Below are 144,179 nucleotides of genomic sequence, written 5' to 3'. Positions count from 1 at the left end.
GCTTGAAATTTATGCTCACGTCCACCTCTGTCAACACCAGCTGTTTCTCATTTTGAAGGTCTGATTCAACACAATGTACATATTTCAACAATGCTGAATGTAATGGTCTTATATAATCGTATCTGAGTCCCTGAAGCCATATTCAAGACTTTTTTTACACTGTGTAGAGTGGTTTCATTCATTTTAATGGATTATGTTTAAATATAAGTGTAATTTAATAAATAAGAGCGTGTGTGTTCTACGCTCACGGTTGAAATGTTTAGAACTGAGCCACGGAGTTCTTGCCCAGAAATCCTGCTGGGTTTGGCCCGTCCCTTCAAATTAGAGACTGAATTCTGCTTGGGACACAAAGACAGGCATTCCTTAGCCAAGATCTGACATATATAGGTTGGTAAAACAAAAAACCTGCACATTTGGAAGGTTTAACACACAGCACAGCACATTTTGGAGTGTTTAATAGACATCATCACAGAAAAAAAATGTGGTCTCTAAAACTAGAGAGCATGCTCTTTTTGCAACAATACTGCGACCATTTCAAGAGATTCAAATGGCGCCAATTAGTGGGTTTCACACTTTTTTCGACAGAATGAAAATACGAGATTAGATGTTGTTGTATTTTAAAGACATTTTAAGGCAAAGTGGCGTTTCTGACAATCTTTCCTCTGTAGGTGTCCATGGTGTTGTCGGCATTGCAGGCGGGGAATAAGGGCACGCAGGCCTGCATCACGGCCGCTAGCTCCGTCTCCGGCATCATCGCTGATCTGGACACCACCATCATGTTTGCCTCAGCAGGCACGCTCAATGCCGAAAACGACGAATCGTTCGCCGACCACAGGTAACCTCGTCAACTCACCTCAGAGCTGCTGCTATTCTATAATTAAAAATGCTAAAAACTGAGCTACAGTTGTTTTAATCTAATAACGATCATTTGTATGAACAAAGTAGGAGTGACGGTTGGTGTTCCTGTGATGGAACTACTGGTGCCAGAAGAGGTAGTTTGAGTCTGTATATCTGCCTTAGCAACAATTTCAGTTCAGTTCACTTTTTTTTTTTATATCTCTCCATCAGGGACTCAGAGCATTACAAAGAACCTGATTTGACTTTGATCTGATACACATACTGTATAAAGATGCTCTGTGTGTGTGTGTGTGTGTGTGTGTGTGTGTGTGTGTGTGTGTGTGTGTGTGTGTATGTGTGTGTGTGTGTGTAGTGCCTAAGTTTCATTGAATTTTATCCTGAATCCCTTTTGTATGTCTGAAAGCAAGCCCAAGTGTTCTGAGAGAGCACAGAAAATTCTCCCTCGTGCTGTCTGACTTTGTCTCCCTGTCTGTCTCTCTTTCTTTGTCTCTCTCACTTTCTCTCTCTCTCTCTCTCTGTACTGCTGGTTAAAGTGTGAGTGTACAGTGCATGTTAACAGATGTGATGTGATGTTGTTTGTATGTCTCTCATGTTCCTCAGAGAAAACATTCTGAAAACGGCTAAGGCTCTTGTGGAGGACACTAAAATGCTGGTTTCTGGGGCTGCCTCCAGCCAGGACAGACTAGCCCAGGCCGCACAGTCCTCAGCCAAGACCATCACCCAGCTCACCGACGTGGTCAAACTGGGAGCAGCCAGCATGGGTTCAGACGACCCAGAAACACAGGTAAGGAGAGACCACCCCACCCTCTAACGATACACTGAACACCTCAAGGGGCTTTGGTCTTTTTGAGCTTAGCCTGATATTAACACGGCCCAGAAACTTTTAGAATAGAAACTTTCTTAGCTCTGAGCTCTCTTATAGAACTGAGGTCTACATTTCAAAGGTAACAGATTTCTTTATGTTGGGTCAGTCTTAAAAGGTTAGCTAAGGTAACATAATATTCATGTTGGGTTGGTATTAAAATTCGAGCCTGGGTCTTACGGAGAGCTCTTGACTCCTGATAGCATGGTCTTAAATGTGTGTGTCTGCAGTCTCGCCGTGTGTCCTCAGCTCTCTCCTTCTTTGTTGAGTTGTTCTGTCGCGCATGTGTCTGATAAAGCAGAGCTTTGATAGAACTGTAGCTCTCCTGAATGGACGATGGACTCATGCGCTCCCTATTAAATGAAAGGAAAAGAAAAGAAAAAGAAACTCGTCTCCAGCCTGGATCATATCTTCAGGTGTTCTTGATAAATGTACTCTACGCTACCTGTGGTACTGATTTTATCTCTCTCTCTCTCTCTCTCTCTCTCTCATTCCTTTTCTCCCTTTCACCCTCCTCCTCTCTTTCCTTCCCCCTCCCCCCTCTTTTCTCTCGTGTCAGGTGGTTCTCATTAATGCAGTTAGGGATGTTGCCAAGGCTCTGGCTGAGCTGATAGGTGCGACCAAGTGTGCAGCGGGAAAAGCGGCCGATGACCCGTCTATGTACCAGCTGAAGAGTGCTGCCAAGGTACAAGCTCTGTGGGAGACAGCCTGTATGGACTCTCTCACAGTCCTGTGCGTGTGTAGCACCGCCACTTGTGAACAGCGTGCGTGTGTGTGTGTGTGTGTGTGTGTGTGTGTGTGTGTGTGAAAGGTACTGCCATCTTCACCCAGCATGTTGGTGAGCCCTGTTTGGCAGTTGCATCTGACAGTGTCAGGCCCTCTTGCCCATGTGTTGCTCGCGCTCTCTCTCTCTCTCTCTCTCTCTCTCTCTCTCTCTCTCTCATTCCGTCTCTGTCTCTCTCAGCTCAGTTTTGGAGGTTGTACTGTTTGTGACAGTATACACAGTGGGGGACAGAGCCAAGCTGTGTATGATCACAGCACTGGAACTGTATACCCATCCTCACCTCTGTCTCTCTCTCACACACACACACAATCACTCGCCTCTCTCTCTCTCTTGCTCTCTCTCTCTCTCTCTGTCTCTCTATTTCTGTCTGATAGGAAATTAAAAACAGGAGTTCTTACTGGACATTTCCTCTCAAATATCCTCTTTCAACTAGTTTTCTCTGGTCAGTTGTTGGACAGTCTCTTTAAATATGACTCCATGTATTCTGTTATGACCATCAAACAAAAATATGAACTGGCACTGAGTTAAACACACACTCACACACACTGATTTTCACTCATCTTAGGTGTACACACAAGCTGTGCTCACCTTAATCATATTAAGCTTTAAACATTGGTCCTCTTAGATTAGCTTTGTTTTCATACCTGTTTCCAAGCCTCTATACATTACAGCAGTTTAGTTCTGAAGCCATAAAAAATCAATCTGTACGTGCATGTAACTGGAGCTGTTTTGCTTAATGTTTTTTTTTCTTATTTCTAAGGCTTTTAACCTAATCAGGACTTGTTTTGTAATCTGACCACAGACTGTTTGCATTCCAAGAGCATATGGTGACCTCCAAATGGGGGCTTCTTCTTAACCCCCTTGGCACCTCCGTTTCTCAGAAGCACTGGGTCCTATCTCAGAGCGGCACATCAAAATGACCGTGTGTCGGCTTCGCAAAGAGAATGCCTGAATGTCTCTTTTTTTTTCTTTTTGCTTTGAGGGTTCCCCTGTAAGCACCCACCCACCCAGGCCAGGACAAAACCCGATCTTGATAACAGCACCATCTGCTGGCTGTGATTGATCAGTACAGAGTGAATTTCACGGACTGTCTCTTGGTCACTTATCCACTTGTCCAGTTCTCTTAGCTTTAGCCCGAAACTTTTAGTATAAAATTTGAAAACTGGTACAAGCTGGATAACCAACTGAAAACACTCAGGCCTTATCTCAGTCAAGCCTGCTGTATGATGACAGTAGCGTTCAGCACTTTGCTGTCTCACAGAAAAGTGACATCAGCCATTTCCTATCTCAGAATCGTATCTGATGAACGAAGAAAGCAGTTTTGATATCTGAATATTAACAGTTGCCCATTGCTTGGACAGTACCAGTCACAGCTCAAGTGCAAGTCTTTTTTTTTTCTTTTTTTGTTGAATGAATGAATGAATACCTGACATTGAGACGGTTTCTGCTGCCTGAGATGCCCATAAGAGTATAGCGTGTCTAGGGATCGTCTCATTGGCTCTCCTGCGCTGTGTTCAGGTGATGGTGACAAACGTCACGTCTCTGCTGAAGACTGTCAAGGCCGTGGAAGACGAGGCTACTCGCGGGACGAGAGCTCTGGAGGCCGCCATCGAGTGCATCAAACAGGAGTTAACGGTATGTGTGCCACATGCTACTTACACGCCGCTCAACATGACAGAGTAATTTAAGGACGTCAAAAATGAAGTTAAGCCATATATATTTTCTATGAAATTTTTCAGTAACTATAAATTTACCTAACAGCTGCATAAAGACTATTTTGAGAAATTTCTATATGTGTAGATTTTAGAATTTTATGAAGTGTAGTATTTTTTTGATAATTATTATAACACTGCTAATGCAGACATTACATTTAGTTAAAGATATGCACTTTCCATATAGCTGTGAGTCCAGTAACATGTATTTTGATGTTCAGATGAGTCAGGGACCTGTAATTCTGCTCGTGTGAAGGTCACACAGAGTGGCTTAGTCATGTCAGCCCTCTAAATACCCACTTCTCTCTTTGGCCTGGAAAAATGTGAGGCACCCTTTTGAGAATGGATGTGTCAGTTATGTATGTTTCTTCTGATGATAATTAAATTATGCTAATAGAATTACAAAATGTGCATGAATTAGTATCAATTATTTCTAACCTAATTACCCACAGCTGATGCTTACACATAGTATTGTCCATCGAGCTGAACCAGTGGTATGTGGCAGCAGGTTGAGAAGCTGTGTGTGTGTGTGTGTGTGTGTGTTGTACACCTGCTGTTGACCACATGGTTCTGAGCTCCTGGGGTGAGCCATCACTTTTATCAAAGTTTTGTGGCAGACGGAGGGAAAGGGGGAAGGGAGGGGTGTGTTTTCTGCTGTTTGTTGTTTTTTTGGGTTTTTTTTTTTCCTTTGCTGTGATTTAGTGCTAATGCTTATCAGTGTTTTATCAGTGTTCCCTAAAGAGACAGTCTGACTTCAGCTCTATTAGCCGCAGAGCCCAGTTAGACTGCCGCACCACTGCAGACAGAGCCAAGCCAAACATCTCCATTTAGCATGCTATTAAAGAACCATTAATAATACACACACACACACACACACACACACTCATGCTGTGTTTCTGATACACACACACACACACTCACTCATGCACACACACAGAGACTTGCACAACCTCCATCATTCACATACATAAACAATAAACACACACAAACATGCTCACACACACACACACACACACACACACACACACATTGTACACACAGGAGAGAGACACATTCAGTTACACATGTTTACGCTCAGACTCTCTCATATAAATGCAAAGTGCCCCAGCCTCCCCCCGCCCCCCCCCCCTGCCCCCCCCCCCTCCAACTGCACTCAGAAGAGGCAATCAGGAGTCTCGGGGCCTTTTATGAATTTTTATTGATGCCTCACTCTGTGTTGCATCACATGTAGCAGTGCTTTTATGAAATTCACTTTGTTGTAGACAAAGCATCAGTATGTTTTCACTACAGCAATTTGGTAATGTCTTATAACACAGGTTTTCCAGTCCAAGGACGTTCCAGAAAAATCCACCACTCCCGAGGAGTTCATCCGCATAATCAAGGGCATCACCACAGCCACGGCCAAAGCTGTCGCCGCGGGCAACTCCACCCAGCAGGAAGATGTGATCGCTACTGCCAACCTGAGTCGCAAAGCCATCTCTGACATGCTGATGGCCTGCAAGGTGCCAATCCACAAAGCTCTGCCAAAGCCTACACAAACACACACACAAAGACACACACACAGAAACATGCACACACCACTGTTAATTTTGTCGACGAAAACTGTGACGAAAAATGTTCATCAACGAACTTTTTTCCACGACGAAAATGAGACGATAACTAAATAAACATGCACCTTTGAAAATAAAAACTGAGACGAAATATATTACCGTTTTCATTTACGAATTCTAAACAATAATGTCAGAGACAGACGAATGGACAATAAATTATAGCCTCCCTCCTCTGAAAATCGAACATTAAACATTTTAACTAACCTTAACCTGGCAACCAGCCAAAAGTCCCATAATGTACGATAATTGGATGATTTTGTGACACTTAGCATTAGTAGTTGTAATCAGGATAGGCTGTCTCATTTTAATCTTTTTTCTGACACGATTAGGATAGTCAAATATGGATCTTACGTCGGTGTTTACGCATCTCCTCTCACACTCCTTCCAGCCAATCATTCTTGTTATGATGAATAACTCACCGGCACGAATGTCGTTAACTTTTTTTTTGTCGTTAACCATTAATCAAATCTTTACAAGTCAGAAGTTTGGGGTATTTTATACTGACTGCAGTAAATTACAGGCCAGTACTATATTTACCCAGTGAAATGCAATTATCATTATAATATTGCAAGTTAAATGAGCTCGTCAAATAAGTGCCTGCTCATATAAAGAGAGTTTGCACTAGCCATAGCTTACTACTGCATCCACGTGAAAACAGCAAAAAAAAAGGATGCTGAACAGGAAGGTGAGGACAAGAGAGCGGCAAAGTTTGTCTTTAAACAATGGGGCTTGTCAGCGGTGTCAAAAAGTCATTCATCTCAGTGAATACGTGTTTTCTGAAATTACGTATTTACACTTATTTGTTCTCTTGGTTATGACTCGTGTACGATAATTTCCTTCAAAATACGTTAATCTGGCAACAGTGTTGGCAACTCATATCATGGCTACTCTCTGAAGAAGAGAAAGAACAGATTTGTGACTCATTTTAGCTATAATACAACTGAAAGTAAAACACAAACAATGTGGGTGCACAATCGATTGGAAAAATACCTCAAACCTCAAGAGGTATTTGAAGAGGCGCCGCCAAGAAATGATTAAAAAAAAGTTAAACTTCTATCAAAATCAACTTAAAGGCTTAACTTTGTTAGCTAGGAGCAGATGGCTATGTGTTCTTGTTCATTTGACTTGGTAACGTTAATTGTGCATACCTATAGCAAGCCTAAGAATATCTGTGTGCTTCATGAAATCACTGCTCTGATTTAATTTTAAAAAAATGCAAATTGACTAAAATGTGACTAAAACTTGTCTAGTTTTCATTTACTAAAACTAGACTAAAACTAATACTGATCAAATGACTAAAATATGACAAAAACAAATATGTATTTTAGTCAAAAGACTAAAACTAAGACTAAATCGAAATTACCTGCCAAAATTAACACTGGCGCACACACACGCGGGCACACACACACACTCGGTCACTCTCTTACCTTGTATCACTATGGCACACACTCAGTGGTTCACTGTGAGCACACTTGGTTTGCTCCATATCACAGTATCTCAGTGTCACTTTGAGTCACGGAGGATGGTAAATTCCCACACCAGACAGTCAGGGTTCTGTGTCATATGTATCTGAATATGACAGAATTTTGGCAAAGCAGAATGTCAAAGGTCCTCACAGGCATTGACAGAGCAGGTGTTTCACTATAACTAGTATCAGTAGAACAGGACTGATACTCTGTGTGTGGACAATGGGACTGTGTTGATATAACAGGACAGATTCCCTGTGTGTGGATAATAGGACTGTGTTGATCTAGCAGGACTGATACTCTGTGTGACACTTGGAAAAATGTAACTGGTCTGATACTCCGTATGTGTAGGTAATGGGATGGCATTGGTGTGGAGGTAATTTGAGTAGTATTGGTATATTACTGGTGTTAGGGGCATAGTGCTTGATATATCGCTGCATTTGATACGTAAGTGCTTGAGCAGTATTGATGTTGTATCTAAAGCTGTTTTTACATATGCACTATGGACTATGTCCGCAGAATCAGGTTCACATTCTGTCCAAAGTTGCCCTTTCACACATGTAGTGCACAATAGGAGACTGTGTCAGTGTCAGACACGTTCTCACCTACTCGAAATACTCCGTTTGGTTTAGACGAGGGGTGGCATCTGGGTAGAGCGTACAGGAGGCAGGACATGATGCAAAAAGTACTGTGCGAAAATCGCAGTGTTTTGTTTACAACGCATCGAAAAAGGCGGCCAAGGCGTCAGCCCTTACCGACAGAAGTTCCCAAATCTCATCCTCCCTCCAGTTAGACATTTTTGTTGGCGTCTTCGTATAAATGACCCTACTCCACCCTCGGATGTTTGTATTCTTCCGGTTTCGCACCAGTCGCATGTTAGAAACGGCATCAACACGCCCACTTGCTCGCTGTGCGTACTCCGGATTGTAATGCGCTCTATTCACACATGGACCAAAACGAAGAGAAAACGGAGTTTGTACTGTGGGGCTTGTAGAATAAACGCCGGTTAGAATCCCGATTATTTTAGGGTTGCAGTGCATGTGTGAAAGGGGTTTAAGTGAAGTTACTGGTGTTATTGCTGTGAGAGTGTTGTCAGTAATGGGTTTGTAATAAGTTAACTGATAGTGGTTGGAGAGTGCTGATACTTTGTGGTAGTAAAGTGTTGTACTGTGTTGGGTTTCCTCCTCAGCAAGCTGCATACCACCAGGAGGTTGGGGAGGATGTGAGGAACAGAGCTCTGCAGTACGGAGCAGAGTGCACCAGCGGATATGTCGACCTGCTGGAACATGTCCTACAGGTGGCCTCAGATTCATCCTGTCCTGTCTGTGTGTGTTCTCTCTCGCTTTCTCTCTGATCTGTGTGTGTGTGTTCTGACCCCTCTCTCTTTGTTGTGTGTCTGTATGTCTGTCTGTGTGTGTGTGTGTGTGTGTGTGTGTGTGTTCTGACCCGTCTCTCCGTGCTGTGTGTGTGTGTGTGTGTGTGTGTGTGTGTGTGTGTGTGTGTTCTGACCCGTCTCTCCGTGCTGTGTGTGTGTGTGTGTGTGTGTGTGTGTGTGTTCTGACCCGTCTCTCTGTGCTGTGTGTTCAGGTACTGCAGAGGCCCACAGCGGAGCAGAAGCAGCACCTGGTGGTCTTGTCTAAAAGAGTGGCTGCCTCTGTCTCTGAACTCATCCAGACAGCTGAGGCCATGAAAGGTGAAGCCACCAAACCCATACACACACACGCGCGCGCGTGCACACACACAGAACATTTATCTGACACACCACTAAAGCCAGTGTATTTGAGGGATGCATGTGGAGTGTATCCATTGTGGGAGACATGTCATGACAGTGTGTATGTCAGCCTTATTACAGTGGAATGAATGCTTAATGACAGACTGTATGTCAGTCTTATGACAGTGGAATGAATGCCTAATGACTGACTGTATGTCAGTCTTATGACAGTGGAATGAATGCCTAATGACTGACTGTATGTCAGTCTTATGACAGTGGAATGAATGCTTAATGACTGACTGTATGTCAGTCTTATGACAGTGGAATGAATGCTTAATGACTGACTGTATGTCAGTCTTATGACAGTGGAATGAATGCTTAATGACTGACTGTATGTCAGTCTTATGACAGTGGAATGAATGCTTAATGACTGACTGTATGTCAGTCTTATGACAGTGGAATGAATGCTTAATGACAGACTGTATGTCAGTCTTATGACAGTGGAATGAATGCCTAATGACTGACTGTATGTCAGTCTTATGACAGTGGAATGAATGCCTAATGACTGACTGTATGTCAGTCTTATGACAGTGGAATGAATGCTTAATGACTGACTGTATGTCAGTCTTATGACAGTGGAATGAATGCCTAATGACTGACTGTATGTCAGTCTTATGACAGTGGAATGAATGCTTGATGACAGACTGTATGTCAGTCTTATGACAGTGGAATGAATGCCTAATGACAGACTGTATGTCAGTCTTATGACAGTGGAATGAATGCCTAATGACTGACTGTATGTCAGTCTTATGACAGTGGAATGAATGCTTAATGACTGACTGTATTTCAGTCTTATGACAGTGGAATGAATGCCTAATGACTGACTGTATGTCAGTCTTATGACAGTGGAATGAATGCCTAATGACTGACTGTATGTCAGTCTTATGACAGTGGAATGAATGCTTAATGACAGATTTTGACAAGCATGTGTCATCTTGCTTCTATTAGTTATTATTTTAAGCACTGTACTGAAAATTGATATCTGTCCTATTCCGTGGGTAAAACTGAAGGTGCTCATAACATCATCCACCCTTGTCCCAGTTAAGCAGAAGTGGCTTTATGATCATACCTGATAAAAAAGAGTAATATCTTTTCATAAGAAAGATAATAACGTGAGTTACTGAATCTTAAAAGAAACACTGACTGTTTTACAAGAGAAGAAAACTCCACAAAACCTCTAAGCTAAACTCTCTGTCAGACATAGCAGCATAGATACAGGCCTTTGGTATGGGAAGTGTCTTCCCCGGGCTAGTCAGTAATGTCACCTGTGTGTGTGAGTGAGTGAGTGAGACTGTGTGGGCCTCTCAGTTTCACCTCTGTAATACTCTTGTTTCTTTTTCCCTTCTGCCCTCAGATGGTGGTAAGTATGACTTTGGGTGTGCTGATCTTCAGTATCACATTTCTTAGGCAAATAGCGGGAACAGAAGATCGAGGGGAGGGGGGGGGGGGAGAGATTGAGAATGGCTGAGTAGAATTCCCCATGGTTCAACATAATCCGCACAAACATCACTCCATCTGTTTTTGCAAGCTGTTCAAAAACAGCCTCATTTTTATCATGACTTTAAAAGCCTTAGAAAGAGAAGGGGCGATCCATCAAAAAGTGTGTCTCCAAAAACTCCATTTAAACTTTTAAGACACGAAATGAAACTGAGGATGTATCCATTTGTCAGCGAGAAGAAAACATTTTTCTTTCTTAAGTGCTACAGAGGGTTGTGTTTTATATGTTCATCATGGCGCGATGGGCTTTCTGTCAGACTTGCAGATTACTCTGTGTCTAGTGCTGTTTACTGTAATGAACAGTAATGTACACTGTGAGATAGAGTTCTTTAGAGAAATCCACTTCTGTCCTGTGCTTTTTGTTTTAGTTACTTGCATAATGTAGTGTTTTCCAATCTGTTCCTAGAGGCCTTTCCACTTCCCTCAGCAACTTTAGCTTAAACCACCACTGACACAGCTGATTCAGTTGAGCGAAGACTTGATGATCCGTGGATGAGTTGAATTATGTGTGTTAGCACTGGTTTTGAACACAGAGACAGAGAGAGAGAGGGAAACAGAGATAGAGAGAAAGAGGGAAATAGAGAGGGAGACATAGGGAAACAGAGAGAGAGAGAGAGGGAAACAAACAGTGAGACATAGGGAAACAGAGAGAGAGAGGGAAACAGACAGTGAGACATAGGGAAACAGAGAGAGAGACATAGGGAAACAGAGAGAGAGAGAGAGGGAAACAGACAGTGAGACATAGGGAAACAGAGAGAGAGAGAGGGAAACAGACAGTGAGACATAGGGAAACAGACAGTGAGACATAGGGAAACAGACAGTGAGACATGGGGAAACAGAGAGAGAGAGGGAAACAGACAGTGAGACATAGGAAAACAGAGAGAGAGAGAGGGAAACAGAGAGTGAGACACAGGGAAACAGAGAGCGAGACATAGGGAAACAGAGAGAGTACAGGGCTTCATGGAGATGAAGTGGGAAATGCTGGTGTTATGCATGATTGGGAGAGCAGTGTGTTGCGTGTCTGGTTTTCTCTCTGCCGTTGACTGAGTTTCTCGACTTCCACCCCCACTCCCACCCCTACCCCCGCAGGCTCAGAGTGGGTGGACCCCGAGGACCCCACCGTCATCGCCGAGACGGAGCTGCTGGGGGCTGCGGCGTCCATCGAAGCAGCCGCCAAGAAACTGGAACAGCTTAAACCCAGAGCCAAACCCAAGGTACAAAAGCCAGTTTAACAGCTTAAATACAAAGCCAAACCTAAGGTACACTAATCCACCTCTCGCCAAGAGTTCACAAACAAAAACACACTCTTAAGTATTTTTCAGCTCCTTACCACAAACGTTAGCAGTGGCTAGTTTATCAGGTACACCTGTCAAGTATCAGGTCAGAAGCCCATTTCCTCCAAAACTAGCCTGGCTTCTCTGAAGCATAGACTGTACAAGCTATCAAACTCATTCCTCAGAAACATTTCGTTTGTTCTCACACACAGAGACTTCACGCCGTCACTGCAGACTGGACGGCGGTGCTTTCATGTCGTGGGCAGCTTGTTTCCGTCTCCACTCTTCAGATGTTCTGTTGTGTTCAGCTCTGAAGACTGGAGGCTGCTTAAATAAAGTGAACTTTCTGTCATGGTCCTGAAGCTGTTTCGAGGCACTGGACGTTTTGTGACATGGTACATTCTCCTGCCGTTAGTGTCTTTGTGACGAAGGTTAGGCTGTAGCCATGAAGGGACACATCTCCAGATGTGCCTCGGTGTCAAGGGACCTAAGTATGCCAGGAGAAAATTTCCACAACAACACACCATTACACCACAGATGCTAACTGGTACCTTTGACACCAGGCAGGATGGGTCTGTGGACTCAAGCTGCTTATGCCAGATCCAGGAAAATAACAGGAACTAGGATTTGTCAAACCAGGCAATGTTTTTCTACTCCTGGTTTCTTCAGTGTCTTTGATAACATTGCCCCAAATGAGTTTCTTGTTGTTGTTTTTAGTTAGCATGTCTGGGAAACCTGTGTGGTCTCATTCTGCTATAATCCAATTATGACAAGCACAGACGAGCTGTGTGTTCCGATAAGCCATATTTCTTTGTTCGATTCTTGCAACGTTCCTTCAACGTATCTTGTCCGTTAGCCATTTTCGCTCATGGGGCTGCGAATACCTGGGTTTTTTGAATGTCACTCCATTCTCACTAAACCCTAGACAAGCTTTCATTTTTCCCCATTCTAACATCCTTTGGAACAGTAGCTATCTGCCTACTTTATATAGTACACTATGATCACATGACTCGCTCTCGACAGATGTAGTTCTCTTGAAGTGATGCGGTGGTGTACCTAATAACCTTGCCACTGAGTCTGTCTGAAAAGGTAACATGGGCTGAACAAACTGAGGAAGGGCTTTGGGGTAACAGCCTCCTCAGCTGTCATTGCTATGCTGCTTTGTAGCCACCAGTTTGGTTCTCCCAGCTATGGAAAAGGAAGCAGAGTATTCAGTTTGTATTGTTCAGAGGGACTGATATAAGCTTGCCAAGTTTGCCAAGAAGGTGAGCCTGACAAACATCAGGGGCCTCATGTACAAACGTTGCATATGCACAAAAAAGGTGTGTACGCCATCTTTCACGCTAACGGTCAGATGTATGAAGAGTGAAATGAATGTGAGAATGTACGTTCCTCCACGCCAACTTCATGTCTGGCGTACACACATTTCTAATGGTTTTTGTCCGTTGGCGCCTCTTAGAGGCTATGCAGTGAAAGCTTTCCAGCTTTGTGCGTACGCTGTGTTTTAGTATTCTACTCCAGGTTTTGTACATGAGGCCCCAGGAGATCAAGAACTGTCCTCCAGTGTGTGTGTGTGTGCGTGTGTGTCAGATCAAATCTACAAAGGCACAGGAAATCTCTACACCCTTGCTATTTGAAGAGCTTTAGAGATAACCGGTCTAGCAAAAAAAATGTGTGCATGGTCTCTTCTGTGTGTCCCAGACAGAAATGACATTATGAGCTAATGCTACCATCCTCAAATCTCCCACCTGTCTTCGTTTGTCAGGTGTGTCTGTCTGTCTGTCTGTCTGTCTGTGTGTTTACTGTGCTTGGGACTTTGTGCCATGGTATTTGAATCTTTTCATATCTTGGTGTGAGCTCAAAGTTAAGCTGATATGTCTGAAGCTCCTCTTGAGTGAGAAAATCAACACGTTCTACAGTGAGTTCTTTGGCTTTATTGTGCCATCCATCTGTTCTAAACACAGAGTGTCACAACACTTCTTCTTCTAAAATACCAACTATAAATCAGCTTCTCCTCCCACCTCTTGTCAACTCCTGTCAGTCAATACTGCTAGTGTAAAGTAGTCTAATGGAACCACTCTGTTTATCCTTAGCTGGATTATTTGATTATGTTAGCCAGATGCACCCTAGAATACTGGGGGGGAAAACAACCTTTTTTGATGATTCACTGTGAGTGTAGTACACTGTTTCAGATAGTTGTGCTGGGACAAGAATTAGCTTCTAGTATCTCTCTTTCTCTGTCTCTGTCTCTGTCTCTCTCTACATTTCAAACATTTCTAACTTTTCACAGTGTGTTGGTTTGAATTGTCTGACGAACTGTGGAATGTAACTGTGTGGAATACCCTTCTCTCACTGGAGCAGAACTAAGCAGAGATTCCCAGTCTTTTTAATTGGATATATTTCCAGTCCTCCCAGTAAACATAAATAAACTTCTCAGCTGATTTGATTAGTGAACAGTCTCCACACCAGGCATAGAGAAAGTGAGTGTATGTAATGTGTAATCAACAAGTTTAAGCCTTTATATGTTCACTTTCCAGTGTTTTATGGAGAAAAGTGTACCAGATACTGTTGTACAGGTGATAAACACTCCATTGATGGGAGTGGACATCACATGCAGAGGATCCCTTCCTTCTCTCCTTCTCTCTTCCCTCCATTTCTGTCTTTCTCCCCCTTTGTAGACCCTCCTTTCCTCCATCCATCAGTCGATGGGCCTCTCCTACCCCAGCATGGCTCAGTGTCTCTCCCTGTGGGCTGGTAGACTTGGAAGCCTTCTCTGCAGGCCTCTGTCTGATATGTTTGATATATTAGGTTGTTATTTCTGTCCAACTATATATCAAACATATTCCTACAGTGTCCCGCCCTGTCTCCAGACACACGTGTGTGTGTGTGTGTGTGTGTGTGTGTGTGTGTGTGTGTGTGGCTATGGGTGTATGTATGTTGTGCGTGAGTGTGTGTGTGAGTGTCCGAGTGTTGTGGCAGTTTCACAAAAAACCTTTTGCAAATGATTTTGTGCAAAGGTTGGGCTCTAACAAACTGCACACCTTGGGACCTGGAGAATCGTGGTGAAGGTTTCTCTCTTGAGCAGTGGCATGGGATGTGAAGTATGCAGTTGCTTCTCTGTGCCACAAGAGGGCACTGTCAAGGAGCCTCGGGTGAATTCATAGATTAATCTTTGCATGTCAGAAGATATACAGGATATACACGGCCCATTATGAATGTGTGCTTGTGTCAAACAAAAAAAACCAAAACAATACAAAAAAAAAATTATTTTCATAGGGGTTTGCTCAAAGAATATTCCATCAGGTTTGACTCATTTACTCCATCAACCTTCAACGACGGCTTTGACAAACTAAAAAATAAACATCACTTTTTGTCATTCACTGGGGGCATCATTCCATCTTCCCTAGGACAAAGCTCTTAATGGCAAATTGTTATGAAAGATAGATCATGATCATGATTTTTTGTTTTCAGCAAGCGGATGAATCTCTGGACTTTGAGGAGCAGATTTTAGAGGCAGCCAAATCCATCGCCGCGGCAACCAGCGCTCTGGTCAAATCTGCCTCAGCCGCTCAGAGGGAGCTAGTGACCCAAGGCAAGGTGAGCTTCCGAAAGAAACAGCACTGAAGATAAATTATGTCTTCAGAACAACTGTAAACAGCAACTGTCTTTGTACTTTTCCAAGTTCCACATCTTTTTATTTCAGCAAGCCAGGCGTGGGGTTCACACTGTAAATTGTACAGAAAGTGAATCACTTTCATATGTGACACGTGTGTGTGTCTGTGTGTGCTTGTGTTTCCTCAGGTGGGTTCTATCCCCGCCAACGCCGTGGATGACGGCCAGTGGTCTCAAGGATTAATATCAGCTGTGAGTTTCATTCTTCTCTAATCACAACTATCAGTAGCTACAAAATGAGAGGAATATTTACAGTCTGAATGGTACAAAATTTTGATGTTTTCAGAATGACATGATTTTAAAATTTATACCCCATATATAAATGTGTGTGTGTGTGTATATATATATACACACACACACACACACATATATATGTATACCATATATACTCACAGTGTTAATGTTTGTATGCAGAAATGACCTTGACGATTGTTTGCGTGTTTCTTTTTTTTTTTTAACCTCCAGGCTCGCATGGTGGCAGCTGCAACCAGTAACCTGTGTGAGGCTGCCAACGCCTCGGTACAGGGCCACGCCAGCGAGGAGAAGCTCATCTCTTCTGCCAAACAGGTGGCGGCATCCACGGCGCAGCTGCTGGTCGCCTGTAAGGTCAAAGCCGACCAGGACTCGGAGGCCATGAAGAGACTGCAGGTAACTCTTCCTCCCTCACTCACTCTCTTCCCTGGGAAAAGGTAAAAATATAAAATAACACACAGAGAGCAAAACGTTGTCCCTTTATATGCCGTTAAAAGTTTTACATCTGTATGAAGCAACAAGGGAAATTAACACTCCAAAAAAGGTAAGTAAGGTGCTCGTATAACATAAAGGAGCTACTTAATGAAAAAGATGTCACGTGCGTACTGATGCACTGCATAGCAATTGACATCTCATTTTATTTTGCATGTAAATGTTCACATTCATAACAGTTCTAATGCATTTTCTAATGAGTTGCAGAGTCCAATGCATTTATTAGTAACCTGTTATAGGGGGCTGTGGTTTAAACACATTATTAGTGTCATTGGTTACAGCTCTGTTGGTCAGTACTGAGGGTGTGTCAGTGAGTAAGTGTTTGATGTAATGGGGATTTTTTTTGGGGCGGGGGGGGTTTGTCAGGCGGCTGGAAACGCAGTGAAGAGGGCGTCAGACAACCTGGTGAAGGCAGCGCAGAAGGCCGCCTTTGACAAGGCAGACGACGACAGCGTGGTCGTGAAGACTAAATTTGTCGGAGGAATCGCACAGGTGAGTCTTCTCCATGACAGCTCGTCATAGAAACGCCAACTCTGCGTTTTGAAGACCCGCAGAACTGACCGGGTCCTGATGAAGCAGGCCATGCTTCGGCATTTAGTTTGGCCCCCGGCAGATAAAACTAGAAATCAGCTGTGTTTCCATACAGTGGTTTTCCAAGAATCTGCAGCTGCTTTCACAGGGAGTACCCTGAGATGTGCTTGCATTCTTTCATTTCACCAAAGGCCTGGTCCTTTTGCCTAATGTGTTTTATGTGGAGCCAGATGCAGAGTAATTGAAGAGGAGATGCTGGCCCAGTCAAAGCCTTGGGCTTTTTTACCCACCATTTTTTATGCTCATCTGGAGAGTCAACCTGAAACAGAATCCCCACTGAGAGGGTGATGTGTGTGCGCACATGTGTGTGTGTGAGTGTGTGCGTGTGTGTGCCTGTGTGAGTGTGTTTGTGTGCGTATGTGTGCGTGTGTGAGTGTGTGTGTGTGCGTGTCTGAGTGTGTGCGTGTGTCTGCATGTATGTATGCATGTGGGTGTGCGTGCCCTCATTTGTTTGTGTCTATGCCTGTTTTGTGTATTTTGTGTGTGTGTGTCTGTTGAGGTGTGTGTGTATGTCTGTAAGGGACTGTGCGTTTGTAAGAGAGGAGAGTAGAGCCAATTTCTCTTCACAGAGGAACATTTCTGACTGTGCTGTGTTCCCTGAAGTGGTCCGGTTCTGATCCACACTCGCTGTCACACAAATCCGCCACAGCTCCCCTCATAAGAAAATAACAAGATACGTTCTCTGGACTCACATTTCAGAAATTCCCTCCCATTTTTTTATGACTGCTCAGTTATGTTAATTATACGTTTCACATAAAAGGATTTAAATGTACTCCAGAGATTCACTCTAACACAAATCACTCTGGGGAGGAAAAAAGGTTTTGTCCTTCGGTTATAATATTTTTAAAACTATAAACTGCAGTGTCATCACTCTGCCCTTTCATAGAGGGGGATAGAAATTAACCCTTCAAATGCTGGTCTGTTGGTACAGCTTGCTTACAATGACTTTATTGATTTCAGTAAAGATTATTCTACTGCAGTATTATACACTATCATAGAACAACAGTACAGTGTATTGTTCAGCATGTTTTTTGTTGTTGTTGTTGTTGTCATTGTTGTTTTTTGACAGTGGTCATTTCATTTATGTTCATTTATGAATCATAAGTGTTGTTTGAGTATGGGCGTGACTGTGAAAGGCGTGGCTGACTGTTTTTTCCCATCTTTAGATCATCGCGGCTCAGGAGGAGATGCTGCGGAAAGAGAGAGAGCTGGAGGAGGCCCGCAAAAAACTGGCCCAGATCAGACAGCAGCAGTACAAGTTCCTACCCAGCGAACTACGTGAAGACCAGAGCTGAACACTGACACACACACATACACACACACAGTCATATGCATAAGAACTTAACTGGACGTGACAAAAGACAAGTGGGCGGTGTTCTTGTCTGTGACTGGCTGCTCCTCACAGGGGGGTGGGGCCTAGATCTGTGGTTTGACCTCTCCTCTCATAGACGGGTATGCCTGTGTGAGGGCGGTCCAGTTAGGCTGGACTTTATCTGAGTGGCTGTATCTGAGTTTCCATGTCAAAAAGAAGAAGCAAACGCCTGTGATTGGTTATATGAAGATGATTTGATTGGTTGTTCATTTCACAGAGAGTAGCAGGCCTGTGACTTGTTGCTTCTCTCTAACAGGGCTCTAACAGAGTCTGGGTGAGTTAGAGGCCCTGAGTGACATAGACATATCAGTGATCGTCTATGGTGTGTGTGTGTGTGTGTGTGTGTGTGATTTAACCTTACCTGAATGCAGACCATTATCTTGCAGCTGTATTCCAGGGCTGTGATAATTTATCATATGATCATTCTCGTCCTGGATCTATCGGTATGTCTGTATGACACATGTACTAAAAACATCCCTAAATCTGCAACCTACTCTACACACTCCACATACACACACCTGGATACTTTCTCTTTTTTAAGAAGTAAGTCACATACGGCCTAGTGACGACTGATACCTAACGCATAATCTGAGACAATTCATAAAGGAACATGTTTCTTTAATTCTGTAAAAAAAAAAAACACCCCTCCTTAATGTTCTTCAGTAAGGGTTTGTGTCAGCCAATAGCTGAGCTGCAATAACAGAACTATTCCGGTCAAAGTGGTTAAGAACACATGGAGATTCATGCCTAAATAACAGTATTTAGATTATAGTCAGAGTAAGCTGTGGATATGCTATGCTGTGCTATTGATTAGTCAGAAAAAAATGCCAAATGCTTTGTGTGAATAGCTGTTTGTGTTTTCAGTGTGACTGGGTGGCAGAAGAGTAGTTTAAACAAAGGCAGTTATCAGTTTGTTATATATGGTATTTCTCTTTCCCTGACTAACTTCATATCTAATGAAAGTATGCCTCATGATCCTTTTTTTTCCATCCGTCCTGTCTCTGCCAGCTGTCATACACACACAAACGTATATCTAAATATTTAAGTGCATTTTTACACTACTTGTATTTCACTTAAATAACACATTTTCTGATAACACCCCACCCCCGGTTACTGCCTATGGAGTTCTACATATTGTATTCCATACTATAGGGATGGGATTATACACACACACACACACGTATATATATATGTGTGTGTGTGTGTGTGTGTGTGTGTGTATATATATATATATAAAAAATTAAAGTCAGGGAGGTGTTGGAGTAAATACAATACAATATTTACAAGAAACTGAAATGCATAAGTATTAGAAAAAATGAAGTACTGTAAAAATGTTTTTAAGCACTTCAGTAAAAAGGATAATGCTGCTTTAATGCTTACCCTTTACTCCAGTGCTCACACACATACACACACACACACACACACACACACAGACTCGCTCACATTTATATATAATCCACAAACCTACATGTAGCCAACACTACCTTACCACAGCAGGCTGCATTTGCATATCCTCTAATGTTTTTTTCTCTTTGTCTCCAATTTATCTTGCATATCAACCTCAGTTTACATGACAATGTCCAGGCTCCTGTCAAGAACTCAGTCTGAGGAGAAAATCTTGTTCTACACACGTCTAAGCAACACTACACACATCTGAGATGACTGTCATTTTTCCCCTAAAGAGATTTCCTCCAATGAAGAAATTCTCCTTAGGTCACATGCCCTCAGGCCACTGTGGTGATTGGTGTCCACAGCTGACTTATCCATAATGTGCTGATGAAAGAGACTCATTTAACTCTAGCTTGTTTATCATCTAAACATTTGTTTCTCTCTGCTCTGTGAAGCATTTGTTAGTGAAGAGGATATCTGACAGCTGTCCATGCATGGCTTGCAGGAAATAAAATGAGACACTACACAGCACTTTGAGCTTTGAGTAGAATGCACTGACGTTCTTGGTATTTCAATGTATTCCTCTCTGCAAATACCACGAGTTAGGTATGAAACATAGAAAAAATATAGTTATTTCTTCTGTAAGGAAGTCCAGTAATCTTTGTAAGTGCATAAGAAGAACTCTACAGATGACTCTAAATGAATTATAAGAGGAAGAAGTGAGAAAAAGATTTATGAATTATGATTTTATGTGTGATCAAGAAGTCACCGGCTCTTTCATCAAACTGCATTGTGCCTTATAGTGTGTGGTACAAAAACAAAGGAAAAACAGTTTGTCTGGGCCTCACAAGTTCAACTGGATATTCTAAATCCTATATCCTGTATTTCTGTACTTGTCTTCTTGGGTCCAGACAACATAGTTTCTATTCTAGGCGTAACCTGAAAGCCATTGGCCGATTTTGGTCATATAACTGTCCCACGCTCTACCTAATGGGGCCTGATGCATTGCCTTGGCTGGCCCCTAAACTGCCTGCCTCAAAATTCAAGTGACAGAAGTCTGGCTGGTGTTATAAAACATTACCAAGTGCATATGTTGTATTAATAACTAGGACAAAAATAGGACTCTCTTCTGTACTCCATAATTAAGATGTCTCTAAACTCATGAAACTTAATGTGAGTAATATTCCCAGTAAGTCTCTCTCAAGCAAGAGTCCATGAATATATCTTTTTTTTTTCTCTCGGAACAACCACTACATATGATGTTTTTAAAGTAATAAGTGAAATGAAGATATTGAGCTGTGTGGTTTAAAAGTGTGGTCTCTTTTAACAGAGCTGAAAAAATGTACTAGCGCACTTGTTTTAATAGAGGTAGGGCTTTCTTTAACAGGCTTAAATAGTGACAATAATAATAATAATAATAATAATAATAATGATGATAATAAATATGAACATGAAAAATGATGCTGTATGTAAGATATTTATCTGGTCTCTAAAGTATTTTTTGTATTCCCTGAAAATAAAGAGTTTCAAATGAGTGATGAGAAGTCATTGTTTTGTCATTGTTAGCACCCGAAAACACAAAAACTTTCTGAGTCTGATGTGTCTGTGCTAGATCTCTCCCTCACATTCCTGCCTGGAACAGAACGATTTTGGCTTTCAGACTCACTGTTCCCACTAACATCATAGTAGGCAGAAAGTGGAATCTCTGAGCATTCACCAAGACAAGCTGGCAGTAGTTTACACTCTTTATTAACACTGAACAGAGCAAAGAACTGAGACAGGGACTCCATGAGGCTACGTTAAGTGCAATTTACAACAGAATGATATTTGTTGAAACCTTATTTATATCAATATTTTATAGACACACAGTTTTTTTCTGTTTTTTCACTAATGGTAATGACACATTCTCTCCTATAGATGCCGCTGTTACACCTTTCAGTGTGGTCCGGAGGTCAGAGTGTGCTCTCAGAGCTATGTAGCAGACTGCCAAATTACAGTCTGCATGACCAAATAAGGGCATGTGGCATTTCTCCCTCTGGTCTACAGTCTAGACCTTGAGGTATAAGAATGAAACCACGGTCGTAACAAGGGAAGTGGAGTAAAGAACTTGTATCCTAACTAAATATGTTGTTTTTAGAGATAAGATTGTTTTGAATTTCATATGAAAATCTCTGTGCTGTCAGAGAGCGCTTATCAGCTATTTTATGACGAGATGAGAAAATGTATGTTCAAAAGACGTCTGTCAAAATACCAGAGATTCAACAGCTGGCTAAATAAACAGGAAGTCAGAACCGCCCAATACAAATTCATCTTATCATTCCCCCTGATGGATAGTCTGTACTTTTGACAGCTTGTCTACTGAAATACTTGTCAAAATGATATATGTGAGATTACAGTGTGCGCCCCCCCCCCCCCCCCCCCCCCAGGTATTATAAAGAATTTATATTAGAGCAAATGTGGCCAGTGTTCTGAGTCAGACTGTCCAATATGCCATTTTATGCCATTTTTCTACAGCTGTGTTGTAGGCTCCTGTATGACAATTTGGCTGGATTGCACTGTAATAAAATGTGCAGTATAGTTTACTACTACACGGCAACATGCTGTAATATTACAGTGTTATACAGTTGCATTGTAGACCAAGGGCCAATATTACTTACAGCAATGTAACTGAGCTGAACTGTAAAGGTGTTGAAACATATTCTCCTGTACTTTATTAACTATGCCCGGCTCTGTACTATGTGTATTTACTCTTCACTGACAGCAAACTGTAGGGAGTGTGTGTTTGTGTGTCTGTGTGTGTGTACGTGTGTGTCTGTGTGTGCGTGTGTATTTGTGTGTGTATGTATGTGTGTGTGAGTGTATATTTGTGTGTGTGTGAGAGTGTATATATGCGTGTGTGTGTGTGTGTGTGTGTGTGTGTGTGTGTGTGTGCGTGCGTGCGTGTGTGTGTGTGCGTGCGTGCACAGTAAAGACAGCCGGGAGTGCCCAGTTCTGTGGAGTGATCCTGATTCCTAATGAGCTCCATATTAGGAGCTTTGAGTGTTTGAGGCTCATGCGATGCCTGGCCACACTCTGGAAAGCTGAAACTCAAGCCATGTGTTCAACAGGGAGTGCCATTCCACCATAACATGCAGCACTGTGAAAACCAAGCCGCTGGTTTCGGGCACTTTCAGCTTTATTGCTACATTCAATCAAAGCTGTCTATAAATGTGTAGCTTCTCCCGGGCTTGTCAGAAAATACAGTCTGGTGTCAGGTTATGGAAGTTTTAACCCCCTGATTAACAGACCAGTACACATGAAACTTTAGTTTCGTCTCAGGCTTTCGTTGTCCCAGTTTGGTGAGTCGTTGGTCCACACAGCTGAGACTGCTGCTGGAGAATACTCCAGTTCATTTAATATTTCATCTGTGGTGGCATGTCCCTGCGCTTTTCAACATCGGGCTACACCAAGGCACAGTGAGAAGCCAAATTCACATAGAGTCATTGCAGTAATAATAATAACAATGAATGTGGTTATTATGATGAAGATAAAGATGATGATGATGATGATTGTTATTATTATTCTCGTTGTTGTTTAATTTTTATTGCTAAGGAAATTGAAATAAATCATCTAACACTATTAACTAATCAAAGTTCCTTACAGTGAGTTATCTAAATCAGTCACATAGACTTCAAAATATTAAAAAAAAGTGCTACATGAAAAACAGAACAAAAGGCATTAAACAGAAAGGCAGTTTTTTTTGTGTAAAATGAAAAGTATGCTTGTCAGAGGACAGTAGTTGGCTGCGAGGTGTGTGTAGACAGCTGCCCAATCATGTATGGCAGACAGTGCACCTGGGCAACCAGGCCGTTTGAAGTCTCCTCTTACACATGATGGAATATGTCACTAATAACACAGGCCGTGTGCGGAGCATTGATGACGGGAGGCCCCCAGAGACATGCAGTAATCCCTAGGGGCACACGCTGGGGCCCCTGGCCACTCCCAAACTGTTACATTAACCGTTTGGAGTGGAGCTTTTTGCCCCTGTGCTGGCCCTGATCTCCCTGGCCTGCCTCTGATTTTGCCGTGGCTTTGTACCATGCTCAAGTTCACATGAAAGGGGTCGGTCGTGTACAGTCTTGGCTTAACCGCTTTTTTTTTTTGGTCCATTTTTAGACTCCACCCCTTTGTTTTTAATGTGTATGTCATGTCCTGTCACTGGAGGGAAAAAAAACTTTTATATCAGAGCTTCACATTAATTCCTTTTTTTGGTTCATCAGAAGAAACAAGTACAGCATTATTTACACTGTTCCATGTTTTTTTTGGTTCATCAGAAGAAACAAGTACAGCATTATTTACACTGTTCCATGTTTTTTTTGGTTCATCAGAAGAAACAAGTACAGCATTATTTACACTGTTCCATGTTTTTTTTGGTTCATCAGAAGAAACAAGTACAGCATTATTTACACTGTTCCATGTTTTTTTTGGTTCATCAGAAGAAACAAGTACAGCATTATTTACACTGTTCCATGTTTTTTTGGTTCATCAGAAGAAACAAGTACAGCATTATTTACACTGTTCCATGTTTTTTTTGGTTCATCAGAAGAAACAAGTACAGCATTATTTACACTGTTCCATGTTTTTTTTGGTTCATCAGAAGAAACAAGTACAGCATTATTTACACTGTTCCATGTTTTTTTGGTTCATCAGAAGAAACAAGTACAGCATTATTTACACTGTTCCATGTTTTTTTTGGTTCATCAGAAGAAACAAGTACAGCATTATTTACTACAGCGTTGTTCCATGTTGGGGTTTTTTTTGGTTCTGATTTATTGTTGTTGCTATGAGAGTGTTCTCTGAACTCCGCTCCTAAAACAGTCATTTTTGTCTATCCATGATGGCTCTGTCTGCAGCTACACTGAGATAGTATCCCTGGATCTCAGATGATGTGGCTTTTTCCTTTTAGGCATTTTTATTAGTGTTCAAGTGACTCTATGTAATACAGTTTCATTCCAGCTGACCCTTACACTAATCATATAGTAAGCAATTTATGCTGTTTAACAATCAGCATTATCAGCAATGTAATCTTGTGACCAGTGCATATGTGATTACTAGTCATATTACAGCTTGAATCCACTTCATTATTGACTGTTTTATGTATCATACTTGTAATTGAGTTTCTCTTGAGTTGTACAGAGTTACTAATCTCAAAGCTGGGGCAGCTTGGTCCTATGAGACAAACATTGTTTGGAACATTAGGGACTTTAACAGGAAAACCAAGAATTTTTCATATTTATACTCCTTATTAACTTAAAATCCTACTGGCTTTAAATACATTCTGCTATATTTTCTGTGGTCTTTCTCTCCCCTCTTGGAAGGATCTTTCTTTTCCTGACTTGGATGTAATGATCTTTAATTACAGGCTACTTTGGTGACTTTGTTTGAATTCCTGTTGTCTTCCACCACTGGAATGGAGTTGGTTCAGAGGTGGGACAGCACAGTCTAATACCACTGCATTTTTCTCTCTGACATCTTGGTAATTTACAGCCCCGCAAGCATGAAACTAACACTTATCCCAGCTCATTTTTACACATCTATTTCAACCAATCAAAACACGAGAACACACTATAATTCACTCTGCTGTGTTGCGAGAGGTAAGCATGAGAGTTTTGTTGGACTCATGTTTAAGTAAATAGAGTTTGTACAAATTTCCAATGATAGTGAGCCCTGTATAATATAGATGTGGTTGGACGCTGTGTTCTCCATGTGCGAGGAACAGCAGTGAATTAGCTGTGCCTCCCTCACTCTGAATATTTTTCTCAAGGAACCCTGTCCAAGATAAGTAAGGCTGGAACTGGAAGGAGTTCAGGTAGCATAGTGATTTGATTTTTTTTCTCTCCTTTAAAGCCATTCTAGGCTAGCCACCACAGCATAGAGCCAACTGGGTCTGCTTCTACTCCTCTAGCAGAAATCTGAGAGGGAGAAAGGAAGAGGAGGGAAAGAAAAAAAACTTTTGGAAAATATACTATATTTCTTTTTGCATGTGTCAGGAAGGAATCTTTTTTAGAGTAGATTCCGCTTTTTCAACACGTTAAATCTCCAAAGATATGACATGCTCTGTGGGCCAAACTCCTGACATGTATTAAGTGTAAATTTAAGCCATATTTAACTGTTAGCAGAACGTTCTTTGTGAGAATGAATGTATTCAGTGAAACAGATCAGAGTCTGAAATTGGAGACCTAAAACAGAAAAAAAAAGAGTAATTTCTTCATGAAGAGGTTTTCCACTACTATTAAGGTTTTCACTGTGTGTCTTGGACATTTCTACATCTGTGAAGCGCAAAATTGTGTTTAAATGACACTGCACAGGTTTATTTACTTTGAAATCCCTCATTCACGTCGGCGCTTGAAATTTTATGCCTCAAGAGTCTCTGTCACAGTGTCAGAATTGTTGTCACAGCTGCTCAGCCTTAGCTTGGCTCTGCTTTTACCCCCAAAACTGACAGAGGGGGTCTACATTTGTGTTTGCTTTCATGGTTTAGATGTGTTATCTTCCTTAATGAATTTTTTGTATCATTTATATTTACCCTACTGCTTTCTGCACTGGTTTGTTCATGTCCAAAGTCTCCTTTCTGGGCAGAGAGGAACATTACCTTAGCGAGAGGGGCTGTGGACGTCACTCTGCCGGGGAGGAGAGCCAGGGACGGGTGGCTTTTAAACACATTCTGTCATCTTGTGTAGACAAAATGGAATCTGCTTTGAGAGGAATTTGGCGTCTGTGTAGTCTCAATAATGGAAGGCCAGTGGAGGAGAGAAAGAGGCTCGTGAGGGAGTATGCATGACTATTTTAGGCTGGCTCAATGAGGGGTGGCCCAGAGCTCTGTGTTTAAACATCTTCTCTCACAACTATGACATTCTTCACTGTCAGGATGCTGGAAGTGGTTTCATAATATGGGTGGCTGTGTACAGTACTCCCTCATGGAACTACCATTTCCAAATACAGACTGCATTCTCTCTCTCCCTCTCTCTCTCTCTGTCACACACACACACACACATACACAAGCATTCTCTCTCACTCTCTCTCTCCTCTCTGTCACACAAACATGCATATTCTCTCTCTCTCTCTCTGTCACACACACATACACGTGCTTTCTTTCTCATTCTCTCTTTCTCACCCTCTCTCTACCTGTCACATACACACACACACACACACACACACACACACACACACACACACACACACACACACATATATATATATATATATATATATATATATATATATATTTATTTATGTATTAACCTGAGTCCACCATTCAGAGGGCTGGGGCAGAACCTCCCTTTGTTCTGGAAACCAAGAAGAAGACACTAATGTAATTGACAGAGGAAATCTTTCCCAGAGGGGAGGACATGGGTCTGGAAAAACAAATGATAGATATAATATGCTATTGTTTTAGGGGACAGCACAGAGCCAGTTTAGAGAAAGCAAACACTGCCATATGACCACAAGAGCATATGTCTTTCTACTTAAAAAAGATTTTGAAAAAAGATTGGTTTTCCCCTTGAATCATGTTACCATGCACTCTAAGATCCTACTTTTGGTGGTGAAAGACTGAAATCTGTAAGCTATATATGTAAAAAAAAATCACAAATAGACATCCAGTTATTTGGTCATTCTTACTGCATTCTTGCTCTCAAAACTACGCATTTTTTAAATGTCAAATCTGTGTCCACATTTGTCCATCTTGTGTTTAGATTGAAAATAATTGGCTTATTGTAACATTGTAGTTCATATTGTGTATCTGTGTATATCATGGTTAGTGCTAATGACAATTCTTTGTCATCTTTTAAAACACATAACATTTAAAACATGTAACCCATGACAGTTATGTTCCATTAAAAAACATGTAAAACAGTAATAATAATAATAATAATAATAATAATAATAATAATAATAATAATAATACTTGGCAGTCAGGGTCCTTTCTGTGTGGAGTTTTCATGTTCTCCCCGTGTTTGCATTGGTTTCTTCTGGGAGCTCCAGTTTCCTCCCACAGTCCAAAGACATGCAAGTTAGGCGAACTGGAGACACTAAATTTCCCCTTGATATGAATGTGTGTGTGAGTGTGTTTGTCTGTGTGTCTGCCCTGCGATGGACTGGTGACCTGTCCAGGGTGTTTCCCTGCCTTTCACCCAGTAAATGCTGGGATAGGCTCCAGCCAACGCCCCCCCCCCCCCCCCCCCCCCCCCCCCCCCGCGACCCTAATTAGGATAAGCGGCTTGGATAATGAGTGAGAGTAAGATAATAGCTGTGTCTCACTTAAGAAGTGTATACTGTTGCTTTCAGAAGGCGATTATATTCCTACAGTTCTGTTAATAGAGTCATAGTTATAATTTGTGGCCAAGCTTCTAATTGTTTTTTAAAAACTTCAGATCAGATTTATGGAGCAGATTTCATTTCTAGTCATTATAATTACAGTCCGATTTCTGCAATCGTCTCATTAGTATGGCCTTAGAATGGGTTTGTTTTAAACCGCAATGTTAATTTCATGTTTAAAAACTCATTTTCCAGCATAACTTATTTGCCTAGGGAGGGTATTCCAGTAGTGTTCTGCTCTGTTGGAACAGGCAATCTGTCCAAATGATGTGGTCCTAACAGCTGTAACCCACTCAGAACCCACAGCCGCCCCGGGTGCTTTGCTCCATCATTGTGTTTGCATTAGAAGCACAGGTAATTGTATTTTGAGCAGGGTCATGTTGACTTTTAAAAGCAAGGCAGTCGTCCTTAAATAATCCAAGGTTCTAAGAGTTTAGGAGGTTATATTTCTAAAGGGCAAAACAGTGACGTCTGATGGGATATGTCTGCAAGATCTTTAAAGAACAGGGATTGTTGGTCTCTGAGTTGTAAATTCACTTTGAGACTAGCTTGTGCAGCAGTAAGGCAGGTGCAAAAAAGTCACAACCTGCGTGTAAAACCGGCCTCTCTCTATTAATTGGTACAGTCTTATAAAACACATTTGTCAGATCAGACTTAACACCGCAAATGACTTTCTTTACGTGTTTGTTTGACGGCCTTCTCTGGTTTCTGTTTATTTGTTTGTTTGTTTGTTTTTAAGCGAGATAGGAGTCTTATAGATTTCCAGGATGTTCACAGTGCTCCACTGACTGACACGTTGCCTGTCTGTTGCATAAGCTCTTTAGGGTATAGTCCTTATGTCACTGACTGTGTCACCTCAGAGTCGGACCACCGGCCTCTCAGGGACAGTAAGACAGACTGCTCTACTGACAGACAGTGTTTTCAGTGGGGCTGCTTCACCAGCATGGTGTAACTGAGAGACAGCATTTCCGAGTCAGCAGAAAGAAGGTTATATCTGGCCGGAGCTGGAGGCTCCAAGCCCCAGGCTAATTTTAGGACCCTTATGAAAACTTGAGGAGATAACATTCACTAGCCCGTCACAGCTGACCCCAGCTTCAGTAACGGTATCTCTCACACCCTGTTTTCCACTTTCCCTTCTGCATGACTGACCTCTCTACTGTGTGTGTGTGAGGGCATGAGACCATTGAATGTGTGTCTTGAATGTGTGTCTGGATTGTCGACTTTTACCCTCAAATCCACAGGCCCTGGTGCTTTTTCCTTCTACCATGCACTGTTCTGTATATCACTAACTGACTGAAGAGTACACACAGCTATTTCCTAGGGTAGAGATCGGTTCCCAGGTTATGAGGTAGAGGAGGGGGGAACCCAGCAGGACTTTGAGGACCGGGGTTAGAGTTCTGGAGTGTCTGGAGCAGGCGAAGAAACGGTGGGCCGGTACAGAGGGCTGCTGCTTGGAACCGGTCCACCCGCTGAGCCCCACGGGACGGGATCTGTCTGGACTGAAACGTAACTCTTCTCCATCTCACTCTGTCCGCCTCAAAAAGGAAACTTTTCAATCCAAGAGGTTCTCAGCAAAGAAAAGAGCTCATATTTTTTCACACACGCAGACACACATACACACATACACACACACACACACACACACACACACACAAAAGTCCTGTGATACATATGGAAGCTCTTTTTTTTTCTTTTTTTTTTCTTTCTTTGTCCCTGGGCTGTGGTTTCTCCACCCAAACTGTAGAAAAGCTGAATAAACATCATAGAACAAGCTTTGGTGTGGGAATGTGTTGAGGAAATGAGTCTCTTTCATTTTGGCAAATGAGTCTCTTTTTAGAGGCCATTTGCCAAACCCGCTTTTTCGCCCTAACCCAATTTCAGATATGCTGCCCGACAGTGTCTGTGAGGCAGAAAAAAAAATATGGACCAACTTACCCTCCAGCTGGACTGTTCATTCTGGCCCAGGAATCCAGAAGCCCTGCTGGGCTTTGTGTCAACCAAGCACTGCATGTCCCTGATTGGCTGAACATCCCTGTTTCCCAGGTGGAAATGAGTTCACGCAGTGTTTCTGTGTGTGTCTGTGTGTGCTTGCGTGTGGTTGTGCAGATAGGTCTTATGTGTGTGCCTGATTGGATATTCAGTCACCAGGCATAACTTTGTACAGTTTTGTAGAATAGGTGTGAATGGGAACAATGCAATTTGAATTAGCCCTTTAATTTGACAGCTCCATGGATTTGAGGTTGTCTTATGTAACTGAGTCACTGAATAATTGTGTATTACTCAGAGCCCATCTGGACCAATCATGATAGGGTGTGTGCTGTGGTCAGAGTTGAGCTCTCTGGTCTATGGGAGCTTCACCTCTCAAGCTTTGCCTCCCAAGGCCTCAGTGATTAAGAGAAATGCATTCTGGGCCCGTACAGCCCTGAATTTCTCCAGACTGCCTCTGTCATCACCTCTGTAAATGAGTCATTCTGATCTTTCTCTTTCTCTCTGTCTCTCTCTCTCACTCACTGATGCAGTTTTAGCATTGGAAATTGGTCAGACCCTGTCATTACCAGGGTTAGTATATAACACATCTGTGTAATAAAAACTATCATTACTAGCAGTGAAGCCTGAGGATTCAGACACATATCATAGAAATGTGTCAGGGCATTCCTGTCTGAACACTGACTTTGTTTTCATGGTGTCATTCCAAGTTTTTTTTTTCTCCCTCGGCAGGCGGTTTGCTGAACGTGAGACTGACAGCAGCTCAGTCGCAGCATCTGAACAAACACAGGCGGAGTCAGAGGTTGGCTATGCCAAGAGAGGACAGATATTTGAGTACAGTACCGTGGGTCCTTTTGGCATTCCTCATGTATAGCAAATGACTGTTTTGAGTCCTACTCACTGTTAGCACATTTAAAGCTTTACAACTCACATTATCTGCTGAAAACCAGTCTGGAATGTACTGGGACCATGTATTTTCACACCAGTATCCAAACAGGCCCTCTCACTTAGTCAAGCTCATGGTTTGCTTTTCTTACAGAGTGTATTAAAATCGTCCATTAAAATATTACTTGGTTGATTATTTCATTTTTAATGTGTCTTTCTGTATATCTGTGTGTCTGTGTATCTGTGTGTCTGTCTGTCTGTTTGTCTTTTTGTTTGTGTGTTTTTTCACATTTTTACACATTACAATAAATGTTTTGGCAAAACAGGACAATTTATTTACAGCTTGCAAATGAGCCCCCAAGCACTCAGATTTAGACATAAGATTCTTTATGTGCTATGGATTTCCTTCAGCTGAGAGACCATTTGGTCTGTCATGACATTGTGTACAATGTTTGATACACTCTCCATGCCTCTGTTGGCTTAACTGTATCTTCATCCACTAAACATGTCACACATAGGGTCGTGTTGAAGAGCAGCATATGCCAAAGACTTTTCCAAAGGGGTGAAAAGTATTGAGTTCAGTATCGCCTCTAACAAATCTTGCCATTGACATGATGACGTAACCCTGTACCGTGTACATGAGACTCCATATATGGGGAGAATATGCTCCCTGTGAAAGCACAGGCCACTTCAACCGTATGTCATCCAGCCCTGACAGAATTAAATACTGATAGAGTCCATAAACCAGCCTAACGCAGTGTAAAACACATATGCTAACCTGTTATCACAGTAACAGATCAAAGTCAGATGAAGGTCGTAATTGATGTCCTGGCGATTAATCCTATAGAAACCTATAGTCTTGTTTGACCCACAGAAATACTTTATTCTCAGCTTAGCTTACTCTTGCAGTGTGACTAGGTATTAGGATTCAGGTTTATGTAGAGTTAATAAGTCCTTATGCATGCCTGTGAGGTGTATTAACTAATATTGATGTATTGTAGACCACAGGTTAAACTTAAACATGCTGCATTAGCCTAAATATTGAATAAAAAATAGCTTGGTTCTTATTTTTATTTTTCCTACCTAAATGACTGAAGAAAACCTATAGGTAAATCAACGGTACTTTCGAGACCTGGTGAGTGTTTGTGTTGTTGTTACTCTCCTGTGATTCTCCTCTTAAGGTGCTCTTCGTCAGTGAATTAGAGTGTACAACATACCTCACTCTTAACAGCTTAAATCCACTTAAGCGGTGCAATGACTTTTCAGTGGAACTGAACTGGTAAGCATGACTTCATATCAGTAGCTTTCAGCGAGTGAGAAGTGAGTTGGCCCGTGCGAGGATGGGGGCGTGAACGTTTGGGTCGGTGGGGGCGGGGGGGGGGGGGGGGGGTGCAGCTTGTCCAGGCTGGGAGGAGGCCCTCATGCCGGTAAGGAATCTCTTATCTGAATCGCTAAAAAAGAGGAAAAGCTGCCGGTAAGCAATCTTCCACTCTCCGCCCCTAAATGCCTCTCTTCTTGGTATGTGCAAACATGCACCGTTGATGTGATACTTCTCCGACTTGAAAAGAATGCTTTGTTGAGTTTGTTTTGATGGAAAATTCTCTGAATGACCCATTCCAATCATCCACCATTACTGGAATTTGCATGTTTTCAAAGTGCACGGAGTTAGAGATTAGGATATGAGATATGCCTGGTGCTAAAAATCATGATTTTCACTCAGGTTGAACATTTGGCCGACACCCTGAATGATAACTGGATGGATGCGTTTCCCTCTTCATTTGTCCACCTCCCTGCATCAGATCCCTCTGGCTGGTTCCCTCCATTTCTCTGTCAGTGAAGCACAAACGCCTTTGGGAGGAGTTCTCACAAGCCCACAAATATTCTACCATTATGGCCACCACCCTCAGAGAGCAGTCTTTTTTAGAGAAGAAAAAACAAACCCTTCACACAGCTCCCTCTCCTTGCGTGTTTACTTTGAAATATTCTGTGTTGAGATTGTTACTTAAAGTCTGACTTATAGCTGGATTATTTTTCCTCTCTGAATGAGAAAGACTTTGGTCGAGAGAGAGAGAGAGAGAGACAGTTTTTAGCTCACTTGTCCACATATGCTTGCTTGTTTAACTGTCTCTATTTATGAAAGCACTGTGAGTCTTTCATAAACAGGAAACGAACTGAACAATATCAGCTGAAAGATGACAAGCAAGTGTGCATGCACTTAAAAGATTAAAATGTGTCATGTAAAGTTTGAATGTTAACACGGAGTGCCTGTTGCCTTTGACTTTGAAACGAGTCCAGACAACGTCATGTATTTTATCCTTGCCACAATAATGCTTAAGTTTAGTGGGAAAAATTCAGACAAAGGCTGTGGTCAAAGAGACAGAGGAATGTCTGTGTCTAGACTTAAAACTTCTAGAGGGGAAGGCTGAAGATGTAAACTATCATTGGATAGTAGTTGACTGGATGTGGCTTGGGAAGGGAAAATACATATGGTATTCTTCTTTTGGTCATTTTATCTCTAGATTCTGGTTGGCTTCAGGACAGATATCACCACCAGTTGGCACCAGTGAATGCTGGAAAGTGTACACTTTTTGGGTGGAATCCCACTTACTTTAATGATAAAGCATTTTGACTACTATAATACACTGTCACTGTCAGTATTGGCATAACCTGTAAAACCTAAAGAGAAATACATGAAGTGCCACCTCTATCTTTTATAAAATCTACAATAAACCCCAACCCTGGACTGTGTATGAGACATAGTTGCAGAGATCTTACTTTAGAGACAAACTGCTTCTAGATCCCTCTGCATCAGCTTGCCAGGCATCCCCACTGGCTCTGTGCTGAGGGACTCTCTCCAACAGCGGTCATATCTCATTCCAAACAGTTCTCTGTGGTGGAATTCCACCCAGCACTTTAATGTGCCCCACTAGTCCAGCCATGTGACCCCTGTGTCCCAGGACTCTTACTGCACATACTCACGTCCATTAGGGAGCTTAATCAGCAATGCATGGATGGCATTCACAAACTGCCAGAGTGTCCCCAACTATGTAAACATTGCACTTCCCGCGTGTTCTGTTGGAGCATTTGGAAATTTAATGAGGAAACATGTGGCCAAAGATGAATCTCTATGCCAGAGAGATGAAATGGGTTAGAGTGAAAGCAATGTAAACTGCCAGTGCCCTAAAGTAAGGGAGGACTGCGTCATCCACACAGATAGTCTTCATAGATAGTCTTCTATCAGTAGCTGCTGTGTTTACGGTTTCACTGCAAGCCAAGGTTATGTTAGTCGTGTCAAAATGAGGTGTTCTGACTCCCAGTCTATTAATGAGTAAATGCCTCAGCGATTCTCAAATATTCCCAATGGAGAATCTTTTCCCCCTACAGTAATTCTGACTCCGGTGAGCAAGCGAGAAAGGATTTGGTGTTTAAGGGCCACTCGTGTTACAGGAGGTGTGAGTTGCAGTTCTCCCTCCCACCCCCTGATTCTGCCATTGCCCATTTGCTGCAGTAAGTGAATATGCTCCAGCTTGGCATTCGGAGATGTTCAGAGGGAGGCCACAAGATTCCTGCCTCTCTATATATATATTTATCCCCTTGCCACACATATCCTCAGATGGTAGTGGAGGACTCAGTTTCTCGCAGCAGCTCTCTTCAAAGGGCTGTGTAGACATTAAGCCCATTTCAGTGGAAGCTTGTTAGCCCGATCTCCTATGAAGATACAGTGTATTGTAGAAAGGCCAGGGCCCTGGAGTTGCGTTGAATGATCTAAGAGTCGTATTGTCAATGCTCTGGAAGTGTTGTTGTTTTGCCAATACAGAGACATAGCTACACATAGGTATACATAAAGTAAAAAAGAAAGAAAGAAAGAAAGAAAGAAAGAAAGAAAGAAAGAAAGAAAGAAAGAGAAGGAAAGGTCTGGGTAATTGACGGTGCTCCTGTGCTTGATGACTAGCTTTAATCCCTTTTCCTGTATTTTGTGTGATAAGAGTTGTCAGTTCCACCCTTGTTAGTAACAAGATGGAGAACCTTTAATTATCGACCAGTACTGCTAAGGAATGCAACCCTAAAAGATTTTAGGAAACTCTGATGTGTTGGCAGTCCAATCAGTCTTTAGATAAATTTAGACAACTCTGAAGAACAACACCAAGCATATCAATTTACTTTCAAATCATTATTTTTGTTTTTGTTTGGTGTTGTATCCACAACAGTTATGTTCAGTGATTGATTTGCTTTGTTGTTGAGAGTGCTGAGGGGATTTTGGCATGATAAAATGATGGTTATCATTCCTAATCAATTCATTCTCATTTAGCATTCAAAATCCTGTTCCCTTTTGTGCTGTTATGTGCTGATATCTGTATCTCCATTTGTTATTATGGTTTAGCTGCAAGTTTTGTGAACAGGACAGAAAAGAGACAGTCGATTAATAATTTTCTGTGTTGTGTGAGATCAGGAATTCACTTCTTGTGTAATGTACTTCTCACTGCTCGACAAGACTGACGTAGTTCCACTCTCAGCAAACATGAATTCTCAGAGCTCCACTCCCAGGGGCTCTTTGACTCAGATAAACATGCATTCAATTGTAGGACAACCCCCCCCCCCCCCCTCCTTCTGTGCAGCCATGCTGGGTCACCGGACATGCCTCAAATGTAGGGGGCCTGGAGGACTAGATCAGCCAGGCAGATACATACTCACTCAGCTATCACCTCTATTAAACTGCCACACAAAAGAAGAAGAAGGAGAGGAAGAAGAAGAAGAAGAAGAAGAAGAAGAAGAAGAAGAAGAAGAAGAAGAAAAGCAAAAAGAAGGAACGCGAAGAAGAAGCAAGTCTACAGATGAAACATTAATGCTGTGCAAATTATAATTGGACGTTTTAGTGGACTCTCACCATCACACCATCAATAGGATCTCGCTCTGTCAGGTTTCATTGTTTGTTGAATTGTCTCTACTTGAAACTGGAGGATCTCAGCCTCCTCCTCGGAGCTGTAATTTTCAGATGTTCTGTAAATCCATGTTTTATAAGGAAATGTCTCATGAGCCACCGTCTGATTTCTATTAGCTGTGGCCAGAGGCCGGGGAGGATTCGGCTGTCAAAAGCAGAATATTAAAGATGCAGGAGGAATACTCTCTTGCCTTGTTTCCAGAAAGCCCTGGTATTTCTAAGGATTCTGTACTAAGCCATTGTGACTTCCAGACATGAAACGTTGAGCTATGCTTAGACAAAGCTCAGTTTTACAGCCAAGTGACAGTTTTACCCCATAAAATAAGTCATTTTTATTTGGTGATGGACGCAGTGCCAGCGAATGCTGTGATCTTGGAGGGTTGTTGTATTTAACCCTGTTTTCTCTGAGATGTCTCTATGCATACAGCGTTCAAAGGACAGAAATAAGGCTCTGTACCAATTATTATGTGTGTGCATGAAACCAGTGTGATATAATGACTGTCTATTAAACTGGTGTCATACAGTGAATTAAAATGAATTAAAACTCTCAGAACAATTGCATTTATATTTATTCTCTGAGCAAATGCTCTCATCTGAAGCAGCTCACAACAAGTTCCCGCAGTTTGGCTGCCAATTTACAATAAGAGCAAACATAACAGTAGCAGAAGTGTATTGTTTTAAATATTATAAAAATAATGAAACTTATCATGACAATAAGAATATTATTTTCTTCCCAGTTACGTGATTGTATTCATCATCAGCATACATGCAAACCTATGAAAACCTGATTGCTCTACATGTTGAGGAATTTTCTCAAACTGCTTTCCAATGTCAGTGAGGTATCACTCCAGCACCAGCACAGTCCTCTCAATGTATCTTCCCAGAAACAATGTTACTGTCTAGACTCCTAATTTGTGTTCTTGACACCAAAGCCATGCTATTGAACCTTGAGCTATTTTTACCTTTTCAATATGTTAAAGTAAAACATGTACAGGCTCCTCCCATTGCACCTGGTGGTCGTTCTTAAAATGCCACCCTGAATCTAGCATACCCCCACAAACCTGATCAGTCTGGCAGAGAGTGAAAATAGAGACAATTAAGAATGCCAAAGGTCAACTCCAGTTCCAAGCACCAAGCTGTAAATGGGATAGGATCACTCATACACACACACACACACACAAATACATGTATGCATATGCACACATGTGCACACACAGATATACTCATAAACACAAGCACACACAAACACATATGCACCGACACACCCAAAGACACACACACACACACACACACAAGGGACACTTTCCCTTATTTTATCTTGTACACCAGTTGAGTAGACAACAGCATTAAGTTTCTTCATTGTCAAAACAGAATGTTTTGTTTTGTTCACATGGAATGAAAATAGGAACGCTGAGCACTGTTATCCATGCCAGTTGAGTGGATACTCATACAGCCAGGTCTACGCAGATGGAAGAAAAGAAAACTTATTGTGACACATTCACAGCATGATTAGAAAGATGAAACGGATGGAAGTTTTACTGACCCTTGACCCTCAAACCATATGTGTCTTTCAAGATCATTTTTCAAAGTCTTTGTAAAAGAAAAAAAATAGTATGAAGTTCTGTAGCTCTTCTTTTCACTGTCAAGTACTGTTATTGTGAGGACTCATGTACCAAAGCACAGAACCAGCTCGGTGGGATCAGCCACACATTTCATTATTACCTGTCTCACAATGTGTATGACACATTATTCTCTCACAGTCACACTCTAACCACTGTCTGGAGAGAGATCCAAGCCCTGCTTACTCATGATGTGAGTGCGGACACGCTTTATTTGACATGTGTGAGAAACTACAGACTACAGAATTCAAAACAAGTTATGCAATGGTAAGGATGAATAAAATGGGTGAAACAACACTGGAATTTCAGGGGAACAAAAGTAAAAGCAAATACACATGAAAATATAAAGTTATATCAAATATAAAGCTATATAACCAGTAAAAAATCATTTTTGGTTGAACATAAAAAACTTATTTCAAGTGGTAACATTTTTTACCTTCAAGTAAGTGTATGGATTAACATACTTACATATTATTTTCCATTACACAAGCACAGCTGTCACAGTATACAACCTCTAGACAAAAACACAAAAACACTCTAAAGGCCTTTATTTAGAGAATTTGTGTGTTGTTATTGCCAAAGTCTTTCTGTAGTTCGCTCTGTCAGTAAAACCTCAGTGGGCCTCAGACTATTCATCTTCTTCTCTACTTATTCATCTTCTCTGGTCTGTTTCCATATCAATATCCATGAGACAAACAATGGCCAAAGCAAATTACTCAGATAAAAACAATCACCAGGTAGAGCACTAGTAAGTATGCAGGTTTTATTTCTCACATGTTGAATTTACACCTTTTAATATCCTGTGGAGTGTGTGTGTTTGTGCTCACAAGTTACAGTGAAACAACATACCAGTACACCACAAACAACCCAGGACTTCAACAGCAATAATGTTACTGCTCTATGCTCTAAATGTAACTACACAGAACAACACCACTGACATTACTGCTTTATGCACTGAATTTAACTACAAAGAAAAACACCACTGACATTACTGCTCTATGCACTGAATTTAACTGCACAGAAAAACATCACTGACATTACTGCTCTATGCACTGAATTTAACTACAAAGAAAAACACCACTGACATTACTGCTCTATGCACTGAATTTAACTGCACAGAAAAACATCACTGACATTACTGCTCTATGCACTGAATTTAACTACGCAGAACAACACCACTGACATTACTGCTCCATGCTCTAAATTTAACTACACAGAACAACACCACTGACATTACTGCTCCATGCTCTAAATTTAACTACACTGCATATTCTATATTTTACTGCAGAGGACGCTAGCAGTACCAGCATCACCACTATCTATCTTAGAATTACCTACACAGCAAACCTACAGTAACAACACTACAGCTCCGTGCTCTAAACTTAACTATAGAATAGTCATGTGCCACCAGATAGATAGATAGATAGATAGATAGATAGATAGATAGATAGATAGATAGATAGATAGATAGATAGATAGATAGATAGATAGATTCCTTGAATATGTTGAGCCAGAAGGAGATAGTTCGCAGTGTTGACTCTTGCTCAATGGTCATACAGTATTCTTAACAAATTAATGCGCCAGCAGTTGAAAGCCAAGATTATTTTAGTGTGGTTAGCTCATTATATCTGACTGTGGTCTCTTGAATTTGTGTCTTAGGAAAACTTTATTGACTGGGCCAGGTGCTGGAAGGAGGCTGTCCCTAAAAATACCCAGGGAAGGATTTCTGAAGGAGAAGGGTAGGCTGAGAGAAGGAGGTCCTAGTGAATACCTCAAGTGTGAGAGCAGGAGCACATGGAAGATATTTCCTAAAACCTGAAGAAAGCAGAGGTGGGCATCTGTCTCAGTCAATGACTGAACCAATAAACCAGCTGAGATTGTAATATGGGATTCTCATATGTTTATGAGAACAGTGTACTTGTTGTGCTTTTATATGAATATGAATAAAGATAGGTATAATATATACCTCTGTCCATGAGCACCCAAGTGTGGCTGTTGCGTTGTTTTCATTTTTGTTGTTGTTGTTAGCTGTATTATGGTTGCTTTAAGAACCAGTTCACCTTTTACATCAGCATTACATTACATTTCAGCACAATATCTGATAATCAGCCACTTTTTTTTCTAAAAGCAGATTTACTTCGAGGTCCAGCTGGGTTAAAGAATTATTAATCAGTGTGTAACTTGTTTTGTGTGTCTGTTTTTAGTCGGGGTAATTTGATTTATTAGAAACTTTCTGTAGGATTTATGTAGGGATTTATGAATGTAACAGAATGTAACTGAAAGTAACTGTCTGTGCAATCAGAGTTTTTTTGTCCACGCACAAACAGTTCTGTGCTTGTGCTGAAATTGCTTCGCGTCGACTTCTCGTAAAGCCCAAATGTCAGATTTAAGAGTTATTGGAATATTGACACTTTGGTGACTAGTTAGAGACTGGTTACCAGAAGCTATTGATATCTTATCGCAGGAGAGCTATCATGTCTTTCACTCGCTGAAGACTGTTAACAATGCCTCTAGTGGCTAAATGATTCTTTCACCACTGGCCCCTCACCACTGATAGTGCAGTTGACCCGTCTTCATACGATGCCTCCCACGAGGTTAATACATTTAGTTTGTCAAGAACCGCTAATGTGCTCCATCCGGGAATGCGCAGGAGACAGATTGGTGGCTCATGTGGATTTTTTTTTTTTTTCAGTTTTTTAGTTCGGCACCTTGGATAGAGGAAAACATTACAGTTAAGTTACATTTCAGGGAAAGACGTGATTTTAAAACGCTCTGAGTGAAATCGTATGAGGTTCGAAGTAAGCTACAAAATACGAAGTGCAGTTACCAAATTGAAAGTAATTTGAAATTTCCAAGGGCGCAGCGATGAAACTTTAACAAATAAAAATAACAGGAGTAAACTTTGTATCCTTAACAAGAAATGCCCTGTGGGCTGTCCATGTGTGTTCTGCATACTTCCTGCAGTAAGAAAAACATTAAAGAAGAAAGATGCGTTAAACAGAAAGACATATCTCGCCGGTTCTCAGCCTCGTCCTCAGAGAAATGTCTTCCTTCGCTTTAACGTTTCCAGCGTTAGAAATAGGAACGGCCGCCTTGAGAGGTTTGCCTCCTTGCCCATCACACCCATATATAGTCATATAAACGGTCAAATGTCTTGCGACAGCGAATCGCCATTGAGATCCATAAAAAAGATAGGGTATGGCGAACGAACCGGGACAGGCCTTTTCCAAAAAAGTATTGAATGTCCAAAGGAATTCAGTCGCCCCCCCTTGTAAGTACATATTTGACAGGGCACACTCAGAGAGCGCTTGCACTCCAGCTTGGTGTTCGGTTCGGCTCAGACGCTCTAGCTTCGGACCAACCTTCTTTATTGTGGTTTCTCTCGGACTTTTTGGTGCAGCCAAACACAATAAACAGCCATGGATGCCATTAAGAAGAAGATGCAAATGCTTAAGCTCGACAAGGAGAATGCCTTGGACAGAGCTGAGCAGGCTGAGGCAGATAAGAAGGCAGCAGAGGACAGGAGCAAACAGGTCGGCATTTTATTTGGGGAATTAAAAGTTATCCGTAGGAATGGATGCTGGTTGCTTGGTTTGCCAGCTCTATACCTCCAGAATAAATGGATTACCTCACCTGTTTGGATTTATAGAATATACAGGAAATCGACTAAACTAAGGAGTAGGAATTGAGCATGAAACTAGCATTTACTGCTGTTTGCCTATTTGCCTATGTTTTAAAGTATATTCCATAACATTATAATAACTTATAAATTATAATTTCGCTCAAATCATATTGTGCGTAATCCGCGCAGTAATTCGTTGAGTTACATTGATAATAGTTATACTGATAGAGCTATATGAAATGTTGTGTGATCTGAAGTTGAAAGCAAAGCTTTTGTTACATTTTTCCCTTTTAATCTGTTTTGTAAAGTTTAACGCGTACTGGAAATTGTCACTTACATGCGTGTGTAGTTAGAGGACGAGATAAGAGAGGTGGAAAAGAATTTGCGTGTAACTGAGGACCACAGAGACAGAGTGCTTGACGAGTTCCAAAAGGCTGAGGATAAATTGATCGAGGCCGACAAAACCGCCACAAAGGTATTCTGAGTGCTGTTTCCTGAGCCCTCTATAATTCTTCTCCTCCTTTCTCCTGTCTGTGTGTTTCTGTCTATCTGCCTGCCTCTTCGCGCTCTCCGCGCGCACACGCACTCTGCTTCCCGCTGATCACCGCTTCTGAAAACTATGTAAAAACACACTCAGCTCGAGGACGACTTGGTAGCTCTGCAGAAGAAGCTGAAGGCAACTGAGGATGAGTTGGACAAGTATTCTGAGGCTCTTAAAGAAGCCCAGGAGAAACTGGAATTGGCTGAGAAGACAGCCACAGATGTGAGTATGATAGGGCCCTCACAGAACCTCATATTGTTGGCAGATCACTGCTTCCCCACATTTTCTCTGTGTCACTGGTCTTTCTGTGTGTGAAATGACAGAATGACGATTTTTTTTAAGTATAAGTGTTTTTTCGGGCAAGGGTTAACACCAGTCCTGGACTGAATAACACTTCGAATTGAGTTCTCCATTCTGAATACCATAGTCCGGAGTTGGTCTTAATCTTTGTCCAGAACACAGTTTTCTAAGTTGCAAATTAATTACTCCAAGTGTAATTATCCCCGTGATGGACCTCACGGTTCCCTTTGGACTGTCATTTCACCATTTTTGTGTGTATTTGCACTGGGTGTGTTTGATATCACGTATTCGCAACACCACACGAATATGACGTGGTGAATTTAATGGCATAATGAATTTGAATTGATAATGGGCTTCTTCTTGTCACCCATTTACATGTACTGATCAAAACGCAGCTAAAGTACAACAAATGGAAAAATCTTAAGTCACGCTCTAGAGAAGAATCTGGACTTGCTAAATCTGCAATCTTAGATTGGAGCGTATGCGGACCGTTAAATTTAGCTTAATGCTTTATATGGTAAAGGCAATGCGCCTCACTTGGCCGTTTACTCAACCAGCCCTGGACAGTTTTCATTGATTTAAGATCCTATAGGTAAACTACGCACATCACGTTATGACAGAAACATTTATACATGGATAAAACATTGCATTCACGACATACTCCCCTTCACCGAACAATTCAACCAGGTTAAAGTTTTTTTGGAAGGTTGCTTATTATGATTTAGGCTCTTTTTGTTCTGACATTAAATAGACTCTTTCCTACCCTTTGTATTTTCTTGAGAACAAAATCCATACGTATGAATTCTCTTGAAAGAGATCGATTACTTGAAACTAACTGTTACTCCATTAAAAAAAATTTATGTCAAATTTATGTACATCAATTTATATAATACTTAATACTGCAGTAAGTAAATAAATAGGAAAGGAGCGTCGGGACACTCCGCAATAACCATTTCCCTTGGAACGTGCGCTTAGGGCGCCACCCTCTGGATTTACATGGAAGCTACATTTTCGCTTATACATTGTATTTTTACATCAATTAAAATCTTACAGTTTTCATTTACGCTTATTAATTGTATCGGGCACCTAAAGTTTTAATCTTGGTTATCCAATACATATCAGGATTTTTAAAAATATTTGGATTTTTCGCAGAATTGAATCCGCATGTGAACGCGCCGATCTGCGATTAAATCATAATTTACCAGTAGAGGGCACTCTAAATTAACTCATGAGACCATAGGAATGTGCCATAGGAATGTTAATAGTAGGGCAAGCCCACATTATTAAGATAATTGGAATCTGAACAAAATGTCTAATATAATATTATCAACTAAGATAAGAACCACAATCAAAATAATTTACGATTCATTACGATATATGGTTAATTACTAGAATGCTACCTTTCACATGAAACATGGTTACTTCCGGTATTACATTTAGACGTTGCTGTGCGTCTTCTGGCGAGCAAACAAACAGGGCAGCTAATATTTTGCGTGCCGCTTTACAGGGCGTTTCTGCGCTCTGTAATATTTTCAAGGAAAGCGAATAGGCACAACGTTTTGCTAGTCGTACACCACAATGGCTGGATTAACATCGTTGGAAGCAGTAAAACGGAAAATAAAATCATTGCAAGAGCAGGCAGACAGTGCTGAAGAGAGAACAGAGAAACTGCAGAGGGAGTTGGCGCTGGAGAGAAAAGCAAGAGAAGCTGTAAGCACGTAAATGTTTCAAGATGTTAAATATTGAGTAATAACTCTCTGTACGTTTGTTTTACCTTTCTGTTACCTATATGTACGTCACGTGTGATGCTATTATGTATGTTTATTTTTTTGTAAAATTAGAACTGTAACTAGAGATGCCTCCATTGAAATATATGGTGATAACAAGTGATGTTAAATAACGGAGCGGAGCATTTTCTCGTGCACCCCGCGGTGTAGTTTGGCAGCTTGTTAACATGCTAAATATATCATGCTCGTTCCATGTTATTTGTCAGTACTGAATGATTCGGTCCAGGAAGGACAAATTGGATAACTCCATGGAGGTTGTACATTGACGGCAGAACGACCTCATACGTGTACATTTTGGCCGAGAGAAAGTTTCTGAGTGCAAGTAGTTATTCCTAGTAGGCCACAAGAACAATTTTAAAGCAGGATGGTATATATATATATATATATATATATATATATATATATATATATAAAAACTCGTTAAGTGTTCGACGTAAAACAGCAAAACATGTTTTTGTCAGTTTACATTTTTTTTTTCGCCCAAGGTTCCGTTGTATGTGTAAAACTGTGATGTGGATGAGCATTATTGTTTGGTTAAATTTAACAGGTTGATTATTCCTTAGTGATTTCGTCGACAAAGATATTTATTTGTATTACTTTTGTTTCATGGTAGTGTGACGTGAGACAGCATCTCAAGGTTGAGTGCAGTCCTTTTGTTGCCTGATGCTGTTGTAAAGCATCATAGTTTCGCTATACATGTATACCAAAGTCCTGAGACCTAGCTTGTTAACGTTTCAACGATAGATTGCCTTATAAGGAAAAGTTGCCTTGTCGCATATGTTGAAGGTAAAAAAAAAAAAAGCTAAGGGGACCCACCTCTCTTGGTCGCAGCACTAGTCATACACACACACACACACAGGAAACAAAGAAAACTCTTCAATGCTTTGTGTCTTGTTATCTCAAGGGACTACCCTAGGCACAGCTGGGGCCAAACATTATTAGTTTGGTTGTAGTTTATTTTAGGTAAGTTCATTGGTTTACGGGTGTGACTTTCAGAGACTTCAGAAACTAGATGTAGTGACAGACTGCTTTTATCTCACCGTGACTCTCCATATCTCCAATAACAACACGAGACGCACTTTAACCCTAAACACTGCTCCTTAAGCCAGCATGAGGCCTCCTTAAAGGCACAAGTTTTATAAAAGGGGGTTACAGGTTACACAAGTCAAATTATTCAGTTCATGCCTGTTAATCACATTTCAATTGCGTGCACAGTAGAAAGTGCATGCAGGTGTTTGCATATACAGTCACCCAAGTGCAACGAACTCAGATATTACTCCTGAACACTCTGATAAGTCCAGCAAACAAAAGAGAAAGAGAAATAGAAAGAGAAAGAGGAAGAGGAAGACAAGCTTGGAGCTCTGTTAAAAGTTACTGTATTAAAGAGGGGGGGTCAAAACTCAATCTAATCTCAGGCCAGCTTAGTGTTTGACCTTCGGCAGTGTGGCCTGTAGTGTGTGCAGCCTGTTTCTCTGTTAATGTTCTCCCAGTGGAGCAGTAATGAGGCAGGGATTCAGACTTGTCTTCCACATTAAGCCTGGATCCATTACACGCAGTATGAAGCATCAGGAGAAAGGCCAGCTCAGGGGAATGATTCAGTTTTCCCCGCGTAAGTCATTATGGAAGCAAGTGGGCAGATTCAGGCAGTTTTGTTTTTTTTTTTGTTTTTTGTTTTTGTTTTTTTTTATTGTCTCACATAACAGTGAGAGCAGCACAGAGATGGAAGCCTTTTCAAGTTCTTTATGTCGAGTGCTGTCCATTAGCCTTTGATTGTTTGAGCCACTGTGTTTGTGTATATGTTTGAGAGTGTTGTGCCTCTGACTCTTGACCACCACCATCCCCTCCCTGCCTCCCTCCATCCCTCCATAGGCTGAGGGTGAGGTCGCTTCCCTGAACAGACGTATCCAGCTGGTTGAGGAGGAGTTGGACCGTGCCCAGGAGCGTCTGGCCACTGCCCTTCAGAAGCTGGAGGAGGCTGAGAAGGCTGCTGATGAGAGTGAGAGGTGAGAGCTCTTTGTCTCTTTGCTTTCAGTGTGTCTTACAGGCGCCTCACTGCCGTATGTGCTGAAACTCCACTCCTCCCTTCCCTCCCTCTCTCTCTCTCTCTCTCTCTCTCTCTCTGTCTCTCTCTCTCTCTCGCTGTCACTGTGGTTACCATGTGCCGACTCTGCACTGTGGTGGTTTCATAGAAGTAAAGTAACAACATGATTCTGTTTCCTATCCAGTACTACAAATCTAGTGCTTTCTGGAATCAAGTGCTAGTTTGTGTGGTGAAGGAGGTCTGTTGTTAATTTATTTATTTTGTCTCATTTTCAGAGACCTCCCCGCCACACACGCACACTCTTTTCAAAAAACAAAATTTACTTGTTGGTGAAAATTGCATGCAACTTTCCACATGTTTCATCAGGAGCTGGAACCTGGCAGAATCATTTCTTTTTTATTCCTTTCAAATAATCATATTTCCAAGTTAAAATTTAATCACCCAAAATAAACACTCATTTGCCTGAAATGCACGGGCAGTGAGGAAGTCTAAAGTGTCGACGAAGGGGTGAAGTTATACTTTGGGTGATGCAGTTTGTTGTTATAAACTCATGAAGCTGTTGACACCAAGTCAGTGCAACCCTGAATAAACATCAGTTCACAGGGCACAAGGCCCTGTTTCCTCTTCATTGTTTTCAAACACACACACACACACACACACACACACAGCCTCTCTGTGCTCAGAGGCTCTGGACCTGAGCATAGAGCCGCTCTGTGTAGGACAGACCTGGCTTACAAGTGCTGACACATTGCTCAGCCCCCTCCCGGTCACCCAAGTCTGCTAACAGCTCTGGATTGTGAAATGGCGCAGAGGTGTGTCAAATATGGCTCTTAAAGTCTTTGAATATTTGGCCCTGTATCAATACAATTCCAAGACTCCTTTGCCCTCTTTGTTTCCTTAAGTGCTAGAGGAAGTTAATCAGTCAGAGGAATGTAATGAGTGAAACTTGAATACTATGTGTATTCTCCAAATTCAGGACCCTGCTCTAGGTGCAGGACCAGTGATTAAAATGCTTTAAATGTGTTTTTGACCTCAGACTGACGTAGTCATTGTTGTGATGAACCAAGCAAATGAGGAAGCAGGTGGATTAAGGCCCCAGTGAGAGTCATAGCAGAGTCCTGTCTGAAGGCATTGATTAAGGATTGAGGAGTCATACCATAACACACCTCTCTTCCTCTCTCCCTCCTTCCCTCTCTCCCTCCCCTCTTTCACCACACAGAGGCATGAAGGTCGTTGAGAGCAGGGCCATGAAGGATGAGGAGAAGATGGAGCTGCAGGAGATCCAGCTCAAAGAGGCCAAACACATTGCTGAGGAGGCTGACCGCAAATACGAGGAGGCGAGTGTTTCACTGGCCAGCTGTCTGCCGATCCCGAAACAGACCTGGCACACAACACAGAACCTCCTGCCCTGGCACACAACACAGAACCTCCTGCCCTGCCGCGCAACACAGAACCTCCTACCCTGCCATACAACACAGAACCTCCTGCCCAGCCACACAGCACAGAATCACCTGCCTGTCCATACAACACAGAACCTCCTGCATGTTCACACAACATAGAACCTTCTGCCCAGCCACACAACACAGAATCACCTGCCTGTCCATACAACACAGAACCTCCTGCACGTTCACACAACACAGAACCTCCTGCCCAGCCACACAACACAGAACCTCCTGCCCAGCCACACAACACAGAACCTCCTGCCCGGCCACCCAACACAGAACCTCCTGCACGGCCACACAGCGCATAACGAAACCAGCAGTTTGTTTACATACAACACACATTATTCTTCGCCTACGTACAGATCAACCTGTAGCATCTGACGCCTGCCCACTCAGACTTAAAACATAACACATAGCCAGCTTACACAGACATTCAGTATATTTCACTTGCATACATACCTCACTCCATGTTTGTGTGTGTGAGATATGTGCGCTCTGTGACTGATTAATGCAACATATGAACATTGTTAGATCTCACACTTTAGAAATTGGGTGAGTTTTTTTGTAATGCACATTTGTTATTTTATATCTTTAGAAACATATTTCCCAAAATTGTATTCCTTCATGTGTCCTCAGTGTTGTTTTTATTATTGGATGACATTGATAATGATCTAGGAGAATAAATGCTATAGAAGAGGATATTTAAAGTTTTTGGAGGAAATAGCCACTGCAGAGGAAGCTAAAGCTTTTATTGATCTTATTGAAGTAGAACATACCAGTGGCTCCAGTCTGGGGCTCCATTACTCGCTGTGTGGTATCACTGTTCTCTCCTTCAGTCTTTTTCACCCTAGATCGTGGAGAGTAACTCTTGACAGATCTGTACCTGCATCTACGTGTTCAGTTGTATGATGGCACTGAGGGTAACGTGTGTGTTTTGTGTGTATGTATGTGTGTGTGTGTGTGTGTGTGTGCACGTGCGCGTGTGTAGGTGGCCCGTAAACTGGTGATTGTTGAGGGTGAGCTGGAGCGTACAGAGGAGCGTGCTGAGCTGTCTGAGGGGTAAAATACACACACACACACACACACACACTTCAAATCGATTTTCTCTTTCACTTATCAGTTCTTCACGCTCTTAACACCATGAGCATGTTCATCTTTAACTTTCCTCAGGCTGTCTCTCCCACTCTCTCACCGACCGTTACTGAGAAAAAGTCAGAGTTTTTCTTTTCAACATCTGGTGCATGCCTAATGTCACAACTATTTATTTTGTTGTTATTGTTGTTGTTTGCATGTACTATTAACCTGCATGTCCCTCACGTTTGGAACGGCCTTTCCTTCCTCACCATCACTAACAGACGAGTGCGGAGATTAGAAGAAGAGCTAAGAGTGTTGGACCAAACGTTTAAAGCTTTAAAAGCCTCTGAGATGAAGGTATTTCACGCTAACACCTTTTTTTTCCTCAGGTCTGACGTACTCAGATTTAGATAGCCTTCTCACGCCAGTCATGTTCAGTGGCTTGGCAGAATGAATCTTTGCTTTCCTGCATGCTCCCCCCTTGCTCGATCTGCTTCATTCTTCTTTTTCATCTGCTTTTTATCTCTCTTTCTCTCTCTCTCTCTCCTTTTTTTAACTTTTTTTAGACTTTTCATCAAAGATATTTGCCCCTCTGACCAAACAGGGTTGCTGCATGACACATTAGTCGCACAGACGTACTGTACATATACACATACAGAGAATAGATTTTTTTTTTCCACCCCCACCCTCTCACACCCCCTCAGAGTGGGTGTGGCACATTCCTGCATTTGGGGGGGGGGACCTTGAGCTCCCCTATTCTATTGTCACCTGTGTCCTTATTCATTTTGGGGGTTTTTATTGTGTTTTTGTTTTTTTTCTCCCCAACTTTCTACTCCTTTCTTGCATTTCCCTTATATCCAACCTGCTGTGTTTTTTTTTTTTTCCTCTTCTCTTTTTCTCCTGTTCCTCCCTTCCACTCCCTCCCTCCTCTCTGCACTCCTCTAAAACCCCAGCAAATGCTCTGAGCTTGAGGAAGAGTTGAAAACTGTGACCAACAACCTGAAGTCACTGGAGGCCCAGGCAGAGAAGGTAGGTGTGCGGGCCTCCCTCCAGGAGGAGCCATCTGGGAGCCATCTTTGAAGCCCCAGAGTGATGAGATGCTTAATTCCAACAGGAGAAAGAAAATATGTTTGTGTTAAAATGATGTTGAAATGAGAAGATGTGGAGTTGAGTTTAATCCAAAGAGGTAGTGAATTATTTGAGGTGGTAAGATAACGATAGGAGGCTTTTTTATGTTGGTTATAAGGTCCACTGGAGTCATTGCTGACTGACTGTTGTTGTCTGCAGTTGTTTACTCATTTTTCTTGTTTCATGTCCACAGTACTCACAGAAAGAGGACAAGTATGAGGAGGAAATCAAAGTTCTCACTGACAAACTGAAGGAGGTGAGTTTTATTGCTTATTATGTATATATATGTATGTGTGTGCGTGTGTGTGTGTATGTGTGTGTGTGAGAGAGAGAGTGTATATGTATACGTGTGTGAACATGTGTGCGTGTGACGAGTCTAACGGCACATCCTCTCGCCCCAGGCTGAGACTCGTGCTGAGTTTGCTGAGAGATCTGTAGCCAAGCTTGAGAAGACCATTGATGACCTGGAAGGTATGACTCTCTCTGACTCTCTCCCTGTTCTGTTCAGACTCTCCAGGTCTGAGCTAAGCGTTCAGTACTGTTCAGTCAGCCTCATTCAGAGAAGCCACAAAGCCAAACTTCCAATGAGGTTTCACACCCCGCTGAGAGCGATGATGCTTTTGACCTTTCCTTTATGCACTGTCAAAACTCCTCTCCAACTGACCCTTTCACTTCCTCTACAAGTCTTTCTCAACAGTTTCTATGTGTGAATTTTGTTGGTTCATAGCGAAATGAGAGCTCATTAATAATATTTATGACTCTGTAAGTTAAACTAGAGCAGTTTTGGGAAGCTAGATTAAACATAGGCTTTAAGCATAATTAGGTTTTTATTGCTAAGCTCTTTAGTGGTATTTATCTGGTCTTGTCAGAGGCATCATTTTCATAATTGGGTTTCAATGAAGGAGAATTGCTGATGTGTAGCTGCTGATCAAAACTGCATCCAGTAGTGCACACACATACACACACACACACACACACACACACACACACAGAGGAATTTCTCATTTAGTTGCTATTGTGATTAAGGAGTTGGTTGGTTTGGCGTTAGCATTGTTGTTGAGCTGGAAGAGCCACAAATGTTGTCACCATCTGCTGTGTCCTGAAGCTTCTGAGGAATTTGACATATCTGTTCACATTTCTGTTTTCCTGAATTTCACATTTCTGTTTTTATTCCTCTATAACTTTTTGTCTCTTTTTTTTCTTTCTCCACTCTCATCCTCTGTCTGTCTGTCTGTCTGTCTGTCTCTCTCTCTCTCTCTCTCTCTCTGCCTCTTTCTCTTTCTCTCTGCCTCTTTCTCTTTCTCTCTTTCTTTTTTTCTGGGCTCGATGTCACCTTTCTCTCTTGGGGCCTGTCTCGCTGCTGGACTGGATGCACCAAACCCTCCCCCCTGAACCCTCCCTCCCTCCCATCCACCCCCTCCACCTTCACTTTCCCTCCATCCCTCCCATCACCTCCAAATAGATGAGTTGTACGCCCAGAAACTGAAGTACAAAGCCATCAGCGAGGAGCTGGATCATGCCCTCAACGATATGACTTCAATGTAACCACCTCTTCCTCCGCCTGCCTGTGTCTGCTGCTCCCCTCTCTCCCTCCCTGCATTACTGTGTTCTCCTCTCATCCCCCCCCCTCACCTCCCCACCACCTCTCTGTGTTCCCTTTCTACCCTACATCTGCTGTTTTTGTCACTCTACAAAATCTGTGGCTCCTCCCTCTATCCGGGGTTTTCCTGTCGCAAGTTTAGAGGCGTGGCCTCCTGCGGCGTCGAGTTTGTATCAGCAAAATGTGTGCCTTTATCTCGCGCGTTTCACATTGTGGTTTTCCTCCCCGACGTGTCATTTCGCTACAACAACTCTCCTGTCCTCAGAACAGTGAAGCCCTGTGCGTTTTCTTTTTTTCTTTAGAACGCTAAAGTGACGGAGCCATGGTTTTTTTGTAGAAGCAGGATACAGCAACAGTTTACATTTGTCCCAAATTTTTGTTTTTGTGATCCTTGTATTGATTTTTCTGTAAAAGTAATCAGTGAAAAAGCCTCAAAAGCTGTACCGGGTGACTTCCTGTACAACTAGACTGCATTTTCACTCTTGTGTTTGTTTACCCTGTCAACCTTAGGTGATTTAGTACTAACACGGTCTACTTCTGTCCAGAAGAGAGGCCTAAATGTGTTTTGAAGTTCATTTGTGCTCGGAAGTTGAGAATAGTTGAAGTTGAGTTCTGTTTGAACTGTGTGCTGATGGGTAAGTCAGCCATGTGATTTCTCTGGGTGTTTGCCTCAGTTTCATCCTAACAAAAGAACACATCCTGTGACGTGTTCTGATGTGTTTGATTTTTCTAGTATTACGGGTGACTTAGAGCACATAGGACGTCTAAGGTTTGACATCGCAGCGCGAGGTTTTGTTTGTGAACGTGGGTGCAGTAGAGATGTCCACTCCGGGCATTGTGAGATCCCTGTGTGCAGTGGTTCCCTCTCTCTCTCTCTCTCTCTCTCTCTCTCTCTCTCTCTCTCTCTCTCTCTCTCTCTCTCTCTCTGTTTCTGTCATTCACTCATTCAGGGCTTCTCCATCACTTTGTTTTTGCTTCTTTTCTTCCGTGCAGATAACTTGTTTGTCCCCTGCATCAAAAGACGCGTCCTGCCGGTTGAGTGGCATCATTCTGCTTTCTCCAGCCGTCTCTTCTTTTCTTTCTCCATCTGTCTATCCTCCCTGCTTCTATCTTTCCTACCCCTCTCTCTGTCAGGATTCATCCATTAGTATTGTTTCCCATCTCTTGTACAGAACCTTTCATCCTTTCTGTGTTGTGTAAAAATAAACATTTTCCTTCTACGTAAAACTATACCTCTCACTTTGCTTTGTCCTTCTCTTTATTTTTGTGGGTTTTTTCCATTTCTGTGAGCTTTTGTTTTGTTTTGTTTTTGTCTTAGTTTTGGGGGGGGGGGGTTTGAATGGCTCTAAATAAAATTGAAAAGCCCTGCTGTTCCTTTTTTCGGGGGTTATTTTTTTGTTGTCTCTCGGTTTCCATGTGTTAACATTGCAAGAGATCATAGATTTTAGCTATATAATGAGGAAGTTACTCGGTGCATTCCAAGAAGTACTTCTCTACAATGTAGTCAGTCTGTTTTACATATTGCGCAAGCACCTTTGGCTTCTCATTCAAATGCTCCTGGCTTCATGAATAAATGCTATCACAAAGGCAGTTTTTGTTGATAGACCTGTATCATGATTAGCTACCAAAGCCACAGAAGAACTGATACTAGCGTGCGTTGCTATGGTAACACTGTGCCTCTGTTTCCATATGCGAAGGCAGTGGTGAGGAAACTGAACAGCTCCTCTGTGTGGCCCCGCCCCCACCCTGTGCCAGTTACGGTTTTAATCAGAGACAGGCATTTCTTTATGTGCACTGAGAGGTCACAGGGCGTGGCACTGGAGCAACTCTAAACAAACTTTATTCCTATTGTAACTGGAACTGCCTTAAATCAGACATCAGACAACCTCACAGGATGGTAAAGCTTTTACATGTGATGAGCAGATCAAAAGTAGTAGAGAAAACATGGAAGAGATTTGTGTGTGCTCCGGTATTGACGTTACTAAGCGTTCAGAGTAGGAGGACTCACCTGAATGCTCTGCAGTAAGGCAATTGTAGTTTTGTGGTGTATGTATGTGTGTATATATATGCTGTTTTGTGAAGGCTCTGAAACACTACAGGTTTGAAGAACAAAAATGTAGCACATAGAGACTGACGTGGGCAGTTCATTTTGTAGTCCCGCTGGGACTCAGTGCAATTGTTTCCCAAAACAAATATTAAACCCTCTGATCCTTTGTTTACACATTTAAAGATATTTAAGGTAATCCCACGCAATTAAACGAATGCTCTCGATCCCACCCAGCCCGACAAATCTTATAATCTCTCTCTCTGAGACACACACACATACACAAACGCACAAACCTCTTTCTCTCTCATTCACTCTCACACTCACACCCACAAAAGCAGATTTATGCTTCAGTAAGATTATATGAGTATAATTCCAGGACTAATAATTTGTGAATTATGGAGGATTGAGAGTTTTTGCTTTTGAATTTAAGGAGTCCTAGTGTTAGATTGCAGAGGGGGGGGGGGGGAAAGACACATTTTCCCATGGCCAAGACCTTTTATCCTACAGATTTGTGGAGTATATGCATACATTGAGGGGTTTTATACTTTATATATGAGGTAAAGTATCAACAAATATGAACTAACATCTTTTTTCTGTCTATCACCTGCTCTGACAACTCTGTTCTTTCTCTTTCTCTCTGTCTCTTTCCTTAACCTGCTGCTTGGCTTCTCAGATCGTCTCTACCAGCAACTTGAGAAAAATCGTCTTCTCTCTAACGAACTTAGAGTGGCTCTGAATGAGGACTAAAAAAAAAAAGATACAAAAGGATTTTTTATTATTAACCACACACACATGTACAGTGTATACTACATGCATGCATTGTAATAATCTTCCAAGAAAACAGATGCATACTGCGTCTGTAACATGTGAAGGATGCACTGTGGAGTGATGTTAAACCAGGATTAGGCCTGCTGTCTCTCTCTCTCTCTCTCTCTGTGGGAGGCCGTCCCCTGCTCATAGTCTCATTAACCATCTGCAGTGCTGTCCACTCACACTGTAGTGTTACGCATGCTTTTTGATTGTATGGAAAACTCCACTGTAAGGCCTGTTCCCTGGTCTTGCACTGACGTAAGGCCTGAGCAGAAGACCCTGCCCAGCTTCACTGAGACGGAATGTCTCTCACTTTCGTTGTTTTATCATTCGTTAACGTTAGGATGGCCAGTAATGCTTGATAGAGTTGTAAGACATTGCCATCCTGCGTAGCCTTGGTTTTGGTGTGGTCATGTTTATGTCTGTTGCCAGCTTGAATTGAATGTGCCTGATTGTTCCTGCTGCATGCTGTCATCAGTGCTCTATTGTGAAATTAATCTCATTTTGTTTGTTTTTGTTTTCGGCTTGATGTTCTAACAGAGAAACTCTCACATGCTAAAGAGGAGAACCTCGATATGCACCAGATGTTGGACCAAACCCTAATGGAGTTAAATAACATGTGAAAAGCTGGTTCTCCCCACCTCTTCCCATTTGGTTTTTTTGTTGTTGTTGTTGTTGTTTTGGTTTTTTTGTTTTCGTTGTTTGCACCTCGCTTGCCATAAACCCTCCCCTGGCTCCACAGTGGAGATCCAGTATCCATCCAGTGTCGGCTTGTCATTGTACACCATCCCATCCACACCCTGTTTCAGTGAAACTCATCTTGGGAGAAAATCTTAGGAAGAGTAAAGCATTTCTTAAAATCAGCCCACAGTGAGAAACACTAGAATCAGTACCGGCTGGTTTATCACTGAAATGACATCTACATCTACATGGGGTCTTTTTTTTTTGACAAGTTATCAGATAAAATAATGTGACATTTATAACAAAGATTTCTTTTCAGCATGCTTTAGCCTGACAGTAATGTCATGATGTACTTCCATTTCAGTCTGGTTATACACATACTTTGTGGGGGGGGGGGGCTCCCATAAGAAAGACAAAGTGGACGAAAATTGCACTTAATCTTGAAATTATGCACATAATTGTCAACATAGTCTACTCAAGTCTTAAGCCAAGTTAAGTAAAGATCCTTAAAAAGAGTTTAGTCCTTTTTTTTTTTTTTTAAGACAAGCTTCCTTGGAAGTATAAGTTGTATTAGGTCCATAAGCATGGTGGTGCTACTGTGAAAACACAGGTCCAGCAGTTTGTAGTCTGTGTGGTGAATTAAAAAAAAATCCTACATTTCATTTGGATTCCTCTCCACTTATTGGTTTAGTGCCATTCTGTACCCTGATCAGAAAGGGATTTCTCTTTAGTACCAGTTTTATTAATTTATTTTTCTTTATGACTTAAACTCAATACAAAATGTACGGCAGCATTTTTTTGGCGACTATATTTTGGGTTTCTTTCTGTGCTTTTGTCAAAACCTGTGGTACTTCCATTATGTCTAGAAACATGGTCCATTCATATCTGGTAGTGCCTCTTTTATTTTACAGGCATTTTAAAAATGTACATGTTTTAAACGTGTCTCATATCTGAATTGTAAAAAGGTAATAAATATAAATAAAACCACCCAGTTTGAGATTTTCTAAAGACTGGAGCACATTTTGTTGTTGATTTATTTGTTTGTTTGTTTGTTTGCTTGTTTGTTTGTTTGTATCAGTGTCATGCATTCACTTTTACAAGCTCATCCTCTTTTACTCACTGTCTCATACACACAGCAGACAGACTTTATCTGCAGTCCTGTTATTTGCTCCAGAACACCAGCTCTCAGTGGCTGCGGAAGACAGAACGTTGCCTGACAACAAAAGGCAATCTGTCCATCTGCTTACTTTATTACATTTACTGTGGACTTGTGCTGGCTGCGGCCTTGTTTCCTCCGCCTGTATGTGTGTGTGTGTGTGTGAGAGTCACGAGTGTAGTTCTGGATTAGCACAGCTCGCAGAGCATGAGAGAGAAAAGCAGAGAAGTCTTGTTTAAGAATCTGGCCTCACACTTGAACAAGCTAATGCCATTTTTAGCTTTTTATTTCACCCACTAAATAGTTTTCTATGATTTCATTATGCAGAGTACCTCCACAACTAGCTAGCAGATGGAGTGAAAGTGAGTGAACAGATCAAACACTGGCCTGTTTGGTTTAAACAGGAATGTCAAAGGGTTTCTGTGAGCATTTAGAGATCATTATCAGTGACATGGGGGCCAGGTCACAGGATAGGTTTTGTAGCACAGCTTGTTCCTCCAGCCCTAATGCTAGCTGCTGCCGTGTGCCGCACTGAATATGCCCTTAACAAGGTCAAGTTTAATTTGGTTCTGGAGTAGAGAGTTTATCTTTGTTTTGACTTCTCCTTTGACGCCAGCGGGCTCTGAATGTAAACAGACCGGTGAAGCTCTCCACTCTCTCCGAGGTGCTGACAGGAATCGTGTGACCTCTCTGAGCTTTTAGAGCTTAGGCTGATAAAAGAGAAGAGGATGTTAAGAAGAGAGAAGTAGCACTTCAGTGGTGCCTATGTCTCTACTTCATACCCAGATTCAAACAGTCCAGTATTTCTGAGTCTCGTACTTAATCAAAACTACTCACTGAAATGCCCCCAGTCAATGACTGATGTTACATACATATATACAGACATGCATAAACAGATAAAGAAAGAAAACAGCTACACTGGTTGATGTTATGTTTGGGTCACAGTAACATACCTAATTTTGTAATTTGTAACATATATTTCAGTAAGGACTGCACACTCTCAAGGTCAGTATTGCCAAAAAAGGCCCAACACAGTGCAGTGGGGAGAGAAAACAACTTTTTCTCTGTCCTCCATGTCTGCTTGAATTTACATCATTCTGAAAGAAAAAAGTTAAGTCAGATGCATAAATCCTCTAATATTCCATTTGCCATATGGTTATGGCTGTAGGTGACCGTATGAAAGAGCTCGTTTACATGGTTCCCGCTTCAGGCCCATGGTTGCGACTGAGCCACTTCGACATCAAAGCCAGTGTGAAACCAGTATAAAAATACCGCGAAGCGAATTCAGATCCGTTATGTTTTGCTGCTTCTGCGAGTCATAAGCTGGGTCAGTAAATTTGTTCTGGTAAAACTGTAGCCTGTGCAAATGGTTGGGAGGAAATGCCTGCGATCTTGCTACGGGGCAAATGCGGTAAGTGCAACTCATTCATTAATGATGATTTACTCTTTGTCACTCTGTTTAACATGTGTGACCTACGAGCATGTTCAAGGCAGACTTTAAGTCTCTGGCTTAATGCGCTGTTTGTAACTCACTTAGACCCAACGCACACTAAACCCTTATACCCATGACAGTACCAGTAGAGAAAGAGTGACACCTTGAGGAATGAAAAATAACTAATATTAACCTACATAAGATGTGTCAGTTATTTTTCTAACTAATTGTTTTGTGACTATTTTCTGGTGTAAGCCAGAAGTTGAGCAGTCAAGTATGTCAAATGGCAAACTAATTAAAAACCCTATGGTGTCTAAACATGAGGTAACATTTAAAATCCACAAAACTTCGTGATTATTAACATTTCTTAATCTAAGAATGAATTTTCACAGTAAACGAATACTGATAAGAATAGTTAACTGTTTCAAGGATGAAAAATATTTTTGTCAGTTTATACCCACACCTTGAATAACCTGTAAATGGATTTTTAGGACGATCATATCGAGCCTCTGCTTGCCACGTCTGACTCATGTCGACGGTTGATTGCTTAAGTCTATAAGAGTTTGGCAAAGGGGATTTCTGCTTTAGGTCACCGAAACACAAGTCCCAACGATTAATCCACAAAGTATCTGCTTAGAAACCACAGAGTGTTCCTTACAAGTAGTATTGTCATGTCTCGGTTGTTGCATTTGTCTCTGAATCGCGTTTGCCGAAAGTGCAGTGAATGTCCACAGAAATATCGCTCTTACTCGTCTTTGTTTACCGCTCGAGTGAAGTACGGCAACGTCAATCATCAGCTGTCTTTACAAACATTTATACAGAGATCTTTTTCAGAATCCAAACGTTTAGGCGATTTCCAGTTCCCAGGCGGGCGGTCGAAATTTTGGGTTTTGGGGCTGGGGGCTGGCTGTGTTTTAGCGCTGGGGCTGAAATACCACATTTGTGTATCTGACCCTTGTCACTGTGATGCCTCTGAAAAAACAAGCGAACCTCGGACTGCCTCAAAGTATGGAGCGGCCATAGAAATTAGTCGAGACTTGGTACGCCGGATTAAGGTACAGGTATTAGGATATTGATTGAATAATTCTGCACCTCCGTCTACTTCTTCCACATTTTAATAGCTTGGTGAGTATGCTCGATTTGTGTGGCCGATTTTGATAAATATGTGCTTGTATTTCACTTTGAAACATTAGGATGAAGTGGGCTCCCCAGGAGTGGTCGTCGGGGTCTCAGTAGATGGCACCCAGGTGTGGTGTGAGGGTGTGTAGCATTTTATTCCCCTTATCGTTCTAGGGTTCAAAACGTGAGAATCAGCTGCCTTTAAACAAACAAAATCTTCTGGATGTGTTTTCTTACTCCAGGACTTGGTTATGCAGATTTGGAGAACAGAGTGCCTTGTGGACCAGAGACGGTAATGCGGATCGCTAGCATCAGTAAGCCCCTCACTGCCACAGCTGTAGCCCAGCTCTGGGAAGATGGGAAGCTTGACCTTGATGCGCCTGTCCAGAAATACGTCCCAGAGTTCCCAGAGAAACAGTTTGAGGGAGAAAACGTGAGTACACAGAAAGGCTTTATGAGGGAAATATAGTTAGACTTTATCTAAATCAATTTATAAAAAGAACTAAGATAAAAATAAAAAAAAGAAAAGGTTCCGGTGTATAATTTGTATGTTCAAGATTGTGTTACTTTCATCAGGTCACCATAACCCCACGAATGCTCCTCTCTCATCTGAGCGGCATACGTCACTATGAAAAGGACCCAAAGAAAGTGAGGGAGGAAAAAGAGAAGGCAAAGCGCCTTTTGAAGCCTCCAGAGAAGAAAGAGGAGAAGAATACTGTTGACAACAAAGCCAAACCCAAAGAAGAAGAGAACGGTGCCAAAACCAAAGAATCCAAAGCAAGTCATAGGAAGAAAGAGTTTGAACAAGAGGAATACTACCTCAAAAACAACTTTGAGAATGTGATCCAGGCTTTGGACCTTTTTAAGGATGATCCGCTCATTTTCAAACCTGGTGATGACCGTTTGTATCATGCAGTTCACTGGACAGAAACATTTTTTATCACGACCTAACGAAAAATAAGTGAAATGTATTTTAATGGTATTATATGATGAATGTGTGATTTAGGTCGGTCTAATCACCATGTTCTTTGTCGTCCCCAGGCACCACCTTCTTGTACTCCACCCATGCCTACACCCTCCTGAGCGCTGTGGTGGAGAGAGCTGCAGGTCAGAGGTTTCTGGACGTCATGCAGAAGTTGTTTCGGGAACTGGGTATGCTCAACACTGTACCAGACGAGAACGACCCCATTATTTATAATCGATCAAGGTACTCAACACTCTCTCAGTATTATTATTCACACAGGTTCAGTAGTACTCAACACTGTCAGTTTTATCATTCATTTAGATTCAGTAGTTTGAGTTTTCAGTGAATTTATTTGGTGACAGTCTTTGGCTTGAAGTCTGGTTGGGGAGGTTTAAGTATTACCATTGATCTTTCTTAAGTCTGGACCCCCCACCCACCCATTTTGGTTATCCTAACAATGACAACTTCCATGAGAATGGAGAGCATGGGGACATGGCATCCTTTTCCCAGTTCCATGTCATGAGAGCCATGGTGTAACATATAGTGAATTTTAACCGTGATTATCTAATAGAGTCATCTCCAGCCCTGAGTACACAAAAGACACCACTTTATTTCTCTAGCCCAGTGCCACCATACCGGATTCAGTTTATCTAGTGATTACTGGGCTCTTTTCTTGGCTCCGTACACCAGGTGCACTGGTGCCTGGCATTTGATACAATGTGCAGTGTCGTGGGACCGGACAGGACTAGAGTTGAGAAACACTCATCTAACAGACCAGATTCAGCTAACCAAGAGTTAAGCAAAGGGACAGATTAGATCATGTGTTTCGCTATTGTAACGGAGGATATGTAGTATAAAGTGACTTTTGAAACACTGTTTTAAGATCTAAAGTTGCTTAAGAGAGTGTTATTTATTCAAAATTGTACAGCAGCTTGTTTCTGTCCTACAGGTTTTATCATTTCAATAAGAAGGGGCGCATAGTAAATTGCCCTTACGTGGATAACTCCTACAAATGGGCCGGAGGAGGTTTCCTATCGACAGTGGGGGACCTGCTGAAGTTCGGAAACGCTCTGCTCTACAGTTATCAGGTGGCCAGCCTCAAGGACCCCGCGGGGCTGCTGCCAGGTATCCTTAAACCCCAAACGGCCAAAAACCTGTGGTCTCCCGTGGACAGGACGGAGGCCTCGTGGGACAAAGACGGACAGTACACTCAAGGCTGGCTGGTGGTGGAGAAACAGCAGAAATACGGCCAGTGCCGCAGTCGCAGGCATTATGTCTCACACACAGGGGGCGCCGTGGGGGCAAGCAGCGTGCTCCTCGTGCTGCCCAGCGACGGTCCCCATCCTCAGTGCCACACGCTGTGCCCGCCTCAGGGAGTGGTGGTCGCCATCATCACCAACATGCAGTCTGTGGGGCTTAATACCACCGCCCTGAAGATTGCTCAGGAGTTTGATAAGGCCAGGGAAAAGTGAGATGAAAATGTCAAATAGTGACGTCTAGACTTTTTTGAAGGGTCCTTCCCCTTACAAACACCTACATAAGCCCTGCAGAAGCACTACATACAGGGTCATACATGTTTATCCTAGCAAATGCAATAGTATTGTGAGCAGCTATATCTGATCAGTCTTTCACCTGTCTATGGTGATTGATACACACATATACAAATGTGTTTGGTGCTCATGAAAGACGGTATGGTTTATTTCAGGTGTTATGTTCTTCCTTTATATGAACCTTATGTGTGAGGAAGTGTGGACCTAAACTTGACATATGCCAAGCAGTCATGCACATGTTCTACTCTGTCGTCACTGGCAGATTGGTGTTGTTATTTGTGTATCTCAAGGCTGTCATGAACATCATAAAATATGCACTGTGTTTTTAATTGCACTGTAGTAAAAACATTGCTTTTATTTGTCTGATTTTTTTAATGTTTGTACGCTACCTGATCAGTATAATAAATTGTGATAATAAAATTGCAGAAACTTTTTCAACAATCAAGGTCTTCCCTACATTAGATATGAATATATAAATACAAATTTCTGTAGTTGTGTCTTTAAAAGATTTTGCTGTGGATGTTTGTAAACTGGAGTACTGGATCCTGTCCACTAGGTGACAGCAGCACATCATATGGGACTGCACATTTCTGCGTTTTGTAGTTTATGAGTGATGAAAAGGTCGTGTTAACACCCACTGAGACAGAAGGGTCTTTTCTTCAGTAATCGCTCTCAAGGTAGGGATGATGTATTGTTTAACTTAATTCTGCATGCGATGACAATGAAAGTTTTCTCAATAAAAAGAGAAACAGGTGCACCGTAGGGTTTTGAGTTGCACAAAAGATAAACTGTGCTGGAAAATAGCCATCAATTTAAACTAAAGACACAGCTGTGAAGTTAATACGTGTCTCTATAACCATGTTATGTTGTCAATCCCAACAGCGCCATCTCTTGGCTGCATTATGACTGTTTGGCTTTTTGTGTCAAAGCATGATATTGGTATGTCTCAGTGAAATGTAGCAAGAACCAATACTGGTGCTCTTTAGATGAGTACACTGTGGTTATTTTTATTTCAGTTTCAAATTTAAAATGGGCTGCATACATAAAAATGAAAACATCTGTGTGAGTTTATGTCAAAAACAACATTAACTCAGAGAGCTAATACAACCTTAACCTCCCCTCACCCCTAACAAGCCTAATAATAATGTCACAAAATGGCACTCTTTCTTATACATTGTGTATACAAACAAACAAAAAACATTCTATATAAAAAATACTATGTACATTGTATATATACACTCATGGCGACCCGCATAATATGTAATTCGTGACCTTTTACATAAATACTATTTACATGAGATTGACAAACAGGAAAGATGTCTCTTTTTACCACACACTGACAAGGTCGATTTCGACAAGCTCAGTGTGTGTTAGTCTGGCCAGCTGGAAGGGAGCAAACAGAGGGAGAAAGAAAAGGACAGATGGGTGTTGAAAATACAGTCAGCATCAATCCACTGATTAACCAATCAAACATCAACAAGTTAGTTAGAGGCAAGTCTCCCACAAAATGGGTACAAAATGAAACAGAGAGAGAGAGAGGATGTGCATGCATGCATGCATACACACATGCAAACATGCATTCGCACAAACACACGTGCGCACAAGAACTGTAAGATCCATAAGCATCACTATGTACAAAATGTCAAGGGTCGTAATGTATAAAATAACAAGAATAACACATTTTGTGTTTATAATGTACTGTGTGATCTCCACACAAAAAGGTTGATGAGAACTTTGAGAAATTCTAGAACTCTCCTCAGTTAAGCACTAAATGACAAACATTTTCAAACAAAAAACTTTCCAGCTTTGTGTATGTATATTCAACTCAGCTTTGCTCTAAAATTTAAAATAATGTCACCTAAACATGATTTTATAAATAATTTACTTAAAACTGTCTCACAGATTTAAAAGGATCTTGGAATCTATGAACATATAACTCATTTCAGTGCACTACTTTTTTGTTTCTGTTTCCATCATTTTTTCACTGAATTTCTATTTCAACATTCTATTAAAATATCTGTTGTCGATTGAAAACAGTGTCCTATTTAAACCACTGCTGCCATCACAAATTACCAGGGTATAAAACAAGTGAGAGCTGGTTTACCCCTTCATGATTTTAATGTAATGTGATAGATAAAAAGATATGTGATAGTTATAATAGGAATTTGTATAATGGCTGTGTGTCACTTACTGAAGACAGTTTGACTGAATTAGGCTTAAAGTGTGAAGAATCGTCTTATAAGTCTAAACTCAATGTTGGACATCTAATCATTGCATCTAATCATCTGGACTTTACTTTTTTTTTTTAAGATGAGTGAGAGTTGACGTGAGGGAGAACGAGCCGTGGGGGGAGGGAGAGATCAGTGCAGTCTTTAAGCAGCAGGGTGCACGAGATCGTCCTTCACTGTTTTACAGCATACACCACATAGCCTGGTCAGGATTCCTGTTCCTTACATCTGTAGTGTCCAAACGCAGACGCATCTCCTTCAGTGTCCAGACATGTCCTGAGATAACTTAACCCAATCACGAGGTGCTGTCTGATCATACTCTTGGCTTTACCCTCCAGTACTCCTCTCCGTTCACCTGGGTTTGACTTCTCACTCTCTTCATTCTAAAAGACACCATTCACTTTAGTAAGATATAAATCAAAGAATCATTCAGTGACAATGTTAGCCTATTTAAAACAACAGTTACTGTTGTGCTCATTTAAAAAAGATGCCTGTGTATCTGTGTCTGTGAGGAGTTTTATGAGGTCATGCTAAAGGTAAGAGATGCTCTGGGCTTTAGGTGATGTAATCCGAAACAACAATAATATTTTTTTACATGATCTCTGTTTTGCTGCTGTACATCTGGCATTCTGACAACCCCCATACTGCCAAAAAGTGACTCTCAACTGAAACTCATATTGTACTAAGTTTAGTGTGCCATGGGAAGCAGCGTTTGGCTTTCTTGCTTCTTCTGAAACATGTTCTGTAGAGAACTGAAAAGACAAGTTATCACCAAAGATAACCTCTGTTGTGACTGCACTGGTATAATATACTTCTCTTATGTTCAATTAATGACCGAAAAACAAATGTTCTGATATTCCTATTTACTGTGGGTTAACCTCCATAGACTTTACTTGGGTTTGGATTTGTTGTGATGGTCTCTAGGAGCATGGGATTATTTCCCATTGTTGAAGAGCTAAGGTAAAGAAAAAAATGTAGTACCTTAAGTGGTTATATAGTAATTGTAGAGCTAAGGACTCACTTGCAGGTGTAATAGATGACAACAGCGATCACAATGAGGATGAGGAGGGCAATGACCACCACAGCAGCGATAAGGCCCATCTCCTTGCTGTTGCTGGAGGTACTCAGCAGCTGAAACTGCTCACATCTGCTGCCTACATAGTTACTGCTGCACCTGCAGGCGAGAACGATTCAGATGTTTTCCAAACGCTGTGGCCTATCAGGCAAATGTCTGTCAAATGGTGTTTTGTTTTCTTTTCTTTTGTTTTTTTGAGTCATTTGGTTGTATTTGCTTAAAACAGTACACTAGTCCTCAGGTCTGGATGTCCTGCTTGTTTTGGGTCTCTACCAACTATCACATGCCACTGAGAGACTGAAGTGCACATGCCTCTTTTCCATGTACAAATCTGTCCTTAATTAGAAGATGAGGGTGAAAATTCACAGGACTTCTAGATCCAGATTCCAGAGCTAAAAATAGTGTATACCTCTTATGACTCTTAGTACTTTACAACTTTAGATGGCTATTATCTGCAGATTGCTGAGCAGAGCAACAATATGTAGGTCTGCTAAATGTTCCATTAATCTTCAGCATTAGAGACTGGTGGGGAAACAATATAAATGGTGACATCACTGTTATGTTTTCTAGGAATATTCCTTTTAAATCCATATGTCCAATCGCAACAAGCCACACTGTGAAACATGCTTGAAGTCCTGTCCATCAGCTCCATCTGATAGATCACTCCACTAATACTGAGCTGTGAAGAACTCAATAAAATGTCACTTACACGCACGTGGGAGTGGAGACGGAGGGGATTTTAAAACACGTTCCTCCATTCATACAATAAGAGGCCTCTGACCCAGAGCACGGGTCACCATGTTCTACCAAAAAAGAGAGCGAGAGAGAAAAAATGAAATGAGATTAAAAAAAATGCAAACCTTCTTTCATACCTTTCATACTACTACTCAAGGTTTTTCAACCGATCACAGGACAGGCACATGCATCTGAATATCTGTTATCCAGTGTTTTACATGTCCAGTAATACCTGATCTTTCAATGCTTATTTAATCATTTATTATACACAAAGTTTCACCATTCCTTACTTCTTGCTAATGTTGTAGAGGTGGTTTCTCAGCATACTTTCACTGACATGTATCAGCTAAAATCACACAACAGGGTCCAAGACGCTTTTAATAAACAGCAGCGCTGCGGTTTTACCTGCCATCATGGGAATACGTGTAGTTCGGTCTCTCCCGAGTTGTAGACGAAATTGTTTGTTTTTCTGCTGCTGTTTTTATTCGTTTGTCCAGTTCCAACTTAACTGAAACAGAAAACAATGTGTTTTTAAGATTTAAAAAAAATTACGTTTAACGTGGTGACGTTTATTACGTACATTGTATTAGTGTCTTGGCAGAATCTTCCTGGTGCTTCAAATAACTCAGAAATTGTAATCGGTTTTGTTCAGTCTGCCTAAAACTCCGGCGAGCGCACTTGCTCTTCACGGGTCAAGCGTCCAACCACTTTAAAGCTAAGCATCATACTGTCCACAATATGTGCAGACTTAGCAGCCTATCGTACCCGTATTAAAATAAATGCGGAACATTTGTATATAAGGACCTCACTGAATGTGCTGCTGTGTGTATACATATCCTACACATATTTGTATATATGAGCAATTCATGATTCTTGATTCAGACAACCAAAACTAAATTTCCGTTTAATATCTCCCGAACGTTGAAGTTGAACTAAGTAACTAACTTGTGGCTGTTAAATATGTTAAAAGATCATGAAAGCTCAAATCAAAACTGAGTTTTAAGGAAATTGTTATGAGATAGCTTACCCTTCAGGTACGTTGCCGTTTCAGGTATGTTGCCTCAGCCTCAGGTAAGTCACTTGCGCTCACAAGTTATATATCTGGAGTCATTCAAACATCTCATGGGCGTGTCTCAGCGAGAATGTAGTGTTTGCTGTTTGTCCACATTGTAAATGGTGCGATTCTCATTCATTTTCTGATGAACTGTGGCTGAGCGCGACATAAACAATTCCATAATGGGGTTACGCTGAAAACAGAGAGAGTTTGTATGAATAATTCCCTGTTAATAACTGAACTACTGACTTTTCTATGATATTTTACTAGTTTAATTGTGGACTTGTGATTTGTGGAGTGTGCTAGATCGCCGTGCTTCTCAGGTGAAGAAAGACTTAAGTGTTTGAATCGACACTTGAACTAGTTGTGTCACATGAAGAAGTGTCAGGTGTGGCTAAAACATCATTAGCTCGAAAAAAGTCCAGGACAGCATTGTCTAGGCAAACTGGGTTTGGTGAAAGACCTGGGTATGTTTGGTATGTGGAGGGGGAAGTGGTGTTCACACTTGAGGAATGAATGGAATCGTGGGAACCTCAGTCACTCTTTGTGTCTTGTTTACATTTTTCTTACAGAGCACGTCACCTCGACTAGTCGAAAACCGTTAGCAGATTACATTTACAGCACAATTTGGAGACCTGTAATGTCACAAAGCTCTTAAAACAACGTCATTAAAAAATCCCGACAGGTGACAAATGACGACGACAACGAGGATGAGGATGATGTGATGATGATGATGATGATGGTGGTGGTAATTAAAGAGTAGTAACAGCAGTCGTATAAGGCCAGTAGTTCGAAAGCTTGCTTAAGTAATGCACCGGATCAGCGATAGAGTGGGGATTGAGACATTATATGGCTCGATAAAATATATTTGTACGAAGGCGGGCAAGAAAGTATGGCCTATTTTTTAATAGCCCTACACATGCGTGCGCGTTTGCTCGCGCGCGCGCACACACACGCACACACACACACACACACATATACATACACACACGCATTATTTCGGATATGAGGGCGACCGGTTATGGTGTTTAAGGAGACAAGGGGAATTCCATGTAAATGGGTGAAGTGTGTCTTAACCATAGCAATAGACTTCACCGAATGAAAAACAGCTACTCCAACTGCCATCAGCGATAAAAACCTCTTGCTTTTTCTCCCTGCATGTACCTAAAAGTGTGATCGCAGATACACAGACAGAGCGTTTTCACTCCAAGAAGCAAAACAGGGTTTGAAAGACAGGCTTATTCGAGGTCTCCGTTTAAACAGAGAAACCAATAGTGAGCGTCCCTCCGACCGAGCGAGACTTCTCCTGCTCTGACATAGGCACCTCGCTGAGCTTAAGGCTTTACGAAACCAACACATCTTTATCGCTGCTATTTGATCAAATATATAACGGTCGGCGTTCTGTAAAAGTATCCGTGTCCCGTAACTGCCGATAATGGGAGCACATTTTCAGCACCTGGACAGCTCCTGGTCGTAACCTATATTGGGCACTTGGAGTCCCTGGCGTGATTGTAGGGGAAACCCTCAGTGAGCTGAGCAGGCGCGGTGGGCTGATTGCCCTCCTCCTGTTTCAAAGATGCCGTTCTCTGGATATTTTGTTGATGCCACACTCCTAACATCATCTTGGTGAACGATGATACTTGCATTACGGATTCGTCTTGTTCGTTGTGCCCTTAGTTCGAAACAGCAACAGCAGCAGCACGGATGCTTGGCCAATGCAAAACCAAGGGTAGCAGCCTACACGCAGCAAACCCTGAGCTCCGCTCACGCTGATCATCGGCAAGGGAGACATTACCATCATTATTACGAGGGCAAGGGAGACACGATTAGACTTTCGACAATGTAAATCAAGAAAGGTACGTTTGCATGTTGAAATTACTGAACAGTGATTTCGAAGTGCTTAACGACACCATTAATGGTTATTACCCCTCCTCCATTGCTTTCTCATTTCAAAAACAATATTACCTTAATAAGTGGGCGACTGGAATGGTGTATTAGAATAAATGCATCATCGATGGCTATCCTAGCCTATATTGAGAGAGAAATCACGGCCTGTTGTTACGATGTATCCGATTTCATGTCGTTAGTAGCCTAATGTCGTTAATCAAGAGACGGACTTGAACCAAGAGCTCTCTAGGCCTTGTAAAATGAAAGAACTCCATAGAACGTTTCCCATTTTTTAAGATAAGTAATTGTTAGTTATCGACCGAAATCGAACATTTAAAGTAACTTGGATGTTTCTTATTATTTCTTGGAAGCCGATCCCAAGCGGGATAAAGGCAAGGTTTTACGATGTGTGGAGAAAGCTCATTGCGTGAGTGGACTGTCGTAAGGAAAAGGAAATCAAAATAATATGAAATGGTTCCCTCGCCATATTTCTTAAAGACTCCGTTTTGCTCAGCGAGAAGCACTTCTTGATTTGTTCTGAAATAACGGCTGCGTGACAATGTGCAGTTCAACTGCTAAAAGTTTGGACGTGATTAGTTGGAGGGACGTGAGACCAGCTGTACAGGGCACGCGTAACTTGGTAGAGTACCACTGACAACAGTATTCCTTTCAATTGTAAAGCGCTGGAAGCTAGCAGTTCGAACAGAATCGTTAGGATCCTATACAATTCATCAGAATGGACGTTAATGTAGATTGAAATGTGATTTAATCTCTATAAATATCGTCTTTTCGACATTGCCTCGAAAATAATTCTGGTCTAAATTATTTAATAGAGTATTGGACTTCCTAATGAGGTTACTGAAAACTTGATATGAAATGCCTGGCTAAGACATTTAGATCTCCTCTTCCACACAATCTGTCTTCTTATTCTATTTTAGTGTTTCATTTCACAGCCGCCTAAACTCGTACGGCGGAAATGGTAAAGGCAGACGTGTGAGAAATTGTTATTCCCTTTGTATTCACTCCACGTTGTAATAGTAGCGTAGCTTCGACGGTGCTTAAAGATTTATGTACTACATATTGATTCATCCTTTCACTACTATCAGACCTAAAGCGCCGAATTCCTTTAGACTGGAATACAGTGGTTATATCCGCTTATCCTACCACAGAATATCTGGCTACTTCTACTTTCACTGTCAAATTAGCAAACCTCTGCATTTTAGATTAGAGTTTTAGTCATGGCGTAATCTGACTGTACAGTGATGATAAAAATGAAAAAAAAAAAAAATTATGGCTGAAAACAAGTGAGACCTACTTTGATTAATTCAGTTCAGTTCAAAAGCTGAGTAATGGTAAACAAGCATTTAGCCAATGCTTTCAAAAGTTATGCTTTCTCTATCAAAAGAGCTTCAACCGAAAAAAAAATCCTATTCCTGTTTCATAGTTAGTCAGTTAGTCAGTTCTTTGTTTTGTTTGTTTGTTTTTGTCAGAGAGTTGCTTGGGCAATTCCAGGTCTAACCATAGTTGTTGACCCAATACAAGACGTTTTAGTGGATTATTTCAATCAGGGCTCTAATGCAATTCCGTCCTCTGTGACCTACTCCACAGTGCATATGTGCTCCAGTTCCAGGTGTTTCCAGCCTGTGTGTCTCTGTTTGAGAGTTTACGAGTTTTTCTCAGACTCCTCTGTTTGCTTAGACGTAGACCAACTGCACTGCGAATGGAGGAAATGAACCCTTCATCATGCGGCTAAAGTGATTGAAACAACTGGTAAAGGAGAAGTACAGGCCATTGCTTTTACTGATGCCTGTTCATATCAAGGCTGACAACTTCATCGTACCTTCAAAGAAGCCAAACAGAGGCGCCTTAATCTCTATGTAACGCTTTGCAGTGCTGAGAAAAAAAAGTGCTGTTTGCACAATAACTCTCCTCTCCTTCTCCTCAGATCTTTGATTAAATCAGAATAAAGCCTTTGCAGTTAACAGGTGCACACACACATGCACACATACATACAGATACTGTGTAAAATGCTTCAGAAGCGGTGTGTATGAGAGACCATACCACCTTTTTGTGTGTAAACCAACTTCTGTAGAGCTTTGTCCGTTTGGTGGTGTGTCGGAAAGACATAGACTCACACATAGCATTGAACTGTGTGAAATTTCATCTAAAAATTATATCTGAGAATTATATGCCATTATGACAGGTAAAGTCTGCTGCATCAAACAGTGGCAGTACTTAATTATCAAATGGACAAGAGGAAATATGTCACGATGAACTGTTCAGGTCCCAAGTCAGAAATTAATAAAGGCCAAATTACCAAAGCTCTAAACATTTACATTCAGATGTTATTCAGTTGTGTAGCTGATTTGAAGAAAAGATGTTTTAATGTTCCAAACCTGGAAAAACAAAACAAAACAAAAAAAATCTGTGAAAAAATGATGTCACACTTGAACATTGCAAATTTTTAATATTCTCATGTTACTAGACATTCATTTACTGAAGGTTTGTAAAGTCACAGATTACTTAATGGCATTACTCTAGTGCCTATAACACAACAGAATCTACACGCATTTCTCACTCTGTTCTCTTCTATAGTTCATTAGTACTCAAACATGATAGAAAAACCATTAAGTTAGGTTGGGTGCGATGACCTTGTGTGGTTCTGAATAACCGAGACTGTGATTTATTACACTGGGTTTTTTTTCTTCACAGGTCTGTTATGTGTTCGGCCGTTCCTGATTAGTTCAAGCAGAATTTGGGAGATTTCTGTGTGGACATCCATTCATTGTCTCTACCGCAGACATCGACATGAGCCACCCTCAGTGAGTACAGTCCCATTTACCTGCTCTACCATTATGCAGAGTAAGCAGTCTTTCACAGAAAGCCATTCTATGCAATTTGTCTGCTCACCAAAAGCACAGTGTTTGTGTATGTGTATGTGTGTGTGTGTGTGTGTGTGTGGGTGTGTGTTTCCGGGTGTTATTTGGAGCATCTGCCTCTATTTATTTCGGTTCAACCTCTTTGGCTTATTATGTCACTTGCAAAAATCGTTGAGCTTTGTAAATGAAAGGTCGCTCTCCTCTGCCTTGTGTGTGAGTTTTGTAGCACTCAGCACCTTTGCTTTGGAAAACTCGCCAACTCAGTTAAACTATCGCCAGAGTTCAGTGATCACAAAATTTTCTTTATCAGATCACATCTTCTGATCAGTAGACTGTAAACAACAAACTCATCTGTGATAGATGAGCATGAAGAGTGTCTGTATGGTGCCTACGTAGTAAAGACTTGAACACTATAGGTACTCTCTGAGTTAATCGACCACTGCTGAATTTGCTGTATCCTGTAAACTTCAAGAACTGGTTTTGGTACAGTTTAAAGTCTGTTTCTCTTGATAGGTATCTCGTAAATATTTTATAATTACTTACAAAATAATTCATCATTCCACTGTGCTTTCATAGAAGCTTGGTGTGTACCTTTCTGCTTCACATTTATGAATGTGAAGGATAAGGGTTGTGATGAGTTTTGAGGAAATTCACTTACACTGAACCAGAAATCATGTATTATTATTTCATACTTGACAAAGACAAACAGCCAAAATGCCCTGGGAACATTTTTTTGTCAATGACAGCTTGTCTGTTGCATGAACAACTTGTTCCCTTTGTTTCTGGCCTCACACAAGTCTGCAGCGGGATACTCAGCACGTCCCAAGGAGCATGTGTGCATGTGTGTGTGTGTATGTGTGTGTGTGTGTATGTGTAGAACAGCTCTCTCTTCTCACACGTCCTTCTAGCGAAATGACTTTGAGCAGAGATCATCAAGATCTGGGAGCTGAGCCGGACATCTCTGGGCACCCCAAGACACTCGTCACGTGCCTGCATCTCTTAACATGCAGGAGGAATTTTCACTTGTCATATTCTCTTATTAATAATTGCTCAGTGTATGGACCCTCACACGGCCCCTGCATTCTGATAACAACGACGGTTGTGGCTGGGGAAGGGGAAGGGGGAGGGGTGGGATGGCTGGGCGGTGTGTATGTGTGTGTGTGTGTGTGTTTAGGGAAGGGTGGCAGGGAGTGTGGGGGGAATACAGAGTGGGTATCATCTGAATCCCCTTTTGTGTACAAGGACAGAACCCTGGTCCTCTGGGTACAGAACCCCATCTCAGATTAAGGTCAGAGTAACTCAAACATGACATTTAGAAGCAAAACCCTAAGTGCTAAAAAAAAAAAAAATCAACCTTTGGAATAGAATTTTACACAGGTGATGGTACTACATTAACCTAATAAAAGAAATGGAACGCTGATATCATTTCAAGGTTGGTGTCATGAAATAGCCAAAGAGTACAACCAATAGAATTACCCAGAACACTAGAGCAGGAGTAACTCCGATGAATCTGTTGACTGATACATTTGTCATGCAAATATATCATCCCATTAAAAATGTTAGGAGACCCATTTAAAAGGTTGTCCCATAACTGTTGGTAAGGTAGAACATCCTGCACTTCTTTATTTTTTAAATTTGCAAAATTCTTCCAACAAAATAGGAGCATGAAAGAAGAAGTCAGAGCTCGACGTGATAAACAGAGACTATGATAGGAGTTTTAAAAAAACAGCGTCTAGTGAATGGAGAAAGCTATTGTAATGTTCTGTTCTGGGTAGTAAACTGATACAGTTGGAGTTGTTGAGCTACAGTCTTCTATCTGTTGAACTATTTTTCATGGCTGTGAAGTGCTTTTCTGCATAGAAAAGGGACAGCATATTTGCACTCTTTCTCTCTTAATTTATTTTACAGCTGTGCCCATGTTCATTCTCACTGGCAGCTGGAGACAGAGTGACTCACGGTTCTGAATTAACAGCCACTTAAAGTTTTCCTCCGTTATGAATGTATTGGTTTATTCAATTTATATTTTATGTTTTGAATTAAACTTTGATGGTGGTGAACTACAGTGTTGAATGTGGAGAGGATTTGTGGAGAGTGTTTTCATGGGTTATTGTCTCTTTAAATAAAGGTAATAATTTAAATGAAATGCTGTGGTTATATCGATTTATCAGCTCTAATGTAGAGTAAATTAGAGTAAAGACCTAATATTAATGCTGCTTTATGAATGCTTCTACACAGTGAAAAGCCGCCTTCTGTCCACAAGCTCCGCTTTTTGTTTGTTTCCCTCTATTCAGCACATAAAAAAGTATGTGTGTGTGTGTGTGTGTGTGTGTGTGTGTGTGTGTGTGTGTGTGTGCGTGTGTGTGTGTGTCTGTGTGTGTACGTGTGTGTGTGTGTCTGTATGCACATTTGTGTTTGTGTGTGTTTGTGTGTGCGTGCATGCGTGCACACATGCCTGTTTGTGTGTGACAGCTAGTGTGTACACATATACACACTCACACACACACATGCACACACACACACCCTGAGGAGGCTTTTGTGCTTGAAACAGGTCAGCTAACATTTAGTCCTGCCATGGCCTTGCTTTGTAACAAGGTCTTTGTTCTGTTGCAGTGAAAGTTAATAGTTAGTTCACCACAAATTGAGTCAGATTCATATTCAAAATGACCCCCTCTGTGTCTTGTTCATTTGGCCAATCCAAAACATAATCCTCCTACATAACAGATTTTTTTTTTGTTTTGTTTTACACAACATTACATAATTTATTTGCTGAACAGACAAGTCTATCTAGGACAGCTCTCAAATGTAGATCACATTTAGCATATCTTGGCTTTGTTTTAGGACAGTATCATGGCTAATGTAATGGGATAACTCATACACGGCCAGCAATAACTGTGGTCACTAATGCAGCTCAGCAGTCAAACTGAATACATTATGATCTTTTGAAATATTTTCTCCTGCAAGACTACAATTGTATATCAAAACCACTGTCAGGCGCATTACTGGTCAACATGCAGGTTCTCTAGGGTGTTGTTATAGAATTTTCTAAAATATTTAGTGTAGTGTTTTTTGAGGTGGTGCTGAAATGCAAGGAGAGGGTTCATCTCACAGTGAGACTGAATGGCTCACATGTCCTGTTATCTGGTCCATTTTCAGTCTTTTGTTATTTGAGCTGTTGGACTACGTCTGTTCAGTGAAGTTGACACTCACTGGGGTTGACGAGACGAGGCCCTGGCTAACGTGCCCTGATAGCTTGTTGCTTGAGTGCTCTTAGTAGCATCTGGCAGTGAAGGCAAAACAGATGTTACTAAGACTTTTGCAAAAGTTTGAGATCTCTCTTTACTCAAACCCTCTCCCCGCTACCATAGACCAGGTGTCCCTATGGTCGCCACAGCACTTTTAGGTGAGGGAAGGTCGTGGCAAATCCCAGTGTACATTCGACATTTATTTATAAATGTGTTTTGCCTAACTATAATATTTTCATTTATGTTTCCCTTATGTTTTCATAGGCATCGCATATTTAACTGATTATTACAACAGATATCACTCTCAGACTCTCACGCCAAAATTTAATATGAAATGAGCCAATAACATGCTTCTGCATTGTACATTTTAAAACTTTTGTTTGTCCCTTTCTCGATTTGTTGAGATTTGGTGTCTCAGCATTGCATCAAGCTATGAGGAAGAATCAGAGTTTGATGCACTGTTTTTTGTTTTGTTTTGTTTTGTTTTGTTTTGTTCTGCAGACAAAAGTGTTGATATGTGTATCCTGTCTTCCAGATCATATCAGAGCCATGATTTGATGATTTGCAGTGTATTTAAGGGGCTCTGTGGATGCCAGTGTAGCTTTACAGGCTTTTGACTGAGACACTCTGACAAGTCTATGGACAGCCGGCTGTAGAATCAGGGACAGTGAATGCCCTGAATTACAATGACTCTGGTAGTCCCACTGTACACAGGCCCACTGCTGAACCAGCGCTTTGCTCTCTCACAGACTGACAGATAGGGATGCCACAGTATGGGTCCATATGTACGTCTTGAAGATATTCATTACCTTCAGTTACATGCAAATTGAGTAAGTTGTTCCTGGCCTCGTAGACTGGCTTTCATCTCCAGAACGGGAAAAAAGAGAGACTTGGGGGTATTCCTGCGCCTGCACGGTTGTGAGGGCAGATTTTTTAAACCGACATTTACTTTACCAACTTAACTGACACGTCGTTTAGTGCTGCCTTTGGTAGTAAGGGTCTGTAATTTAATCAGGGCGTTGTTATTGTTGGTAAATTCTGCACAAAGAGGAGTCATTTTGATGTCAAAAACAAAGAGAATCTTAGACTCGCATATTATAAATGAATTTCTCTTTGGGTGTGTTGTACAGTGTGAAAAAAATGGGGGGGGAATGCTGTTACACCTTAGTGACCCACCTTTGAATAACCTGATGTGGTTCTCTGCATGCAGAGTGAGATTCAATACCCACCCAGCTAACTGATTCTCCCTCGGGTTCATATTCAGTTGAGATGAGCACTTTTGGGAGGCCTCGAGCTTTAGCTGTGTGAAAAACACTGAGGAAGAATAAATGTGCAAGTCATTTAGATGGTGTTGAAGATTAGGGAATTCTCTGTCAAGTGCTTTATCCACTGAGACGCAGTTGTTTCCTTATTAAGGCAAATGTGTTCCTTGTGTCAGACAAATAAAAGTGTTTCTTTCCCTCTATATCAGATTCCATGGTTCTCCTGAGAAAAAAAAAATTGCTAAACAATTAAACAGCATGTACCATTCTCAACTGTTCACCTGTCCTGATTGAAATGTGTCTACTAAAATGGAGGCATGGAATTTTCTTAATCATTAAAATTTACATATATGGGCTTCTATGTCTAGGCAGCGTGAGGAAGTTGTCGAATCCAGCAAGCACACAGTGAGTTATCTGTACCATAAGATGGTAAAATTTTAGCATATTGTTGTAGACTCTGTTAACGGAGATTTGGGTTTTGTTGTTATGAGCATATCAAAATAGCTTTAAGTGATGAGTTGCCTTTAATTTAACTGTTTAATGATACACAGATCAGTGTCTGCAGGCATCCAGTGTCTGCCTGCACCCTAGAAATTTCTTTCTTTTTTTTTTACCTTTGTCAGATCTAGGCTTTACCAAGAAATGATCAGGTTTAATTCTTTTTGCTTAATAGAATTCTCAAAAAAAAAAAAAAAAAAAGGCAAATTGCTGTGCTCACTTAGTAAAGACCAGTCAAGTTACCGGTTATGGAATCCCTGAAAGATTTTTGACGCATTAAACATATCGAGTACTCCCATCAACTGTAAATTCAAAAATACACCAGGCATGTTAAATAGATCATAATTTGTAATGGATCTTTCTTTTAAGAAGCCTTTTTATTTAATTTTCTTTCTTTTTTTTCTTCTCTCTTTATGTTCTGAAGAGTGGCTGTGTCTCAGAGCAGGAGCTCTGTACCTTCCTCCCAGCTGGGTGCTTTGTTCTCCCGTCCGTATTGATCTGAAGCGGGTGATTTATGAATGTGTGGTGTAAACGCACTCAGGCCAGAGCCATGGGGCCCTGTAGGACTGTGTTGGTCAGTGCTCAACCAGGATCCTAATCAGGGAGCAGACGTGCACACACCTGGTGAAGAGAAAGTGAATTTTTAATTTCAGTGCTACACGTGTCCTTGATATGTCATACAGAATACTGGCTTACTGAGTGGTGGTTTTAAATTCGTAGAGGGATGGCATTATCTGTGTAACACTGAAAAACACAGTCAAAACAACTTTTATACGGTAAATGGAAAAAGGACCATTTCAGTTCTGTGTTCTGAGTTCAAATTCAAATTGTTACATTTCTAAGACTAAAACACAGGAATCAATATCTCTCCTGGGTTTTTTTTTCCCTTGAACCTAAACAACATGTCTTGCTTAGTTGACAAATTTACTTCTCCATCACTCTCATCATATTTTTGTGTCTGTATTTATGACACCTCAGTAGCCTAAACTCAAGGCTTTTTAAATTATACACAGGAATTGTGTATTTGCGCCATGCATAATGCTGTGATCGGTGATGCATTGAAAGTTTTGTGACACGCCATAGTTTATAAATACAGGCAGTTCTTTAGTGCCCAAACTCCCTCGCCTTGCCTCTTGGTTTCCATGATTATTCTATGATATGGTCTGACTGTCTGCCCAACAGTCTTCCACTTTTACAGGTGTACCATACAAAACGTTCTACACTCTCCTGTGATAAGCTGACAAGTGTTTAGTTTTCAGTGTCGTGTTTACAGTGTCCAGTCTTCAGAGTTCTTTGGCTGACGTATTGAATGTAGCAGAATGTCTAAATGCTCGCTCAGTCTCTCTCTCTCTCTCTCTCTCTCTCTCTCTCACCCACACTTTCTCTCCCTCTCTCTCTCTCTCTTTCTTATGATGGCAGCAGTCCACTGGACAGACGTTCCGTGGCGTTGCATATGATTATTTGGAAATGTGATTTTGATGCTCTGAACAGTTTGTGTGTGTCAGAAGTGATTAGGTTCCTGGGTTGTGTTCAGTAAGGAAAGATGCCAAGTGTGCAGATAGCATCAAGGAGGGACGGGCTGGAGACTGCTGAGCCCATCAGTTCTCTTCAGGCGAAGCGTGTGCACAACGTGATGGCGTAGTCGGCTGGTGGCAGAAACTACTCTGCAATTTTGTTTGAAGAGACTTTGTGTTGTTTTATAGTGCTGAGATTATGAAGACTTATTACTACGCCAAGTCTTACACTTAGCTGACAGTCTTTTTTTTTTTTCAACAACAACAAAAAAATGCAAGACCACACATTCACCCATTGCTTTCCCTACTGAACTGAGATTACACAGTCACAATACGAGGGCATTCATTGTGAGGGACATGGTAAATAGGGATTAGTCAGAAAAACAGAGAGAAAGTTGCGTGTACTTGACTTTTTAGCCGCTGACTGCATTAACATTTCAGAAAGGGGGGGGGGGCGGGTTGAGGGGGTCAAACAGGGGTCGCCCAGGCACACTTCTAAAAGGCAATGCCACACTCACGCATTAACGCCATTCTTTTTTTCCTTTTTTTTAAACCTCTGCATCCCTGTCTGTGTCCCAGCTGGCTGCATGCTTTTCTTTTTTGTTCTGTCTTTCTTTGAATCAATGCCCTTCCCTCTCTTTTTACGCTCTGCTGTTATTGATGTGGTCACACTGAGAGGAATGGGGCCGGTGCCAAGTTCCCCTCGCTCAGGTTTGTCCTTTCCTCTGTCCTTGATTGAGCCGTTTTAACGGATGACAGGTATTGATTTTATTTATGAGTAGGATATATGTGTAGTCTGATTATTGTAATTATGATCTTGTTAGTGACTGTGAGCATAACAAAAGTTATGGCTGGGCCAAGCACCGGTTTATTTGCCAAGGAATAATTATTTATTTATTTATTGTTTTTTTCTTTGCGGTTATGGTCCCGTCCATTTAGCCTTTTGTTTTCAACATGGAAATGGTGTATGATATCAAGGCTCTTGGAGAAGTAAGGTTGTTTCCCTCAGTTTATGGAGGTGTGCATTAATTGCGTTGTTTGTGCTGAGACTGGAAAAGCAATCCCAGCCTGCAAACGTGAGACGAATCTGGGCACCTCATCCAATCAATCAACACAAAACTGGCCTGTGGGGACCTCCACTTCAAACTCTATACTTTTAGTCGATTTCCGCCTCTTTTGTTCATGGTAAATGCCCAGGGAAAATTTAATAATTGGCCCATATGATTGGGAAGAGATGTACTGTTTCTTTTGATATTTTGTATTTGAAATGGCTCATGTTTGGAATCACAATGAACAAGGGAAAATAAACTCATATGCTCCTATTTGAATTGATGCAGACATTTCCATAAACAGCAAGTCAAGCTATTGCATATTATCTGGGCATCTCTCTCTGTCTCTCTCTCTGTCTCTGTCTCTCTCTCTCTCTCTCTCTCTCTCTCTCTCTCTCTCTGTTTCACATCAGGTCCACGTCCATATGAACTGAATGAGCCAAAATAATGACCCTACAGGTTCAGCTTCAGCTCCTGTGATTGGTCACTTTCTCTTAGTTTTTATATTTGATGTTATGAATGACATACCGATGCCTCATGCAAAAAGGCGCACCATTCAGCTCAAGTTACTTTGAGTTTATATTTTGCGGTGTAACCTGTGATCTGTGACTATTCTTACACGAATCACTGATGGTGATGATGATGATGATGATGATGAGTGTTGTTGTTGCTGCTGTTTTTGTTTAGGCTCCTCACATTCCCACTCTATGACTACGTATATTTCTATTGTAAAATGTGTTTCTGCCTATTCATCCCTGGCCATTTCAGTCTTCATGTATATTGTTTTTCACTGATTTTGTCTGAAACATTAAAACCTTCCTCAGTGATGGCTAGCTGTGTGCGGTTTTCGTTCGGTTATTCCCACACCTACGGTCTCTCTCCCTCTCGCCTGCTCTCTCTGTCCAAATAAAAATAAAAATGACAAAATTTATATCTGATCCTAATCTATATCTGATTCCTTTTGGCGGGTAACTTGGCCAGGGTCCCTCTTCCCATCACAGCTCATTGCTAAACACTAAAACTTTTAGGTAGTTACAAGTATCATTGTACAAACTCCTCTAAACGTCTCTTACTCCACAATGCCAAGATGTTCATAGCATAGAAAACATACGTTGTCATTACACATATCAGAGGAAGTATGTGATTGCCTGTCTTATCCAGACCGATGGGCACTGTGTGAGGGGAAGAATTAAAAGAGATGTTGGCTGATTGTGCCCTCCAAATTTGGGGGAACATGGGGGAAACATTAATAAAACACGAAATACCAGAAAAGATTAAGATCAAAGATTAAAATAAAAAAAGATCAGCTCTGTTAATCCAAAAGCGATCCATTCTGTGATTCTTGCTGTTGTCAGTTCTGTGACTGTAAAAGAGATCAGCTCTGTGACTGGCACACTGATCTGTTCTTTCACTCTGAGACTGGTCAGCCCTTTTACACGTGCAGCAGTGGTTAGTTCTGTAACTGAGTTCTTTAAATGACAGTTGATCAGTTCTGTGACCATAATGAGGCTCAGTTCAGCAACTGAGACGGAGAGCAGCTCTGTGACTGATCATCATCCACTCTGGTGACTCTGGTGTCCACTGTATCTACAGGGCCCCGCAGCAAGCTGGAGCGTCAGACCTGGAGGTCATCTCCCAGCAGGTGGAGGAGGAAGGCCAGTGCATTGCTCCAGTTCAACTGGTCAGCTTCGCTTACAGGGACCTCCCACTGGCAGCACTTGACATCTCATTGGCTGGTTCCCAGCTGCTCTCCAACCTGGATGAAGAGGATAACAGAGAGGGGTAGGAGACACCCTCCAGACCACCTCCAACTCTATGTTCTTTACACCACCACTCACCACCAACTCTGACATTCTTTTTTGTTGTTGACAAGTGTGTTCTACGGAGGATTTTTAGGAACATGCATGGTACACACAAGCACAGCAAAGAGGGGAAACTCCCATCTACTTTCACCCACTCACATCACCTTCCACCTATTTACATCATCCTGTCTGATGATGCAGTGGCAGACTGTTTTTACATGTCTGCTCACTACAGGCTGGGTAATAGACACAGGGTCAAGGGGATAGGAGTCTACTTTAAAAGGGTCTTTATCACAGATCAGTGACAGGATAAGCTGGAGCGGGAACTCGGCCAGGCCACTAAAAGTTCACAGGCGTTCTGTCTGTGAGCGAACTGAATTTCACAGGGGGAATCAGAACAAATCAACAAATGGCACTGTTTTTAATTGGTATGAGCCTGACAGCAGAGCAGATTGTGTGTGTCCCTTATATCCTGTGAAAGACCATGACTGCTTCCTCATCATCGCTATGACACTCCTGATGTGAACTAAACCCAGAACGAAAACTGCTGGAGTGACACTCAGATATCTCAAGCAGCAGGAAGGACAGGATAGTGTGATACCCTAATGCAGTCTGAAGGAATTCAGCAATGTAAGAAGTTCCTTGTGGAATTTCTGGAATTTGCATCCTGTAACCAGTAAGGTAAAAAGAAAAGAATGCAATGTTCTGTAAACTGTCTAGACGATGTAACTGCTAATGGCCGAATCTTTGTCTGTGGGCTGTGTGAGATCATGTGGAAAATGCCCAGAAAAAGAATCTGCTGACACAACGGTCATGGAGAATTTTATTACTCAGCATACTTTGCTTTCCTGTCTACTAAATGTGTTTACTTAATGAAGATAATGAAATTTAATGAAGATAATTAGTAGTGTGATTGATTTGATGGGATTTCTTTTTATCAAAATCCATGTTTTAACTGCAGTGGTATCATAGACATTTCTGTTACATGCCAGACAACTATACCATTAATGTAATTGACTGAGAGGAGGACTTAGTCTGTAATCTATGCTGACAGGGTCTGGTTAGGCTTTCACACCATTTCATACTAGTTATAGCTTCTAATTATATGGAACATGCTGTTGAATTACATACATCCACCTTAATTTGCTAACGATGTTGTGATATTTTCAGGGGATAATTGGCTGAGGCCAGTGCTTTGTCATTCGTTCCACGGGCAGAGCGTGTGCTGACATGTCTTTGTGACCGTAATATATGACTAGATATTTCACCACTACTGATAAAATGCCACTCCTGGCTCCATCCCACGACTGCAGTTAGCACCATATTGTCTGTGAAACGTGAGCCACTACTATGATATGCTTTTTGTTAAGCTCTGGGGTGAGCTCTTCCTGTGTTTTTGACATCACCCCACTGCTGCTTTGCATGCTGGGAGTGCATAGGGCCCACGCCTCTCTGTTGCGTTGTTTTGGCCTGCTCCGTTGCCGCTCCGTCTGTGTGGTGTGACTCACTCCGGTTGGGTGCTGTGTTACGCTCTGGTCCACGCAGAGACAGCAGACAAACACCATAAGTTTCATTATTGACTCCAGCACAGTGGTCACACACCACGCCTGGCACTGTGTGTGTGTGTGTTTAAGATAGAGAGACAGATGGCCTCTACACACTTGCAGTCCTATGAGTGTGTGGAGTGTGTGGAGTGCGTGTGTGTGTGTTTGAGTGTCTATGCGTGTGTGTGCGTGTGTGTGTGTGTGTGTGTGTTCTGTGTTTGTGTGTGGCAGCCACGGTGGAGTCAACATAACGTTAAGCGCTAGATAAAATCTCTGATTGTTGTCAGACATAAAGTCAGGCATTTGTCAAATGATTCTTTGAAAGTCACACACTTCCTCAGCTATGAGCACATGAATGTTAATCATGGCTATTTTCTTTCATTTCAGAGAAATCCTGGCTGGAGACACTGCATATTCTGACAAGAGACTACTTGTCACCTAATTTCTGAAAGCTGACAGAGAGAGAGAGAGAGAGAGAGAGAGAGAGAGAGAGCAAAAGCTGGAGACATTTTACTGTACAGATTGGAATTCCCGATTTTCAGGCTCCAGTCACTCCAGGACATTTTGGTGGTGGTGGTTTCACTGGAGAAATGTGTGGGCTGGTTTATTTTTCTCCTGAACCAACTTGTTGCAAATACCAGGCATATAGGCACGTCACGGGTCATTTTTTTGTGTGTGTGTGACTCATGTCGATGACATTAGAGGCATGCCAGAAAGATCGGAATGCTATTGCTTATGTCACTTGCTCTCCTAATTCAGATTGTCAGAGGATCTAATTATAGGCTTTCAGTGTGATGAGACAGCTCATTCTACGCGACACTACTAAATAAAGAGATTCCTTAGTCTTAAATGTTGCCTCTTTAAACTCACCCATGCAATTAGAATTCTCTATTGCATTTGTTTTCTTTTGATGCACCTTCCCAAAATTATATGTGTATAAGAAGACCTATTGATGTCGTAAATATAATATTTGTCATGGACTAGTTTTTCAAACAGTTATTAAGACTACAGACTACAGGAATTAGCTCTAGTCAGAGTGGAGATTATCCAGTCAAAACAAATTTTAACCCCAGACTCCCAGACTAGGAGCAGTGAGATTTGGGTCTCATAATGTAAGAAATTGATTCTGCAGTTCAATTTTGTCAAAATTGACTTATTGATTGCTTCTGACATCCTTTATCCATGAATAGGATATGCTTGGTTTTGTATATTTATTCATATTAAAATACTCCTGTTGGAGTATTTGGTTGTGTGGATTTGTTCATGTTGGGAAACTTCCACTGGGGTAGCTGGATTTTGTGGTTTTGTGTCATACAGAATCTACTGCCCTTTATTAAGGGCCTGGAATCTAGTCTCCTGGAGACAGTGGTAGTTTAGAAACATTACATTTGTTCTTCAGATTATCTGGGAATGGATCTTCAAATTTTCAAATCGCTTATATCAGATGTACAGTAGATACACTTTCAGCTCATCTTTACTGTTCAGTTCACCAGGGGTCATTGTTTAATTGCAGTGTTGTGGAGTCAATAAAATTATCTAATTTTACACCAACTAGTTTTTTTCTGTATATTGTGAGTCATACTCATAGTGCATGACATGAAGGATGTTCTGTCTCTGTCAAGATTTTTTATGTTTTACAGCAAGATTGGATTGTCCAAAGCCCTGGAATGGGACAGCCCGCATGTTAGATGTTGACACATAGTCAAAAAAGCATGAGAAGAACAATTCATGCTATGTTTCAGTGCGTTACCCCAATGGGCTGTGTTCTGACTGTCTCCACGAGGGCTGAAAGAATGTGCAGGCTTCTAACAGATCTCTCTCATGCTTTCATGTCCAAAACACAAGCCCTAAATGTTAAAGAAACTACTCTTCTCTTCCCTCGAGCTTTTAAACTGAATACTTCCTTGAAATTCTGTTGTGCCCATGGCTAAAAACAGAACCTTGGGTTCGCAGTGGGTTCACAACCACAGACTCAGAATCTTTCATTCATCCATGTGAACCATCATCATATTGCTGTTTTCAAAGATGATACACTTTTTCAAACTTTAAAATGACTTTGTAGTCGTATTAGGCAACTGAATGCCACAGCAACACATGAATATTCATCAGTATCCAATTTCATAAATGCAGATTCAAAACGCAACCTTGTCTAATAAAGAAGTAAAGCATTTTTAATAGTGGATGCCATAGCTGATTGTTTTGATTAGCGCTAAGCTCTCTGGAGTGTTGTCAAACGTGATACTGCTGAGCTAGCGTTAGCCTTTAGCTCCTCTGTGCAGAGTTCCTGTGATAAAGGGGCAGTAAGGGGCTGATTCTTCTCATTGCGCTGTGTTATGGAGTTCTGATTTTGAGTTGAGCTTACACCTTTAGGACCATGCAGGGCAGCCAGCATTGGCAACGGTGCTTTGTTCCCCTGAAACGCATGAGATACACTGCAGAAATTTGGAGGGCATGTAGTCTAGCGAGGCTTCCCAAATTTCCCTCCCAGGCAGCCAGTGGGGGGTTGGGGAGTGGGTGGGGGATTTGAGAACGTGGGCGGTGGTTGCTCGTGCTAACTTCAGGGGGGTACTTGCAAGGCTGGCAGATTCACGAAAAAGTGGGCTTTATTTATAGCATTCTGGCTGGCAGTGCATCTTCCTGTCTGGAACGTGTCAAAGACCACAGTGGTAAGGGCGTGTGGTGGGTGGGGGTGGGTGTGTGTGTGTGTGTGTGAGTGTGTGCGCGTGCGTGCGTGTGTGCGTGTGTGCTTGTGTGCCTTCAGTTCTGTCTGTTCCTTTTGCCTGGCCAGTCTCTTTGCTTGTCTCTGGCATGTCCTTTGTTCTTTGATTTATTCAGCTTTGTAAACACATGCCAGTCTTACCACTTCCACACTACGTAAAACTAGACTGTGAATCTGTTGTAGCTACCATATTACATGCAAACTTCAGTAGAGTGTAAAATATTAATAAAAAAGCATAAAACAGTCACTGACTGTCACAGCCGTTGCATAAGTCTTCTTAAACACTGTGTAATACCTGCATGGCTTTACTGCAACAGTCACACAGAAATGCAGTGTTCTCTCAGACAATGAAGTCAATGTGGCATTTTCCAATTCTTCCTGATCCAGGCATACTGCTCCCGTAGCACAGAGGGAATTCAGCATCCGCAGAGAGTCAGCTCCACTCACAGGCTGCTGGAATATTCACGTCGCTTAGAGTTAAAGTGTGTTGCGTTTAAACATTTAAACGTGAATGACAAGTGTATGTTCCCGGTGCCATTAAAAGCCCCTGTCACTTAAACGCATGTTCACGTACAGGCTCACTGTGATTTACACACTCTAGCAAAATGGATTTTTTTTCCCCAAGCACCTTTTAATGTACAGATTCCTTAATGGCTTTCACAGACTCTTTGGATTGGCGCTAATCAGATTATCTGTGACGATGTGTGATGGGTGATACAGAGTGGAGTTAGTGGGAAAAACTTAAGCATAAGCATTAGGACTGAATTAGATGAGAAACCGCTTTCCACCGGGGGCAGGAACTGTCAGGGAATGAATGAGCGAGAGAGGAAGAGAAAGGATTTCAGACTGGCCAGGATCTCCTGTGGCTGTCCACTGTCAGGTGCACGCGAACCCTTGGCGCGCAGCTGATGTCACGGTGCTGATGAGCTCCTAGATGCCCGCTGTGGGAGCCGTGGCATATGCCAGGGATCTGCCATGCGGCACAGCACACCGAGGAGTACAGAGTGACGCGAGACGGCTCAATGACAGATGGCTAGTCAGGATCAGTTAGAGCTTTTTCACGGGCAGAAAGGGGGGAGAGAGAGAGAGAGAGAGGCTGATTTGCCATCACTGGCCTTTCACAAGCCTGGAAGGTGCGGGTTATCGATGTGACTGGTATCTGAGATTGGATTCGTAATACGTTTACCTCCATGTGATGGAATATGAATTTTATCCATGAACTCTTTAAAACTTGAAGCACGTGGTCCATAGTTATGAGTACATTGGTAGCCAACTCATCTCCTAGATTTGAACTTGCTACCAGACCTGGCTCACAGAGACTTTGATTAACTGAATTAGGTGTTTTAGATTACATCGTTACAAAATCCAGCTGTGTCCAGTTGTTTAGCTCTTCAGTAGGAGACTTTTAAAATCCCTCGTCTAAGAAATAAGACGTTCTGAATAAAGCAGTGATTTTAACGTTCCTCTGAATGTTTGTCAGCTTCTGACTGTCACCATGCTGGTTAAATACAATACTTGGAGGACAAGATTGCATGTGTGTGTCAACTCTTAATACTTAGAAGAACAAATTTCTTTTGTTCGCCCAGTTGAGCATATTCTTGTTAAGTTGCGAAGAACAGGAGCAAACAGATATGGTGAATGATGATGAATTAGTCATTAATGTGCCTGCTTTTCACCAGTGTCGCTTGAGACTCACTGTTGGAGTTAATGAGCAAAGCATGGAGCATGCTACTGACTACAGATTTCTAATGCAGTATCTCCTTCATATATGTTTGACTGAAACTGCTATAGCCCAAACAGAGGGCTAGTGATCTCTTTGTCAAATACAAATATTGGGCATATTTATGTGTGATAATTGTGTATAATGTGTGATGGAGTAAAGGTGTTGTCGTTGCTTTTCATTCTCTGGCTCTACAGTGAAGCATCCAGTCATCCCTATGGCAGTTTTACTGAGTTTATACTCGCTCAGGCTTTAAATGTAAATGAATAACCCATCAGTTACTATAATGTGTGAAATGACTAATAATAGTCTATGAATCCTCTTATCCTTTTCCCAAGCCTACATAAGCAGTATTTATGCAGCTGGGCTTTGTCCTTTAGCACCCTTGTAACTGTTCCTGAGTGGAGTTTTTGTGCCCTTTGAGGGACAAGGGACTCTCTTTTCTGCCACAACTCAGTCCGAAATCACTAAAGAGTGCGGTGGTCTCCATCAGCTAGACCCCCATGCAGGGTCCAAAGCCCTCCCCTGTGCCTCTCACCTCTCAATTGGTGACATTCTGGGCTAGGTTCATATTCACAGACATGCAAAGTGTGAGATTGCTTTTCTGGCTGAGACGAAGAAAGATCAAGTGTCCTAGCAAAAAAAAAAAAAAAACCCTATTAATGGGGAACAGCTTGTCAGCTGTGGTGCAGATGTAGGCCGATCTATCTCAATTTCCCATGAATTAAAAGCCAATTTCTCTCGCAAAGAGCCGTCTAAACTCTAAACTTCTTTTGGCTATGAACTCCCCAGCCCACCATATGTGAGGTGTGTGTGTGTGTGTGTGTGTGTATGTGCATGTGCGTGTGTTTGTGTCTGTGTGTGTGTGTGTGTGTGTGTATGCTGAAAAGGAAGGGACAGGGGACTAATCTGATTGAAGGTCTCAGCTGGAGCTGGTGAGAAGTGACACAGTTAGGGAGGTTTTTCCAGCTTGCATCCCATTTATTACCCCATCTTACTACTTAAAGTCAGAGTCTGATGAGGCTTGGAATAATTTACGCTCAAATCGGCATTGTCATCATTATGGGTCTGTGTTTGGCCGTTAAAACTAGTGAGAGTTTTTGGCTTATGGTTGACTGTAAAATTCTCCCCTAAAAAGACTTGTTTATGGTGGTTTAATGACTCAGAGAATAAATATTTTGAACTGCCTTCAAATTTCTGAGATAAATTTGTTCTTTTTATTTTATAACTAAAGCGCCTTATTTTGTTTATTTATTTTTTTAATTTCCTTCTAAATGGTTCACCAATCCTCAAGGTATTTGTTTGATGAATGGCTTGTAGAGGCATTTGGAATAGGGAGCCCCTCAGATGTAAAATTGATTACCTGTGATAAAGACAGCAGAGGTTGCATTCAGCATGTATTTAGTGCTTAGCTGGTTTTCCTCTCTTAGTGCTCGCTGGAGTGTTGCAGTTTTGTCTTTAGGCTGTTGTTGGGAGCACGGCACTGCATTTTTCATTGTTTTATTTTCTCTCTTTTATGCTAGAAATGTGTACTGGAGTCAGATCAGCGATGGTCTTTTGCATTTAGTCTTTTTTTTTAATTTGTGCATGACCTGAAAAATTAAATTCATGACCTACAAATTAATAAAGGGCTTTGGACTGCGTAGTTGTTCATTTGGAGCATCCGTTTGGAACACATAAATATTAAAAGAAAAATAATAATAATAAAATACACACTGCTGCAACCCAACATCCTGGATCTGAGTTGAAAGTGGAGTGCTATAATAAGCTGTTATATTTTTATTCATAGGTCGAGGGCATGAGATCGTGTGGACCCTGCTTGCTTATGACCTTTTCTGTGATAACCTTTTAAATCCCCTACAGGGGCATGACAGGATGTTTGAGAACTGATCCAGGTACAGATCTGAATGCATGTGGAACTCAACAAAAGAGATTATTCCAACAATTTGCAAATTCCTACCTTCACCTTACTCAAAAAAAAACAAAACCTTTTTTGTTTGTTCTGCTGTCCCTGTCTCACAGTGAACTTTTAACTGAAGTGTGTAATTAAGCTATGATAATAATTATGAAACAGGCGTAATATTGGGCATAATATGCCCAAAACAGTAACACAGTAACAGTAACACAACGCAGACCTGGGAAGAGTGCCGTCCTTGTGGGTCAGTTTTGGACAGTGGAGGTGTTAAGGTTTTCATGTATCACCATAAGCACTCTTGCCGCTCCAGCCAATCACCTCTCAGCTCCAGTCCCTCATTTTCTTTCCATGCCCGCTGAGGCCGGCCGGATGGTGTGAATTAGTCTGGATTTCTATACATGGCACGGCTATAAAGCCACGCTCTTATCAGCATCCAGAGAGAGGATTAGATGAGCTCTGAACACTTTTAATAAATGAATATCATTGCAAGTGGAAATATATATGCCACGTGTTTGTTTGGTTTTTTTTTTAAGAGGCCACAGTCTCTTCTTCAAACATTATCCTTATCCTGCAGCAGGAGACGTAATCGCTTGCTGGTGCCGTGATTGAGAGTGGTACAGAACAACGGAAAGAGTCTAGTAGGTCCGGGCCAAATCCATTTTTCAGGAGCTTACGTACTGATTGATTTTTCTGAATCAACAGTAATGTTGCTTGCTGCCATAGGTCTCATTACGAATGTGCTGGGAGTTTTTCACAAAACAATCTAGGAGCCTGTGTAAATGTACCATTAAGACATCAATAAAGACTGATGATCAATTTATTCTGAACGACGACTCAGCACTCATGGCTCCTGTTTTTCTTCATCTCCCTCTTTCCCCTCGTAGTTTGTTCTCTGAGGCGAAAGCCTCACAGGGGCTGGGCAGAGTTATAAGATCTGATGTCATTAGCATCAGTGAGTGAAGAAGGAGTCGATATGCGTTGAAGTTTGACAGCGGTGTATAGCTTTTTTTTCCTCAGTGATTGCTTTTTGGCTGAGAGTGATTGGCTTCCAGATCCAAATTGATAGCTCCTCAGCCATTCAGCTGCCAGGGCTTTACTTCAGGCCCGGGCTCCCACGGTTTAAAGGTCAGTCCATATAGATGAGCGCATAAAGTATAAAACTAGAATCACCCTGCTCACCACTCACACACACACACACGCACGCACGAACGCAGTGTTTCCCATTTGTCTTCAGCACTGTAGAAGTCAGGACTAATTACAGGACGGCTTATCAGCAAATCCTGTCCTGATTTGAGCAAACCGAAAATCAGAGAGCTTTCACTCAACCCAGTCACTGGCAGAAGAGCATGTGGCCAGTGGTACATGAATGCCCTTCACATGAAGTGAGCTGGATGGAGCAGTGTGTGTGTTAGTGTGTGTAAGAAACACAAAGAAACACAGAGAGAGAGAGAGAGATGGATCTCACGCCTGATTTTTTTTCAGTGTATGGAGGTTGCAATGATTTTGGTTAGCTGCAAGCTGTTTGACTGAGGGGCATGTGTGACAGGACGTAGCTCCTGACTGCTATCGATCTGTTTCATAGTGTAATCCCCCCTCCCCACCACCCCCACCCCAGAGCAGTCCAATCACTCCTCTCTGCCTCACGGCTGCTGCTCCAGAGCTCTTTATCAGCCTGTCCCCACTCAGCTCATTCATTTCCTCTCTGCTCCGCGTCTTTAATGCTTATTGCACTGCAGCGGGTGTGTATGTGCATGTGCGTGTGTGTGTGTGCGTGTGTGTGTGTGTGTGCGTGTGTGTGTGTGTGTGTGTGTGTGTGTGTGTGTGTGTGTTTGTGTGCGTGTGGGTTCGCGCGTGTGTGTGCGCGCGCGCGCGCGCGTGTGTGTGTGTGTGTGTGTGTGTGTGCATGTACATGTGTGTATGATTCTTAATGTCTGCATATACACTCAGCTTTTAAATATTGCAAATATTTGCGGTTTTATTCTTCCCCTGATGTGGATTTGTACCTTTTTCACGTCTAAAAAAAGGTTCCTTGGATTTCAGTGGATTTCATCTACATTTTTTTACGTGTACTAATATTCATAAAATGAGCAAGACCCGGTTGCACCTAAAAAAAATGATGAAGCCCCTCAAATATTTTTAGCCAAGTAAATAATTTTTTAATTCTGTTTCTCACAAAGTCCAAGTGTCTAAAGTCCTCTTAATCTGGCCAGTGGGAAGGGCTCAATAAACAGGGTGTAGCTAATACATGCCCTGAAGTGCTCCACATATGTGGATGCCTGTATGTTGATCATTAGTGGCCATTGTCTGAAGTCATGGTGACATAACTGGGTACAGACTGACTGTAATGTAATGACTTGTTCTCAAGAATGTGACTGTTCTTAGAAAGGAACTGGGAGCCGAAAAGCTCCCACCAATCACAGTGAAGCTGAGCATTCTATCGGTTTGAATAGAGGGTTCCATTCTATATCAGTGTTCTCACTTTGGTTTTAGTGTCATTCCAGAATTCTGTTCTGCTGGAGTCAGAACTTCTCCTGCTCTGTTTCTTACACTCTGTCTGGTCACAACTATGTGAACATTTAGTCTAGGTAAAGACTAGATACAGAACAGTCACCAGTTTCAGCATCTGTCAGCAACTGAAAATCACAGAGCCTTGAGATCCCTGAAAACTACCTTTTGTATGGGACAAGCTATTCTTTTCATTTTTCTTCTCAAGTGTTATATTCAACTCAGAAATGGATGCCATCATTTAGTTTATGGAATTTACCTTTAGTTTTTTTGTAAGTTTGTTTGTTTGGTTGGTTGGTTTTGTTCAACAGAGTTACTATTTTTCAGTGTAATCATTTTAAGAAGTATTTTGTCAGAAATGTATTTTTGAGGAATGTTTTGATATCATTGCATTTCTGATCAAATTTATTATTCATATAGTAAAGATTTCACCTGTGCCTTGCTTAAAGAGGGCTTTTTTTCCTTTGCCAAAAAGCTCAAGACACCTAACTCACCACCTCATAAATACTTAACTCCAAACTCTGTCTCACACTTTAGCTCTCAAAATGAAGCTCTCTGCCTAATATATCACAGACACTCACTGCTTTCTCTCAAGAGTTTTTTAATGGTTTTATTAAATTAAGGCCTATTCTCACCTTGCTGGAGGGAGCGGTTTAAATGAATTATGGCACTGTATATGATCAGTCACAAGTACCGACGGCTCACTCTTTCTCAGGCCTTTGTCGCCAAAATTTCATTGCTGTTTTGTACAGATTCAATGTACTGGGGCCATTTTATCCAGGATAAGTGGCTTTTACAGAAAATATAAAAGGTAAAAAATGATATTAAATACAGACCTCACTGACCTTTCTGTTGTATTGTTATGTTGTCTTGCAAGAAGCTTTTTTGCCGTCTTTTAAATTGAATATATTAGTTTAGGTTTCATTTTTAATGTATGATCTCATTATTTTTTATTTAATAAAGTCCAGTTATGTGGTTTCAGAGCTCACAATGTGCGTTATAATTAGGAGAGAGCATATGCAAGGCCCGAGTCTTGGCAGAATGTAGCCGATGATGGTTTTTTCTCAGATCGCACTCTGTGGAGTGTGGTGAGAACTGGACTGTTAAGTGGGATCCTGCAGGGGGACTTGGACTAGATTAGGGTATTAGCCTACCCTTTACAACAGTGTCCAGAGCAGATTACTCCAAGCTCTGTTTTCACCACATTCAGTTATTAAAAAGTATTTAATGAGCTTCCCCACTTATTGTTCCCAACTTGTTGTTCAAGCTCGTTTCTGATTTTTGGAGAGAGGGGGTATCGGTTCATTAACCAATTTTGTTTCGGAGAGGGGGTATCGGTTCATCACCGATGTTGTTTGATGTTTTTGCAGATCCACTTCTGAGAATCCTCTACACATTCACTTTAGTCTTGCAGTAACAGACTTGATTAAACTAATCAAGGGCTTAGAGCTCACTAGGCAAGCATGTATCAGATGTGCAGCCAGCACAGGCATGGAATGAAATTAACCATTTACAATCTAACACGTCTCAGGGAACAAAACTAAAAATGTGAATGAGAATGTGTCAAAACCCAGGCCCAGCAGGGAAGAACACTGCTTTTTTAAGCCTTTACGTCACTGGACTTAAACGCAGCATTACCCAAAGTTTTAATACCTGACCACCAACCTGGTTCATAATGTAAGTGTCAACCGTAAGTCATGTGACCATGCCTCAAGCAGCGATCAAGGCAGAGCCCTGAGGCCTGACATAATCTGAAGCTTGATCAGTTTGATGGAGATTCACTTAATCTTACAGAATCATCATAGCTGCATCCACTTTAGAGTCATAGACAGAGATAGCTGTGGGTCTTCTCTCTTATAAGGCAGCTTCCCTTACTGATAATATAGATCATCATTATCTTTGTTTTGATTTGGGGGGGGAGGTTTTCCCTTTTTTTGGTTATTTAGTAGAAGAGATAAAAAAATTTTTTTAACACAGTTCATATAAAAAAAAACGATTGTCCACAAGAGTTTTAAAAAGACCGGATGAGCATTCAATACTGACACTGTCAAGAAAGTTAAAAATGATAGTGTACAAAAGTAGTAGGAACAAATAAAAAAGAAAAGCAATAAGGAAAGACAATGAAAAAAGAAGAGTAGAAGGTGGTGGAGACACAATCACCGGTTGGACAGATTACAAACACCATTCAAAACAGTGAAAGGATGTTCTCAAGCTTTGATTTGAAATCTACAGAAAGGTTTCATTTACTTTCTCTGTCTCTTTTGTCAGGCACGTTTTTCACGACACTAAAGGAGCCGGTATGACTCCATACATTTTCACACACCGGATTCCACTCCCATCACACAAAGGTATACACACACACACACACAGAGTGCAAATTATACACTGACAATGGAGGGGGGGTCAACTTTTTCTCCAGGGCTATATAGCATAGGATATATAAATGTTTCAACCCCCCCACACAGAACTGTTGTTTTTTACTCCTTTTGGGGGGGTCCCCTGTAATTGGAAGCACACACACACACACACACAAACACTACGATGCACTCTGACATGTACCAACTGCAACAATCTCTGGCCTTCTCTCTGACACTGTAAATATGTCACAGCAATGCTTTGTAAATTTTTGCTACAGGTCAGTGTTCTATATTCAAATTTCAGATTCATATTTATTTTATATTTCATAAAATATTAAATGCTTAACGTTTTTTTGACATTATTATAGAAGTAAGTAGTTCTAGTCCACAGTATATCTCTGGTAGACCTAGTTCATAGTTGACTACATTACCCAGTCAGCCCATGTGTGTGTGTGGAATACAAAGTCTATTCAGTGATTGGCCTAGACTACACAGCTGAAGACTAATGTGAGGTAGTGTGGGAACTGCTGTAGTTTTATAGGTTATGCACTCATTGCTGTTTTACTGGCAAATAACATTTTAAAGCTTTTCACTTCAGCCTTTCATGTCACCTAAAAGAGCCATTCCAACCCCAGAGAGGGCTGTCCACAGGGCTTCCAAATCACTACACCTGCATCCCACACGGGTAACTAATGCACAGTGTGAGCAAATTGGGATTTCTGCTCTTTTTCACCAGGTCAGGTTGACTTTTTGACCTTATATTTCAATGATCATATTTCAGATTATTCCCTATGTCATTTATTCTGCATTTTAGGTCAAACATCAAACTGATATTTCAAGCTGCCTATAATCAGATGATCTTTGTTTTGCTTTGGGAGTGTGTTAGTAGACTGGGACTCTACTGTACCTTTGAGATCATTTGGAAAGCTTGTCTCCCAATGCCCCCGTTACGTCTCTTCTCTTCTCTACTCTTCTCTACTCTTCTCTCCTCGTCTCGTCTCGTCTCGTCTCGTCTCGTCTGTTCTCTTCTCTTCTCTTCTCTTCTCTTCTCTTCTCTTCTCTTCTCCTCTCTTCTCTCCTCGTCTCGTCTCTTCTCTTCTCTTCTCTTCTCTTCTCTTCTCTTCTCTTCTCTTCTCTCCTCGTCTCGTCTCGTCTCGTCTCTTCTCTTCTCTTCTCTTCTCTTCTCTTCTCTTCTCTTCTCTTCTCTTCTCTTCTCTTCTCTCCTCGTCTCTTCTCTTCTCTTCTCTTCTCCTCTCTTCTCGTCTCTTCTCTTCTCTTCTCTTCTCTTCTCTTCTCTTCTCTTCTCTCCTCTTCTCTTCTCTTCTCTTCTCGTCTCGTCTCGTCTCGTCTCGTCTCTTCTCTTCTCTTCTCTTCTCTTCTGACCTCACTTACCTCAGTGTTTCAGTAATCAGGCCTTCCACCCAGCCCCGCTCAGGGCTGCCAGCTTACGAATGCTTGCTCTCACGACTTGTTCTCAGACCAGGCAGAATTCCTCTAAACACATGGCAGGTTCAGTCATGAATCACCTGAGAGCCTGAATCTCTGCTTGAGTTTGTGAGTTTGACTGAGGAAACAAGAGGCACCAGACGTAGACTGTTTTTTTTCTGCCATCTGTGTTTGCAGTAGTCATGACCCCAGCTGTTGTTCAGATGTCTTAGCCTCAGTGAACCCATCTACTGTCTGGTTGCTGGTTCGTCTATGGAGCTGATGGAGTAATGCTCCAATCAGAGGTTGGCTTTCCTGATGAGACACTTACACCACAGGCTCTGACCAGCTGCTTCGTCACCTCCTCATTAAAACGTGTCAAGACCTCGGCCAAACTGACCTTGGTCAGGAGAAGTCATTTTTTGTTTAGGCCTTGCTTACACTATAGAATACGGATTGCAGGGAAAACACCGTCACCCACTCCCACACCACGGCTCACTATTAATTACCCACAAATCCCTGGCAGGCCGGTGTCTATAGTCATGCTCCCCTGACTGGAGGGAACAAGAAGCAAACAGGGGGAGAACGTAATGGGAGATATAGCATTAAAGTGAACTGCTGCAAATTTAAAGTCATGAAAGCACAGACTTACAGAGGTACATTCTAGGCCCACAGTACCAGGCGTAGTCAGGCATGCACGTTAGAGTGGCATCGTGTTACAGGACGCAAAAAGGTGGTGGGAACAGACGCCACCCTCAGCCGCCCACTCAGCATTAGAGTCTCCTTCTCCGATGTAGCGGGCAAGGGCAAAGCCTGGAGCGTGTAAACAGTACCAGGCTAATCAAATGAAGGCTTCACCATGCTGTTAGACAATCATCTTCTTGGCTGCGGCTGAGAGACGGGAGTCTGGGACTTCAAGATGGTATGTGCGTGCATGTGTGTGTGTGTGTGTGTGTCTGCATATGAGAGTGGGTGTGTGTATGCATGGATATGTGGGTTTGTGTGTGTGTGTGTCTGTGTGTCTGTGTCTGTGTGTCCGTGTGTGTTTCTGCATATGAGAGTGGGTGTGTGTATGCATGGATATGTGTGTGTGTGTGGGGTCAGCACATGGCCACGCAGAGCCCTTCACACTGCCAAAAGCAGCATCCGCTCCCAGGGGAGGTGACCGGGTGCTCCCTGTGAGCATTGGAGCTGACTCTGGAAAATATTACGCAGACGCCAGAGATCCAACTTTTGAGAAATAATGATCTCATTTTTGTTGTGGTAGTCTTTTTGCCATTAGAGAAATTCTTTAATCAAGCAACGCTGAAAGTTTTAGGTCCTTTGGATCACAAAAAAGTTAAAGCAGAACAGTGATATCAACAATGTTTCAGTAAGGTCAAGTTTCACAAGCCAAAATTCCAGTAGTCATTGAAAAGAGTGGTATTCTTTCTGTCAGTACCTAACAATAGACTTGAAGACAGAGTTAGAGAGACAAAGACAGAAAGAGAGAGATAAAATAAAAAAGAAACAGTGAGTGGGAGTTTGGAGGGAAAGAATGAGAGAGAGAAACATAAGTACAGTGACAGATTGAGAAAGAACTGGAAAGAGAGAGAGAGAGAGAGAGAGAGAAACAGAGAGAAGGGTGGAGATTGAAAAGGAGAGTGAAACAGGGAGAGGGAGAGAGTATGTGTGTGTGAGACGGGGGGGTGGAAATGACTGAAACCAAGAAAGAGAGAGAGTATGTATGTGTGGGTGTGTGTGTGAGAGAGAGAGAGAGAGAGAGAGAGAAAGAGAGAGAGAAAGTGAGAAGGAGAGTGAGAGAAAAATGTGATAAAACAGAACCAAAACTCAGAACTAAACCTACCAAACTGCTGGTGAATGTGAACAGTTGACTGTGAACAGCATGGTTAAACAGATAGAGATTAATCAGTCACAGAATGACAAAAACATCTCACCATAAGTACTTTACTGAACACTTGATTCACAAAACAAGTCACACTAACAGTTCATCTTAGTCCATGAGGGTGAGTTACACCTGATCAGATAAAGAAACAGAAGTCCCACAGACTGTGTGCAAGTGGAACAGTAATGGAATGTTTTGAAAACATGCACAAACGTGTGGGGTTTTTTTTCAACTGTGTGTAGAAAAAAAAACAGCACCCTCTTTTGGCAGAGAAGGAGCAGAGCACAATCAGTACAGACACTGTTTTGGCTTGCCGTCGTTTGTACAGATCATTTTAAAAAACAAATCAGCGGTGCCTGGTCTGTTTGTCTGCTTTGTATTTAAGGCTTGATTGGTTGTCTTTCAGATGGTTCTTCATCACTTTGTATATGGGTTTTACTTAATCCTTTCGTTCTTTCTCTCTCTCTCTCTCTCTCTCTTTCTCTCTCTCACTCTCTCTGCTGCAGGTCTAACTGGCTGAAGCCCTGTTGTGGGAGAAGGGCAGCGCTTTGGCAGGTGTGCTTGCTCAGTGCCGGTTTTAACTGTTTCCTGGTGGCCTGTGTGATCCTGGTTGTGGTTCTGCTGGCCCTGGAACTTCTCATAGACACAAAGCTTCTACAGTGTAAGTGTCTGAACTGTGTAACTTCCATGCTGACATACAGAGCACAACCTAAGACTACTAAAGATGTTTGTACATAAGTATAATGTACTTATTATACTATGACAAGTGTTGAGTGACATTTCACTCAGTAAAGTGTTGTGTCTGTTCTCCTTCATCTGGGTGCTTTAAGTTTTTAGAGGATATCACAAATATGATTTCAGGGGATGAAGTTGATTCTGTGACTATCATGTAGCATTTTCATCTGCATTGCACTGAAGCTAAAATGGAACTGGCCCCTGCATCACTGTGAGGTTGAACCTGTCCCTCCAGTGCCTCAGTGACTGAATATAATCACTAATCTGCTTCTAATTACTGATTGAAAAACACTTTTTATATAAGTCACAAGGAGTTTCCATGTGTCCTTGGTGGACCAAAGTCATGATTATCCCATATAGCATCTCTTCTCATTGATATTCACTCTGTGAATGTAAGGAATAAGTGGTTTCCAGGGTGACAGTCTCACTCTTCATTCATAATGATTTGGATGGTCGCTAGACACAGCCTTTATGATATCACAGGCTTATGCCATAGATGACAGGAGACATAAATTACTTTCTGTATTGGCCACGTGTTCTGGTACTTACAGGCACTGATGGACAGATTGAACAGAGCAAGAGAGGGAGGGAGAGAGAGAGGGAGAGAGAGAGAGAGAGAGAAGGAGAGAGAGAAGGAGGGTGAGAGGGAGGGTAAGACAAATGCAGAGCAAGAGATTAAGATAGAAATAAATGGAGAGACACTAGTGGATGGCAGGATTAATGGACGGAGCAATGGGGGAGGTGGACTGATGAATGGCCAGATGAGTGAATGACAGAAACAGAGACAGATGGGGCCGAGAGGCGGTGCGTAACACCGGAGCTCTCACTGACGGAAGAGTGCACTACTGAGCTGGCTTGTAATTGGGTCTGATGGATAGACAGATAGGCTGCTAAAGAGAGAGATGGCACAGTACGACTGGTGGGGTGTGTACCTCAATACCAAAAACTCTTCAAATGCTCTCCAATCAGGCCACTGATCTAATAATAGAGACCAGGTTTATAAGCCATTCACTGGCGTGCAGTTTTCAGTTTCTTTGGCTGCGTCTTATAATGGTAATGTTTTATTAGCCTCTCCACTGATCACTTCACAAGAGATTCATCATTACCTTGGTGTAGCACAGCTGATTCAGTACAATCGAGAGTTTAATTGTGAGTTAACAAGTTGACTCAGATGAGAGAGAGCAGGTTCAATAGCGAATTATGTGGAACAACAGCTGGTCCCTGAGGAGTAGGGTGAAAAACCCTGTTCAAAGGCCTGTGAGTGAGTTAGTGCTTTTAAATACCAGTCTGAGGGACCTGTGCCGAGATAGATTCAAAATTCACAGTCCAGTGAGTTCCACAACCGGATAGTAGAGAAACACTGTTTTAAAGAATTCCCATGCTGGAAATGAAAAAGCTCTTCTGCTGTTTTTTTTAATATGCTTACTTTCTAAGCTGCACATGAAAAGTTATTGGCAAAACAGGGTAGTGATGTGCTACCTCCAAAAGTATTCACTGTGGATTCTAATAATAAACCTGTGAATATAAGAGTCTGAAAGATTGTTAAGGCCTACAGGGCCATGCTAAATATCAGCATAAACAGACAATAGGCCAGTCCAGGAAAAGGCTGTAATGTGTAGTCCAAGAGTCTCTAACCTTTGTCCTTTGCTCTCTGCATTGCCTCCATAGTTACCAATGCATTCCAGTTTGCCAGTATCATCCACTGGATCAGTCTGGTCATTCTTTCTGTGTTCTTCACCGAGGTGAGTCTGAACCAATCACAGCTTACGTTCAACACAGCGAGGGACCACAGCAGCTAACAGGGATCATATCAAAAATGTACAGATAATATTTGTTTCATACTGAAACGGCACACAGCATATCTGAACACATAAAATAGTAAGACTTAACACAAAGCAGCCTGTGTAATATATTACCAAGCAGTCATAAATGCATCGAAAGCTGTAATATTCTGTAATAAAAAAAAACAGGTGTTGTACATAAAAAACGCCCTACAGTGTTTTGGTAGTAGACTGAAGTTACCATAAATCGTTATGAGAAAACCTGAAAAATGTTCAGAAGATGTTCAATGTGTAACTTAATTGTCTTACCACAACACATCATAAGAGGTTGATGTGCTGATAACCAGTAATACAACCACACTGTAAATGTACACCTTAAATAGGGTGACCATATTTTGGTTTCCAAAAGAGGGGAAGGGGTTGGGGGTGGGGGGGTGTCTGATGCATTCCCCACCCAATTTAAGTGTATGTCACTTTTGGTTCCTGCTGTTGCGCATGTAAGGCTGATGTTTGACAATGCAATATGAAACTCCATCTGTACTCCATCTGTCTTACACAATACATAGCCGGCTAGTCTTTAAGAAGACAAATAACTGTTAGCATAATAACAGTGGCAAGGTGAACTTATTTCTTTCCATTCAAGTTTTGGTGGCATTACGGCTTTCTTAAGGTCTCTTGGCTGTTGCTGCGGTGTTAACGGTAATGAATGAGATGCAGTTTAACTAATGTTTGTGGCATGATAGTGTACATGACCGTCAACTGGTGGCATGCGAAAGGGCGGGATCTAAAGAAAAAGGTTAAAGCAATGCAAATACACACACATAGAATGGCAACTGTGGAAGGCAAAAGCCAAATCCCGGACATTTTTGGCAATTTAGAAATCCCGGCCCGGACGCATTATTTAGGTCGGAAAAAGAGGACATGTCCGGGGTAAGAGAGCACGTATGGTCACCCTACCTTAAATGGAGCCTTAGCAATGCCATGCTTTACATACTGAGAAATGACATAGGATTTGTTTATATCCTCTCTATATAAAGTGCTTTAAAGGTTGCCCCAATAGTACTCCTACATATGAGGACTGCAGGTTCACTGCACAACTTGTCTGGTTTGGTCCAGGATTTTGGACTTTGCTCATGTTTTTCTAGGAGAGATTTGACAAACTATGAGAGTCAAAAGGGCCTTAGTTAGTCAGCATGCAAACCACTATAGAAATTCAATAATTGAAGATTTATAGTTTACTGTAGGCATAAACCACAAGGCTAACTGATGCAGATACAATAAAAGAGAAAACTTTTTCAAAGTCATATCATTTGAGTTTCCCATCTTGGGGTGTTTTACGCTAGAATAGTGTTTCTATTAGACTTGTGATTTTTTTCCTCTTTGCTCTGACTACTTTTTCTTTTGTTTTTCAGTGTGTATTCAGTTTCTGGAGGAGCAGGAGTCTAAAGTGGCATTGGAGTCATTAAAGTTATTCTCTACTGATGAACACTTTCCTCTGATCCTATGGCTTTTGCCCTGCGCTGGGCATTTAACCAGACTTATAATATAATTTATGCCATGGGTGCATCTTACTTTTAACAGAGTGATTGTAATTTGTATTAGTCTGTTGGTGCACACTGGTCAATGAACCCCAGAGTGATTGTAATTTGTATTAGTCTGTTGGTGCACATTGGTCAATGAACCCCAGAGACAGAGAGAATCAGGGGGCTGAGAGACAGAGAGAGCGAGAGAGAGAATGGGTAATGACTCTATGGGGAGGAGAGAAGCTCCTCCTCTCTTTCTCTAAGTCAGCAGCTCCTCCTCAGTTCGTTTTTCCTGTCATTGCTTTGATTCACTCCTGCTGTGGTGGAGTTGATGAATAAATGTCACCTGTCACTGATGAATCATGTGTTGCATTTTGCCAGGATATGGAAGAGAAAATGCTGTAAAAGGCAGGCAGGTGGTTTTTGCTGAGATGCACAGATTTTTTGTAAGATGTGCTGAATTTTCCAAACCAAAAGGATGATGAATCCTACTGCCACCACAACTCAATATGAGCTGGATTTTAAGATTCTGCCTCTCAGTTGCTCATTATGGAAGCGTAATCAAATAGATGTAAAGTGTTCTTCTAAGGGCTGCCGTGTTAGCACATCCAACTTATGTGTTTAGATACTATAAACACCTGACAAAGCATCAGTCACTGTTGTAACATCATAGCCAAAATGTGTTTGATGATCAAAAAAGTGACAATTTCAATGTGTTTTTACGATCTTTTCTCTTGCCTTCTTGATCTCATTATTTTTCTCTCTCCCCCCTCTCTCTGTCCTTCTCACTCCTTTTTATGTTTCCCCCATCCTGAAACACCTTTGCCCTCTTCCACTTTCTTCCTAACCACATTCTCTCTCTCTCGCTCTCTCTCTCGCTCTCTCTCTCTCTCACGCACACACACACACACACACACAGACTGTCTTCAGGATTGTGGTTCTGGGGATCTGGGATTATATCGAGAACAAAGTTGAGGTAAGCTCCCTGGGGCGTCGTCAGGACTTGGGTACATGTTTGGCCTTGAAGTGTAATGAGAGATGAGTCTTTGCCTTGCTCTCTACTGCACTGGCACTTTCTCAATGTCGCAGCACAACTCTCCCAAAGACACAGAGACCTGCCCAGCACACTGTGCCGCCAGTAACCTAATGCTTTCCTAATCATGTACACTGGAATGGAGAAATAGCATTTGTCATTTGAATCTGAAGCATTGAGGAGGTATACTGTGCACATACTTCAGTTACCTACAAACATGTGATCAGGGAAATGTTTCCTGACAGAAATGAAATTTTGGCAATTCAGGATTGTGTAATAGGAGAGCACAATTCATCTTTACTCCTACCTCCTAAAGTCTTCAGTCCAGAGTCTGGGTAGCAGTAGACTTTGGAGATAATCTTTCCTCCAGTATGGAAAGTCAGGACCGTCAAGGAAGAATATCCCCTGATCTTTTCTCTTATTAGACTGTCTTTACACTGCGAGTCATCCAAACTTTACACAAGGAGTTTCGGAGTGTGTTTGTCTTTAGACAAGTGTTTCTGTTGCTGATGTTTTGATAGTGTTTGATGATGTCAGTTGATTTTTGTAGAGATGGTGTGCTGTGCAGATGTTTAACCGCATTTGTGTCTGATGACGTTTGCAGTGATGGTGTTTATATCAGTAGTGCTAGACAGTGTTTGACACCATTGCACACTACAGGCCTACCTTCTCTCTCTCTCTCTCTCCCTGGGTGACAGGTGTTTGACGGTGCTGTCATCGTCCTCTCTCTTGCCCCGATGGTGGCTTCCACAGTCGCCAACGGCCCCAGTAGCCCCTGGGATGCCATCAGCCTCATCATTACCCTGAGAATCTGGAGGGTTAAGAGAATCATCGACGGTGAGTCTCCACCAGCCCTTTAACCCAAACCTTCAATGGCAAAATCAAGTCAAATCAAGCTCCCCATTGTTATTAATCAGCTTTTATCACCAGTCTGAAGTACCTCAATCACCAAATGGCTATATTCCAGCATCTCAGCATATGAAGATAATCTATAGGCGATAATGCATCTGGACATATTTCATTCATCAGAGCAAACATCATGGCTTGTCACTTTAATCTATAATTTTAAAGTGCAAAAGAATGAGAACAGACTCATTTCCAGAGGTAGAAGCTGAGAGGAGTTAAAAACCCATTGGAATAACTAATACAAACATATGATAGAAAAGATCAAACTGGTTTAGGAGTAAACACTGAAAGCCTGTTGTGATTGCATAAAATGGTTACAGCACTCTATCCAACAAAAAAATACACAAACAATCTTGTTGTGTGTTTTGTAAACAAGAACAAGTCTTTTTGTATGGGATATGTGGTTTCCAGACACTATAGGAGTTGTTTGAATCTGCGTCTTTGTGATGAGCTGACTGAACGATTGTGTGTGTGTGTGTGTGTGTGTGTGTGTGTGTGTGTGTGTGTGTGTGTGTGTGTGTGTTTTTGTGTGTGTGTTTTTGTGTTTGTGTTTGTCTGTCTGTGAGTGTGTGTCTAAACATCTGAAATGTTTGTTTCTCTGTCCACTACCATGTGTGTGGTGATGGATGATACTTGGTGCACTTCACCAGCGTTGGCTCCCATTAACATTCATACAGACTCTGATCTCTCCGTCTCAGTGACAGAACAGAACACCTGTTACAGCCGATCATTGGCTCTCATTAATGCAAGTGTATGCATGAATAGTCAATCACAGGCCTGGTCCAGGTCGCCCTCTTTCACATTCCCTATCAGCTTGTTCTGCATAAGTCTGGCAGTCTAGCTCACTGACTCTAACATGTGCTGTCTTCACATCCCTTCAACCAGCTCTCCTTCCTAAAAGCCACAAAGCCTCCCCTCTATCTTTTTTTTCCTCTTCTTTTCTTCCATTCATCCACACTATCTGTGACTCCAGTGCCCAGAAGATGGATAAGCCCATTTCAGTCCTTTGTGAACAGTAATGTTGTGTGTGTGTGTGTGTGTGTGTGTGTGTGTGTGTGTGTGTGTGTATGTGTGTGTTTGTGTGGTTTTATCTCAGCGTTACGCATGCTGTGTTACGTAATCTAAATCACACGTTCCATTTCACTTAACACTGAATGTGTGTGTACCCACAGATTGTGTATGGACACAGTCCATACAGAGCATATGATAGCAGTTCATTGACATTGCCTGCATGATTAACTCTCTATGGTGGTGTACACACACAGTCATGTGTGTGCATTTTTTGAGCATATTTATTCTAGTGATTTATCAAACTGTACAGGCTCTGTGCTTTTTACTGACGACAGCTTTGCTCTGGATTGTTTACTGCGCAGTGTACTCACTGCACAGTGTACTCACACACTTGCACATGCACACACACACCGCACGCACATGCACACACACACGCACATGCACAAGCACACGCACACACACACGCACACACACTCACACTGCATACATACTTCATTCTCATTCTCTTTTCATTCCTCCATGTTCTCATACTTTTGATTTATTGGAGGTCTGTGTGGGAATTTATACTCTGAAGAAACAAAATGAGAGAAACACAGTGTTCACTTTGTCACACCCATCTAACAAATTTAATTAACTAACATCCTTCCTATGTTGTAATGTAGGCTCTATAATATGCATTTTTCAAATGGAGATATGTACAAATGTGTACACTCTCTCTCTCTCATTCTCTCTCTCTCTCACACACACATACACACACACACACACACACACACACACACACACATTCATATAAATTGTAAACACGTCACCATTGATCCTGGTCCAAGCTTTGAAGATTATTAGATCAAACTGATGAGTATAATGAATTGCCTTTCAGATCAATAAAACACAAGAACACAACTCGCTGATTGGGAGAATAGAGTTGCTTTGGTTTGTGCAAGGATTTCAGTTTGTCTTCATTTACATATAACTCTTATTGAAATGTGTTATACTCAAGAAAGGCAAAGTGAACTTTCTGAGGATGAAAGTGACGATTTGGAGGTGATTTGTCTTTAAAATGCATGAGCTGTGTTTTCTCACTGCCACCTTGACTAGTGTACAGCCCCCCTGTGGTGATCTGGTAAACTGCAATCACACGTCTTGTCAACGACCTTTGGATGAGGATGCCAAAATCTTTAAGATGTACAACTTTGCTACTGGTGTAGTTTGTTTCTCCTGTTTATTCTGTAATGTATCACTGTCTGACCAGAGAGGGCGTATGCCTGTCCCTCAGGTAGAACTTGGTCTGTGCTGAAGAGACAGGAGTTGAAAAAACAGCACTGTCAATCTCAGTGTGTCCACACAGAGCACTGCTCCAAAACTCAAAAACACGTTCGTCGCCAACGTGAAGCAGACTAATTAAGACACAGCGAGAAAGAGAAAACTGTCTGAGAACATGAGCCTTTCTCCACACGGTGGGCCAGGGCTAATTAAGAGACGGCAGGAGAGAGAGGCTAACAGAGAGGAGCACATCACCTGTAGAGAGCTTCACTGTGAAGCTTCACTCAGCACCTCCCTATAGCCGTTTCACCAGTGCTCTCTCTCTCTCTAAACAGGTATTTGCTGACAGAGCACAGTCATGCTCATCTCAGTTGTGATATAATAACCCATCAAAGCTCTTAATTTCAGCTGTTTCACTTTCGTAATAAACATGATAGAATGCCTAGTTACGATATATTACAGTACCAACATTTGTATACAAATTATGAATTGTCTTACGGGTAAGAGCCCAAGCTGTTCAGACTGCACCTCAAAATGAATTATTACAATCAATTAATAAAGATCTTAAATGTGAGGTTCAGAATATATAAAATAATGCAGATATATAATTAGTTTTGTTTGTTTTCTACTCCATCAGGAAAAAGCTGAAAACAGCATATTTAGCGTATGATTAATGTCAAATGATTAAAATGAATCAAATGATTAATACCTCAATGAAGAACTGCATTCCATAACAACCTCTGCACTCAACTGTCCTCACACAGTTTTACACAAATAATACACTTTTTAAGGGGCTGCAGTCTCGGGCAATCTCTGTATAGTTTCCAGAGCATATGTACCATTACATTTCATGTCTGTTACCATGAGTGACACCCCCACCCCCCCACCCCAAAAGAAAAACAGATGTGTTATTAGGAGTCTTTAAACAAAGTGTATGGCAAGTGAAGATGCTGTGGAACAGCTGTGCTGATACTGCCGCTGATAAAGATCTGGTGAATATGCTGATAAGCAGTGTTGGTTGTTCATCTGTGTGTGCTGAATCTGCCTGGACAGACACTGGGCTGTGCTGACCGGGCGGTCTTGTGAATCTCTGTTACGTTTAATGGAGCTGTGTCCTTACTGAGTAGCAGCAGTGACAGGGACTTATGAAACTGGCCACGGCGCCGTGCTATAGCTCACCTGACAGGCTCTGGGTTAGTATTGACGTTGAAGGTGTGTGTGTCAGTGCTGGGGCATGGCAAATGAGGTTGTGCAGCTGGATTTTGTTTCTGTGTCAGAAATGCACCACTGGAGAAAATGGTTCAGGTGCAGCTGAGTAATTCACCACATGTCGACATAATTTCAATAATGATAACTCTCTTATGTCTGTGTAGTGAAGAAGGTTTATTGCACAGCACTGACTGATTTTGGTTATTAGACCATACCTTGTTATTATCTGTATTACAATTTATTAAATTTAGGTATAGGTGTCTTTTCTCTGAGGGGTTTCCCACATTGTAAACATTAAAAAAAAAAAGTCCCTCATTTAGACTCTCACTATCTATCTCTCTCTGTCTCTCTCTCTCTGTCTCTCTCTCTCTCTCTCTTTCCAGCCTATGTGTTGCAGGTGAAGGTGGAGATGGAGTTGGAGATGCAGCAGTATGAAAAGGCCAAAGCCGTGAGGGAGGAGCAGCTGGAGCGACTAACTCAGATCTGCCAGGAGCAGGCGGTGAGGACCCGCCCCTCGCCTGTCAATCAAACACACTTGGGCAGGGATTTCACACTGTCTTTTAAACTGTAGCAATCACACAGTCAAGCTGTCAGGGAAAGCTAGAGGCAGAGACACGGAATGGAGCTGATTCATGCTTTAGTTACAAGTAATTCACACACATTCAGTATTTTATGTAGTTGCATATGGAGTAAAAGTAATGATTTAGTTATTTATGTGTGTAATTTCCAAGTTGCTCATGTAGAGCTGTGTTTGTACACAATACCTGCAAATCAGTGTGAATGAGAACCATTCACAAATGTATGTAAATATGTAAATCGTTTACATATTGTGATCTGTAAAATGCTTACATACCATGTCAAATGCAGGTTTTTGGATTCATAACTCAGGTTCTGTATTGAGAAACTTTATAAAACAGAAACATATGCAAATCTGAATTTCTATTTGTGAAATCTTTATATTATGGTGAGTGCTTTGATAATTCACAAACTGTCAAATTACTTGCAATTAGGCAATACATCAATCGAGTCATAGCTGAGTGGTAATGTGTGAACTGATGTCACTTTTTCACAAGTTCTGTTTCACCTCCAGGACCCTGAGGCCAAACAAGTCAATTATATGGGCATTATCTCTCCATTTGCGTCGTGTATTACCAAAAGACACGAAACTTGACTCAGACTCCCAATCACAGGCTGGAGGCCTGACTCAGACTTGGTCATCAAAGACTAATGACTGACTTGCCTTCCAGCTCTAGGTCTTGAGACAGGACTTAGATGTTACGTGTCTGTTCTTAATGGGCAATTTAGACTAATATAAAGATGTTGATGCAAGTTACCCAGCTGCTGTTTGTGATCACTCCAGCAGAGGGCAGCACTCAGACACAGATTGACCAGTGGAGGAGGCTCTTTAAACAGAGACCTTATTGGTAGTTAATGATATTTTAGCTTATATATATATACTGTATATATATACTGTATGTGTGTGTGTGTGTGTGTGTGTGTATATATATATATATATATATATATATACACACACACACACACACACATATATATATGCGTGTGTGTGTGTGTGTATGTATATATACATATATATAAATATATATATATACACACACACACACACACACACACACACACATACATACCTACACACAGTGTGTATATATATATATATATATGTGTGTGTGTGTGTATGTGTGTGTGTGTGTGTGTGTGTGTATATATATATATATATGTGTGTGTGTATGTATTTGTATCTCATTTCAAATATATATTTAAAATACCTCACACTTGTTGCAAATATTGCTTTATTTTGTGTAATCTTGAAAGAAAAAAACAATATCACAAAATTCAAGCACATTAAGGGAACAGAATATAACAAAATTATCATTTGAAATTGATATTGAAATTTTGTAATCATCTTGGATTACAAAATATTTTTAACTAAATAATATGGTATATTATTCATTTTAATCATTTTTATTCATTCTTTCTCACGTTATTCTCAAGTCACTTAGAGCAGGGGACGTTCCTTGTTTGGTTCTTCATCGTTTTGGGTTTTTTTTGGACTGACTGTGTTCGTCTATGAAGGTATTGTAAGGTCCTGTTGCAGGCTGACCGCTGTGTAATCCATCCCAGTTTGTTATGATGAGAGTTGTGCACCGCTGTTCTGTGACACCCCCATTAGACCTGTCCTGGGGGGCAGGGGCAGGTTGCTGTCACGTTCGGGATACAGTCACATTCATTCTTGAGAGTTAGGACCCGCGGATCAATACTGAGGCCGCAAACGACTGTGCTATGGCAGTGTGCTGTTAACCCAAACACTGTTTTCTCAGGGAAAAAAAAGACATTTAAGAGAGTAATGTCCAAACATAGTCAGTAAGGGGTGGGATTTGACCTCCGTCAGGGCTAAATTTAATCCAGTTATGGAGTTGATCAGGTACACTGATATATGACGGGTCCAGTTGTGGAGTTGATTAGGTACACTGACATATGATGGGTCCAGTTGTGGAGTTGATCAGGTACACTGACATATGATGGGTCCAGTTATGGAGTTGATCAGGTACACTGACATATGATGGGTCCAGTTATGGAGCTGATTAGGTACACTGACATATGATGGGTCCAGTTATGGAGTTGATCAGGTACACTGATATATGACGGGTCCAGTTATGGAGTTGATCAGGTACACTGATATATGACGGGTCCAGTTATGGAGTTGATCAGGTACACTGACATATGATGGGTCCAGTTATGGAGTTGATCAGGTACACTGACATATGATGGGTCCAGTTATGGAGTTGATCAGGTACACTGATATATGATGGGTCCAGTTATGGAGTTGATCAGGTACACTGATATATGATGGGTCCAGATGTGGAGTTGATCAGGTACACTGATATATGACGGGTCCAGTTATGGAGTTGATCAGGTACACTGATATATGATGGGTCCAGATGTGGAGTTGATCAGGTACACTGATATATGACGGGTCCAGTTATGGAGTTGATCAGGTACACTGATATATGATGGGTCCAGTTATGGAGTTGATCAGGTACACTGATATATGACGGGTCCAGTTATGGAGTTGATCAGGTCCACTGATATATGACGGGTCCAGTTATGGAGTTGATCAGGTCCATTGACATATGACGGGTCATGGGAATGTCAGTGTGAATGCTAAAATGCATTGACTTTGATAGACTGCTACAGCAGAGCTCTGTGATTGGTCATACTTTTACCAGAATACTCTAGTTGTTCTGTTACTAAATATAGTTTTGGCATTTGTTCTGTGTTTTTAGTCACATACTTATCCTCTCTCTCTCTCTCTCTCTCTCTCTCTCTCTCAGTTTGAGATCAGGCAGCTGCGAGCTCATTTGGCACAGCAGGATTTGGACCTGGCAGCAGAGAGGGAAGCTGCTATGCAGATCCACCATGTATGGGGCAAACAAAACAGCAGTTTCCAAGAGGTGGACGGCCTGGGGCCTGGTGGCTCGGACAGCGAAGCCCGCGGGAACACCAGAGAGCCTGGTCCTCCAGGAGGTACCTGCCTCCAACCAAGAAACATATCATAACTAATGGCGAGAGTAGTCTAACACGTCTGCTTTTCTGAGGGTGTAGCTAGCTAATGTACCAGCCACCAAAGCGTCTATTCATTTCTGTGAAACTCTGCATTCTGCTTTTTTACATTTTGAAAGGTTTAATTTCCATCTCTATGACATAACAACTATTCCCATTGCAGAATGACAATACATCAGTCTTAAAACAAATGCCTGTTTAGACAAAACTCATTTCTAATCTAGAACTTTGGTCTGGTAGTTAAGCCCTCACTCAGGTTTAGCCAAGAAGCTTTGGTTGGCTCTGGCTCACTCTACAATAATATATACAAACCAGCTCTCAAATGGAACAAACAACATTTCATCCACAACACCATCCACTCTACAATGATATATACAAACCAGCTCTCAAATGGAACAAACAACATCTCATCCACAACACCATCCACTCTACAATAATATATACAAACCAGCTCTCAAATGGAACAAACATTTCATCCACAACACCATCCACTCTACAATAATATATACAAACCAGCTCTCAAATGGAACAAACATTTCATCCACAACACCATCCACTCTACAATAATATATACAAACCAGCTCTCAAATGGAACAAACAACATCTCATCCACAACACCATCCACTCTACAATAATATATACAAACCAGCTCTCAAATGGAACAAACAACATTTCATCCACAACACCATCCACTCTACAATAATATATACAAACCAGCTCTCAAATGGAACAAACAACATCTCATCCACAACACCATCCAAGGCCTGCATCCAGACATTCTTTGGCGTCTAATTGACCAAAAACTTTACTGAGACTGTCATAGCTCAGGCAAATGATAATCATTAAAAAATAAAGTGAAAAATCTATTTATTTATGAATTTATCAGTGTTGTTTGAACCGGTACCATTTGGCAGGGTATTTTTAGGTTATGGAATGGCGTTGAATATTTATTTAGTGAGCATAGTGGTTTTTATGGACGTCTGATTGATTGAATCCTTATGACTGAGACAACACTGAGGGCCTTGTGATATGCTATGAAAACAGGAAGGCGATATGTCATCCACATCACATCAGCTTACGCTGGCATCTCAGGGCATGTTCCAGCTGCTGTCGACACAGAACATTCAGTGTGGCGGGCCATGTTCTCGCCAAAGAGTACTCAACTATGGCATAAACATCTGTTCCTTTCACCTGAAAAAAACCACAGCGGGCTCCGAGCAAGCCACACTCCAACCCCGTGAGGATTGTGGGAAATATGGCCACCAGGAGCTAGCTTGTGGCTTTTTTTTTTTTTTTTTTTTTGGAACAGTAAATGTACAAAAAGCCCTGTCAAAGCAGGGCCTGGCCTCAGGAGACAGCCCAGGGCAGGGGGAGGGAGACAGCCCCAGGACTTCCCTCAGGGTCGGTATCTTAGAGCCCATGTATTATTCAGCTGGTTAAAGAGAGTCAGACAAAGCTTCAAACCAAGAGACAAGGCCACCACTCTAAGTGTGCAAACAGGGCATCTCCTGCAAGGAGTCACTAATAACCTCCACAGCTAACAGTTTTTTTAGGTTCTTGGAAAGTTCCCAGGGCATATGAAATACTACCATTGAATATTCAGGAAGCAATTTTTTTTTTCCTAACTTTGAAGACTCAAGAACGAGTCAAGATTTGGAGAATGCTCAGTGAATGTTAAGCATAAAACATTCACGTTCGCTGTTTTGACCTTAAAATCTCTCTGTCGTAACGTTTTGCCGTATTTCTTTGTACCCTACAGATTTAAAAGGGGGGTATATTTATTCGCCCTTACCCCTGAGCAGATGCCATCTGATCTGGTAGCTTTAAATCATCATTTGCACTGTTCTCTTCACTTTCTCGCACCAGATTCCAAAAATTCCAAATCAAGACCCCAAAAAAATAAATAAAAGAGGCAGGTTAAAAGATTACTTTCAGACAGCTTGTAATATTCCAGAGCAAAGAGGAACAAAGCAGCATGTGAGCCCGTCAGATCCCACATCAGAGCAGACAACTCCACAACACTGAACACAAATATTGTGTATCATCGCCTTCTCTCTCTCTCTCTCTCTCTCTTACTCTCCCTTTTCCCTCTCTCTCTCTCTCTCTCTCTCTCTCTCTCTCTCTCTCTCTGAGGTTACTGGGGGAGAAAAGCAGTATATTAGAGAGCCTTTTAAGTGGCGTTGCCCCCTCACACACTCATGCCTTATTTATTCAGAGGTGATTGTCTTGGTGGTGTTTTAGTGCTCTGCACCCCTCTTCGTAGGGGCTTCTGGCCAATGAATATTTTAAGCAAAAAAATAAATGAAATAAAGCCCTCATGAGCGACCGCTTGTCTCTGGAGATCTGGGATAGCGCTTCCAAAACACGAGGCTCCGCTCCACTCCGTTCCGAAAATCAGAGGACCTTTTATTCACCACCCAACCACAGCTTAAGCCCCCAGTCCATTCCTCTTCAACACGAGCTCTCTCAAAACCACAGCTGACAAAACAGGCTCATCTCAACCATGGCTGCTCTCTGTCTTTGCGTCTTCAATAAGCCACGTCATGTGAAAATGCCTCTTTGTAGATTCAGTGTTGGTCCACATTTGATTCATTAGGGAGTATGATGTCTTTGTCTTATAGGTTTTCCTCTTTTTTCTGTCATGATGTGAGTGAAAATTTCTGTTTGGTTTCAGAGCATGTTGCTCAGGATGACATGAACAACTACATAAGCCAGTACTACAGTGAGCCCAGTAGTGGTAAGAGACTCATTCACACACACACACACACACACCCATAGTGTAACATAGATGATTCTCCATTGCTCTACAATCCTCAGTCAAGTGAAACTCGTTATCAAGCACTATTGAAATAGTATTTTTAGCTACTGTGTATGTGTGTTTTTGGTGCATTACAAAAAAAACATAATGAAACATGTTCATAACAAAAACAAATAAATGAAATATACAAAGACGAGCTCTGAAGTGATTTGTAGTTTCGGTAAGTGCCGTCCTTAGCGGGCTGATTTGTCTTACGTGGAGATGTTGTATGGTTAAGCTGTTGTATTGTAATTATTGTAGATGTAGGAGTCCCAGATCCTGCTGCCCGGGTCATCACCACGGCAGCGATAGACATCCACTTGCCAAACAACCCCAGTCAGCTGCCTCCGTCTCTGGTGAGCAGGGATGCGGTAGGCAGTTCAGTGAGTGAGGCGTCCACCACCAGCGTGTCTCGCTCCAGCTGCAGTTTCACTGCTCGCCAACACAGCGCAAGCAGCCAAACACTGGGCTCTACCACTGACTGCAGCTCCACAGTTAGGGAGGCCTCCACTTCCGACTACAGCTCCCAACGCTGCTGTCCCCCACCCTACTGCAGCCCCCTCACATTGGGCACGGATCCTGCCGTCGTTAAAGAGCTGCTCTCCTCACTCTCTGAGGACTCCTGTCTGGCCCAAAAGGGGCTTGTGGACCCAGTTAACCTGAAGCTGCCCAGCCCAGCAGGCTCAGTCAAGGCCAGCCCAGAACTGGAGCACAGAGTGAACATTTACAACAAGCGTAACCAGGAGAGTCTGGGAGTGTTTCAGACCAAGCCGCTTATCCACCTGCAGGGCACCGAATCTTCTCTGGAGGAGAAGTACAGACTCATGGAACCAGCCGATGCTCCCCTCAGCCGCGTGCCTGACACATAGGACACACAGGACAACACAGCGGCCGCCGGCACCAGCTGAAGTAGTCCCTCTCTTTCTCTCTCTCTATCTCTGTCTTTCTCTGTCTGTCTCACTCTCTTTATCCTTGTCTCACTTTCTCAGTTTCTCTCTGCAGCTCCAATTCTGTCTCACTTTCTCTCCCTCTCTCTGCTCTCTCTGTCTCTCCGTCTCACTTACTCTGTCTCTCTGTGTTATTCCTTTACTTTCTCTCTCTCTCTCTCTCTCTCTCAGCCAGCACTGACATGAGCTCGGCTTGCCTCAGAAACCCTGAGAGTGCTTCACTGAGGTACACAGAGAACCATGCTCTCAGTAGCCATCTCAGGGTGCCCCCCCCTCCCCTCACGGCAAGGAGACTCTCATACACACACAAACACACACACACACTCACACACACAAACAAATATACACACACAAACAAATACACACACAACCACACACACACCCCTATCCTTTCTCAGTCAGCAGCAGCGGCTCCTGAACTGTAAGCGTGTGTCCCTCCTGCCAAAATTGCACAACCCTCTACAGAGTCCAGGGAGAGGCAGGCTGGGACCAATCACGGACTCTTCATCAGGAATTTTCCTATTGCAGCAAGTTTCTGTGTTAGGACGCCGCACGAAACCAGCAAAGGGGACATATTTGCGCTTTCTTGACAGCCAGCTCCTTACAGTAGTGTGACTGGAGGGATTAAGTGGGTTCTCTTTTCAGGACAGGGGTGTGGGGCTTATGAGGTTTTTATTTTCTGTCTGTTTGTATAAACAAGACTCTCACACATACTCTACAGTCCTCTGATCAGACTGTTGCAGTTTTGATCAGATCAGTGTTCAAAAAGCGTTGGGCTGTGTTCTCAACCAATTTCTTAAAACTTCGCCTTTCTACATTAATGATGCTAACGTTTGTATTGAAATTGAAAATTGAGAGGTAAATGCTCACTCAAGTATTTTTAAAACCCTGGGTAGTGAATGATTGGGGGACAGTTTGGGATTTAAACGTTCAGAGGATTTTTATCAGAGAGGAGAGAATGTTGTCCTGACCCTAACCTAGACCCCCCCCCTCCGTTTCCCTGTAGCATGAGCTTATACTGAGACTAAATTAACATGTGTTGTTGATAGGCATTTTATAAACTGATAATGGGGGGACAAAAAGTATTGCTGAATGCAATTATTGTAAACCAATTAAAAGTTGGATAATTCATGAGGACTGGTCTTTGAAGATTTTTTTTTTTTGCCCAATTCACAAATTCTATTTGGTCATGTTTTAAAACTGAGTGGAGATGTTGATTGTCCACTCCACAGGAAACAGTTGATAAATTTCCAATGATAGTGAATCATGCACCACTGTAGCTTAAATTACACCCAGAAAGAGGTCCTCTAATCGAAAAAGTACCAAAGGGAAAGAGGATCCACTGGTAAATGGATGTGGTTTAGTAGTTTGCTTTCTCAAAGTGCTGATGTGAGAATGAAACAAGGCCGTTGTCTACTCCTCCCTAATGGTTTAATGGAAGACCTCCACAGGCCCACTTGCCTAAATATTGGTTCTGTTAATTATATGCAATATATGGAGTATGGAGGAAAATTACACATTTAAAAACTATTTCTCATGACCTTCTTAATGCTACTTCAGATACGTCTATTACCGTAAATTCTCAAATTCTCAACTGAGGAAAGAACCAGGCCTTTATTGAGACTATTATTATTATTGAGGCTATTATTAGAGACATGTCATTATTTAATACGTTACCGTGATCTGTAAGATCATAACGCGAACGAAACAGCGCAGACTGTTTTAAGTTTCTGTGCTATTGTGAAAGCTACAACGTGAGATTGTTTAATGAAGCTGATGCCATTTACATATCTGTATATTGCACCAGCTTGTGTGCAATGCACAATAAAGTTTAGCACACAGACCGCACAAAAGCAGATGTTTCATGAGCATTCAAACTGCAGAATTTTCGCAGATCATTTTAATGTACCGGTATTACCTGAATTTGGAACGAAGAGCACAATTATCGACAGATTAAAACCATCTGTGGATTTAGAAAATGATGCAATAGTTTGCAAAGAACAGTAATTCTATCACAAAATGAAACTGGTAATCATTTACTATACTACAGTACTTACGCCATCTAAAATCAGACATTTTTTCCCTTCCGTGACTTTTTCCAAGTAGCGTTAAGACATGCTGTTATGTGAAATAACTGACTGAAATAATGAAATAGGAAGGAGAGAGTTTTGGCAGTGAAGTCCCTGAATACTAGTAATGGGCCATTAACACACACAGTCCTACAGTGACCACAGCTGCCCCCCCCCCCCCAGCTATAATTTGAGACCCGGCCTATATTTGAGAATTTACAGTAAGTAAATAAGAATAAACACTGTAAAAAGTATGACTGAATCAAATTCTCACAAAGTGAAAAAAATGCCTATTTTGACTAAAATATCATTGGCTGGGTTATCAAGGATTAAACCCTTCTCTTGGATTTAATTCAATTTTGAAGTCCAAACCACGAAGAAATCCACAGCACATGCAAACACTCCTAACTGGTACACAAGAGTCGAAAGAAGAAACACACACGGGATTCCAGTTACTATGTCCACATTTGCTCTGGTTTTTATTGGAACTACACCAAAATAATTACATGATGTAAACTATGTAATTACACACAAAAAGATTAAAGGAGGAAATATGTATTAAGTGTAGACTAAGCACAATACATGATATATATATTTTAACAGAGTTTTCCCACTCCATTCCCACAGCCATCCCCACGCCAAGCAGTTTTAGTTTAGTACAGTACCAACAAATCTGATATAACTCAACACACAAATAGGTCATAAAGATCACTGAGCTAAAACCAAAAACCAAGTGGCCACACAGTTCGATGGTGAAGGAGTGAAAGATGCTGCATGCCAAGCATGTTTTCTTTAACTTTGTGAAATAGCTGCGTTTGTGGATGTTGCCTGTCAAAGGAATGGGTTTTGAAGTTTGTCAGGATAGCGTAAGTCTTTTGGAGAACTTCTCCACTGGCACCTACAGAGTTCTTAAGCCATGTGTGATAGAGGTCCCTGAAGAGTCACGGTTCAGCAATCGGACTGTTTTGGAAGTTCACTTGTTCAAAGCATCAGTCATCTCTGGCACAGCCTAGAGGGGAGCAGAGAGACAAATTCATTCTTTGTGCTGACACATGAAGAAAAATGGACTAAAGATCTTCTCTGGCTCTCTGTCACGGCAGCCAGCCTTCAGGGCGAGCGAGCTTTTATTAACAACCACACAAACACACCCGATTTCACTAATTAAGGTCTGGGTAATCTCTGAACGGGAGAAACGGCTGTGTTAAATTAGATCTGTAACTAAATCTTGTAGGAGTACATCGTGTGAACAGCAGCAGTTAACATTAAGCTCACGATAGCAGCACCACCGAGTATCACATCACACTCTCGCAACTCCAGAATCTTTTTTTTTTTTTTTGTGAACAAGATGAGAAAACCTCAGACCAATGCGCCTCAGCAAAGGAAACACGTAAGAAATGTGTGTGTGTGTGTGTGTGTGTGTGTGTAATGCCAGCAGATGTGAAGGGTACATTCCTGTGAATGGTCAGTTCAGCTGTAAACGTATATCATCACCTGCATATGTCCCCCACGATCACGTTTCAATCTAAGGAAGAGGAGAAAGCCAATCCATTTTAATCAGCCATCTGAGGAGTGATCACATGTAAGCCGAGCCACTCCCAGTGCCTGGCTACCGTTACAATCACTTCGACAGAGTTGACTCAAACACCTGGACCAGGTACGCAGCATCAGCCAGCCGTTAAATAAAGGATGAACGACAGCACCCGCACACGAAAATAATCGCTACTAGCCTTACACGCTTAACACGGGCACCAACCCAGGAGGCGTATGTGTGTGCGTACGGGGGTGTGTGTGTGTGTGGGTGTGTGCCAGCCAACCCTTTGGCAACCCCACAATATGTGTCACAGGAAAACTACCGAACGCAGTTAAGCATGTAAGCTTGCTGGCACGGGGGCACAGAAAATAAAGGTGAAAGCCAATACCCATTCACTCTTGTTTAGCGATCAGTTACTTTTATTCTTTAAAGGATGTGGGGGAAGGGCTTTATATGTGTGTCTGTGTGCGTCTCTCTCTCTCTCGCTCGCTCGCTCCCGTTCTCTCTCTCTGTCAGTCTGGTCTCCAGTTCTGCCTCAACTCTCTGCTGATTAATTCAAAAGCTCAATAATTCAGCAGTGGCACATTTCCATTAGGTGGAATAATGTATCGTGCAAAATTTATCAGGGAAATACTGAACCTGTTGGGTTTTTTTTTTTTTTTTGGACTGTCATTTCTGTGCCACTGTCTTGTTTAAGTGTCTGTCTATTCTGGACATTCTTTCCCCTTGGATGAACCAGGGAGTGTTTCAGAGCATTTGAGTTTTTTCGGTTAGCTGAGTTGCTCTGGACAACACGCCGTCAAAAGATTAGGATCACTCATTCATCTGAAATAATTTCCAGCTCCAGTGGGGGGGAAATATTTCTTCTTTAAAAAAAAAAAGGAAAAACGAAAGAAAATCTCTTGAAAAGGAGCTCACAGTGCACCGTTGACTTAAGCATCTTACCTTGAACAGATCAGCAACTAAACCCAAATCAGCCACCTGGAAAATGGGTGCCTCTGGGTCCTTATTGATGGCAACAATGGTCTGAAAAACACCATAATTTATTTCGGTACTGTGCTAAAACTGGACTGCATGAATGAAAGAGCAATAACGAATGACTATCATTTTCAAGTTGTTTACAAACACATGAAGAATGCAGAAATATTATCAAAAAACACTGATACTGATTTGTCTCCCATTTATTGAAGCTGTACCTTAAAACATTCAGATTCAAGTCTACTATAGATTGCATTTCACCCTCAGTCAATCTGAGGTAATGATGAAAAAGGAGACCCTGCTGCTTGTGCACTTGTGGAGAGTTTGACTTTAATTACCATTACAGTGTGTAATTAAAGGTTTTGACTGAACTGGGCCATGTGTATGTGGCAGACATGTAAAAAGCCAGGCGACTGGTGGGGAAAAGTCCTCAGATCCAGTCAGTGTAACGGACTATGAGGTACAGACACAAAGAGTACTATTCAGAGTCTTCGGAACAGGCAGAAAAGCCTGTAGATAAATTATACATGGACTTAGAAAGCCACTTCAGCTTCTTTTTAGAACAACACTCTTCTTTTGAGTGCTTGGGTCCAGCAGCATGAGAAACTGAATGTGCACAGACCCAGAAAAAGAGTACGGTTGACATGGCAACAGTGGCATTTCCTTCATCAGGTGTGTGTGAATAACTTTCGTAAGGAAAGTTATTTGAAAACTGTTCGATGAAGTATGTGTGTGTGTGTGTGTATGTGTGTGTGTGTGTGTGTACCTTGCTGTCTTTCATTCCAGCCAGATGTTGGATGGCTCCAGAGATGCCAACAGCAATATACAGTTCCTGCCAAAAACAAAGTAAAACCAGTCAGCAGATATAACAGAAATATCTTCTGAAAAATAAAAATAACAGCCCAACATAATTTGTATAAGGACAGATAAGCTACCAACTGTAATAATCATCAAATTACTTCTGCTGGCAGCCAAAAGCTTGCTTTCTTTATGACATGTCTCTACCCTGTCAAACAAATCAAAGCAACGTCACTTTTCAACATAACAAAGGAAAGAACCACTGATGGAAATTTTGCATGCCAGCATCTTCATTTAATTTCTTTCAGCGACTGCATTCAGCGCTGTCTTGGCTGGTTGAAGCCTGAGGCAACATTATGGCAGGTACAAATGTGCCACATTTTAATTAGCTTCACTCACACGTGTTATACAGGTCACAGACTGAATGAGGCCACCAGGTTGGGCTAGTGACTGTCTACAAAACGAACCTGACAAACAGACTTTAGTCAAATGGGCCTTGTGCATCACTGCCTCTGCGGATGGTGAGAGAGGGTATTAAAGAGACCTCTAACACAGAGTCTGAATGAATGGTTTTCCAATGAAATGTTAACTGACATTTTAAAAAGATGTGAGCGGCAGTAAAATATGATCATTTTAGTATTGAAAGTACTAAGGAGATTATCTAGATTAATACATGGTCCCTGACAAACTACAGTATTACACACCAGAACAATGGAGGACTGTATGGTATCACTCAAAGCTAGTCCACAACCGAGTCTACAACATCCTTTCTGCCTCCCCCCCCCCCCCACCCGTTAAAAAAGAAAAAGTGTACTGTGCACAGCCATGCCCAGACTGCCCCCCCCCCCACCCCAAATCATACGTGGTGTGTTTCGGTGCTTGGGTCAGACCGGCGGTGTAATTACTCAAGAGAGGAGAGCTCAGCCTTCCCCCCGCTCCCCCACCCCTGCCCCTAGGGAACGGCCCCCATCATGGCTCTCAGCTTAATGCACTGGCATATGAATATTTCAGTGCTGTTTAATGTGGCTGCTGCAGCCTCCAAGGAGTAGTGCATCAATTTGTGAACACACACACACACACACACACATAAGTTTGCCAGAACCTGAAAGCTAGGCCACAGATTTCTCTAAGAACACTAGCACCGTTAAGTCCACTGTTACATTTCTGCCGGGCCTAATGCCTAAATACAAATTCAGCAGATAGCAAAAAAGTCAATGAGTACAGATGTATGCCTAGTCTGGTGTTCTCCCTTCTGAAAACATGGCACTCTGGAGTTGTACTGACCGTGGGGAGGATTTGTTTGCCGCCCTGTTTTAAGTCAATCAATGTCACATTCAGTCATTCTATGGGCTGTAAACATTAGCGAAGGAGCAGAAATGATCGGAAACAAAACTACAGGGACAAATGCAAAAAATGCAGTCGTAATCAGTAAAGAGAGTATTGTGGGAATATCTCCAAGACATTCTGGAAAATCCTAACATGATAAAAGAACCCTGCCGATGGGTTATGATCTTCCCGCCTAGGCATCGTTTAAGAATGGATCTATTCTAAAAACCCAGCATCGCTGGAAATTACGTTGAGTAGGTAATGACGGATGTGAAAAAATTCACAATCACAGGAGAAAACATTTAATATTAATAACGATGTGAATTTCATATTAAAGCTCAAAGAACAGTGGCTCAAGTAAACACCTTTACTTCTCACAGACAAACGCACACACCGCAAAACAGTGTTGGATTTATCAAAGAATAATTTTATGCTGAATACAAAACCCTTGACTGTCAAAAGTGTGACAGGCTTGTCAAAACATTCAGGTGAGTCGGGTTCAAGAGGGCACGGTTCTGGCCGCACTGCCTGCTCTGAGTCCCGGGCCCCATGCATAGCGGTCTGTCCAGTAATGGTTCTGTTAAATCATTTAGGGCTCTGAATGTGTCATTAACTCCATTACTGCAGCTCCAAGCCCCTCTAATGTGTGGATAATGACAGTTGGGAGGTCCCACTTGAACCACATAATGGAAAATTAACCTTTTTAAAGGGCAGTGAGGATCCATGTCTATTAGACTAAAATCTTCCCCCAGCGTTGGCTCCGAAGCCGTGCCCATTCATCACACACTTGTGACGGGCTGACAGATCCACAGCATCGCTACTTCTGATCAAACTTAATGCGATTGATATTTCCTATTCATACAGTGGAAAGATTTGCAGCTGAAGTCATTTTTAAGTCTCTGAAAAGTCCACAACATCCCAACATTATGCCCACAGTGGAGTCTGGAACTTACGGGAGCCACGATTTTCCCGGTCTGTCCGACCTGCATATCGTTAGGAACATAGCCGGCATCCACGGCCGCTCTGGACGCACCCACTGTGAGAACATATGAAGCAGAGCAATTCAGTTCATCTTAAGAAGAGTAGGGGAATCATCGTTCATACTAAGACATAAAGAGCATGTGCCATAACATGCTGTCAAAACTGTCCATGTGAATATGGGCCTTAGATTTCACTGTGAAATCACTGTGAAAAATCATCTCCATATGTAGACACTACTGGGATTCAGTTTACCTGCAGCATTGAGCTTGTCAGCAAGGTCATACAGCAGCTTGAAGTTGTCCCCACTCTTCAGACCTCTCCCTGTGTCGACACAACCAGGACAAACACAAACAAACACAAACTGACAATGCTGAACAGGCTCTAAACAGTTACTCAGCTCAACATAACTCCTTTCATTACAACGGAGGGATTCTCTACCCAAAGCAGAACGAGCCACGCCACCTGCAGCAGTCTGAGCTTAGGATGAAGCAAAGAAACACCACCCCAAAAGATAAAACTGTGTCTGTAAAACTTGTGTCTGTTATATTTTTATGTAAGAGAAGCACCGTGTCAGAATCTGTCCATTCATAGATGTCAGTGAGGACGCTCTCACCTCCGGACACGACCACCTTGGCACTGGTGAGTTCTGGGCGATCGCTCTTGGTCAGGCTCTGGCCCACCCACTCAGACACACCAGCAGTATCAGAAGGGGAAACTGCCAGAACAAAGCAATGACGTGAAGAGAAAGACACAGGATCACACATAACTGCTGACAAAGCCCCAACACACATTCTGAACACTGCCATTTTTACAGGCTCAGTTTATCGCCAAGCAGTCTGGCAACATCTCACAGATAAGGCTAATACAAGTAACTTGTATCGGACAGTGATTTCCAACTCAGTACTTTTGGACCTCATTTTATACACTTGTTCCATTTCAAACCAACACTTCATAGAATGCAAATGAGGAACGGCAAGGGGTTGAGTATATCTACCACAGAACACTAACAGTAGTAATCAAAATCACAAGGAATGAAAAACTGGACCAAAACAACCAAACTGTGTCCAACAGAACACTGTGTGTATATACAGAGTTGTGCGTATACAGAGTTGTGCGTATACAGAGTCGTGTGTATGCAGAGTCCTGAGTATACAGAGTCCTGAGTATACAGAGTCCTGAGTATACAGAGTCGTGAGAATATACCTGAGTATACAGAGCCCTGAGTATATGGGGTCCTGAGTATACAGAGTCCTGAGTATACAGAGTCCTGAGTATACTGAGTCCTGAGTATACAGAGTCCTGAGTATACAGAGTCCTGAGTATACAGAGTCCTGAGTATACAGAGTCCTGAGTATACAGAGTCCTGAGAATATAGTCCTGAGTATACAGAGTCCTGAGTATACAGAGTCGTGTGTTTATACAGAGTCCTGAGTATACAGAGTCGTGTGTATATACAGAGTCGTGTGTTTATACAGAGTCCTGAGTATACAGAGTCCTGAGTATACAGAGTCGTGTGTTTATACAGAGTCCTGAGTATACAGAGTTGTGTGTTTATACAGAGTCCTGAGTATACAGAGTTGTGTGTTTATACAGAGTCCTGAGTATACAGAGTTGTGGTGCTAAGTACCTTCCTCTGTGGTGGCACTGCCATCCCCCACTGCAGCAGGTTCAAAGGACGTCCCTCTGACAGTGAAGATCTTAATGCTCTCATTACACTTGACTGTGCTCAGGGCATTGCCTGTGACAATACAACCACAGCATGACGGCTAGTCGTTGAGGATTTTTTTTTTTTTTGAACTGGCATTAGGGCACTATCTTTATACATTTACTCTTAGAAGTGAAATTAGACATAAGATATTTCAAATACAATAACATTAAAGCACAGGAGAAGTCCTGTAAACAAGGAGTAAAATCAGACGCACATGGAGCACAATTCAAACACGTTCTGACAAATCAGAAAAGAGTAAAACTCCTTCAAGATAAATATGAAATGTGTTTGAACAATAACCTAAAAAACCTTTATTTTTAGGGGTGATTTATTGCATTTATATTTTATATTTTACTCTTGTGAGCAAAAGAGGCTTTTGGAACACAATTACTACTGAGATGAAAGGAGGCCCTCTGCTAGAGCTTCCCATTAGAGAACAGTAATGTACAGATCACATCAAGTCCCATCCACTTAGACAGTATAAGGATTTGATATGGGATCACTGGTATGATGTGTATGTGCATGTGTTTTTGTGTGTGTATACACAGGCCAGCTACCAGAACAGGACTCGTTCAAAATAACAGTATGAGAAATATTAAAATGTTGTATTTGTAAGCAGACGTTTAGATTTATGACTAATAAGTAGGGACAAACCGATTATGAATAGATTGGTTATACAGTCGAACCTCAACTTTCGCGGGTTTAACTTTTGCGGATTTGATTATTCACGAGTTTGCCGTCAATAATTAAATTGGAATTTTTTGAGAGTTTTGCGGCCTACTGCAGACAATTGTAAACGACGTGCATAGACTACAGAATGTAAAGAAAACGAATAAAAAGTTTAGTAAGTCATAAATGCATAAAATATATGTATTACTGGTCTATTTTATAATTTACTACCATAAACATATACAAAAATGTATTATAAAAAGTTCAGTTTTGTAAAAAGTTTCAGTGCACTGAAGAACTGTGGACTATACACTCTGTTTGGGGACGCCACACTGTCTCACTTGTGTGTTTTGTCTCTTAGCGTGTGGTGTATCTTGCGTTTCTCACAACTTTTTGCATCTTTACAGTGACATAAAATATCAACTGTAATCATGGGTCCAAAGTGCAGTGCTTCTAGTGCTTCTGAAAGTGTTCCCAAGAGGCAAAAGAAAGCGACCTTATAAGAAAAGGTAGAATTATTACATATGCTTCATACAATGAAGTCAGCTGCCGCCTACATTGTTGATACCGTAATTTCAAATACTGTTGCAGTACAGTGTATTATTTTATTTTTTTGTGTGTGCTAAATATGGCCAACAGTATTAAGAGTAAAAGGTTTGGGGAGGCCTAGAGATACTCGTGGTTTGTCCATTTTCGTGGGGGCCTTGCGCCCCCAAAACCTCCGCAAATGTGGAGGGTCGACTGTATACTTCATGCAGCATAAACTCTTTCGGTATCTGTAATCTGACTGTGCTTTATTTACCAGCGTAAATGGTTCTGACAAAGGTGTCAGGGGATTTAATCTCAATGATGTCTGAAATGGGAGCCACATCCAGTTTGGCAGCCACTCTGGGCAGCAGATTCTGCAGAGACAAAAGTAGACCTCATCAGACAGACAAACACTCACATTTACAACACAGACTCACTCATGTCACATCACCCTCACTTCCCCCGAGGTTTTTATCCTCTAACTCCATGTGCCGCCATAATGATAATGACGTCCTGTTGTAATTCATTAGTTTGATATGTTTTCTTTTCTCTAAAGACATTGGTGATCTCGTGTCTTGGGGAAGCTAGTCTGACAAAGCACTTCAGAGAGTGGAAAAAAAATAACTGAAGACGAGGCAGGATGTGAGAAATATCACCTAGTGGTAATTCAAGTGTTTTATATGCCGATACAACGAAACCAAATCCACCAATTCAGAATCCATCATATAAAATACATTTAGCCAGAGAGGAAATTGAGACTAATACATCTATTTGGTCTGGAGTTGCGCTACCCAAGATATTGTTTAATGTATTACAATTCAATTTAAATACCATTAGATCTGCTGGCTGACAGTTTGTTCCCAAAATGACAAATTACCGTTCGCGTAAAAGCGGTTTTTGCTTCACTGTCTATTGTAAGACTCCTCAAACAGTTGAGAGAGTAAGCAGTCAGCTACAGGTCAAAGTGTATCATAAGACAAACATTGCCTGTTGTTTCAGTTACCTCACGCCTTGCCTAATCCAGCACCAGGACGATGTGGTTTATAATGAAATTCACTTTTCATCCTTTATTACAAACTGACAGACAGATGGAAAAAGGCTCAATTAACAGAGCCTCTTCTGAGTCACTATTAAATTTGTATCTAAAAATACTACACATGTATGTATTACATATTGTTATAAAACTGTATCAAACAGCTGATTTACCCATCTCTGATGTTGTGTACAGAAACTGAAAGGGATTAGATAAAGGAAGTAGATAGAAATGTAAATCATCATCAAAAACAGTGATTTGAAAACGCATTGGCTGAACATAGCTGTACCTTCCCAAAAGCAGATGCTCCAGCACAGATGTGTGTGAAACTGAACTGCTTCTGGGTTGCTAAAATGAGTGGGGTCAACTCCTCTGCAAAAAATAAAGATAATAATAACATTAAAAATAACACAGTTGTCTATTCTGTGTTAAATTTTTTCTCCATTCATCATGATGTCAATTTGTTTTAATTTGTCAGAATTTGCGCTGTAGTTTTAATTTGAAAAAAAAAAAAACTAACTGAATAAATTAATTAATTAATAGCACACCAGCCAGTGCTCCTTTATAGGCATCATGTTGAGCCACCAGAACCTTCTTCACACCATGAACCTTCGTGAGCTCCTCTGCAACCTGTCCAAAACAAGTATTGTCATAACCTCACCAGAAATTAAAAAATGACATAAATCTTCATATAGACAAAATTAAAAACATCTGGAACCACTGGAAAACCACTGGAACTCCATTGGACACATACCTTCACACAGTTTGTCCCAGCAACCAAACATGCCACTTCTCCTCCTAGTTTATTGGCAGCAGTTATCGCGCTGAGTGTAATGGGGGTCAATGTGTCATTGTTGTGCTCTGCTACAACCAGGGTGCTCTGGAACCGCTGGATGAGACCAGTCTATGAAGAGAAACACAGCCACTGTTGTTTTTCCCCTCAAATATGGGCAAAGTCAGCCTGTTTCAAAGGGCTTCTACCTATCCACGGAATTCATGTGATACAAAAGAACCCATATGCTGTATCTATCAAAACTCTGACCCCAAACCAGATTATGACGTGCTGATACTGGTTCAGTCTGCATCAGGACAGTTGAGAGGGAAACAGCTCAGTGGTACATAAAGGTCATTACAGAACAGCTACATAACAGAGAGAAGCGGGGGAGGGGGTCCTGAGTTCATCAATGACATTTAATACACGCATGGCGAAAATACTACAAACCTACAGCCGAGCACAGACGAAATCATTTGTTTGATATAACTGGCCCGAAGCCTCAGAACAAGCATCATTATCAGTAAAACACATCCCAGCTCGAATATGGCTCTCGAAAGTGTTTATTTTGGGAGTTTTGTAACCCACTGTTTACAGGTTGCATAACCTTGAGACGTCAGAGTTTTGTAAGCAGTCACTGTTGGATGACTTTGAGTGTATTGTGAACTTATAATAACAGTACGGAATAAAGTTTTAAGTTATGTCATTTCTTACTATCCAGGTAAACAAACGTTAATCGCGTAGTTAACGGAATGCTGTCAAATCTGCGCCCTGCAGCTAACGTTAGCATGCTATGGTTGCCATACAGTTGGCCCGTGAATAAGTACACGTTAGCTAACTTTACATGTACAAAGTGTGTGGTCGATGAAATTAACACTAACCATTCATAACTAAAATGCACAAGATAGTTCTCTTGCAACGGTACTGGATGCAATGTGTGGCTTTGGTGATAAGAATGATAACTAAAGCCAGTCTCATGCCAGTTTCTCTCTGGCTACGTAACTTTACATGAACTGCTACGGACGGTTCTGAAATGATTTAGGTTTGGATTAACTGAATCTTGTCGCTAACGATAATTTGTCAGTTTTTCATTTTCGTCCATTGTCAAAGCAACAAGTCTAAACACAGTTCAAATTAACTCTAAGTTGTTGTTGTTTTCAGCCTCTTGCTAAGCAAAACAGTTACGTACCGACACAAGCAGAATGAGGGCACTGAAATAATGCACTGATAAAATCTACCCTTTGAAGTACCCTCAACGATCTATTCAAATAATTATAATTAATACAGTCTGTTGTTTAACAAGTGGGCTACTTAACTCAGTGACTGTGTTTTTTTCTAGGGAGACAATTTCTGCATAACATTCATTCACAAATATCTATGCTATTCAACCTAGCTAACTTAGCTGGACGGTGTTTTTATTCCATCGAAATGTATTGCCTAGGCATTATCATCACAAGAGACGCAGATGTTATGAAAAATGTACAAAGCAGTAGCGATTGTTTCTTACCAACTGTCTCAGATTTGTCTTGTTAATTGCTTTGAGCATGGTTTCAGCTGTCCACTAGCCACAACACTGCGGTGTCTCAGTATAAAACGCGATGGGACTTCTCGCGATAGGACACTTTGCAGGAAAAAAAAAACCTACTACTACTTCCGTTCTCTGTTTGGGCACACGTAACTTTTTTAGCAGATTGAAGTAATGTCTCTTCCTCATCTGTGTTCACTCTCAAACGACCAACACACCCACCTACACACCAGTCTGAGCACAAGCCGTATTCTTTGAGGTTAAGTGACGGGCTATGGAAGGTGTAGTGGAAGGGGGAAGAGTTGAAAACTCGGACTCAAATTCCTGGCAAAATTCTGGCAAATTTTTTTATTCAACAAAACCTGAAGCAGGACCTATTCGTGTCTCAATAAAGTCTTTGTCATTTACCAATTTAAGATAACAGGTAAATGATTTTTTTTTTTTTGCATCTCACAAGCCCCTACTGTTGTGTGAGTGATGACCAAAAGAGTGAGAAATGTTAAGCATACAATATAGCATGTAACAAGCGTATAATAAGCATATAATAGCCTTTCTTTCTTTCTTTCTTTCTTTCTCCCTTCCTTTCTTTCTTTCTTTCTTTCTTTCTTTCTCTCTCTCTCTCTTTCTGTTTCTTTCTTCCTTCCTCTCTTTTGATGGAATTTTAAAGGTGGGTACATGCTGTTAGGTTCTCTACCTACGGAACAATTTAACCAATCAAGACACTTGGCTGACTATAGAAGCAAACGAATAAATCAACTATTGTGCAGTGCCTTATCTGAATGGATGGATGGATGGATGGATGGATGGATGGATTGATCAATATATCGATCAACCAGTCAAATGAATGAACAGATGGATGAGGGAAGGAAAAACAAATCTTAAGTTAGTATCATTACACTCGAAATGCATCATCAATATCAAGTCTGCCTTTGATGGCAAAGCATCACCGTTCGTGTTGGTAGGTTGGTAAAGCTTGTCTAGATGCCTGCAAATGCTTGTATGAATAATGCTGAAATGTACCATGTACTCAGCGCAAAATCATGTAAAAAAACGCAGTTAACCGATGCTAAAGCGAGCTCAAGAGCGAACTACAAAATGAGGATCCAGAAAATGAGTGATTAAAGAGGAAGAGGGAATTCAAACATTGCTTAACCCCCCCCCATTTTTGTCATCCAAGCGTGAGAGGAAGTTAGAAATGCCTAATCTGTATCAGTTACCGAAATCACATCAATTCACGCTGAAAGTGATCTAAAATCAGAGGGGAGAATAAGAGCACGCTCAAGGTTAACTGCCGTAGAGGTCAACTGAAAGTTACATTTCTGCTACATTGAAGATGGAGCTGAAGAATGCCATGTTTTCTGTAGAGTCATAACATGTGATGTGGATTGTCGATCAAAAGGTCCAATCATTGATAGCCGTATTTCAAAGCATATAAATTACTCTGTGATCAGTGGTAGTAAAAAAAAATGATAAGGAAAGAGAGGTCCATTTTTAAATTCCCGTCGAAGTTAACATTTGGAATTCCTTAATAAACCTATCTTGTAATCAAAGCACGTATGAATCTTGTAAACATTTTGGTTGCAATTTTTAGTATAATTTAGTAAGTAGGCTACTTCATGAATTTTCCTCATAGAATTTTACAAAGCTCTCAACGCTGAGTAAATTGTGTACAGAAAGTAGCCTAATAAGACGTGCAATTCAGCAAATATAAATACATGTAGAAGAATGATAAAGTAAATGCATGAATAAACCAAGAGAAAATAAACAAGAATAAATAGACAATATACAAAAGGCTTATGCCAATGGAAATTTTAAAGGTAACGGTACAACTAAATTAATCGAAATTTGATTTACGTGTTTACTTGATTTAATTAAGTTATTGATTGTAACATAACACGACAAGTCTTCCTAAAACATTACAACTGAACCGATATTGTTGAATCAATAACCGAAAGCTGAGACTTTTAAAATGTTTTACTTTTAAAACGGGAAATCAATTTGTAAACGAAAACATAAATGTAACGAAAATCCCTCATGACAACCAGCACAATCTTAGACTACAAAGCTTGCATGACTATAAGTGGACATATCCGAGAGCGTAGTTTACACGATAAACCATCAAAACCAAGCATAAAACTAAAGAGGGCTTTCTTCACTCGTCCTAATAGATGACATCTTTAGTTTACCTTGTAACCTAGATTTATCTGTATGTGGGCTAAGGGTCAATGTCAAAGGTGAGGTTGGATACACGGTCACTACTTGAAGAGATGGCTCGTGTGTATAACGATTTTGCGCCATGTCAAGTCAAATGTAGACATCTTGAACAAATAAACCAATAAGCCGAGGTCGTCGCACTGCTGCGGTGATCACTTTAGATCCCGAACAAAATTAAATTTTTGTCACTGATTAATTTCAATTTCTCTCTGTATCTATAACAGACGATAAGAAATAAACAATAGTGTACGTTTTCAAATGAAGTTATACCAAACGACTCTTGTCTGCTGCGTAAAAATGCCCCGAGGAATTTAACAGTTTGCAGTCAACAGAAAACAAGTGATTTTGGCCAGTTGCAAAAATAAATGTTTGTTATTCGTTTATGACAAATACATGTGAAAACTAAAGGCCTGGTCAGTGGAAAATATATGTGGGTAAACGGACCGATCTCAGAACAAAATTGCCGACAAATAGAAATGGCCTCATGAAAATGCAGTATGCGAGAAGAAAAACAGGGATGAAAGTCACTCATACCGAACAACCCCGCGGAACATAACGTGTGTTCAGCAGATAACGTAAAGTAGACTTCAACTATGTCCGCACTTGACGTCAGGAGAACGAACGACTGCAAAACAGAAATTAGTGTTTTTTCCAGAATTAATAATTAGACCAACCCATATACTCTTAAATATCTAATGTGAAATTTTGCTTATTAATTTAGAGTATTTCAGGTAATATTTCAGCTGAAATTAAACGTTTTATTATTATTATTTTTACCAAAGTAATTTTAGCTTTGGCACATTCACTGAGGTGAAACCAAATTCCATTTTCCTCCAGTAAATGTTTCTATTCCGGAATGCATTTTTTCCTTCTTAACCAATAGGGGGCTCTCTTCCAGTAGCTGTAGACATGTCATACATTGCTTTGTAACAATGCATAAGGGTTTTTTTCCCAGTGTATGGAGTCAAATGCACTTCACGACTCGCATTTCAAGCACATCTTTCACAAACCCAAACTCTATGCAATTCTTCGTCTTAACATCTGGATTAATCCAAGCACAATAAATAGGCCTATGTGTAAATATAAACAAAAAAAATGTTGGCGCATGACTTGTGTTAATCAACTCCATGCTGAGCTTTATTCATCACTACATAATTGCTTCTTCATTTTGCATAATTATCTGGCACACTTTTACGCTCTGCCTCCCGAATGGAAGTTTTATAAGTTTTACGTAAAGCTGTTAAGAATCCCAGTCACAAGTTACAGGAAGCAAATGTTATGTCGCTTTGCTTATAGCAAGACCCCCTCCCTGGATCCCAAACGTTTTCTAGGTCCAAGTTTGCATGTGACGTCACCCTGCGCGTCGGACTCTTCCCACTAAGCTACTCGCTGCTCGGTTAGAAGTTATTAGTCAGCTAGGGACGGGACGGTTTCACACTCTATTTCCTCATCTGTAGCTCTCTGCGCAATCCCTCCTGTATGGTGGATATTCTACTCCATTCTTCTTTCTTGGGTGATATGGGGGATCATTCCAAAAGTGAGTACTCGTGTCTTTTAAGCTGTTTCTTTGTGTCAGTGGGCCTTTATGACATTTTGTCTTCTTTTTCGATTGATTGATCGGTAACTATAGTATAGCAATATTCATTAAGGCTATAACAGATAATGTCTGATACAGGCGACAAAATTTAATCGTTTGATCATATATGTATAGCTTATACATGTATATGAAGAAGAAAGAGGCCATCAACAAATATAGTCAGTAATTCGTTAATAATAACTGATATAATTAATCGACCTGCAATCATTTTCCATGCTTCTTGGAAAGCATGATATTGTGGTCAACATTGTCAGTATAATTTAAAGAGCAGCATACACAAAAATAACCGTTCTGTGACATACAGTAAAAAATAAGGAGATATAAAGCTAATTTATCGATCCTATTACTTACCAAGGACGCAGACAGATAGATGTACGGTACACTATACAAATGTATGCAAAGACTACACAGTGTAGTTTAATGACAGCGTCTGGGGATTATGGAGTGCAGGTGGTGGTACTAATTTGTGCATTCCACAGAGAAGCCTGGCATCGCCATGTGTGTTGGTTGTGGAAGTCAGATCCACGACCAGTACATCCTGAGAGTTTCCCCGGACCTGGAGTGGCACGCAGCCTGTTTGAAGTGTGCGGAATGTAGCCAGTACCTGGATGAGACGTGCACTTGCTTTGTCCGAGATGGCAAGACTTACTGCAAACGAGATTACGTAAGGTAGGAGTCTCCTTGATTTTTCCACATTTGTGATTTCAGAACTTTGGAATTTCGTAGAGACCTTATTTCGAATAAATTCTCAACACAAAGAGATGATGAGACACAAGAGAAGTATGTAGATATTTATAGAACGAAGTAGAAAGTAGAAATAGACATTTTTCATTATAGTGTTAAAAAGTCATATCCTATGTAAATGGATGATAAAATTTTTGCAAACCTTGGGATTTAAGTATTTGCGTCACATGGAACATGAATAGAAGTTTATAGTTCAACCAAAGTGCAAAGTGTAAACTGTTTTACTGCAGCTGACGTTGACTTAGAAGAACTTGCGATATTTTATTAGTTATGCATTTTTTAAGGTTCTGTTTTGCTAACACTCAGCTGCTAGGCTATGTGTACGCTATTCCAAAATTAACAGATACATATTACTGCTTTATAAAACAGTGTAGTTTTCAAATGCGACATTTGAATGCTATGTCGATCAGTGCATCGTGGATGTTTCGTCGTGTTTGTCTGAGAACTGTCATAGTAACATTAGAAATCTTCTGAACACTTCCTTTTTTCTCAACACGTTTCAGATTATTCGGGATCAAATGTGCAAAATGTAACATCGGTTTCTGCAGCAATGATCTTGTGATGCGGGCCCGGGACAACGTGTATCACATGGAGTGTTTCAGGTGCTCGGTGTGCAGCAGACATCTCCTGCCGGGGGACGAGTTCTCTCTGCGGGATGAGGAGCTCCTGTGCCGGGCTGATCATGGCTTACTAATGGAGCGAGCCTCCGCAGGCAGCCCGCTAAGCCCCGGGAATATTCACTCTGGTAGATCTCTACACATGGCAGGTCAGTCCACTAATAATAATAATAATAACAACAATAATAGCAACAATAATAATAATAATAATAATAATAATAATAATAATAATAATAATAATGCATTTAAAGACTAGAATAGGCCTATACGTTGTAATAATAAACGTTTAGCGACTGTTACAATTTGACATCATCTTTTTACCTTGTGAGGTATGGTAAAATTTCAGTAATAATAATTAATGAAAAATTGTTACTGATAATTAGTCATTAAGCATTTTTTAAATAATCATGAGACAGCTGTCTTAATTTATCACCTTATTCAATAATCTCTGATCCGACAGTTTAGACAGTGTTTCCCGTGCTGCATAATGACAGTCTGTAATTAAGAAAACAAGGATATCAGTGTGGAAAATAAAACCTTTTACTAAATCATAGCAATGTTAACTGAATTCCATGCAGTTTTAGCATTCTACTACTGCTATGCTATGAATGGAATTTTCGGGATCCTTTATGGATTAGTCACAGATTTAAACAGTGACAACTCAATTTTATATTAGCACACGTTAGTCATTCATCCGAATTTAGTCAGCGGAAATAATAAAATTATGGCACATTGAAATGATTGTTGTCACAGATTTTCTTTAATAAAACTTGTTAGTCGGATTAAGGGTATTTAAACCTCTCGTCATAATTTATTTTGCTCACCTATTGTTGAACTGTTTAAACCTGGGGATGGCAGTAGGCCTAGTTGTTAAAGTAATTCAGCAAGAATCCACAAATATCCGAAGGGGTCACAACAAAGCAACTGGTCACAAATTAGTGTTTTGTAAATGTGGATAATTCAACTACGACGATTCAAACTAGATAGTGGGCCTGAAACATAAATATCAGTTCCAATACCTGTAAAGATAATTCGTTTTTGATAGATCAGTGAGAAAAAGCAGGGCGGTAGATAACAGCGTGAACAATTGTCCGTTTTCCCTCACAGAACCTGTGCCAATACGGCAACCACCTCATCGCAACCACGTTCACAAGCAGTCTGAAAAGACCACTCGCGTGCGGACAGTATTAAATGAGAAGCAGCTACACACTCTGCGGACCTGTTACAACGCAAACCCGAGGCCGGACGCGCTAATGAAAGAACAGCTTGTGGAAATGACCGGTCTCAGTCCACGGGTTATACGAGTGTGGTTCCAGAACAAACGCTGCAAAGACAAGAAAAGATCTATGCTCATGAAACAACTCCAACAGCAGCAACACAGCGATAAAACCGTAAGGGCCCTCGATTTACCCTCAGTCAGCCCCGACCGCATATGACTGTAAACCTCAGCATCATTTACATGCTTCTTTATACTTTTGACTCTAAGCAATGTCAGCAAGATTTGCGGCAAACAAATGAATGTGTTTGGTGTTGAATAACTTTACCACCTCAGTAATTTACAATACCTGTCATATATTCACAAACAACTTATAGCAAGTAAGTTGAAATGTGTGTATGTGTCCGTCCAATGAGCAAGTCGAACCTTTATAGCTGAGTCATCAGTTCTTCTTGGTCTTCTACAGAATCTCCAAGGACTAACAGGTACACCTCTGGTGGCAGGCAGTCCCATTAGACATGATAACACAGTCCAGGGAAACCCTGTAGAGGTTCAGACCTACCAGCCGCCCTGGAAAGCCTTGAGCGAGTTTGCCTTACAGAGTGACCTGGACCAGCCCGCTTTCCAACAGTTGGTAAGTAGTCTGTTACCCCCTGTAATATGTACATTTCAGGCGCACGCACACTCGTTAAAATAGTTGTGATGGCTTCAAACTTTGGCACTGAAAACACCAATATCAGAGTTTTGCCTGTTATTACACCACGCGATAAAAAATCTTTTCAATTACCAAATTTATTATCAGGAAATTTCAATATTATTTCTTGTTCGGCTACCGTTTCTCTGCCCCTCCAGGACTCTTCATGAGCTGATATCTTAATACGCTAATATCTGGTGATACATTTCACTTCTCCTTAAATAACCCTTGTTTTATACACAATTCATGTGATCTTCTGTACACTCATTGAAGCACCGTTAAAGTCAGTGTTAGACCATATAAACATTTCTCAGTTTGGCATGTATGGTTTTAGAAGAGAAGCAGGGTACAGATGGGCCTTCTTTGATTAGGCCCTAATAATGCATGGGTAGTCTTGGCTAAAGAATGTGAATGTGTATTAAAGGTCAGACATTAGGCTAATGAAAAATGTCATATAAGATACATGGATCAACAGACCGCTGACTCCTACCTTTCCCCCTCCTAGGTGTCATTTTCCGAGTCGGGTTCCTTGGGTAACTCATCGGGTAGTGATGTGACTTCTCTGTCGTCGCAGCTACCTGACACCCCCAACAGTATGGTGCCCAGTCCCGTAGAGACGTGAGACCCACACTGGACCCTTGGTTCCCGCCTCAGCATGTTCCTGCGCGCCCTGCATGAAAACACATCACCTCACGCCCTCGACCGGAAAAAGGGATTAATTGCAAATACAATTACAAACGGATCTAACACTGAAGACTCAGTTTGCCAAACGGAGAAACTTACAAGAGCGTCTCTGAGTTCCAAACGAATAACAGTACTGTTGTCAAACACTTGGATGCCGAAATGACCGAGCCGAAGATCACCCGAGGAATATAAACAAACATCTTCATTTTGGTTATGAGCCACTCTAACTTTTTTTTTACCTGTCTTAAGAGTGTCCATTCATGGTCACCATTATGTTAGTTTATCAACAAGTGCTATTTCCGTAGGTCGTTGAGACACACGTTTGTCTTAATGCGCATGTTCTTCGAAGATGGTGTAAAACTGACTTGTAAAATATTTTATCTTAGCGGATGGAAGACAGATTGTTTGAACGTCAAGAAAAAAAGTAAGTTATTGTTATTTATTGTCAGGACAGCCGTCCATACGAGAATTAAGAAATAATCTTAATAAAACCATGTTAAGTGTTGTTTATGTCTGAGCAACTTCGCATGCAAGACAGCTATATCTACAAATACGTTATTCTTCACTGAACACTGAATAATTGAATTGTTCTTTCAAACAAGTTTTAAATTATAGAAAAATCTATTCAGACTACGCTAATATAAAATATCACTCCAAAGACAAGATAAAAGAATTATTACATCTTAAGTAAACTTAAATAACAGTAGATGAAAGTCGCTTAAATTTTACTTTGCCTTTGCTGTCTATACTTTCAGTTTTTCCTGCTTGCATAGAGATAGTGAGTTTTTTTTTATCAGTTATGTTTGTCTTAAATCGAATTGGTAACAAATCAATCTTAAATACCGTAGTCCACAGCCTTTATTATTCCGGCTTTTCAAAATACATTGAAAATTCAACAGGATATGTAGCCTACCGTCTTGCCTCTATAGCAGCTTAGTTTTCGTTTTTACTCCTGTAGTAATATAACAAATATATTAGGACAACGTTGTCCATATCTTTCAGCTTTTTTGATAATCATGCCAAATGCAGCGTATAAATTAGCTACCTAAGTGCGCTATCAGTTTAGATTGGGGGAAGATAATTTCACCACATTCTTAACTAAATGTTTGACTGATCTTTTTTTTACCCTTTAAACACCTTGCATGTATTAATCCAAATTACAAGGCAACATCTCTGTGAGATAAATAGCTACAACCGATTTCATATACTAGTGCTGTAAATATCAACCATTTCCACTGGCCACAAACATGCATCGGTGCGAATTCTTATCGTGTGGACCGGATATTGACCTCTCCCATCAAGCTGTGTTGTGATCAATCTAGTTTTTCTTGTAAAGTCATCAGTCTAGACAGAGGACAAGGATCGGCGGGTCCTTATCTACGCCTGGCATCACCTGCAAACGATACATTGAATGGAGCCACAACAAACCCACCTCTCTGTTACGCAGCGCTAAAGGGGACTCCCTTTCGGCTAACCCAGCCTTGCATATCTCGGGTTTATTTTCATTCCGTCCAAGTCTCTGAGCCGATACTAGCCGCTAGCCATGAAGAGATCAGGTCAGGCCACAGTTTATGTAGAAGAAACCGCCAATTTGTTTCAGAGAAGCCTACTAACTTTCTTATTAGAGGAAGGAAAATTAGGTGACATCGACAACAACTCGCTTGACTCAAATTAATCAAAAATTTAATTATCAGTCAGCAAAAAAGAATTCGAATCCCCTCTTTTGAAATTAATGTCTAAGGGTTATCATCGATGTCATGTCAGTCGTCTTTTGCTCTCGACTTGGTCTTTTCAGCAACGTTATTTTCCTCTCTCTTAAGGAGAGACCAAACAGACAATAAGTAATTCCCGTTTTTATTTGTTAACTCTGCAGCCTGCATTGATTGAGATCGGTATGCAGCAGCCATAACCGATCACCTGTAACTATAGGCTACTCACTATCAGATCTAGAGTTTTAGATGAGAAATCTTAACCTTTTAATGAAAATACAGTTAAATGCAACTGGGAAATAAAATAATGCTAACAGTAATAGTAATGAGAGTAATAATGATGACAAATAAATAAAATTAACAAATAAAATACACGTTATGTTTATGGAAATATTCCAATTATTAAAATGGGAAGGGAATAAGAATTGGCACTTAAGTCGCTTAATGTTTTTATTTTTTTATCTTTAAGTGTTCCTATATAATCGTAAGTGTAATTCGATGTTGACTAGTTATTTTTATTACTAGTTTCAACAAATGAAGAATGAGCTATGTCTGTGTACTATCTATCAGGAGGTCAAATACAAAATCTGGGCTTACATTTCATCCTTAATGTGATTATCTGTTAATAATTGAATACAGATTGGCAGCAGTTCACTTGCAATCAAATTCATTTAGATGGAAACTAAACCCAAACATTAAATAATTAGTTTACATGGCAATCCGAAGATAGGATTCAGGCAGCTTGAAAAGGGGGATAAAATAACAGAGATGTTGAAATCTCAAAATTTCAGAGTCGAATTGAGATCTAGAGGAACAAAGTCGTATCAGTCATCCAGAACACATTAAAGTCTGCAAAGAAGGACCGCGGGACTGTAAATAGGCCTATGTCAACAACTCAATCATCACTGAAATGTTAACAGGAATCAAACAGCTGTGACGCTTTGATTTTTAAAAACGCAAATACCCCCAGCCTCCACTTCTGCAGAGTCGTGGATGCTCCTCGGTCTGGACACACTGGCTACTGAAGGGAACCCTGATCATTTCTTCATCTATTAATGTTGGCCCAATTAAAGCAAGGAATAATCCTGATCAAATTACTTTGGTTTAGTGATGATGATATTTATGACATCTCCTATACTAAATTAAACATAAATCTATATAATCTATTAATGGGAATGTATTAAATATGTAAGCCCTGTACATACTGATTATGCACTAAAACAGATTTTTTTAAAAAATAATTAGGAAAAAAAAAGAACAGATCAGTTTAATATAATGTCTGTGAAGACCAGGTCGGAGGCTAATTAGTTAAATCCATGATGATGATGATAATATGTCGTCCAATACAATTAAGGTGTTTCTCATTCATAAAAACAAAAGCAAACCTTGCTGATCCTCCGTTCATCTCTGTCTATTTGTCCTGGGTAGCCTAACGAAAATAAATGGTGTCATTCTCGCAGGAGAGGCACTTCAGAATTTCACTGGAACAATAACAAATGGGGGAAATCAGAAGGGAATTCTTTCCCTGCGCTAACGTCACCACTTCTCAATGAGGTTTTGATACAGACAGGGAACGAACGTTTCTCCCAAAGTCCATTTCGTAAAACATCACAGATCATATATGATTTTTTTTTTCAAAATTTCAGGAACTTTTTTTTCCGAAAAAATGAACATACATTTAACAACGAAGGAACAGAAAAGAACTGTACGTAAGTGCCAACTAAGTAACTGCTGCTCTCAAATGTTCTTCAGTATGACAGAAGGGGTGTGTGTGTGTGGGTGTGTGAGGGTGTAAATGTCTCTCACTGTTCGATGAGAGGAAAATACCGGGGAAGTCTATTAAAAACTGGTTTAAAATCCCGACACAGTCTGTTAATGTTTGAACAAAAGCCGCCGGAGAATCGGAGTAGTTTCACATTCTTCCGGCTGCTGTTCAGTATGGGCCGAGGGATACACATCAAGCATATTTTAGCCTACTTGATTTTGAGAAAAGCTCTTTTAGAATCTCAGAAAATGAAGACTACTGATGTTTGACACACGCGCACACATTCAGTAATTCATTGTTTTTGCGCGCGCACAAACACACACAGTTATTCAAAAGATCACTGTTTGTCACTTTCAGCGACTCTGAGTTATGGCTGATTGTGAAATTGACAAGGTGGGTCTACCTCTCGAGACTCCAGCTTGTATTGACAGAGTGGTGTATAAAATGACTCAGGCTCGGTGATGTGTGGATTAGGGTGAGTCACACAAACGCAGGTACTAGCGGAGCAACAGCGACCGTTTTGTTACACCCCGAGGCGTCTGAGGTCCCGAGCAAGACCAACTCAGAGGCCCGGGCTCCTCTTTTACTCTTTGATACATTTCAAATATACTGCAGCAAAAACATGAAGTGTGGCTCCACATATTGCCAAAGTGATATTTTGACAAAAAACTACAGCGTTATAAAATAGGCCTACATCTCGCATCTATATGCAGAGGCCGAAATACACGAAATTTAAGTGAAATTTAATTAAGCGAATGCAACTAAAAACTCCGCTAATGCAGCCATTGCATGGTAAAGACACTCGCTTCTACCACTGTTTTTAAATGAAAAAACAATAAGGTAAAATAAGGTAATAAGGTAAAACATGAGAATAAGATAAAATAGTTGCTTCCACTTTTAACTCATTTTATTTGCTAATGGCCGCTTCCGGCCCAGAAGTTTTTGATCCAAATTTAATATGCTTCAGTATGAACGTCACATTAGCAGTTTACTGCGGGGAAAGGTGATAATTAAAGAATTTGATACATATTTCTGTAAATGTTGACTGTGATCGTAAAACGAGTGAAGATGACGTTGATATACAACGGCAGATCTAGTAACCATTGCGCTTGGCGGCAGAGTGGCGTGATGACAGTGAGTGGTAACAGAGAAGGTTGGAAAACACCAGATTTGAACCATAATAAATATTTTATTGAACGTGATAGAAATGTGAACTTTAAATAAATTAAACCACTTTTACTTAAGTGCTTCGCAATGCAGAGGCTTGAACAATGACAAAGACAGCTCACAAACAAAATAATTCATAAATGCATTCAAGACATACTCAGACTGTGTTAACTAAAGGTGTGAGAAAAAAACATAATGAAGGAAGGAGCAACATTCCTCTTTTGTATCTTGCATAGAAATTAAGTTTACATATACATAATACATTAAGTAACTTTAAATTCCCTCTAATCAAAGCAAAAAATGTTTTCCTCCAACAATTTATGACTTAGAAATAATATGACACTTGAGTTTACAAAATACTTCAGTTCAGAATCAACTTTGATTGTAATTGGAATAAAGAGCTATTGTGCTGGTCTCGTTTCGTTATTTATTTGCTTCCAGAGAAAGAGCTTTGTATTGTGTGAGACTTTAGAGATGCACGTCACCTTACAGTAACTGCTCAAAGACAGAGGAGATGGGGGATGGAACTACCGTGTGGGGCTTTGTGCACTAGTGTTTACAGTGGTGTGAGAGTTTGTGTCTGTTTTCATGTTGAAGAAGACAAGAGTGCATTTCTCTTTCTAGAATCAGTCCTCTTGTTTCTTGAGGAAGAACTGCAGCGCTGATTCCCATTGGTCTCGGGGGAAACGATTGGGCAGCTCACAGTAATCCAGTGGAGGGGAGCCTTTCTCTGTCAGAGAGAAAAGAAAAGAGAAGAAGGTATCAGGTAAACCTGATCAGAAAGCAGGCCAAACTCTCCTTCCAATGCACCCTGGCAACAAACACAATTCGTTTCAAAAAGACTTCTTCCAAACCAATTCATGACAGGCTTCGATTTTTCCCCTATGAAAAATTTAAGCAAGGTCTTGAGCTAACAAATTATTCTTCACCAAAAACAACAAAACTGAGCCAATCATAATAGCTATGATTTTGCTTGACAAATGTTTAAATAAGAGCAAAAATCTAACACCTGAATAAATACAGTAAACGGCGAGGCAGGTCGAGAGAGAGAGAAAGAGACTTGATTTAAAGAATGATGTGACTCACCTCCCTGTTGTGATGATCTGTTGTCTGTGTGGTTCTCATTTGTAGTGCAGTCCTACAGTTTAAACAGGGGGAAAAATGTATTCATCATCTCTATACACCAACAAGAGACATTTTGTCTTCAACATTTTGTCTTGTATTTACCAAAAGTCAACTTCCTGTGTCGTTAAGCTATTTGATCCAAACCAAATTCGCCATCAGTTTGAATGTCTTTATATTCAGAGGAGAGCTAGAAATGTAGTAACTGTTTCCCCCCAGACTAATGAATATAAAAGATTAGAAAAACAAGTATTCTTGTGGGTGGTTCAACACTTAACAATTGTTTTTAACATCACATCCTAACAAATTGTAGCTGGACTCAGTTCACTAGCGGTGCCAAAAACACAGCATGTTTTAAAAACACAACAGCAGCCTGAACAACTAACAAACGAATTCTTACTCAAGTTCATTCAACACGCACTTACGGAAGTTTCATTTAAGCTGTACAAATGTTATGCAGGTTCACCTTCTCTAAAAAGGGAAGCTAAAAGAGAAATGAACACAAATACAACCGCCCCCCCCCATAAAAAGTTTTCATGTGCTTCAACAAACGACGCCAGGGTCTAGGACTCCATACGTCTTCCCACTGTTTGAACAAAATGACAAGTGCCTGTCATTGTTGGGGTAAAGAGTAATCTTTACATAAATAATAGAGTCAGCGGTGCGGGGCAGGGAGGCTTGTCACGGGGAAGATGAAGGAGCCCGTGTGTTTACAAGAGGCTCAACCAGTGGCAGGTAAATCCACTCAAAAGCACAGGGGAAGTCATCCATCTGGGGCAGAGTCCCCTTCCCTCCTTTAAAGAAAGGAGTTAGTGGCAAAAAAAACCCCAAAACAAAACAAAGGAAGGTAGAACAAAGAGGAAGCCAGAGAACGGACAGATAGAGTCATAGGGTTGATGCAGTGCAGGGGCTGTGGGGTTTTAAGGGGGAGAACATGTGGATGAAGGGGTATTAGTATTAGGGTTGCAGGTGTGATGCACAGACAGGAGAGTGTGTAGGGCAGGAGAGGCCACTGTGTTACATTTGTCAGTTGGTATGAGGTACTCTACAGTGCATAGCACTGCGCATGAATGTAAAGGATTGCGTATAGGTGGCATGCATGTAAATAAACTGTTTCAGTTACATAGTTTGTGGAGTGTTAAGCATATATACCTGTGTTCATGTGTGTTTGTGTGTTGTCAAATTGTTATATACATTGTGTGTATATGTGTATTGAATTGTGTGTGTGAGTTTTTCCTGAGCTTAGTGCGTGAGTAAGTATGTCTGTAGTGTGTGTGTGTGTGTGTGTACCTGTATGAAGGTGGCCAGCAATACACAGCTCATCTCCTGCTGCAGGATGGCCTTGTTCTGTGCATTGTTGTAGCAGGCGGAGATGAGGGAGGGGAAGAGTACTCTGATGAGGCGTGGGTGGCTGAAGTACTGGAACGGCAGCTGACACAGTTTCTGCAACACGCTGGGCTGACGGCCAGACTGCACAATCACCTGGAACACACACACACATACACACACACACACACACACACACACACACACACACACACACACACACACAGGGTAAGGCAACGCCATGGCCAGTCATAAATCAGGACCGCCCGTGTCCCTCCCACACGTAAATCTGCCACTAAAACAACACACAAACAGCCATTAAGAGGAGAGAGAGAGGGCAAAGCCTCCCACCACACAATTACACACCATAAAATACATGTGGGGATGCTCTGCTCCTCCTCTGGGCCACAGGTACAGACAGAGCACTGAGAGGAGTAAACGGAGCGGAGGACGGATGCGCCACAACCCCTGAGTGACTCAGGAAACAACTAAAGGCAGCAACGGTGATATGGAGTTCATGGCTGCATAATAAAGCCCTCACTCATAGTTATGGCTCTAAAATAATCACAGTGATCCCACAGTGCACAGTGTCCTCTGACGCCTGTGTGTGTGTGTGTGTGTGGCACAGAAACAGAGGGTGAGGTGCAGAGCAGGAGGGGAGCAAAAGTGGGGCAATGTGTGTGTGTGTGTGTCTGTGTATTTTGGGGGGGGGGGGGGGGGGGGGGGTGTCCATTAGGGGGGTAGACACCCGACTGTCCCCGAGCTTCTGCCACTTTCAGAAATGAAGCAATACCATTAACAGCGTTCATTCCAGGCCAACATACTAATCCCCAACATCACAGCCGTCGATCACACAATCACATCCGGACCCGCACTGGCATTAAAAACACATCACTCCCAGGACAGCCTGATAAAAAGGGGTGGTCCACCCACGTGCTGTTAGATTTGGAGGCATCTATTCACAGCTTGGGAAGATCCTCCGTGCTAAAGGAGTATGGGCAGAGAAGCAGGAGGTCACTACAACACACACACACACATGCCCCTGTTCATGCTGGCGGCTCAACCCAAATGCAAACCAGGAGGGTGGGGTGAAATTCCAGGGGACCCACCGGGACATAAATTACAAGGATTTACAAGATTTTAAAAATACTCTTAACTTTACTCTTCCAAAGCATTCTGTCTTTAATAATGTACTTTGTGGTTTAAGAGTGCGATAAACAAAGTGATAACTCACTTCTTTTATCATTTCAAGGTGAGGGCCCTCAAAACTCTGTTCTACAGCAGCGTTCAAAGGCCCTCCAGAGATGTGCTTTTGTACAAGGCACTGTTTAAAGATGCTTTACTGAACGGCTAAAATAAACCAGGCAGGAGCCTTTTAATGGCACTAAAAGCCCTAAACAGCTGACCGGCATAGGAAAGAGAGAGAGAGAGAGAGAGAGAAAGCGAGAGCTTCTGGGTCTTAGACCATCGCCCAGCTGAACTTGGCGTCCTGTGTTGACCATTCGTTATAAACCACTGGTTTTTCACTCGTTTACGATTAATGATCTTTTCCCACGGAATGCATGAAAAACGAGGTTTCCTCCACGGCTTCAGTGAATGAAGAACTACTTCAAAGCTCTGGTTTGTTTTCAGTGGTGGGGGCTGCATAGTGTCAGTAATGCTGAATAGGATTTCTTCCTCTTCTTTTTTTTTTTTTTTTGCTAGGCTCACACTGTCGCACAGAGTACTGGAATAATCCAAAACACTACTCCCCTGCTGAAGGAGGGGAGAGCGGTAGAGCTGCACAACTATATTTCACCGGGCAGAGCAGAGCATCACAAATTACAATGGCTCAGAAACACTGAAGATCCATTCACCTTAACAGACCCTGGCATTCAGACTCAAACTGTAAACCAAACCACAGCAGCCAGAACCTTGGACATGGGATGAGTGTGGCTGGGAGTTTGTGTGTGTGTGTGTTGGGCGGCGAGGGCAGCAGCTCTGCGGACATTTCTCCCACAAATCACGCAGGCCTCTCATAATCCGGCTGCAGCAAGGTGCTCCATCTTCACACGCCTAAACAAATTGTCCACCCTCAAGTGTCCACCACAGGGAGACGGAAAGTGCGGAGAGAGACCAGAAGTTACCTCCAACCCGAACGCCGCAGAAAAACTGTCCAGATCCTCTCCACGGACAAGAATAATGGCCCCGCTCCAAAACGGACTTCCAAACCCAGGATTAGACCTCAGCCAAGTCCCCCACCTTCCACAGAAGTGTCTATTCAGACCAAGCCGTCATAAAATGAGCGGCAAGTGTTTGAACTTGTGAATCAGCCCCCGCTTTAACATAGAGGGCCATAAAAAAAAGGAATGGAGATGGGGGGGGGGGGGGGGGGGGGGGGCAGCCAACCCTGTGCTTTTTTTACGTACAGAGCGCTGGAGTATTCAAACTGGGCCATACTTTTACAGCTCTCCATTACATAACCGTGTCTCCTCGAAAAAAACAAAGGGTGCGTAAAGTTAATGCTCCGAAACGCAAACACACACTCGAGTAGCTTCAAGGTGAACGGGAGGCAGAGCTGAGAGTCTGAGGTTTGGAGAAGTTTACTGAACCAAAAGAGAACAGAAGAGGAAAGACAAACAAGACAGCAGCACAGAGGAGATAACTGGGC

General features: G+C 41.5%; 7 protein-coding genes across 25 annotated transcripts in view; 5 read left to right on the top strand and 2 right to left on the bottom strand.

Moving 5' to 3' along the window:
* tln2b (talin 2b) overlaps positions 1 to 18,216 on the top strand; it is a 60,696-nt gene extending 42,480 nt beyond the window's left edge. For both annotated transcript variants that reach the window (XM_030794138.1, XM_030794137.1), the window contains exons 45-57: positions 669 to 835; positions 1,459 to 1,642; positions 2,280 to 2,405; positions 4,023 to 4,139; positions 5,533 to 5,718; positions 8,482 to 8,589; positions 8,880 to 8,985; positions 11,650 to 11,774; positions 15,306 to 15,431; positions 15,636 to 15,698; positions 15,972 to 16,154; positions 16,617 to 16,742; positions 18,008 to 18,216. In XM_030794138.1, coding sequence (XP_030649998.1) covers positions 669 to 835; positions 1,459 to 1,642; positions 2,280 to 2,405; positions 4,023 to 4,139; positions 5,533 to 5,718; positions 8,482 to 8,589; positions 8,880 to 8,985; positions 11,650 to 11,774; positions 15,306 to 15,431; positions 15,636 to 15,698; positions 15,972 to 16,154; positions 16,617 to 16,742; positions 18,008 to 18,136 — 1,746 coding nt within the window. In that variant the 3' untranslated portion in view covers positions 18,137 to 18,216. The remainder of the gene's footprint in view (positions 1 to 668; positions 836 to 1,458; positions 1,643 to 2,279; positions 2,406 to 4,022; positions 4,140 to 5,532; positions 5,719 to 8,481; positions 8,590 to 8,879; positions 8,986 to 11,649; positions 11,775 to 15,305; positions 15,432 to 15,635; positions 15,699 to 15,971; positions 16,155 to 16,616; positions 16,743 to 18,007) is intronic.
* Positions 18,217 to 40,728: 22,512 nt separating this feature from the next.
* Positions 40,729 to 55,415, top strand: tpm1 (tropomyosin 1 (alpha)). 16 transcript variants are annotated; one of them, XM_030766931.1, is made up of 10 exons: positions 40,729 to 40,919; positions 41,358 to 41,483; positions 41,646 to 41,771; positions 45,506 to 45,639; positions 46,897 to 47,014; positions 48,108 to 48,178; positions 49,147 to 49,222; positions 49,515 to 49,577; positions 49,723 to 49,792; positions 54,319 to 55,415. In XM_030766931.1, the coding sequence occupies exons 1-10, from the start codon at positions 40,806 to 40,808 to the stop codon at positions 54,399 to 54,401; spliced, it is 981 nt and encodes a 326-aa protein (XP_030622791.1). In that variant the 5' UTR covers positions 40,729 to 40,805; the 3' UTR covers positions 54,402 to 55,415. The 16 variants fall into 16 exon arrangements, with proteins under 16 accessions (XP_030622791.1, XP_030622793.1, XP_030622795.1 ...); XM_030766933.1 differs by lacking the exon at positions 41,358 to 41,483; XM_030766935.1 differs by lacking the exons at positions 41,358 to 41,483; positions 49,147 to 49,222 and adding an exon at positions 48,475 to 48,550.
* Positions 55,416 to 57,628: 2,213 nt separating this feature from the next.
* On the top strand, positions 57,629 to 61,046 carry lactb (lactamase, beta). Of its 2 annotated transcripts, none has more exons than XM_030765052.1 (6): positions 57,629 to 58,102; positions 58,241 to 58,307; positions 58,409 to 58,599; positions 58,743 to 59,058; positions 59,208 to 59,373; positions 60,080 to 61,046. In XM_030765052.1, the coding sequence occupies exons 1-6, from the start codon at positions 57,719 to 57,721 to the stop codon at positions 60,600 to 60,602; spliced, it is 1,647 nt and encodes a 548-aa protein (XP_030620912.1). In that variant the 5' UTR covers positions 57,629 to 57,718; the 3' UTR covers positions 60,603 to 61,046. The 2 variants fall into 2 exon arrangements, with proteins under 2 accessions (XP_030620912.1, XP_030620911.1); XM_030765051.1 differs by having other exon boundaries at positions 57,629 to 58,108.
* Positions 61,047 to 70,467: 9,421 nt separating this feature from the next.
* Positions 70,468 to 112,678, top strand: tmem266 (transmembrane protein 266). The gene is made up of 10 exons (XM_030766858.1): positions 70,468 to 70,481; positions 79,697 to 79,885; positions 96,482 to 96,636; positions 98,379 to 98,452; positions 100,934 to 100,990; positions 101,746 to 101,884; positions 105,817 to 105,932; positions 108,784 to 108,976; positions 111,687 to 111,749; positions 112,071 to 112,678. The coding sequence occupies exons 1-10, from the start codon at positions 70,468 to 70,470 to the stop codon at positions 112,676 to 112,678; spliced, it is 1,608 nt and encodes a 535-aa protein (XP_030622718.1).
* Positions 112,679 to 115,277: 2,599 nt separating this feature from the next.
* Positions 115,278 to 126,744, bottom strand: etfa (electron transfer flavoprotein subunit alpha). The gene is made up of 12 exons (XM_030765029.1): positions 126,657 to 126,744; positions 125,132 to 125,281; positions 124,926 to 125,007; positions 124,667 to 124,749; positions 123,619 to 123,718; positions 122,067 to 122,177; positions 121,053 to 121,154; positions 120,692 to 120,760; positions 120,412 to 120,494; positions 118,101 to 118,166; positions 117,302 to 117,382; positions 115,278 to 115,834 (listed from the first exon to the last, which is right to left on the bottom strand). The coding sequence occupies exons 1-12, from the start codon at positions 126,693 to 126,695 to the stop codon at positions 115,799 to 115,801; spliced, it is 1,002 nt and encodes a 333-aa protein (XP_030620889.1). The 5' UTR covers positions 126,696 to 126,744; the 3' UTR covers positions 115,278 to 115,798.
* Positions 126,745 to 130,367: 3,623 nt separating this feature from the next.
* Positions 130,368 to 134,378, top strand: isl2a (ISL LIM homeobox 2a). Its single transcript, XM_030766452.1, has 6 exons — positions 130,368 to 130,425; positions 130,965 to 131,154; positions 131,733 to 131,995; positions 132,954 to 133,237; positions 133,529 to 133,696; positions 134,262 to 134,378. The coding sequence occupies exons 1-6, from the start codon at positions 130,368 to 130,370 to the stop codon at positions 134,376 to 134,378; spliced, it is 1,080 nt and encodes a 359-aa protein (XP_030622312.1).
* Positions 134,379 to 139,143: 4,765 nt separating this feature from the next.
* scaper (S-phase cyclin A-associated protein in the ER) overlaps positions 139,144 to 144,179 on the bottom strand; it is a 77,455-nt gene continuing 72,419 nt past the window's right edge. For both annotated transcript variants that reach the window (XM_030765931.1, XM_030765932.1), the window contains 3 exons: positions 141,494 to 141,685; positions 140,168 to 140,219; positions 139,144 to 139,811 (listed from right to left, as the gene is read on the bottom strand). In XM_030765931.1, coding sequence (XP_030621791.1) covers positions 139,708 to 139,811; positions 140,168 to 140,219; positions 141,494 to 141,685 — 348 coding nt within the window. In that variant the 3' untranslated portion in view covers positions 139,144 to 139,707. The remainder of the gene's footprint in view (positions 139,812 to 140,167; positions 140,220 to 141,493; positions 141,686 to 144,179) is intronic.

This window comes from Chanos chanos, chromosome 2, assembly GCF_902362185.1.
Source record: "Chanos chanos chromosome 2, fChaCha1.1, whole genome shotgun sequence".
NCBI classification, from domain to species: Eukaryota; Metazoa; Chordata; class Actinopteri; order Gonorynchiformes; family Chanidae; genus Chanos; species Chanos chanos.
Note: the sequence above shows the minus strand (reverse complement) of the source record. Positions and strands in the feature narration are given on the sequence as shown.

Coding starts and splice junctions, on each gene's coding strand:
- tpm1 (XM_030766931.1), top strand. CDS start 40,806: ATGGATGCCATTAAGAAGAAGATGCAAATGCTTAAGCTCGACAAGGAG. Junction 41,772..45,505: donor CTGAGAAGACAGCCACAGAT/GTGAGTATGATA, acceptor ATCCCTCCATAG/GCTGAGGGTGAGGTCGCTTC. Junction 49,223..49,514: donor TGGAGGCCCAGGCAGAGAAG/GTAGGTGTGCGG, acceptor TCATGTCCACAG/TACTCACAGAAAGAGGACAA.
- tmem266 (XM_030766858.1), top strand. Junction 98,453..100,933: donor TTTCTGTGTTCTTCACCGAG/GTGAGTCTGAAC, acceptor ACACACACACAG/ACTGTCTTCAGGATTGTGGT. Junction 101,885..105,816: donor GGTTAAGAGAATCATCGACG/GTGAGTCTCCAC, acceptor CTCTCTTTCCAG/CCTATGTGTTGCAGGTGAAG.
- isl2a (XM_030766452.1), top strand. CDS start 130,368: ATGGTGGATATTCTACTCCATTCTTCTTTCTTGGGTGATATGGGGGAT. Junction 130,426..130,964: donor TATGGGGGATCATTCCAAAA/GTGAGTACTCGT, acceptor TGCATTCCACAG/AGAAGCCTGGCATCGCCATG. Junction 133,697..134,261: donor AGCCCGCTTTCCAACAGTTG/GTAAGTAGTCTG, acceptor TCCCCCTCCTAG/GTGTCATTTTCCGAGTCGGG.
- etfa (XM_030765029.1), bottom strand. CDS start 126,695: ATGCTCAAAGCAATTAACAAGACAAATCTGAGACAGTTG. Junction 120,761..121,052: donor CAAGGTGGTCGTGTCCGGAG/GTGAGAGCGTCC, acceptor GTGTCGACACAG/GGAGAGGTCTGAAGAGTGGG. Junction 115,835..117,301: donor TAGTTGCTGATCTGTTCAAG/GTAAGATGCTTA, acceptor GCTCCCCTCTAG/GCTGTGCCAGAGATGACTGA.
- lactb (XM_030765051.1), top strand. CDS start 57,719: ATGTCTCGGTTGTTGCATTTGTCTCTGAATCGCGTTTGCCGAAAGTGC. Junction 58,308..58,408: donor CACCCAGGTGTGGTGTGAGG/GTGTGTAGCATT, acceptor TTCTTACTCCAG/GACTTGGTTATGCAGATTTG. Junction 58,600..58,742: donor AACAGTTTGAGGGAGAAAAC/GTGAGTACACAG, acceptor TACTTTCATCAG/GTCACCATAACCCCACGAAT.